The sequence below is a fragment of the Trachemys scripta genome, chromosome 13 (genome assembly GCF_013100865.1).
Source record: "Trachemys scripta elegans isolate TJP31775 chromosome 13, CAS_Tse_1.0, whole genome shotgun sequence".
In the NCBI taxonomy this organism is placed as follows: Eukaryota; Metazoa; Chordata; order Testudines; family Emydidae; genus Trachemys; species Trachemys scripta.
Genome location: NC_048310.1, coordinates 13,180,308 through 13,324,486, shown reverse-complemented (window position 1 = coordinate 13,324,486; position 144,179 = coordinate 13,180,308). Strand labels below are relative to the sequence as shown.

The window sequence follows — 144,179 nt, the reverse complement described above, 5'->3', positions numbered from 1 at the left end:
TCAGCGAACATTTTTTGCCAGTTACAGTCTGTCATTCTAAAGTTCACAGAAAGTACACACTGGAGGAGTGGCTGATGCAAATTTTAAAACTCAGATGAATTAAAATTCACAGAAAATAGTTTGCGTTATTTGCCCTGTTTGAACATCAGTGCTACCATGAGGTACATGTCTCATTCTCTGTCTCAAACAGTACTCATTTAAGATGGACAACAGCCACTTCAACTAACTGCTCATACCCCTATGACATACTATTGGGTTTTTCAACTGCACCATGACCATTGGCTAGGGAACTTCTGAAAGGAGGGTTATACATTATATACAGTACATTTTGCCTACAAAATCAAGCATAACATTGTCTGCTCCGCTACCAAGCAAGAAGCTCCGATGTCCATTCATACAGTACAAGGCCTGGAAAAATTACAAGTTGTGATGAAATTAAAAACATTCAAATTTTTAGCCATTCGCTGCTGATAAAAGCTCTATTATTACTAGTTACAAAGGGAGAAACTCAGCCAATTATAAGCTAATTCTGGCACATGCAAGGCCACAAGTAGAAGATAAGCCAACACTGCAGAGCTTGCAGCTGGAAACCCAGAAACTTGAAAACGAGCTGACTCATGGAAATATCCTTATATAAAATATCCAGTGGTTATTTTTCTCTGCCTCATTCCTGTATGTCTTAGAATGATATATGAATTGCCTTATTTACTTTGTTCCATAAAACTTATTTTTTATTAATGCACTGCCAGCACCAAAAAGGGTCTTGTGGGTTAGATTTTTTTTTTAATTTTGCTGCAAGAAGCAAAATAATAAAATTAAATAAATTTTAAAAGGGCCAGCGAACCCCTGGTTGAATTTTATTATGCTCCCAGAAAGTTAGTTTTGGTCCTGATTCTGCTCTTACTTGATGTAAGTTATGAGTGACTCCACTGAAGTCAGCCTGACGTAAAACTGGTCTGAACGAGCACAAAATCAGATTCACAGAACGTATACTCCCTTTAAAAAAAAAACAGTTATAGGATACTATTGCGTTAAATAGATGGCGAGTGTTGATTATGAAGACGATTAAATATGATAGTCAGGGCTTCATTTTTACCTAGGCACACAGCATAGGTAATTCAAATCTAAGGGCCAGATCCTCAACTAGGGTCAATCCTGTAGTTCTGTTGACTTCACTGGACCTATGTTGATTCACACCAGCTTGAAGATATGTTTAAAACATATGTCAGTGCAACATCACCTATTTGATATTATTGTTGTAAAGAGACAGTCATTTTGGGGGTAGTTTTTCCAGGGAAAACACACCTATTAAATGCAGAGAAACAGATTCACAGTGTCCATTTACATCTCAACAAGGGGAAAAAAAGATTGGAAGAAGCTATCTAGTGAAAGAAGCTTTGCAATGTTTCTTGTGCCAGCTGTCAGCCTGAATGGCAGCAGGGTCCATAATTAAAAAGGACATCATGTAACAGATAAATGCAGGATAGTAAGTACTCATTATACTATATATATTGTATATCATCTATTATTTGGCACTAATAACTCTCTAATCTATTCACGTTACTCTTTTGTCCATGTAGCTCGCTGTTTGGCATACTCTAAATTTCCCAACATAAAATTTACCAAATGTTACAACTCCAATGTAACCCTGAAATTCTGTGCATTTCTCTGCAGTATATCATGCAACTAGGTAAAAGCACAACACAAAATCATTAACAAATGAAAGAAAAGAAAAAAATGTTTTTTTATTTCTTACTTACTTTTAACATTTATTTCCATTTTTAGATTACTGTAATTCTAAGAGTGTTTAGTAGTAGTATTCACAGCTATCAAAAATACCCATTCTGCCTGATATTTGTATTCCCTTATGAAATATGTTTTCCCAGCTTGTTTAATTGTAGTGTATTTTTATAGTTAACCCCATAAACCGCTATTGTGAAAATGCTGTGATCATATGGGGGTAGCTGGTATAAACTGTGACTGTTCCACAATCTGCCTCATGGTATCTTGGTTTTAAAATGAACCATATCCAAAAGTTCCAAAATGCTTCCCGCTCTGTACACAGTGTTCTGGAATCACCTCACCCACAACTGAAATTCAGCCACCTCTGGGGTGGAATGCAACAGCTAAAGGTCAAATGTTAACCTACCTCACTCATCCTATGTTACTCCTCACTTTAAAAGCAGGGTATGTGAGAAGATACATTTCTTTTGCCCTAAATGTGATGCCTTTAAAAATAAAATAAAAATTTAACCTGTGCCTACACATTTAACCTGTGATAAAAAGGAACCCAAGTACCCAAGTCACTTAGAGGGTAACCAATTACTGTATCTCCAAAAGGTTTAGAAGTTAGAACAGTATTCGTTTAAAAAAAGTCACATGGGATGAAGCAATAATACAATGTTTCCTTGCTAGAATCTCTGCTGATGAGGAACTGTACAAGGATTTCACTGATAAGAGTTTACAGTTAGAAACTGTAGCAGCTGTATCAAAAATAAAATCAGATCACTGCTTCTGTCTTCTACAAATTGTTTTTCAGTGCAACATTCTTCTGGGAGACAGAAAACATTTGCTGCAGGTTATCAAAATCTTACATTTTCTGTTAACCTAGACATGCTGCCAGCTAGCAAAGAAGTCACTCTTCGAAACAGGGGGTAGGGGGGATTGCTGAGAATCGCTAATGAAAGGTTATAATAGAGGTGAGAGGCTGCTGGGATGGAAACAAATGTGCTGGCCCAGCAGCTTCCAATGCAAATCACACAAAATACTGCAGGTAACCAAGTAATCTGACCCCAGAGTAAAGTGAGGGTTGGTTAGTGTGTTTAGTAACTGAAACTAATACAGAGAAACCTCTCTTTGGGATTAGGCATTTTTAACTTAAAAACAACGAGCAACATTTTTACATGTCTTGTTTACATATCTTTCAGATGAAACATAAAACCCAGTTCCTGCCCATTTGTGGACATTAAGGTCTCATGGCATTTTTCCAACATAGGGCTATCAGCGTCAGTGTCCTGGCAACATTCCAGTTTGGGTAATTATATGGTGTTTAGCTACATTCCCCCTGCAGTTTCAAGTGGATATGGCATCCTTCACTTCCTGCCCTAAACTGATGCTGTGTGTGGTGATACAGATAGTACACTCCACCCCAGAGGTAGCTGCATTTCAGTTGTCGGTGAGGTGATTCCAGTATACCATGTACAGAGTGACAGCACTTTGAGACCTTTCAGAGTGAAAGATGCAGCAAAACCACAAACTGTTATTGCTATTAATAGATTCTCGCAGGTTCTTCATGGACACTTCATTATAACAGGTCCAATTCTGCCCTTTAAAATGCACTGAAGCCAAAGAGAGTCAAATATACATCTGTGACTGAAGAAGTTGACTAGTGTGCACTGGGGTAGTGTAATATATGTTTAAGCAATGGCATTTAAAAAACGTGTTGAGATTTAAAAAGGAAAATCTTGCATTGAAATTCAGAAGTGAGTGAGAGTGGAAAAAGCCTCATTAGCTTCTAAAACACTCACCCATATACACTATATATACATATATATCACTATCATCCATCCCTACTAACATCTCCCACTGAATTCCAATGGGACTTCCATGCCTTAAATAATGGAAGAATCTGCTCATGTGGAGTTTATCTACTGCCAAGCCCAAGAAACCAAAGCCAGACCTTGCTGAGTGTTTTATCTGAGGAAGGACATATGGTGGAAGACTTCCAGGTTTCAGACTCATCGAGCCTGGCCTCCTCATTATTATATCTTTTAAAGATACATGTTTCTTATTATAAACAAGGTAACAATGAAATCACAACTAGGTACCCAACAAAACGTAGAAAAAGTGAGAATATCTTAGATTGAGGATCCAGAGATCTAGGATTTGTATATGTTACACAGACTAGCCCCATGTACTAATAAGCCAAGGTAGCACAACAGATGTGAGGGCAACTGCATGCTGAAATTGTCCAAGATGTAAAGCATTAAGAACTAAGATTTTGCGAGACTCCAACGTGAAAATTCATGGGTTCAAGATCTGCTCTCAGTTGACGTCAATGGATTTATGCTGGATTCACACTCCAGGAGCTAGAATTCTCATTCCAAATGCATATTGGACTGCAGTGCTGTAGATGAAGGGGCCAAGCCTCTCTTCAACGTAAACTGGCTTAGGAGAGGGATTCTCTGCAGAGGTCAATAGGGATGGAATCCCTCCCACATGCCTGGAAGCACCAAAGGGCCTGCTTAGAGTGTACTGCTGCCACGAGTCTGTACCCTATGTGTATGTGGTGTGACCAAGTTGGCCATAACCCCATCCCCCTTCTTATGGTACCGTGGATGGAACACTTGGTTAGCACCGCTTCATGGTAAGTGAATGCAGCACACAGAAAGAAAGGAGTTAAGGCATTTATACCAGAATGAATTTTAGATTTTTTTCCCCAGGTATTGTTAGATATATTTAAGCAACTGAGTGACATCTGCTCAGAGAAGACCATATGATGGGAAAAGGTGGCAGGGAGTGACAATGTGTTACGAATGTTGTGAGGCACACTCAACACAAATAAAATTGATGTGTGGTACATACAGACCTAAAGTCTTTGTAACAATATGTCTCTTTCATTCCTAACACACACTTGCTGCAATAGCAATGCAGCATTCATTTCAGTGCTGCAAATCTGTTAATAGGTGGATAAAATAATTTAACTGACTTACCTGTGGAGTTTGTAAAATAACCATTAATGGCTACCAGATTGGTTCTTCCATACATAGGCACCGACACCGTGGGTGCTCCGCAGCTGGAGCACCCATGGGGAAAAATCGGTGGGTACTCTGCACCTACCAGCAGCTCCCCGTCCCGCCCCGCCCCTCCAATGTTTCGCGGCGGCAAGTGCTGGGAGGGAGGGGGAGGAGGGGGAACGTGGCATACTCCAGGAAGAGGCAGGGTCAGGGTGGGGATTTGAGGAAGGAGTCCAATAAGGACAGGGAGAGGGCAGAGTTGGGGCGGGGACTTTGGGGAAGGGGTTGAATGGGGGCAGGGCCGGGGTGGTGTCAGGGTGGGGCCGGGAGCGAGCACCAGCGCTGGGAAAAGTTGGCGCCTATGCTTCCATAGTTAGATCTACCTGAGCCATCTCTCGCCGAGATTTACAGGAGAGACAAGGTGGGTGAGGTAATATATTTTATTGGACCAACTTCTGTTGGTGAAAAAGACAAGCTTTCAAGCACCACAGAGCTCTTCTTCAGGTCTGGGACCTGAAGTTGGTCCATTAAAAGATATTATCTCACCCACTTTGTGTCTCTCATATCCTAGGACCAACACAGCTACAACACTGCACACAAAAATGGGACTTACAAGTCATTCTTGCAATGGATGCTTGATAACCCATCCACTGACAAGACTTATCTGAGACTAGCTAATGAAACTCATTTAGCCATTAGGCTGTCACAATTATTCCATATTCCCAGCCAAGGGAAAGCTGTAGCAGAGACACCTATATGCTGTCACTGCAGTCAAAGGTTAACGCTTCCACTTGAGAGGATTTTAACACTAATCCATTGTTCTGCAATGTCTAGGAAATGGACTAACACCAGGGGACGGATTCTGACGTGTGTACTCCATGAGTGTTTCAATGACCTGAATGGGATCAGCCATGGAGTAAAATGCTACTCAACAGGGGCCAGGTGTCGGAATCTGGCCAACAGGCATTTAAAGCAAGTTAATTAAGGGCTTCCCATCCAGAGCCCACTGAAGTCCAGGGGAGTACTTCCATCAGCTTCAATGGGTTTGGTCAAGCCCTACATCCTTTTATATTAGAGCTGGTCAACATATTGTTTTAAATACACAGTTCCAAAGGATTTTTTTTTAAAAAAGGACATCCAATTATTTACAAGGAAAACACTTTCTAGCAGGCAGGCAAATCTTTAAGATAAACAACCTTTGATATGCATTCAGAAAAGTCATTCCTTTTTTTCCCTGCCTCCATTTTTATCCCACTTGATCTGAAAATTAGACATGATTAAGCATTCAGAAGCCAGAAACATACAAAGACAGAAAAAAATACAGCATTGTTAAGGATGTGGTATTGCAATATTTATTACTGCCGAGATAGAAAAAACAGTGGAGCACTGTGTGGGGGGGAATCTTAATGTTGTAGAGATTTTTAAGTACAGCAGCTTTAGGTTACCTTGACGTGACAATTTCTAAATGTAATCAAAACTATGCAATAAGATAAGCAAAAACCAGGCCTCAATCTTAGTTCATGGACTCCCCTGCCAGTGACAAAATATGCTATTAGTGGCCTCAACACAATTGTGAAAATATCCCTTACTTACAATTTAACGTGCTTTGTTGTTGTTGTTGAGCTAAAAATTACAAAGCCCTGGATTTTGTCGTTCTTGCAATCTATTCTTTTCCCCTGACTTCCTGTTTTCATGAAATTTTAATCAGGCATTTAAAATAAATAGCTATGCAGAGTCTCTATGCCTCTTTGAATGCTTGGGATGGATGTTTTGGGTAAAGTGATAGTCCAGAGACCTTGAAAGCATTTAATCCCATTCTGATTTGGCAAGACAACAGAAAATTAAAACACTGCTCTTTCCACTGCTAGTAACTCTGGAGAGATTTGGGGGCAGGGGGAGCGGGAGAGAAAAGTCTGGTGCATGTGACAAAACAATGAAATAGGTCTGTCTCATTCCCCCACCACAAAAATTAGACCAATTTAGAAAGGTAGCTCTATAAAATAGAGAAATAGATCGCCCCAATGAAAAATACAGATGGAGATACAGACCAGGCTGCAGTCATGTCTTTCTTAAAATCTCTATTTAGTGAAAAGCTAATCATTAAGGATCCCACACAAACTATGCAGGTGAGGGAAGGGGTATTTTGCCCAAGAAAAGATTTCTAGATCTGGCCCCAAAAGCTTCACTGTTACTACTCTCCAATACCAATGCAGTTTCTATTTAGCCCATTTAACACTATTCATATGGATCCTACTATGCTAAGCAGTCTGGGATACAAAAATGCCAAGATTTAAAATACTAAGAAGCACCAGACAGGAAAATAGGGCCAGATCCTGAGGTTTGGTAACTCAATCTGGCCCTTATTATGTAGTAGCTTGAAAGGTAAAAACTCCAGACAGTTTTAGAAAATTAAAGAAATGAGAGGGAAAAGCTGCTGGAGTTTAAATGCTCACCGGTTCAGTTATTAATGAAGTTGACGTGATTTGATATGAGAGTCGATGACCTCAGAACACTGTTAATCCTGATCTCTGAGACTTATTTTAATTTAACCACATGTATTTTTATCACATATAACAACAGGATCTGATTGGTGAAGGGAAGGGTGAAGCATATGTAGTGTTCTATTGTATATATACTCTGTAAAAAAAAAAATACACGTGTTGCCCAACCAATTATTACCATGTTAAATCTCTAGTTGGAAAGCAATCATCTTTCATGACTGTGCTTTCCTGGCTAACTCTGTTTAAATTGGATGGGTTCAATCAAAGAAGCATCTACAGACTCCCATGTGTTTTCGAAATGTTTCACTTCCAACGGCACAGAGGTCCACTGGCACGAGGTTTATGCTTGAAACAGGGAACTACAGGGATGTTTATTCTATTGGTTTGTACACTGCTCATTTCTAACAGGGAGGAAAGAGTTCACACTCAGCTGCTGCCTTAGAAAAGAAGTGAGTGCAGCTAAATCGCAAAGTAAACTTACAACGGCAGCTTATAAAAATGAGGGAGATGTAGCTGCTTTGGAGATGTGAATGAAAGTAAGAGGATTAGGGAGTCCTCTTGAGAGGAGACATACTTGGCAGTGCGCGCAAGATGGCACAAGCAATATTTTCTGTCAAGAACAATAGGAAAGAATAAAGACGATAACTTCAAGGAGTCCATTTTTAAGGAGTAATTTCCAATTCATTGGGGTCCCCTTTCCCTGAGTTTTGCTTTACTCTCTTGTTTCATCTTGCGGCTATTTATACAAGCTGAGTACAAGCAGAAGTGCCAGGAACTCCCCCTCCCCTACACACACACACACATATAAGCAGGTTTTATATTCTTGCAGTGCAATCCTTTTGAACCCTACCAGTAAGCGCAGGAAGCATAGTTTACACAGTTGGATACATATTGCTTCTGTGCGCCACTGTGAACCATCAGCAGAAATCTTCACAATGGCCAGTTAGCCAGGCTGTGTCTGGCATGGCCCCTGACTTTTATATATCAAATGAACAAAAATATTCCAAGCAAAGCAAAACAGAGTAAATCTTGGCTCCTTCTCCTTTACCATACATATTCATTTTGTGCAGGAAGTTGGGCATAGCTGCTAATGTTAACTGAGCTCTCTACCCAAGGTACATCATCCCTAAATTTATTAGTCACAAACAGTGTTCTAATGGTGGCTGGTTTGGTTTTTGTTTCAAACAAAGAGTTTGATTTCTGCAATAAGAGATTTGTCTGAAAGGCAGAAAGGGATGCAGCATAAAGGCTGCAGTGGAAAAGCTTTTTCCAGTCATTTCCAACAATATATTTTGGAACTGTTCCCAGTCAACAGGCCAGATTAGCTGCCTTTGGTTCACATTTTACATTGTTTGCTAGATAGGGAACCTCTGAAAAGCAGAATCTCTTCATACTGTTTAGCTTCACTGCAACCATTCAGTCCTATAGCATATGATAGCACTTGTGTAGGGTTTCCCTTCGCTTGAATATTTATAGGGTCTTGTAGAGCTCCTCTGTAGCTCATTGCCAGCATGAGGAAATCAAGCTGTTAGTAGTTTCTATTTTTGTCCCTACCTATAGTTTCAGTAATGACAAGTGAGTGAGGCAACATATGCATTTCTCATCTACAAGAAAAAACTACTGTCTTCCTTCAGATTCTTACATCTTTGCTACAACCTATTTTCCTAGGGCTTCCGATTATGTTAGCTGATAATTAACATGTATAAGCACCGATCAGGTCCAGTTGTTCCCATTACTAGAACCAAAAGAAGCAAATTTTCTATGTTCAAAAATACTTGGTGCTTTTCTTTCTTCCCTTAAAAAAAAAATCTGCCTGGGAAATAGTATTTATTGTATGGAATCCCAGCTTGTATCATGCTTTGATCAGCACACGCATTCAGGCAAATGAGGATTGTTCTGTTGAGAATAAGAGAGCTTCTGATTATATTTAACACCCTCTTCTTGACCTCAACATGATTAACCCACGGCTGTAGCTAATGCTGGAGTTGTTTAAACCGGTGCAGATAATAAAGAGCCCAAATTGATGATCTGCCAGATACTGCCACAGCTTTATCAAATGGATTCAGAGTAAATGAAAGGGATCTCAGCGATCAGCACTGTAGCTAATACAGGGACAATGTGTAACAACAGCTGCTTAATTATTAAGGCTATATGTGCCTCAGCTGCAATCTTCCCTGTGGATGTGAACTTTAACAATGCTTCAGACATTGCAACACTGGTGATGGTTACCCTATAAATACCTAAATTAGCTAGCTGGATGCATCCACCAGCACTCCCACCTATGATATTCTTTATCAGAGTCAGACAACTTTGTCTTTCAAAATAGTGCTAGGAAAGGCAGGCACCCACCCATCACTTGCAACTACTTTGGCTTGACAGCATCAAGGAATTTACAGCCTTAGACATGACTGCACCAGATCTTCAATGACAGCTAATAAAACAGAACTATTCCCCGCTGCTTTGTAAAGGGGCAGCTCCAGACACTTTTACAGATTATACTTATTTACATGTGAGAAAGACATTGGGCTTTAACAAAGACTCATAAGGCAAACAGATAATGAGAAAAATGTTCTTTTTCAATTTCATTTCCCCCGAAAAGCAGATGTGTATTACTTGCTTGTTCACATTCAGGAAATGTATGCTGTTTGGAAGGACTATGTACACACGTCAAAGTCCAAACTTCAGCCACTCATGGGGCTTTCTCTCCAGCCAGATTTAACTTTCTATTATTATTGTTTTGGAAGCTGTCTGGGGTTCAATATTCCATGCTCCATAAGGAACCAGCAGAATGAAGTTAAGGGAAGTGTGTGCGGGGGAAGAGGGGCAGTAGACTACAGTGTAAATAAAAACAGAAAATGTGTTAAAAATAGAAAAAGGTGACATCATCAATTCCTCACTCCTGTGTGAGCAGAGTACTGTAGTACAGATCTGGTGGGGTTGTCTGACCTCCAGTTATTTTGTACTCATGAAAATCACCCTTTTACATGGCTAGACTATAACAAGCAAATGTCCTGGTTCTCATGAAACAGTTCAGAAAAAGATGTGCTGTACAGTCTCTTTTACAGTGCTCAGAATAACATAATCAAGACAAAGGGAAACATATTTTTCTAATGCTAGGTCCTGCTTTTGCTAATTTGGTTTTAATTGTGCAGAGGGGAGAGCCCGGGAGCTAGAGGGGCCTGATTTCCAGAGGCACTGAGCACCCATAGTTCCCATTGAGAGCCACGAGCTCAGCACCCTTGAAAGTCATCTCCAAATTATGAACTGGTGTGACAGAGAGATCACAATTTGGCTGGGAGACTCTTAAAAATCCATCAACTCATTTCTGGCCAGGCTGTGGGTTTATCTGCTGAGGCAATTTAAATCCAAGAAACAGAAGGAGGTATTTTTTTGATGCAAGATTCTGTTCTTTTTTTAAACATAAGTTATTCCAGGCAATGCAGTTGGCCTGAAATAGTTATCAGTTACAAAAGCAGGGCTCCTCGTATCTTGTCTCCTTGTGCAATGAAAAGAAGATCCTCCCGCTGAGCTCCAAAGTAGGGGAAAAGCTATTAATTAAAAATAATTCTTCACATTGAGACTTGCTGCCTAAAGCTCAGTTAATATGAAGGAAATTCCAGCAGTTCACTCCCTGCTGTCAGAATCTTATTTTGCTAAGTTTTTCGAAAAGCAAGAGAATATGAACTAAGACCAAACATCTCTGTCCCCCTCCTCCACCAAAATGTAGGCCTCAGCCCTTTTTTTCTTGGGGTGACGGTTCTATAAATGGCACAGAACTATCAGACTGAGCTGTTGGAAACGAGAAAGAGGGATTATTTGGCGTCCACCTTTGTCACCTTTATCACCACATGAAGTTAGAACTCAGGGCTTGATGTGACCTTTGTTCAACCTACCAAGTGATTAATACCAGTCATAAGAAAACGTAGAAATGAGTTTGCTTGACCGTTAGCGTCATCCCTTAGATTGGAAGTAACATCCGATCCCAACCGCATACGCGCACTGTTCAAATGCCACTCCGCTTCACTGCTGCATTGCATTGCATCTCCTCTTCTTCAAGTACCTGCCCTGGATTTTCTAACTCACAGCCTACAGCTAGGTTCCTTAATCCACGTTTGGCCCCTGATTGTCAGAGGTACTGAGCACTCGCAGCTCCCGTTGCAGTCACTGGGATCTGGCATGTTTCCATAAAGGTGTTTCTAACCCAAATCAAACTATGGTAAAAGTATGCTAAATGCTAGTATTTCTAGCATTATTCGATGCCTCTTCCATAGTGCCAACTAACCTAACACAGAGCAGAGGTTCAGGCAGGACCTGCCTATATATATATATGCCTATATATATATATGGCCCTGGCAATCTCTCATATATATATATATATATATATATGAGAGATTGCCAGGGCCACCAGCTCAGGGACATGTAAGTGGTGGAAATACCCTCCAAGCAGGGTGTGTGTGTGTGTGGTTTTTTTTAACAGCCCTGAACGACAAAAGTTTTGCCGATGAAGTGCCAGTGCAGACAAAGCCTCTCTTGGTGCAATTTTCTGGGCATGAGCAGGAAGGGGAACTACAGTTGCCAAGATGCATTGCAGAGAGACTGTTAAATCAGGCTGTCTGGGAAGCACATAGAGAGAGTTTAGAGAGCTGTAAGGATGGTGTTATATTTCCCTACTGGCCGCAGCATTCAGTATTAAATTAAACTTGGTACCCTTCCCCTCCCCATCCTCTTCTCCTCAGGTGTAACCCCCTTCCCACCCACCCACAGGAGGCCAGAAAGGAACTTGCTTGCCCCTCCCCAAGCATTTGCCCCACCACCCCACAAAGGTCCTGAACAGGAGCCCTCCACCTTTTCCTCCCCAAAAAGCCAGGGTAGGAATCCCTTTTTCAGCTCCTTCCCCCTCACCCTCAGAGAAATCATCCTCCCTCCTCAACTCTCACTACAGAAGATAGCTGAAATACCAGTGACCAGAGTCCAGTTTGGGAGGCAACAGGCTGACAGGTGCATGGAGCTGGGCAAAACTGGGCTATTGAATTCACTGCAAAAGAAACCGACCTTAAAAACAAGTTTTAAAATGAAAAGTTATTATAAATATCAGTATTGTCAACTCTACTGATTTCATCACAAGTTTCATGATATTTTGGTGAGACAAGGCAGGTGAGGTAATATCTTTTATTGGACCAACTTCTGTTGATGAGATAGACAAGCTTTTGAGTTTACACAGAGCTCTTCTTCAGGTCTCTGTGTGAGCTTGAAAGCTTCTCTCTCTCACACACACACACAAGCTGGTCCAAGAAAAGATATTACCTCACCCAGCTTGTCTCTCTAATATCCTGGGACCAATGCAGCTACAACATCCCTTCTATAGGACAGTTCCAAAAGCCAGTTATATAGGCCAGATTCTCAACTGATGTCAATGGAGATATGATGATTTATACTTGCTGAGGATCTGGTCATACAGGCTTTTAGGTTCTTAGGTTTCTAGAACCTTCTTCATTTCACCCCTATTAAATTTGATTGGATTTTCCCACACAGATTGGAAGTGCTGAGACAGTGCAAAAATGAAAACTAAAGAAAAAGAAAGTTAAGTAAACTTTTTTCAAACCCCAGAAATGTTCTGTTTGGGTTCCTTTCTGCTTTGGGCAAAGATTCAGGTTAGGTCTTACTCCACCTATCCTATTTCAGCCATGCCTAACCGATTACAGTTCTGTTGCAAATGACTTTTACACAGTCCCTTTCATCAGAAATCTCAAAGCATCTTATAATAAACACTTACTTTTCAGGCATATTATTTTAGGAGCCAGATTCAGTTAAAAACAAAATCTGTCCAGTTTCCACACTAGACCTGAGAAATCTTTCTTTCTTTGTTTTACTGAGCTCATACAACTTGCATGGCCTTCTGAAGCACAGAATTTGGACAGATTATTTTACTGAATTCTAGCTTTAGCCATTTCAAACTTCATCATGATGAAACTCAATGTACCAGCTGTCAGCACAGAGGCCTCATTTCATTCACAAATTTTTTTTATATCTGTTACGTTCACTTCCAGAGCTTTCAAAAAAGAAATTCATTTCTATTGCACATGATTTCAAATTTCCTTTTAGAAATTCACTAAGCCAAAAAAGGCTCAATTAAAACCATTCATATACTTGCTGGGCACTCATTCTTCAGCATTTCTAGTATTTTTGAAAAAAAAATGAACCTTTCTAAATGCTCGTTTCTACTGAGATAAATAAAGGTTACAAAGAGTAGTGACAAAGACAGTATGCAACAAGAGACAGGAGATTTCCCACAGCATTACATATTTCCATACAAATGTAAAATGCTTTCTATCAAAAAAGGATCTCACTAGGCAGAGCACCAAACATCTCCTAATTGCCAACAATTAGCCTTTTTCGTATGTGAATTTAGACGCTGATTCAGGAAATTATCCATAGACAGAAAAGTGCTTAACTTTAAGCATGTGCTTAAGTCTTATTGAAGTTGATGGGGATGAACTTAAGCAGGTGCTTAAGTGCTGGCTTGAATGAGGGCCTTTGTGTATATGAAAGAAAGACACAAGTATCATGAGACACAGCAAGTCATATCATGCTGCATATGCTTCCCTACAAAATGGCTAATGAACACAAATGCCAATGAACATCTGTGGGCTTCCCTAGATGAACAATTATTGCACAGCAATCTGGAGCGTAAATCTACAGCACACCAGTGTGCCACACACTAACTGTGTGGACCCTGCAACAGCACATTAAAAATTCCCTAATGCACTTTGATCTACTCTACTTTGAAATGGGAGTAGGTCCATATACAGAAGGGAACTTTTAGGGTGCGGTAGCAGGGTCCACACAGACAGTTAGTATATGGCACAGTAATGTGCTGTAGATTCTCACTCCAACTTGCTGCACTGTTCATCTAGGCAGGCCTCGAGAACACCTCTTGACCTACAGCACCACTGCTTCTATGGGCTTCTGGATCACAGCCTGCCAATTGTTCTAAGTGGTGTGTTGGCTTTGGACTAGGTACTTCACTGACAGCATCAAACTCATTGTCACTAGTAAATTAAGCAGGGTTTGATTCTAGGGGAGAAATGCAAATGCATTTGACTAAATGTTTTAGGCAGACAAAATGTCACTACTGAATTTGAATATTCCGCACGCACAGTAATTTCAGTGTGTTTTCTGTCACACTCCAATTTCACCATTCATTTTCAATCCTATCAGCCACTCTATGATGAAGTTCAAATAATGTTTGCACAGGCAACAACCAAAGGGAGGGAGTTGGTGGTGGAATTGATCACAAACTTTCACTGAGAAGCTTTTGTGCTCGGTCTGTACTTGGAACGCACTATTTGGTGAAACGTACTGAATACATCTAACCCTTAAGGGAAATGCTGTTTGGGGCTGAAATCAGACTTCGTTCACTTGTAACTTTTAGGCTCTGTTCTCCCATATTTGTTATTTTTAATTCCGCATGATTTCTGGATGCAGCGTGACATTTGGAAACACAGGAGCCAAAAGCAAGAACATCAGAATATATGGCCAACAGATGACTGGCATCTGTGCTTGTTTCTAAACACACCAAATATTGAGCAAACGATTTTAAGCAGTGGCGATTCTCTTTTTGGCTCATATAAGGGAAAGATTGTAAGTAGCTTGCACATTACATGGTGTTTCCCAACAGTCTCCATCAGCTCCTAACAGCCAGGAACAGGTATGTTCCTAATACTTCGGAAACCTGTTTATTAACGGTTTATCCGTAAATAGGATAAAGTAGTGAGAAAGCATGAAAATAACTAATTTCTATGGCTCTGCAGTAGTGGAAACCAGGCAACCTCATCTCCTCATGTGGGAGGGGTTTGCGCAGAGGGCAATGTGCATGATTTACCCATTGGCCCTGAGCTCGACAGGAAAATCCAGGGATCTTGAGACACAGAGGACTTATCCTTCCATGGTGATGACAGAAAAGTAGCAGGGGGCCCGGAGTGCAAAGGGACAGGTTCCCCAGCCTTGCCTATGTATTCGAATCCCACTCTGAGGAGGAAGAAAGCACTATACAGGCATTAATTTACTCCATGGGAATCTCTATAGGAAATTTTTACAAGGTTGCCCAAGAGACCATGCAGCACGGAACATCTGTCTCCTGGCTCTGCTTCCCCTATGGCTGCCCATTCACCCCGAACACACAGAACTCCAGCTTGACAGTGTTCACATGGAGGTGGTTCCTCAGCTTTGGGGGAGAAGGGAAAATGACACCTCTTAAGCTATGCTCCCCAACTGCTCATGTACTAGCCGGATCTGGCAATTTTTTGTGCTATTTTATTGGCCACTGTGAGGTTCTGCAGTGGACATGATTTAGTCCATTATAAGAATACCTCATGCCATCCTCACCGCCACCTCTTGTGCTGCTAAGACTACTACCTGCATGATTATTATCTGTATGTACTAGAGACTTTCAGTGCTGGTCAGATTCACAGAGAGCACTTCAAATTTGCCCTTGGGCAGTCCTGTAACTGGGGCACTTGACTTTTCTGACACGTACATTTCTTTCTAAAATTTCATCCTGCACTCAGTCATGACAGGACCAGTTTGGAGACACAAACATACACCCACACACTTTGTACTTTATAGCAGAGTATCCCACTTTGTAGTGGGCCACCCATGCTGATCAGTAAAATGACTTGCATCATGGGTCATCCTCAAGGATTTAATTTGGGACTTCAGCAACTCCCTTAACTGGTACCAGTAGTAGGGGCTCATTCTTTCTGTGGTCCTGCCAAGAGAGGGACACATGACACACCCATCCAACATGTTGCACCCTCCCCCTTTTAGGGGAAGTTCAACCCAAGTGCCTGTAACAGAAATTATGGAGGCCAATACTGCAGCATGCTTCGCTTTCAGGAAATCACCTATAAATTGACAACATACAGGGCATACCTCTTTTGTGACAGAGTTCCAGATTCTTCAGGAGAGGTCGCCAGATATTTGAAGACTTTGAATATCTTTCTAACTCTCCAGCATATGTCCCAAGTGACAGTTTCCACCCAACCAGGATTAAAAGGAAATAAATCCACATGTAATTTGAGAGGGTGGAAATGGCTCTTGTTTTTAAGCAAGGAGTGATCTCCATCCATTTAGATTGTTAGCTCTTCAAGGAAGGGACTGTTTCTTACGAGGTGTATGTACAGTGGCAGGCTAGCATAACGTGGCCCTGCCCTTGTTTGAAATGTCTAGGCACTGCCACATGACAAGTAATAAACAATGATCTAAGAATGTCACCCAAGTGTTTTAGACTTAAAAGCCAGTCACTTCAAGTACTTCCAATACTGATAGCAAATTCCACCATCAGATGTCAGGCAGCTTTCCCTTTCCTAACGTGATATTAATTTTTAACTTTTCTTCCCATCTCTCCAATCACTTTTTAAGCTCTTCTATTTCACTACAAGTCACCTAGATGCCATCTGTTGGAAGGGAGAGTGACAGAAAGCCTAAATAACACATAGATCCAGGGTTACAGATGCTACATTTTGACAACACTCAGTAGTGTAAGGCTGGGAGAACAGATGAATAATTACTTTTGCCTAAACTAAATCAGTTATTATTCTTTACATGTCTGACCACCGGCTGAAGCTATTTCCGTAAATACATTGGTTTAGTCTAGGCTAATTCAAACAAACTAGGCAGGCAAATACTCGACAAGCCAGTAGCGAAATGCCTTCTCTGATCGCTCTAGCTATAGTGTGTCAATCCTAAATTCTGATGGCTTTTCTGGCACTTCTTTAGTTGGAAAGATATAAACAACCATGAAAGCAACTTCTTTTCAATTAAATTCGAGCATACACTTATTGCAAAAAGAGCAACACAGGCTGCGGGGGGGAAATGAATCAGAACGAAGCAGCATAATGCAACAGCAAATGCAAAGCCATTTTCATTCTTTGGATCCTCAATGGTTCAAGTACAGAGCATTCTCCGTACTGTATAGTAAAAGGGGCAGGGGAAGGGACACATTTCCATCTTCCAAGGTGAGGAATATTCCAGACAGATTGATTTTTAGCTTGAATTCTACATTTTTACAAGCCTTTTACAACCTATGCTAATCACTTGAGTTTGGTGTGGTAGGAAATATATGTACGCTATTGCAGAGGGCAAAAACGTTCTAAATCTTAGAGGCGATTCTTTGACCTCAATGAGTTTAGTCTGAAAACATTTGTTACATGATGAAAAGCTGTGTGGGAATGCTAATAACACTCTCAAAGGGTTAACGATGCCTAACTGATTGGCACTAAAAACTAGATTTCATTTGGTACAGTGACAGAGAAGCTCTGCCACCACGAGTACACGTCCATGCCCACATTATTACAGGACAATTTAGGTCATCTTATTTTAAATTTCATGGCTCTGTAACATAGATGTAGATCAAAGTCAGTGAGGCAAATGATGATTTTTTTCATAGTGGGATTTTTATAGTCTTGATCTTGAAAATATGCTTTGGGCCCAAGCTGTCTATCAGATTCTGTGAATTAGCCAAAGAAGTTTGTGTTGTTGCCGATATGTAATTAGAATAAAAAAATAAAAATAAAAATAAAAGCAAGAAGCTTTCAGGACAAGATATATCTGGGTTGTAGTAGCAATTGCCATTTTATAAAGGTTGGAATCATAAACTGTTCTATTCTGGTAACATACAAATATTGAAATGATGGGCTTTCATATTTAGACACATCTAATAGATTTAAGTAAATATATGCTGTACATATATATGTGTATGTCCAAAACAGCAAATAGATATGTATATTTACTATGTATATGTGCATATGTCCGCCTCTATATACACATAGTTTGTTATTGAAGGATTTCAAGCACTTAATTAACATGATTGTAGCACACAGAATTAGAGTCATATACAAAGTAATTCTTTATTTTAATAAACAGATCATTAATTTGATATATTGGTTGTTTTCTTTGTTAGATTTGATTTATCTGTCACTTTAATTTCCAAATTTGATTTACTGGTCAATTTCTTTTCAAGATTTGATTTATTGGCCAATTTCTTTTCAAGATTTGATTAAAGCACATCACATAAGTCCTTTCAAATCTATTTCTAAATATCACATATAGATCTAATATGGATCTTTAACGTCTTAACTCCAAAACTTTCTTGATCAATCATTTTTCTTTTCTATCTGGAGCTAGTCCCTATTATATATTAATATAATCTGAATCAGATGAAACAACCATTTACAGTAGACATAAAAAACAGTAAGTATAGTTTTATAATAAATTGCACATGGTGATGATTTAAAAGAGAATTAATAGATTATAAGGTATTAACACCAACTAGATAAAATTTTAGATTAGATTTAACATTTTTGTACTCTAGAATTACATATGCATCAGAAAATAATCAACAGAAGGGAACTGGGTTTATACCACTGCTTTTGCTCTAAAGACACAAGATGAGATCTTGACGTAAGGTATACAGCTTTACCTTAATGAACAAGATAACCAGTACCAAAGTGATTGTTTCGGTAAACAAGGCATCCATGATACACCGAACAACAGAAATGAACTCTCTGGACCCAATCCTGCACCCATTGAAGTCAGTGGGAGTTTGAGATCGTATAACATATTTGCTTGTTTTCTTTTTAACAGAAGGAACACTGGGAACTACAATGGAATTGTTCTTATGCAAAAACTCACAGAGAACTTTAGCATCCCCCTGGAGTGATGGGACTCCTTTTAATGTCTCATCCAAATGACCACAACTCTCATGCTGAATTCTCCTGCTCAGTACTGCATTGTAGTGTCAGAGCTGGTATGATCCCAAACACCCTTGGAGCAGCGAGACCCAAGACCTGCTGGTGTAGAGGTGAGAATGCTACCAACTAAGCAATGCTAACATCATCCCACTGTTATGAAGCAAAGATCCATTTTTCCTGACTGCATGTTGGTACTCACTTGTGGTGTGATCCCGTAAGATCTCACCAGACAACCAGGTCAGGCCAGATCAATTCTTAAATGAGGGCCCTCTAAGAGAGTCAGTAAGTAGTACTCTTCCCCCGAGTCAGCTCTGAGCCAAAGACCCAGCATGGTATTATGGGGGATGGTGCTTCTGGACAGGCTATCTTTACAATGAGATGCGCAGCTGAGGGAGTTTTAGATCCCATGGCAAATTTAATAAAAGGAAGGGGTGGCAGCCCTTGGCCAGACTCCAGCTGAGGTAATTAAATTCTGCCTTGCTAAATTCCCCCTGCATCCTCAACATGATATAGGAGTATTATTCACTTCCTAAACTGCCCCAAACTGATGGGAGATGTTGAACTACACTGTTAAACAGCTGCTGCATTCTACTGGTTGGTGAAATGATCCATAGCCATCCATCCCTCACCTGCCTCTCAGGGGTGTTTTGAAGCCTAATTGATTAATATTTGGAAAGATAAAAGGCGCCCAGGAAGTGCAAAGCATTATTACTTCCCATCTGCTTTTGGGCATGATCTAAATCTTCTCTGGGTAAACTATATGACTTGGGAATTCAAGCAATAACATGTGGCTCTGTGTGTTTCTGCATTAGATAGCTGAATGGTACCTAAGATTAAAGAGCTCTGTCCTGCACAGTGATGAGCATTTCCCAGAAGGGACTCAGCATCCTAAACTCCCACTACTCCAGTGGGAATTGATGGCACTTTGTCACACGGCAGGACATCAGCAAATCACAGGATCAGGTCCAACATAAATAACATTCATACCATGTCCTAATATGCCCATATCGTGTATTCATTAAGGACCTAGGCCAACTCCCATGGAATCCAAAGGGAGCCTTCCCATTGACCTCAGTGGGAGTTGGATCAGGTCCTAAAAGAAAAAAAAAAGAAAAAAAACATGCAGAGATCCCTGGTGTTCTCTAAGGATATTTACGTGGTTTCCGTCTATCTATGCTGCTAGCCATAAAAGCAAGGAATTTGCAGAGAGATACAGAGGCGTATGCACTTTGCGTGATAGTAAGCGAAATGTAAAGAAACAGACTCTTCCAATATCTATATCTGTGACCTTTTGTACTAAAGGTCTGCAATAAACAGACATAGCATCCAAATTTTTGGGGCTCATTTCTTAGCCAAAATATTTAGTTCTTCACAATTGTTCTATTTTTCTTTTTCTTTCCCCCAACAAGTCCTTTTTTATTGCGGAGAGGTCAGACTTTTGGCACTGCAGCCAACAGGCACTGATACATACAAAGAGGCAAGACTACAAATTCACAGGACCAAAGTCTGCAAAAGGTAAGACAAACATAGGAGGGACAAGACAAGAAAGGGAAAACATAAAACTCCTTTTGCATTGTCCTTGGTAGCTGGTGCGTGGGGCCTGTGCAGCCCTCCTGGTTTGAATTTTCTTGTAGAAGTTTTTAACAATTTTTTTTATCAGAAAATTAAGAGTGTTGCTTTGTGGGGATGATACTCTTAGAGGGATTTCTGTTTCTTATTGGACTCCATTTCCCTGAGGCAAAGGTCACACAGTTACCAGGTCACATATCAGAAGTTAATTATACTGAAATGTAGTTAGGGTTTTAGCAAGGCTCAACTTGCGACAGGAGAGAGTAGCTCCGTCATTCTTGACATGAATACGTGCCCACAACACTCACGGAAATCACTGCTGGTCACTTAAATAACCATGACCCAAATCATCTGGGATATGAGATTATAACTGATAAATAATCTACACCTCTCTTTTCACACTTCAGTGGACTTTCACACTTCAGTGGACTGTAGGCAAATCACGTCTCGTAGAGCCACACCAGGAGGGGAACTGCCATATGCAGATCTCTCCACTTCCACACAGAAGAGGGACCCAGACATCTCCACAGCACTAACCCTCCCTGTCCTGACACTGCAGCTCCATGCAGAGTCCACCCTGGGAGAAGCAGGAGAAGACTCATCAGGCTTGGGCAGGGAATGGACAGGTCAGGGGAAACAAATTCTCCCCTACTCTGGTCCTGCAAAATTAGTCAAACAAGATAATACGGTCAAGAATGCCAAGCTCCAGTTCCTGGACCAACTGCAGCCAGGAGAAGGCCCTAGTGGCGCAACTCTAATGGAGCTGTGCTGCTGAGAAGACAGAGGGCCGCCATGGGCTGGAGCCAGTGTTCAGGCCTGAGGAGCTCTGCTAGATTTCGGAGGAAGCCCCTGTATCTCTGACAGTACAATTTAGGGGATCCTCCATCTTCTGAGACATTTCCTATGGGTTTCTCTATGGAGGGGACAATCAGCATCTCTGTCCTCACCTGCACATGAACCACCCCGTTAAAGTTGATTCACCCACAGTTTAGCATTTTTTTCCTATTTGCCTGTGTTTATTAGCATATGCTGAAGGAAGTTGGTCCTGCACTGCAGGGCTGCTTGGTTCAAACTATGCTTCTCAACAGTCATAACACTTATAAAGAGTCCCCTTTAAATTTGAAATGAGCTGCTTTAAAAGAGGTGACCTCTCAGTGCATCTGACCTCCTGGAAGGAGAAGGGGCAATGATGATCCAGGCAGGTCCTGCATCATTCTGCTTCTATAACCCTGAGCCACTTTTAGGGCAGGAGGCTCCTTTTCTGCACTAAATGCAGTCAACTAAGAGTCAGATCTTGCCCAGGAAACACCACTGTGATAAAGGTGCTTCAGCACATTGTCTTTGACATATGATCCAGGGGTTTGTCTACGTTGGTAACAACGTTAAATGAGGACCTGCTCCAGAACCCACCAAAATCAATGCAAAGAATCTCGTGTGCTTTGGACTGTGTCCCATGACACAGAAGCTGACTGAATTCCCCCTCTTCCAAATGGTAAAACATTAAGCAAAACACTCCCCTCTCTCCAAGGCAGCATTTTAGGTGTGTGACTCATCTGCCTCTTTGGTAAACTCAAAACAATTTTGCATTAAAAAGATGAATAGGGAAAAAATGTATTTAAAACAATACCTCCAGTGCTCAAGTATACAGTGCAAAAGCACCACAGAAATGCCTAAGAGAGATTTCTTCAGAGGGCCTAGATGCCACCATTTCATTTGTCCTTCCAAACCTTGCTCTGATGTGTGGTATCATTATAAGATTAGCTCTCAGGAGGGAACCCAGCTTTGTGAACGGCTCAGTGAACTCTGAGGCGTCTATGTTCCTAAGTATTACAAAAGCCAGTGGAGCCACAAAAGCATGCAGCAGGGAATTTCTGGGCCCTGATTCAGAAGGATATGCTGCCTGCTTCCCTCAAGCTGGCACATTGAATTTGGTCCTAATTGCTGGATTCCTCTAAAACTCAGAGGAGAGAGCAGGCCCACTAGTCACCCCTCCACACCCCTTGAAGATCTGAGAGAATGAAGTGGGCTAGTCAACTACCCCACAAAGGTGCTGGGTGGGTTGGACTTGAAGGGTCTGAAGAATACAACACATGGTAAAAAGGAAGTCCAAATCTGAAGAGAGAGGTATCCTGTGGGCAGGAAAGATCAACTCCCATTAAGGGTGGGGCAGATGCCGAAAGGTTGGAATAGTTCAGATAAACATTGGTATGCACCTGAACTCTTTGGGAAGTTTAAACATCCCTAGTTTTTATTTACAGTTCTTCTAAAGTGACGCAAAACTCTTCAAATTTCATCTCCAATACCTCCAGCAGCATCTCGCTGTCCGTCCCTACCACTCAAAAAATCAGTATTAGACAGGTTAAGCTGAAGAGTGCTCTTAACAAAAAACATAGATGGCAGATCCCTTTTCTTTAGAACTCTCTGCCCTGAATGAAAATTCTTCAGCCCCTTCCAGCTTTCTCAACAGACCTTCCCCCCTCTCTTTTCTGTTCCCCACACAAAGCAAATCCACACTGTAATGCTTGACACAGCAGGAAGCCAACACTCAGACCCAGAGATCCATAAATCATCCAAAAGTTCAAAATAAATCAATCACCATTTTGTATCCCACACATGTTTAAATACCACATAGCCCTAATATGTTGTTTTTCACCTAGTTGCTTTTTCTGAGACCACCGCCCAATGTTGCAAGACAAACATGTTGAGCATGAGCCTACTGTGAAAGTGGTTTGGGTAAGATTTTAGAACAACCTAGTTCCCACCCTTGCACAAAAATGTTGTGAATCCCCTACCCTTCCCTTCCAGGGTATTTTTTAATGGAGTGGGTGGCTTGCACAAAAGGTGAGGGTATAAAGTATGAGCTGACTGGGGTATCAAGAAGTGGATGATCAGTTTGGTTCACCACTTGAGTTATTTTGGAATAGCTTTCCACATTTCTAGCAACAAAACACATAATCAAACTGTCGATTTTAAGCTTGAACTGTCAAGCTTTTGTGTCAATTAAGCTCTCAATTTGCTGCCACAGGAATCTTTAAAATTACACTTTTAGAAAAGGCGTAGTGTATACAGTATATTAAAAAACCAAACACAGATTCAGCTGGAGCTCCCTTTCAGCTCACCTGTCACGGTGCACAGAGCATTTAGATCTACAGCAGAAACAAGGAACAGATGTCAGATGATTGAAAAACTTGAGCCTTCCGTTGTTTTACTGACTTGTCACCGCTGAGAAATTTGCTTTAATTTACTTTAAAAGTAAATGACTGGATCTTCGTAAAAACAGTGGCAAGGCAGAGTTCTTAATGAGGATATTAACCAAGGATTCCATGTAAGAACCAGAGCCTCCAATTTCAAGTGCAATGTCTATTCGAATATACATATCTATCTCCTCTCTGAAACATGCTGATTTATTTTCAAGAGGCCTGACATACCTGGGGAAGCAGCATGTGAGCTCTTGAAAGCCTGCCCAAAAACTAGAGTGATTTTTTTTTACAGTGCTTGACTGTGCCAGGTAATGTCATTTTTGAAAGAAATAATTCATAACCAGATAGAGACCCTTTTCCTTATTACCCTGTGGGCTTGAAAGCAGCCTTCAAAACAGCTTGAAGAAAGAGGGAGAGGGGGAAAAAACTGCCAAGAGTCCTGCAGTCCAGGGACTTCAAATCAGGCAAAGATACACAACAGTCTGAAAATAAACTAACAGCCTGTGCTGTTCTTGGCTGATATCCTTGCCGTTTTGAAGAGATGAGTAGAATTCCCTCCTCCCCTTCAAATAGTGTAGATGCAGTAAGCAATGCTTCGGTGCTTTACAGACCAACAGGATCCCACTCAGCCCAGGTATATGTGGTGTGGGAGGTGGAATCACTTAATATCAACCACAAGTGGCCACCTCCACCCAAGCCTACACAGAACACCAGAGAGAAATACACCCACAGCCACTGGACAAATGCTGTGGCCCTTGTGGGATGGAAGTGAGGGGAAGTTGTATAAGAGGAAAATGGTACAGGGGTTTCAGAGGATATGGCTGAGTTTGTCCCCTTTGGGTATCTTTCTTTTTTTTAAATGGAGATATCCCATCTCCTAGAACTGGAAGGGACCTTAAAAAGTCATTGAGTCCAGCCCCCTGTCTTCACTAGCAGGACCAAGTACTGATTTTGCCCCAGATCCCCAAGTGGCCCCCTCAAGGATTGAACTCACAACCCTGGGTTTAGCAGGCCAATGCTCAAACCACTGAGCGATCCCTCCCTCCCTTTCTCATATCTTACCAGGATATGAGAAAGAGATGTTCCTGGGGGATCCCGCTCCAAAGCCCTCTGCAGTCAATGGAAAGGCTCCCAACAGAGCTCAACTCCACTGGGCTTTGGATCAGGCTCGGCAGGGCCAGTGAGGTTCATTCTTGGTGTAATATTATAATAAAAAATAATTATACCGTTTTGGAGAAACTTTCATCCAACATCTGTTTCCAAGCAGCACGCCCCATTTGGATTCCTACAGGCCAAAGCACAGCTCAAAAAGATACTAGAGATATTATCCACTTAAAAATTAGCACCAGCTAATTCTGCAAGCCCCTGTTTGCTTTATTCGTGTGAGCAGTCTCAATGAAAATGAAAAAAAGCTATTCAAGTGAATAAAGCCACAGATGCCCAAGAAAAGGCAGTTCCCAGATTCTGAGCACCACTCAGCATGGCTCAGGAGTGGGAGGAAGAGGTAAAGGTGGCCGTACGCCACACTTGTAGTCCCTCGATTTTGGGGCCATCTTGGGATTAGTTGTTTCCCCAGGGTAAGTTAAAGCAGGCTGAAGGCTCTGACTGCCTATGGCCCCAAAGGGGTTTTCCGGCAGCTAGAAAGAGTCAGAGTCTCAGGGTTGAGATGGAAGGAATGGCTGAAGCACTACACTGCCTTTACATTACTAAGGACTCCTCTTACACAAGGGGAATTCCCAGTAACTAATGAAGTCAGGTGGCTTCCCAGCTGTTCTTCCTGGAGTCTGACCCAGGGTTTAGAAGCTGCAGGAGGCGGATCAGGCAAATCCATCGCAGGAGCTCCCCTGATTCCCTATCTTCCCGTTCTGTTGTTCAGTGTTCCTCAGAATACAAGGCATCACCATCTTCACGCCTGTCTCAAGAGTAGTTGTTACATTCATTTAGGGGACAGCAGGCAAGTTTTCCAATGACTGGGGCATGAGATGGTCAGAGGCTGTGTGGCTAAGTTTCCTTTCTGTATTAGACCCAACCTGTTGTGTCAGAGACGTGGAGATTCTCATTGGTGGGTAAACAGTAGGACAAATGGACATTACTGTGCTTTGGCAGATGTGCTCCTTTGGGTTTTGCTGACTCCACAAGGATGAAGCTTTCCTCAGAATTTGGCCTGATATCTACAATAACCGCTTTCTTTGCCACCAAAATGCAACCTCTCCTGAGGTCTATGTGCAGGTGCATGTGTGTGTGTGTGTGTGGAGTGTGAGGGTGGGGAATGGCAAAGAATATGATATTAATTTGAAGCTATCTAGTGGAATTTAGCCTGGACATAAGGGTAACGCCCATAATTCCATTGGATCTTTAATAATCACAAGTGTTCAGGACCTCAGTTCAGCACCACAGCAGCAGCCCCCTGTTGGAGCATCAGTTTAGCTGATTCAAAGAAAAGCCTGCCATCTAAGGACTCACAAACAACACTTCTTACACCAACTTGCGGGTCTCCCATCCAGGCATTAATCAGGCTACATGGAGCTCGGCTGGCCTGACAAAAGCAGAGCTTGAAGCACTATGGCAAGTATCACACATTTATTTAACTGGGGTTTCATTCCTGATATTTAAAAAAAAAATCTGCTGAAATGTTACAGCTAAAACTGGGTCATTATTTTCCCCTCAACTCCATTTCCATTTTAATGCTGATCATGGACTCAGAGAAATGTTGGGCTGGAAGGGACCTTGAGAAGTCATCAAGTCCAGCCCCTGGATTGAGGCAGGACCAAGTACACCATCCCTGACAGGTATTTGTCCAATCTGCTCTTAAAAATCTCCAATGATGGGGATCTCAGCTGGAAGACTATTCCAGTGCTTATAATTAGATAGTTTCTCCTAATATCTAACCTAAATCTGCCCATTACTTCTTATCCTACCTTCAGTGGACATGGAGAACAATTGATCATAGTCCTCTTTTAAACAGCCCTTAACATATTTGAAGACTTATTAGATTCCCCCTCAGTCCTCTTTTCTCAGGACTAAGCATGCTCAGTTTTTTTAACCTTTCCTCATAGGTCAGATTTTCTATCATTTTTGTTGCTCTCCTCCAGACTTTCTAATTTATCCACATCTTTCCTACGGTGTGGCACCCAGAAGTGGCCACAATACTCCAGCTGAGTCTTACATACCGTTCTGTTTCCATCGCAAAAGTAAAATGTCCCCATAATATACTTACACCATCCATTTGTACAGTTTATTTCCTTGTGGTATGGTTTCAAAAGGATAGTGGCATAACAGCCAGAATAAATTTTATTCCAAAATTTTAATAGCTGAAAGTGAAGCTTAAAAAGAATCCTGCTAGCCTTATCATATTGGCAGATACTGTTCTTTAGATTTATTGCACAATGGTAATCAGGCTATAATATAAATACACTGCATCTTTAATTCATTAATCACTCTGGAAAACAAAATGAACTACTGTAAAGAAGATTATACATTTTTCTTCTTTTTTCCAATAAAAACTGGTTACTAAAACTCTGTTCTTTAGGGGGCTTAGAGAAGGAAACATAGATTTTCACCTCTGCTGCAGCTGCAGCTCAAATATGAACCACTGGCTTAAGTCCCTGCAAGGTCAATTTAGCTTTACATCCTCCTCATCTACATAAACTGGTCTCCTAGAAGCTTTCTGCACCTGGAGCTTCTGGCTGCAATCTTAAACACCATGGCTACTATTTCCTGTTGCTCAGTATCTTGTGTACTGGTTAGATCAGGGGTAGGCAACCTATGGCACGCGTGCCGAAGGCGGCACACGAGCTGATTTTCAGTGGCACTCACACTGCCCGGGTCCTGGCCACCGGTCCGGGGGGGCTCTGCATTTTAATTTAATTTTAAATGAAGCTTCTTAAACATTTTAAAAACCTAATTTACTTTACATACAACAATAGTTTAGTTATATATTATAGACTTATAGAAAGAGACCTGCTAAAAACATTAATATGTATTACTGGCACGCAAAACCTTAAATCAGAGTGAATAAATGAAGACTCAGCACACCACTTCTGAAAGGTTGCCGACCCCTGGGTTAGATGCTACTCTCCTACCCCAGAGATGCCTAGTTTATAAAGCATTTTGTGTGGGAATCACCATATAAATGTGATATCTTATCAAGTCAGATCTCTGACAGAGTCATTTTGTATGACTGTCCCAAACTGTGTTCTAAAAGAAATGGGCCACTTTTCACATAGGAATTGGAATACTGGATGAAGTGAGCGAGACGGCATCACAGATGTTTGTAATGAGGGTGGGATGGACTTTTCTCCCCTGAAATGTGAACTTCCCCAACACAGTGCTATGCACATGCAAATTCCCCAATGTCCACATCCATGACCTGGCAACAATCCCCAGACCCTCTGCAGCAGCTAACTGATGCTGGCTACTGAAAGGACAAGCAAAGATGCCTTTTCACTGTTGCATATTCCGTGGCCACAGTATCCCATTATGTTGGCTACTTTTCAATCAGATGGACCTCCCAATAGGTGCAATTCACAGCTGCTTCAGGCACCATCTCTATGCTAGATTGTTGCATGTGTACTGGATCTCTGCCTGGATCACTCCTCCCTATCAATCACACCAATTTTCCCACAGCCATTCATTCTCTGGATGCAGTGCTTGCAGCACACCAAGGTGCTCCATCGTCACTAGAAGTACTACAGAGCTTTGGTGCACTTGCTGCAGCTTGCAAGGCTGTTGGTGCAACTTGCACTCCACTTCTCGCCAGCATCCCATGCATTGGCTGGGACAATCAGACCCAGGAAACTTGAACAGAAAGAAAACTGCTGAAATATAGTAGGTGTATAGCATTGGGCCTCACTGAGGATGCTCTGTTGGCTTCACAGTTATCATATGTGATGGCACTTTCTGGACATCTAATGGCTGTTGTGCTATTGGTGACCTTGGGCAAGTTCCCCCTCTCCCTGTGTCTCAGTCTCTGCACCCCCCCCCCGAAAAGAGGCAAAGTAACAATAAAAGTTAAGGGTGCCTAGACTCTAGGAAACCCCATTTCAACTCCTGGCAGTGTCATATTAGCCCTTCTCATGGGGTAAATTTAGTTCTATGCAGTTTACTGTATGTGGATTCTTCAGACAAGATCTTAAATAAAAAGGTCACATCCGCATCTCCATGGCAGCATTCACAAGAGAAATAGTTTGTTTCACTGGCCAAACCTCCCCCTCCTACTCAAACAATTGTGTACGGGTTGATTTCTTCCCTCCATCCCATTATTTCATTTGTGGTCAATATATACAGCTTCAAACCTGGTGTTTGCAGGAGCCACGCCATTGCCTTCAATTAAATCTGGGCCCCAATACTTACATATAACAGGAAATCAATGGGAGTGTGGCCTGTGGAAGAACTTAAGGAATTGGCCCAAAGTTTTGAAGAGGAGCTAAAAGAAAATGTTTATAACATTCCTGGTCAATCATCCATGCATCTTGACAGGTTCATGGAATTCTGCTATTCAAATGCAGGAAATAAAAGGGTACACAAAACTAATTGATAAGGTTTTCACACATACAGATGGCTGAGAACAGAATATCTAGGAGGCCATGACAATTCCATATTCCTGATAATGTACTGGAAGTTTTAACATCTCTTAAATATAGAGAAAAATGCATTTGGAATAGGGCCCAAATGTCCCTTCCTCCTCATTCACCATCTTTTTCTCTCCTGGAAGGTTCCCAATGCGCCTAAACACTGATCTGGACCAATTCTTGGCTTCTCTGCTGAGATTGCCAATCAGTGCTAACTGTGGTGATCTGCTATATGGACCTCTCTGCACCAGGAACAGGACGGTGACCACAAGACTCAGCTTCACATAGCAAGTATGCCATCAGAAAGGCTTTATATCCAGTCCCCTAGAGAGAAAGTCAGGGCTACCAATGGATTCTCTACGTGTTCTAAAAAGCATGTAAAGATGTAAATACATATTCCTCCTTTCTCTCCAATTTAGAGTAGCCTGTGTCCCGGGGACCTTTAACTATACATTGTGCAAACTGCACAAATGTGTGACTGAGTGATGCTGAATATGTCTGTGAATATAATCGTATGAGATGCTGAGTGGAGTCCACAGGGATTTCTTGTTGCTAGCAAGAAGTTGATTAGTTCCTCCATCATCAGTGTGCATGAGGGTCACAGAATTGAAAGCTGACCCCAGATAGATCTAAATAACATCTCTATTTTTAAAACAAAACTGTTGTGCGTAACTGTAACTGCTCTTTTGTGAAAGTTACAGCACTTCTTCTGATTTATCTGTCTGACCTCTTCGCCGCTTCTGCCTCCCCCATGTGACCATCAATTTCCCCCAAACATCCCAAATATAAGGCCCAATCCAACTTCCACAAGTCAGTCACCTGAGCAAACTCCACAAAGCCCTGAAAAACTGGAAGGCTAGGGCACAGGATTGTACTGTAAAGCCAGTGCAAAATAGTAGCAGAGCAACATCTAAATATCAGGGAGACGTGTTTTGCTGGACGGGGAAGGGGGATTCTATTTGTTTAAATTAAATTCCAAAATTCATGAATTTCAACAACTGCAAAATGGTGCTTAAAAACAAACAAAAAACGAATGTATTTCATCTCCATTTCAGCATTGCAATGCATTAGAAACCTTGTTTGTGCTTTCCCTATCAGATCTAGAATTATATTTATTTCACAAATTAGCTCTCTTGATCTCAAACAGGGAAACTAAAAGTTATATTAAAAATGGTAAGTGATGCTTAAATGGCTGATCCTGCCAATAAATAATGCCTGCCTGTAATTTGAAAACCATTATGTAGTTGAAGCGATGAATGATTTAAGACTGCTTATTTAGATCACCTGTGATAACATGTTTAAAGTCAAGGTTCTACACATACAATCAAACGTGAGAAGTAAGCTAAAAATCTTCATCTGGAAATAGGAAAACAAACAGGTTTTGCAGTTTTATTCTTTACTTTTTTAAAGATTTCATTAAAAACACAAGACGAAATAAATATTTTAGGCAACCAGCAACAAAATGGGAAAATACCATGTGTTCGGAGTTTTAGTGCCCTCTGAGTGCAGGAATTTATTTGCAGCAAGCAGAAAATAGACAGCAAGCATAAAAATTCAGCAGATTCCCGCTAGTAAAATTATTTATCAAGCTAACAAGGGAGGAACCCTTCTAGTAGCAACAAGCCAGCAAGAAAAAGATGTGCCTTTATATTTTACCTTTGGGTTAGCGCACCAGTAAAAATGCCAACTGACAAGCACTTCACATAAACATTTCTTTCTAAATGAGCTGCCTTGTTAGAAAAAAAAAAAATCTAAGCAAAGGCGCACTACAGTCAACAGACAGAAAAATCCAGGATGAATGCAGTTTTGCTCAATAGTACAGAATATAAATAAAGACATAAAAATAATGTGGTTATATAAACGAGTTTAATAAATTAATACTTCATTTTATATTTAAAATAATAACTCAAGCTATAAATCCACCTTAGCATTTGATTGTACCAAAAAGAAAAAGAAAAAGAAAAAAAGAACCTCCCAGTAATCTATTATTTAGATCTTTCTTACCTTTGGAACAAAATATATATAACAAAATATACTGTACTGTTGTTAGCTGTGCTACACAAGCCTCATTGCAATATTTATCATATATTTATTTTATGACTGGAACCCTGAAGTCGGTTTTACAGTTTAGTTTCACGATACCAAACGTTGATTATAAATTATAAATTGCTTTACTTCAGCCTGAACAGTCAAAAAATTTGGAGACACGTCCATCGCCTGATCCCAATTAAATTTTAAAGAAATAGTAAAGTGACACATCTTCCGAATAGCTGCACTCTAAAGAGGACTGCAAATTATTCCTGTTGGTTGTACAGTGAGGCTGTTCCCTCAGTCCTTTGCTAGAATGTATGTTTGACAATTGTCAGCAGGCTAAAAAACAAAAAATCCCCAAAACAATCCAAGGTTGTTTTTTTTTTCTTTTTTTCTGTTGCATAAAGAAAAAGGTTTGGGGGATCCCCAAAATCAGACTGTCTACTTTATCTCAACCTGTAACTCAGGAAGTAAAACCGGCAACATCTGTAGACAAAAAAGCAAACTTTCAGAGTTTTATACTGAATCTTGAGGGGAAAGGTTTTTATGACGATTAAACAACATTGCTGGCCTGATCCTGTATTTGTTACTCAGGCAGAATGCCAAATGAAGCCAAGAGGGTAACAAATGTGGGGTAAGATACGTGAGCCAGATCCGGGGAATAATCCCAAATAAATTCTCCTTTTAGCTTCTGGTCCCCTGCAAAGACCAACATTTCCCCCTGCTTCTACAGAAACTCACAGTACTGGGTGAGCATGACAAAATCTCCCACTGAACAAATGAACTGAACTGCTTCTTTCGGCTACCAAGTGCATTTCTTGTGCTTCGGCCAAAAAGTCTCCAAATCTAAAATGACCACTGCAGGGTCTGATCCTGCATTTCTCGTGCACTCAAGCCTTCTTTTGAAAACAATGTAAGTTTGGGATGTGCATGTAAAACAGGTCTGAGCATTGGAGCTTGATAAATGCTGATGGATTGCATGAATATGAATATTTGTCTGTAGGGGACAAAGGCTTTCGAAGAGGGAGCTCAACATCATGGGCAAAACATAAGCAATAACAAAAAGGGGAAGAGCATCCTGGATGCAAACTACGAGATAAATAATATATTTCAACTTTTATGTTGCTCGCCTTTGATCTGGTACCGCTGACATTATGGTCCTGTTAAATTTTCAGCATACAGTCAACACGTAAAAACAGAGCCAAAAGGTATGATGGAATGAGTGGAATGGTGAATGTAGAGAGGATCTCCTGTTGTTTGAACAGAAGAATGAGATAGTTGATGGGATGTGGCTGTTTCTATGGAAGATGAGTGGTTAATATATTCAATGTTGTGTTCTTGCCTTATTACAATATAATCTGAGGCCAAGCGATATGAACACAGACTTCCCATTAAGCCCAGAAACATGTGGGAGTGCTGTGTGCAGAGCAAATGGCCCTTAGTATTCAAACTGGAGTATATAGATAGATGGGGGTTCCAATCCTGTCCATACTTCTCATGGCCCTGGTTAAAACAAAGTAAGGAAAAAAGTAGTAAATGTGGAGAAAAACAAGGGGCACGCACCATTTTCCCGACTCCGCTTTTTATTTCGCATACCAAACTTTAGGGATGAGTCCTACACACCCCTACTCACATGAGCAGTCCTTACACATATGAGTTGTCTAATACCCGCCAATTGAATGACAGCTGTTTTTATTACTGGCTGACTTCAAACAATCTTTGCTCTTTTAGGATCTTATATACTCAAAACCAAAACACAGTAAGGACCCAATCCTGCAGCTTTCAGCCTTACCTGCATTAATGAAATTCTTAGTTTGGTATGGAACCTGATTAAACTGGACCAACATAAGCTCTACTTTGTGCCAAAGCAGTGGATCCACCGCTAGAGTTTGCTCTGGTGCAACTGCATCACCGTAGTGCAAGGGCGGAGCAGATTTCCTTAATGTTGACTGCTCACATAATGCCAGGAAATCAGATTCTAAGACGTCAATAACTCAGTATAATCCTACCACCTAACATGAAACTGGCTATTTAATTACTTATCACCACTAACAAAAGGTCTCTTTATTTTGATTAACTTTGAGAGAACAAGGTACTTGGAATCAGAGTATGTTTAAATAATTACACAATGCAAGATAACATGTCTGGAAGCAAAAAATGGTGCAAGAGGAAGACGGAGAAGAAATAAACTTGGTCTCACTTTCCAATGTAAACTATGAATGACCTCCAGGTCAATTTTTCAGAGTATCTCAGATCAATTCAATTCTCACCTCCGCTCCCTACCTGCTAGCAAATGAATATATTGTGCCTTCCAATAGACTGAAATGACTAAAAGGAAATCGCATTTAGCTGCATCTGAATAACCATGGTTATTAGATGATGCATGCAGAGGAAAAATTACCATTTCTCTTCTTCTATTCCTTCTACTCTGTCTGATTGTCATTCTCACCTCACTGGTGATTAAGTTGTAGGATGCTCTTGCAGATTGTTAATTAGGTGTTAATATCTGCAAGGGGCCACAGCAAGCTTCTACACCTGAGGTCATTTCTCAGAAGTCTGGCTGTCTCCAGTGACAGTACCTGTAATTCCCATAGCTAGTTTGATTCCTACTCAACAGCTGGAGCTAGTGTCTCTTTCATGTCGGGTTTCATTTCCTATCTGAAATTATATGAGTGCTAATATCTTTATTATCTTTCCCGTAGATGTGCAATGCTTGAGAGAGTGGCACAGCATGTTGTTCACAGGCTTATTATTGTTATTGTTTTTACCACAGCATTTTGAAAACAGCTCAAGCAAAAATCTTTATGGTTAGCAAATTCATAGCTGAAGATTCCATTATTGGATCTGGGGAAGAAAGTAGGGCCGGGGAAAACAATAGCAATAATTTTGATAGACAAAAATAAAAGCTGCACAACTGGTAAGTGAAAATGGCTTAAACTTTGGGAACTAATGTAATGGCATTGACAAGGAGGTGGGGAAATGAACAAGGCACCCTGACCTCCATAAGTCTTGGCAGCTGGTTTGTGAGTGTGTGCATGTGTGAGCCAGTGAACCAGTAATGAAGGGTTTTCAAGGACACATCATTTTGCTTAAGGTAATGAGTCATGTTATATTTACGATGATTAATAAAAAAAAAAACAGCTTGGGTCTGCCTTTCAGAAAACTCCTTGCTATTTGAGGGCCTGCTCCTTATATGTAATTGGGCACCCAAACCTCCCACTTTGTTCAGGGGATGAAATTCACATCTGGGCAAAGGGCATGCACAAGTCCTACAGACCACTTAAGTCCTGTTTTAAGAGTTTCAGGGAACGTAAATAATGAGTAATCAGAACCATTGTATCTAAATACCTGTCATTTATATCCCTCACCCAAAGAGATGAAATAAGGGCACAAAACAAATATAAATGACAGATCTTTATATATGCAGAGTTGTTGTAGCCATATTGGTCCCAGCATATTAGAGAGACAAGGTGGGTGAGGTAATATCTTTTATTGGACCAACTTCTGGTTGATGAGGGAGACAAGCTTCTCACTGGTTAAAACAAAGGAAGGTAAAAATTAGCTAAAAGGAAAAAAAAGGCAGTAAATATGGAGGACAAAAACTGGCACACACCATTTTTTCTGTTGGTCCGATAAAAGATATTACCTCACCCACCTTGTCTCTCTAATATTCTGGAACCAACACAGCTACAACACTACTACAAACAAGATATTTACATACACCCCTTTCAGCAGAAGGCATCAGAGAGCTTTACAAATATTTCTTAATTCTCCGAACACCCCTCTAAGGTAAGAATTAATAACCTAATTGTATAGCTAGGTAAAGTGAGGTATACAGAGATCAAAGGCAATAGGTATTTAGATGAAGCCAATGGAACTGACTACTCATGCTTAAAGCTAGGCAAATGCTTAAGTACCTTGCTAAATAAGGGATCAATTGATTTGACTAAGGTCTCACAGGGAGTCTATACAGTTAGACTAAAACTGTCTCCTTTTCTAAGCACTGCACCTTTTGGAGCCATAAGAATTACGTTTAACATATTGCACGTTAAAGAGCTACTTTTTCAGTCTCTGATCAATGTGGACTGTATATTTAAAAAGTGTAGATCATTTGGTAAATGACAAACACTGAAAACCCCAAAGAAAGACTGTATCTATTAGCATGTAAACTAAAATTCTATGTTAGAACTAAACAACAGCAGAAATCACACTAGTGCAATGATGTTTCAGGTCTTAATTCTAAACTCAAGCAAAACTAATAAATTGACCTTGATGGGAGTTTTGCCAAATTAGGCCACCAGTGATAAAAAATTCTGTTCTTCGATCATAAGGACACAAGCAGTTTTCACTCTCTCTTCAAATGAATACGGATGAGATGAAGACATAGGATTTTACAGTATTTATTAAGTTTACACTTTCATGATGTATCAAACTTGTTTTACCTAGAATTTCTGTAAAACACCCTGTAAATTGTACATGGTGGGGGGTTTGCTCCCATTCTCTTGACTGACATAGCAAAATACCTTCCATTTGAAACAGGCCTAATATAAAAAAGGCCCTAGTTTGGCTACATGTGCACATACATGGCTTCTACTGACTTTGATGGGAACTTGACCAATAATATGCCATGGAAGTTTTATGCATAATTTAGAATTTAGTAAAATGAAATCAATTTGTAAAGGGGTACTTACACACGACTGCAAACTCAAACAGAGCTCATTCATACACACAGAAATGTAGCTGGTTACTTATTGCCTATATTCCCTTTCCATTATATCAGACATTTAGCCCTAGAAAAGAACTTGTGTGTTTAAGACCCAGCCTTCTACTGCCTCTATTGAAGTCATCATCTGGTGTTTGTGACATCACAGTCTGTTGCCGTGAAAATGAATGTTGAAGTCATATCCTACATTCTGACTTCAATGCAGACTAAAGCTGAACAGGAACAAAGCATGGGAAAGAGCAAGTTCCTGTGCAAGCACATCTTTTTAATAACTATGTGTGGGTACAAGGAGCAAATCCTAAAAAATCAAATGAAAAGTGAATAGATTTATCTTTTAAGCCTGCTTTATTTAAAAGGTTTCCCTTCCATGAAAGTTCTCAATGGTAAGCTGCAAAAGGGAAAGGAAATGTGTGTGTGTTCTTTAATTCTCCTTATCCTCACCTTAACTTTAGGGCTTGTCTACATAGGGAAATTCAATGGCAAAACTACATCTGTATAATTATACCAAGAGAGTTATACTGGTATAACTTTCCCTATGGACGCTCTTCTTCTGAAATAAGAGCGGCTTTTTTTAGTATAGTTTAAACCATCTCCAAAACAACTTTAACCAAACTAGAAAAAGTCACTTTTATTCCAAAATAAGAGCCTCTATATGGGGGGTTATGTAAGTGTGCATTCACATCTTTCCTTATACCAGTATAGCTTCCTGCCTAGACAGCCCTTAAACACACTGGCTGAAATTCTGGTCCCAGGACGTCAGTGAGAGTTTTGTCATTGACTTCACTGGGTCAGGATTTCACCCACTATCTCCTCCTCCTCAGCAGAGAAGCAGATGAGTTGCAGTTTAGGTTTCACACTATTGAGTTACCGTCAATGCAGCCCTCCAAAAATTACTAAGGTAATCCTCCCAAAATAAACAAAAAGAATTCATTTATTTTGAAAAAAAAAATATTATGAGGTGATTATAAACTGTAAAGTCCATAAACAATTAGTTTTGCTCTTGCCGTTCATCTATAAGAGGAACAGGAACATTATATTACGATCTGTGTAAGAAGAACCAAAATTGGCCTTCACACAAATAGCATTAAAATCCCACTGACGTCAAAGGCAATGGAGACACATATCACAGGGCATAATTTGGCCCTTGCTGTGGCATTTTGCTCTTGGCTGTTGACTCCCTTATGCTAGAAAGTGGAAATGCTTTTCTGCACCAAATAAAATTAACAGGAAAGGTTGAATAGTGTAACAAATATATTGGGAAAGAATGTTTAGGGCCATATGCCAGCCTTCAATCTTGCACAAGACCCACACTGAGGGTATCTCTATACTTACCCGCTGGTTCGGCAACAAGCAATCGATCTTCTGGGATCGATTTATCGCGTCTTGTCTAGACGCGATAAATTGATCCCGGAAGTGCTCACCGTCAACGCCGGTAATCCTGCTCCGCGAGAGGAGTAGGCGGAGTCGACGGGGGAGCCTGCCTGTCGCGCGTGGACCCGCGGTAAGTACCTTTAAGTTCGAACTAAGATACTTCGACTTCAGCTATGTTATTCACGTAGCTGAAGTTGCGTATCTTAGTTCGAACTGGGGGCTTAGTGTGGACCAGCCCTAACATCACTAGAGGCTTTATATCAGGGGTGGGCAACTACCGCCTGGAGGCCACATTCAGCCCTTCAAACATTTTAATCTGGCCCTTAAGCTCCCGCCGGTGAGCAGGGTTGGGGGCTTTCCCCGCTCAGGCGCTCCAGCTGGGGAGTGGGATCAGGCATTTGCCCCGCTCCACATGTGCCGTGGCTCTGCACAGCTCCCAGAAGCAGCAGCATCTCCCCGCTCTGGCTCCTATGTGTAGGGGCAGCTAGGGGGCTCTGCACGCTGCCCCCGCCCCAAACGCGGCCCCTGAAGCTCCCACTGGCTGGGAACCGTGGCCAATGGGAGCTGCAGGGGCAGCACCTGTGGATGGGGCAGCGCGCAGAGCCGCCTGGCTGTGGCTCCGTGTAGGAGCTGGAGGGGGGACATGCTGCTTCTTCCGGGAACTGCCTGAGGTAAATGCTGCCTGGAGCCTGCATCTCTGACCCCCTCCTGTGCCCCAACCCCCTGCCCCAGTCCTAATCCTCCTCCCGCCCTCCAAATCCCTTGGTCCCAGCCCAAAGCACCCTTCTGCACCCCCCAACCCCTCATCCCCAGCCCCACCCCAGAGCCCGCACCCCTAGCCAGAGCCCTCACCTCCACACAAACACCCCAACCCCCTGCCCCAGCCCAGAGCTCCCTCCTGCACCCTGACCTCCTCATTTCTGGCCCCACCACAGAGCCCACACCCCCCAACAGGAGCCCTCACCCCCTCCCATACCCCAACCCCCCAATTTCATGAGCATTCATGGCCCACCATACAATTTCCATACCCAGATGTGACCCTCGTGCCAAAAAGTTTCCCCACCCCAGCTTTATATGGATTATCTCATAAAATACCACCTCATATCCATGCTTATATTTTAATTTCATTATTAATATAGTGATATATATCAGGAACATGAACCAACTCCCACTGACTTTCACAGGAAAAAGTGCATGGAATTATGCTGAGGATTTATTTGGTCCATAATGTTACTACCTTTACATATATCAAAAGAGATGTTTGTATAGTGACTGTATCTTAATCAACAGCTACAATAGACTTTATTTACACACATCAGATGAAATGGCAGCATTGCTACAAATATGCTAGAAATAACATAATTCCTTCAAAGAAATCAAATTAGCAATGAGATCACTGAGACCACTGTCCACTACTATCCTCCTATAGTATTAAATTCCCTTAACCAAACTGACTTTATGAGAATAAACTAAGTGCGCCTCCAGAGAGTGCAAAGTATTGGACTTTTCATATCTAAGCTTATTATTCCTAATATCACAGAGAAACTTCCCTGAACTGGCCTTCTCCTTCCCAAATTCCCCATCTGAGCAGATGTCTCTCTTTTTCTTGCATTTACCTGTCAATCATGTTCACAGCTGAAATTTGATTTCTCTCCCAACAGTAACCTTAGATGAAATATTACCATGGGGTCAGTCCAATCTCAACCTGGCCATAAAAGTTCATTAACTCTTCCTAGACCCAATATATATTTGTTTCAAAGTAATGGGATCTGTTTTTTCAACAATGCCTAACAGGACAACCAAAAAATATACAAATAAATTAAATTATTGTGTCTATTTTTCAGGCCAGGGTACATTGTGCCTATATAAGTCGTGTTATTACAATTATACATTAAATTAAACACTTTTTAAAAACATGTCCATAGATAACTGAACAAAATTAGAAATGATTGATCTTAGCTTATTTAAAATAAAGAACTCTTGTTAGCAATGAGCTGATCGACAATATACTGTACCTGAACAGTGAAAACAAGTATCTTGACTATGTTTAAAATTCCTATTCAAGCCTATTCAATATATGCAACATAATATGCTCTACAAGGACCCATAATAAAACTAGGGGTCTGATTTTCTTCTTGCTTAAAACGCTATAAATCAGTTGCAAATTTACTGATATCAGTGAGATTATACCCATGTATGTTGAGAGGAGAATCAGGTCACAAAATGTGTCTCTTATGAAGTTCTCCCCTGGCCCAATCCTGCAGCCTAGACCCAAGCAAAACTCCTGCAAATGTCAATGTGAGTTTCACTTGCATGAATTCTGCAGGATCAACCCCCCTTCTCCACACAGTCAGCCAAATTTTAAACAAAAATAAAACTCAGTTGCACTAGCTAATAAAAACTAACAGTATTTTGTTTAATAACACCCTTAATTGTTGATATAAGTGTTGTAGACTGTATTCTTGTCTAAAATAAGAGATTTCATAATTAAACTCACACAGGGATCTCTGTAATTGAAAATCCCATTTAAACCGCTTAGTGTTTTTTTACAGTTGAGCCTGATAATAAACAGATCCCATGGACCATATGTCTGCCTGAATCTAAGGAGGTGTATGTGTGTGTGTGTGTATGAAAGTTTGATCTTCTCATTTTCATTAATATTGTATATTCTATAAATGTGATAGACTGAATGGATGTGATTTGGGAGAGGAAGACAGCATTATGCTTCTCATTCAATTGAAAATTCTGGGCATGTACATAAAACAATACAGAGATCTATCATTTTCATCAAAATTTGAGACAGATCTTATGTAGTCTCATATTTAACCTCCATAGCTAGTTTCTGAATGCCAGCATTTGAAGACAAAAAAATTAAGATGTTTGCAAGGAATAAAATATAAATTATACTACGTAGGAGACATGCTTAGTAAACAAAAATAAAAAACATTCACATTGCCCATGTCACTTTTACACACCTGAATATGAGCCATGATCTAACTTCCATGGGTTATTAAGTAAGTTTCATATTAACAAACAAAACAAAGAAAAAAAACCCTCTTACTCAAGTATGCAAATGAAAATCAAAATGTACCTTTTTTTTTTTTTTAACTTCAGGCAACAGGCATTTTCACATCACCGATGTAGAAGATTCTCTTGGGTACCTAATTTAGTAAATATATTAAAATAAACAAAACATAATTAATAAAGAATTTTAAAACACTGTTTTAAAACACAGTAATTTTAAAATTACTGATATTGTACAGAGCGGAACTGTTCTGATTGGATGCTAATTTAATTTCAAAGATTCTTCTGTATTATTTATTAACAGTATTCTAGTGCTGATGAACTTAATGGAACACTGTTTAAAATGAAACAATTTTTAAATAGCAGACCTGTCCTTTATTCACATTAATAACAGGAGGATCTTAATGATAGCACAATTATCTTAGTAAAACAAAAATACAATTTTTGTCTTGACAGTGAATATCAAACTACAATGGGTGAAAGCATTTAGTTTTCTTAAATAAAAATCTTTATTATTATTAGCTGTGCTAATGTAACTGGCAAAATAATTACCAGTTTCTGTATGTAGTCCATTATTTTCCAGACAACAGTTTAATAACAAAACCAGAGCTGTCATTTCTCCCTACGGTTACTCACACTATACAAGTTCAGACTGTCAAAATATATTTAAAATCTAATTTTAAAAGATTCAACACAGTTACAATGAATCTTTGTACAATAAGTGAGATAAACCAGTGAGTCAATCTATGCTCTTTAAATATGGATATTTTGTTATGTTTGTTACATCTAACTTTCTTCATTGGACTATATATATACTATGTATACATATATACAGCAAGTATTCTGCGGGAAGTATAGCTGCAGCTACATCAATGTATGGTCATATCATGACATAAACGTAGCAAGAAAAAATTGCATACCTGATTTAAGATTGGAAAAAAAAAAAGCAAGACTATCTATGGGTTTATTTGGCATTTTGACTGCAAAACAGCTCTGCAGCTTTTAAAAAAAAAAATCAACTGTACAATTTGTGCCAACTAAATTATTATTCCACAATGTAAAGATCACTTTCAACATCAAACTGAATAGAGTGGCGTATTTAAATATTTTCAAGCATGCCACTTAAAACAATGTTTCTGTGTAGTGGGAAATTTTACATTAGATCATGTTTATTCAGAAATGTTTCAATCAAATCATGCATTTATACATATATAAATGCCCACATACACGTTCATAGCAAAGCAAGACAGCTCCTTTTCAAGACAGCTCCTTTGCCTCCCTAACAATCTTGTTGATCCTGTCTTTTTATTTTTGGAGAAAAGGGACAGTGTCGCCTTATATGTAATATTTGGCATCCTGCCCAGGATCTCTTAAAGCAGATGACTTTTTTAGACCTTTGGTGTAATTTTCCTCAAGATGACCTCTGCTCTCATGCCAATTGATGAATCCATCCTGTTATTAATGCATTTAGTTGGGAGGAATAGGTATTCAATTTTCACACCTGAAGACCATCCAAAAAAGTGTTGTGGTCCGCCTGCTCTATTATCTTTAGTCTTTGATGAGGATATCCCTTATCTAGAACCACAATAGTTCAATCAGTTCAAAGGAGAACTGAAACAAGAGTGGACATGCCTCTCACAGGCACAGCGCATGGAATCATTTAACAGGTTTATTTGAAGATCAGGTATTAATAAAAAGAGATTCCAAGAAATGCAGCACTAAAACAGCCTGGAGAGGCTAAGCAGATTTATTAATTTAACATGGCTGATAACACTTCTTTTTCTTCTTCTTTTAATTTGACAAAGTTGGGACATGAGAGTTATCATTTAATAAATTTGCTCCTCTATAATGTGGTGTGTTAAAAAGGATTTTACAATAAAGGCTGCTGAAAGACTCTGCTCAGTTTAGAGACTGAATCTGGTGTGGCATGAATATACAGTTTTAAGCAGATTTAATCTTATATTATTCCTGTCTCCAAAGTGACTCTGCAGTAGATCTCTTATCAAAAGTGAAGTCTGTGCATCCTACATTGCAAAACAGAAATGTATTGCAAACTCTGGCCTGGCTTCTTATGTATTCCAGTACTTTCATCAGTGAATTAGCAGTTTGGGGGGGGGAGAAGGAACTGGATCTTTTTTGTTTGTGTTACTTACCTTTCATCGCTGCCAATGTTTCATTGCAAGGGCCTCAAATGTTTGAGAAAGCTGGGACTCTTTTTAGAGAACACCACAACTTTAGGAACTGATATCCACACACAAAACCCACTTTTTAAAGGTTTCAGAGTAGCAGCCGTGTTAGTCTGTATCCCCAAAAGAACAAGAGTACTTGTGGCACTTTAGAGACTAACAAATTTATTAGAGCATAAGCTTTCGTGGCCTGCAGCCCACTTCTTTCTTCGCATCCGAAGAAGTGGGCTGTAGTCCACGAAAGCTTATGCTCTAATAAATTTGTTAGTCTCTAGTCTCTAAGGTGCCACAAGTACTCCTGTTCTTTTTATGGATACAGACTAACACGGCTGCTACTCTGAAACCATTTTTTAAAGTTAGTTCCCAAGATCTTGTACATTTCTACTTTTAAAAATCAGTGAAAGGGAAGGTTCTGGCTCCAGGTCGGATAATCAGCCTGTGTTAAAATGGAGCATTAAACTCTATCTCCGAGAGAGAGAAATTCAGCTGGATTTGGAAAACTGCTCTTCCCCAACTGCAAATGATTTACAAAGCATGCAGCCTAAACCTCCCCCACCCCCTTCTCCTCCAGCCACCAAGGCTCTGATCCCAAACCGAATTGAAAGACTCCCATTGACTTCAACGGGCTTTGGATCAAGTTTAAGTGAGCCCAGGTTATCAGACAGAAAAGGAAAAAGGGGCCGAATCCAAATAAAAGAACAGCCCAGCTGGCTCCAGGAACGTACCTAAGGGATGATCAGTCAGCGGAAGGCCGCCTGCATGACACACCGGCGCTAAGGTTTGGACGGATGGATGGATCCTTCAGGAATTGAATTTAGACAACACACAAAAGCAGCGGCCTCCCTCCCCTCCGGCCCGCTGCAGTGCAGCCCCCGCCCTCCCCAGGGTGTAACACAGGCAGGCTGGGCCGCCCGAGAGCCCCCTTGGCAGTGGTTGGGAGGTGTGATCCGCCTGGCCTGTTTGTTGGCACAAACCCCTGCCTGGGTGAACGCCCAGACACAGAACCCCCTATTCATGGGGCAGCGCTGAGAGGTACCAGCCCCTGCGCTCGCCCCCAGACTAGTCTCACGGTGGCCGTGGGGTGTCCCTCCCCCCTGCCCCAGCGCTTCTGGTCTGGGCCGCCTCCTTTGCAAGCAGCCTCTTGGCTCCCCGCTGGGGCTGGCCCCTGCCCATTTGCCTCCTAGGGGGGCACTTTGCGCTAACACCCCCGGCTTGGCCCGGGATCGTCCCCACAAAGTTCTGGGCAAAGCCCCGGCAGAATAGAGCCGCTTCCCTGCTGCTCTGGCTCTAAGCGGCTTACAGGGGCGAACACGTGCCGGGAACCGCAGCCGCTCTCGCCCCGTCTTCAGGCGCTCGGGGAGGGTCGGGGCTAGCGGCCAGACCCGGGCCCTTGCCCCTGCGCGGGGCCACCTACTCCCCGCAGCGCGCCTGCCCCAGGGCAGGGCTAGAGGCTGCGGAGCGGCTCGGCCCGGCAGCCGGGGCTGGGCTGGTCCCAGCGCCGCGCCGCGGAGGGTCCGTGTTCCCGGGTGGGGACACAGGCTGCCCTCGGCGGAGGAAGGCGCGCGGGTCTGCGCCCTTTGGGCAGGGCACAGCTGGGGCTGGCAGACGCCGTCCGTAGTCCCTTGAAATGCCTTGGCCCCGTCCCCACTGCCGTCCGTGGGAACTCCCCCCGTTTGAGTTCCGTGGGAGCAGGATCGGGCCCTTAATGGTCACGTTTCTGACGGGCCTGAGCCCTGACAGTGCCTGGGGGAAATACACAAATGCTGTTTCCTCCCTCAGCCCAGTGTCCCGAGGGAATGACCTCTCCTGCTATCCGGATCGGAAACGGAGACCCAGACCGGAACACATTTACACATCCGACCTCTCCACACGGGTTTACATTTACATAATAAAGTGGAGGGGAAAGGACCGAAACCGGAGACATACACTTAAAAACTACGTCTGAGACCACGCGGGTTATAATCGCCCTGCCCTTTGCTTCAGTGCCCCCACATTGCAACCTCAGCCGTACTTGGGACAGTGTTTGGGATTTGTGGGTTCATGTCAACAGGATGCTATTTAATCGGATTCAGATCAGGTATTTCATTTCCAGAAACATTCCGAGTCATAACAAAACTATTGATACACATCAACCCGCAGGCAGATGGTTGCATTCAGGAACACCCAATAGACGTTGGAAGCAAAGAGTTTATTCGGGAGAAATTTGGGGAGGGGTTATTTAAGTGGTAGAGATTTTCTTGGGGAGGGGGAGTTAATTATTTTTGTTTGGGGGGGGAGGGAGGTTCCCTTTCTTTATTTTAAATAATCCAAGCCTGGATGTAAGAAGCCAAAAGGGAACAAAAATCTTTGCCATTCTGCAGCTGGCTAGGGTGTGACTGTAGATCCAAATTCTGGCGAACTCAAGCCTGGGAAATGAATGTGTATTGCTGGTCTGCTTGACACCACGGAGGCTTCAAGGACGCTTGTTTTACACTGAAAACCCAGGCGGAGAGGGAGGGTAACTGTTGGCCAGATCACACATTGAAATGGGGGTGTTGAGCCCCGTTACGCCTCCATCCACAGCCATTAACATTTTGTTTTAAAGGGGAAAAGCTGCTGAGAACCCTTTTCGGGGCTGTACTTCTTTATAAATTAACAATTGAGAGGCCATCAGTGACACTTCATCCTCTCACCCCGCTGGAAACTTTAGACACTGCTTGATTTGTCTCTCGCTCTATGCCTGTGAAAACCAGACTTCGAGCAAACTTCTGCTCTGTCTTCCATTCCTTCCATGCAAGATGTCTGGTGGGTACGTATTTAAAAGGAAAACACGTCAAAGTATACAGTACTTAAAATCAAGCGCTATCTTCATCAGTATAACTCACTGCCAAAACTGCAGGCCTAAAGTATTTCACTGCAGTGTAAGAAATTGCACCGTTTTAGAGTTGAGGACCAGAAATGTGGGCACAGCACGCTGGGAAACTCTCAATTTTGGTGAGTAATCAGCGATAACAAGCTGCCCTCAAGCACACTGCCAAATTATAGATTCAGATCAAGGTGATGGTGACTAAGAGAGCAGGAGTTTAACTGATTAGCCAAGTATCAACACGCGCATCTACCCCCCGTGTGTTACTTAGCGCTCGCATCGATCGTTTTCATCTTGGAATATTTTGCATTGCCCTGGTCTTGAGTTCACAAATCTGAGTGCACTCACTCCCCGAAGAGTGGTAAGCTTTATTTTTGGTCCTCCTCCACCACCAATTCCAGTCTATACTGACTGTCCTACGGTAACAGATGCTGTGGAGTGTACAGCATTAACATCTATTGATTTGCATCCACCGAGCCTGCTAAATTCATTAGAAAGTGCTAAAACTGTAGTGTCTGAATGCTCAACTGTTTCTCTGAAAAAAATAGTTCTTTAAACAACCTCCCACCTTTTTGCGTCCTGTTGTACTAGCTTGTGCTATTTATAACAAGATGTGCACTTAAAATAGATACTAGGTGGATCCAGATAACCTGAGTGTATGTAAAGATGTGTTAAGCATGCAAAATATATTACATTTGCCACAGCAACAACTGGAATCTCCATGTTTTATGGTATCTACTGACAACATGACATTAGTGATTTTAAAGGAGACAATGTTTATTTAAAACCTTCACTACTGAAAAAAAGTATTTTTGTATGTGGCATTTTTAAATCCAAACATCTGAACAGGTGTCAGAAACAGTGAGTCCATTTAGTTCAGATGATGATCTTAGTAATAAATACAGAGGATTTCCTTTCAAAGCTGCACATGCTGAAATGACACCAATGTGGTTCTGGCATCTGAGCAGATAATTCTGATATATGCATCATTTCCTCCCTAAATCCAGGAAGCAGCAGTACTCTGTGTCTGATATTATGTCAGAGAAATTGGTATTAAAAATTATGAATGATTCTTGATCAACTTCTTACATACTGCGGGGCGCGGGGAATACAGGGAAATGAAGCAGCGGTGCCAAAGTTAGTCCAAAAGAAAAAGCTTTTTAAAAGAAGAGCTTTTATTGTGGGGTAAATAAAAAAGGGAAGTAGCCTTTCTAATAATAAAGCCACATTTTTATTGTTGCTGAACAAAATGAGCAAACAGCACAGTTGCAATTGCAGAGAGTTATGAAAGAAAAAATACACTCAGGTGGCTATGAATATTTTCCCCTTTTCAGATGTGATCCTGTGTGCGGAGGCAGGGAAAATACTGTAGTACAAACACAAAAATATTTCACTCCACTAAGCCGAATCCTTGATGTTGGGAAGGGGGTTATGCTACATTTTAGAAAAAGTTTAAGAGTTGGGGTTTTTTTTGTATCACATTGAAACTGAGCAAAGGGTCGCCTCTTTTGTGCACATCTTAATGAACATTCTTTGCAATGTAGGTAATAAATGAGAAAGAACCATAGGGCGATGGCAGAAATGGGACACTGTTAACGATGTGGAGAGTAAGAACTAACTATCTCTTTTGACATATGGGGCCATATCTCCTTACTCAGGCAAAGCTTCCACTGACTTCAGTAAGAGATTTACATGAGTGAGAAGTCAGTAAAGGGTACAGACTCCTGCTCCCCATTCAAATCAATGGGAATTTTAGCACTGAGTTTAGTGAGAGGCTTAGCAGGATACAAGCCAGAATGCTCCAAGCAAAGGGTGATTAATGAATATAGGTTATTCAGAGCAGATCTGTTCCAATTAGTTCTCAGCAAGCAGTTCTGCTGGAAAGGTGTGATCTCCCCTTAAATTCACACAGAACCCCAATAGATGGTTTGCTTTAGTGGTTATTAAAACTTGCTTGTAGTGGGTTTTTTTTTCTTTAGTTGCAATGTAACAGTATTTCAGACAGAGATTCAAATACAGCCTAAGGAAGACAATGCATTTTAAGTCTGAAGTAAAGACTGATATGTTAGGTTCATGGGCTAGGAAAAGGACCAGCCTTTTCTCTGTTGGAGTGTTTTTCCCTCTGACAATCTATTTCTTGGAAGGCTTTTCTTAGCTCAGTTCATAAAACCTTTACCTATACTGTGGGTGTACTAAAACCAACCAAGCAAAACCCAGAAAGAGCAATGTTTCATTTGCTCTATCACCTCTTCTTGGACTCAAAATACTATTGTAAACCTAGTAACTGCTTACACCTTTTCATGTTACTAAACTATAAGATCGATTGTATTAACAGGGTTAATGTTGTGCCACAAATTGATTGCACAGAAGTGGGGCTCTGCATCTGTGCCTAAGGAACTAGCTGCAGTGTATTAGTTTAAAAGGTAATTTTAAACGTAAGGTGCTTATCAGTTTACTGAAAATATTCAATACTTGTGAATTTTTTGGAATGATTCAGTCCTAAGTGACCGCTATGAAAAATGTGGGCACTAATAGAGGTTTAAACATTTCAAGAAGGAGAAAAAGTTGCTATCTTTACTAGAGCAGATAATTTTCTAATCAGCCAATGGTAGCCAGTTTACCCTCAGATTACATATTAACTAGAATATGAAGCTCCAATTAACCAGAATATGGAGCTTGAACCATTACTCAAATTGTGGTGTAACAGAAGGTCAAATGCCAAAGGGCACTCCATTGACTTCGTGTTCAGGAGGAGGGACGAATATAGAACAGAATTGGTTAACACCAGGGACCAGTTCCAAAGCTCCATAAAAGTTTCCCATTGAAAGGACCCATTCTGCTACGACTGAAGTCAGAGATTTATTTATTTGCCATTGACTTTAATGGGAGCTGATTCAGTCAGAAATCAATGCTTGAACTCCCCCCCCTCGATGTGACTGTTGACACAACCTGTTGTGTTTTAAGGGAAACTCGGTCTTCCTGAGCAGAGCATGACTTAGGGGTCCGATCCTTCAGTCCTGACCTGAAATCAGTGAGAACTCTGCCTGGGTAAACAGTGCAAGACCCAACCTGGAGCAGTTTCTCTGAGAAACAGCTGTTTGACCCCCCACCCCCAAGAACAGAATTCTGGTGCAGTTTGCTGTGATGTTTTAAATTCCACTCTCTCCGTACTCTGGGGGTTATTTTATAATTTGGAAGAAATTTATAAATAGTGTTGGTTTTTATGAGCCTGAGATAAAGCTAAATTCAAGTCAAGCTGTAACATTCTTCAGAGAGGCCTAAGTTTTTCAAATGAACTACAAAGTTAATCCTATTCAAATACTGGAGAAAACGCTATGAAAACCTCTCTACTTATTTGGGAGCTGCTAGGGAAAGTAACTGTAAAATAATTGGGTCAATTGTTTTAGGAGATATTCAAAGCTTCGAACCTTGACATTTTTTAGCAAATTAACCTTTCTGAATGTTTGTTTAGGACAAATAACTTGAAAGTCCTTTGATTTTTTATTTTTCCCTCCTAAATTCACTGTGAACCTTCTAAGGCCTGTGGCTGACAAGAAAACTCTGATGTGGAAAAGGGAGGGGAGGGAGGTTAGAATGGGGTATCTGCCAAATGTCCAAAACTCTTTATCTCTAACATTAAATGAATATGTGACAAGAAAAACCTGACGCGGTGTCATCTCTTACTACATACAAACTGTTCTGCTTGGATCAGATGATAAGAGGATGTTAAGTCTTCCCTTTCACTCTACTCCATCATAAAACAATCAAAATATAGGACCATATCGTGTCATCAGGTTTTTCAGCAGAACTTCCCTTTGAGATCAATGGCTTGAAATTGATGGCACGATATGACTCATAGCAACTAAGGCTCTCTAAGTCATTACAAAACTGAGAAATTATACCAAGTACCTGAAAGATCACGTTTTTCACCTGCCTGACATATAACTAATTTCTAGTGGGTGATAATTTTCCACTTTACATATAACTGGTCACTAACTTCTCTTCTCCTTTTTATCAGTGGGTTCAACTCTTGTATCAGCATCACTTCCTTGCAATGTATTAGGCTTAGATACTGCTTTCATAGTTGTTTAACTTTTTAAACTACACACTAAAAAACTGAGTACAGAATCAAAAAAATGCAGTTTATTATTGTAGATTATTCTCTCTTTTGATATAACCATAAAGTTGAAAATGAAAGAAAAGCACATAAGAACATCACACGTGGTTAGTAACTCAAGATATAAAACAATTTTGCACAGCAAAATATGTAAAAGAAAAAGTAACTGACAAGATTTTTTTATATTTATTGTGGTAAGATTTACTTTCCATTTTTTTTAAAAGACAGGATATCAGTCCCTGAAAATAAAATTTACTGGTTATTGCCTTTAAAACTGTGGAATTTTTGAAGTTACAGAAAATCCAGTTCTGCACCACAATACAACTGTAAAAAAATCTGCATCATCTTAAAACTGTGCAGTAATGCCATCTTTATAACTGCATAAACTGTATTAGCGTTCTAAACAGGTTTGTCTTTTTTTTATATGCTTGCAGGTTATATCTTAGTGCAATTCAGTCCCAAATACTTCAATTTTGAAAAAAAAAAATACATTTTGAATGTAAAATACCCCTATAGATATAAACAGGGGTGCCTCCCCCTTTTAATACTTTGGTTTTCAAATACAGTTAGTGGTATAGCAAGTACTACATATACCCAACTTATATTTAAGTTGCAAGCACATGCTGCATAAGCTACTCTTAAAAAACAGTCCCATTGCAAATTCTACCCCCCTTTACATCACAACAGTAAACAATTTAGTGCATCAATCTTTTTGTTTTTAAATCTACATCTAAACAGACCTAACTCTTTCAAATTTATCTATAACATTCCTTTATCTGTAGCATACATTTTAACTTGGCGTACAGATGATAAAAACTAGAATTAAATTATATACTAGGAACCCAGAGCATTCACATTTGACAATGACCAGATGCAAAAGAAAAAAGGGAAATAAACTTGGGGCAGATCACGTAAAGATAAATTTTAGACTGCTTTAGGCAACAGCATGGTTTTAAAGTCCCCAAATTGGGAAGCGATTTTTTAAAAAAAAACATCTTTCCAAAGTTTCTTTTTTTTTTTTTTTTTTTGCCACATTAGGTTATCAGAATCCATTCTGGCATTTTTTAGAACAGGGAATGCTTCAGTGCATTTAAAAGGAAGTCTGAAGTTTTGAGTAACTCAAAGCAGTTTTAGAGCAGACGCAAACTTTAATGGGGAGGAAGAGGAGGAAGATCAAAGGTTGCACTTTTTTGCTTTCAACTCAAAAAAGTGATGAGGCAATAAAACAAAAGGATGAATGCCATGCCATAATTGTTTCCAAAAGTCCATTTCCAAGCAAAAGAAAAAAAATAATTATACCATACATGTCCAGCATGCAGGGTGTTTTATTAATATAATGTCTCTTTTCCATAGTCCATTGTTGCTAAAACAAAATAGCAAGCATAATGCATGAGATGAGTATGGGATCTAATGGCAGACTAAAAGTCTCATGTTTGGCAGATTAAGGCCAAAACTCACATGAACACACTGAAGGCTGATGCAGGCTTGATTTTGGCAGGTTGATCTAGGTATATCTCTAGTTTAGCACAACAACGCTAAAAACTGATGGAACTCAGCAAGCTGGAGTCTAAAAAATTCACATTGTTTTTGTATTTTTTGTATGTTTTTTGTTTTTTTTATTTTATTTTATTTTTTTTTTTTTTTTGCAAAGCTCAAATCTCATATGAAGAATTCAGGATGGCAAAAAAAAACAAAACACCTTTGACTTTTTTGGACACAGCAAGGTCAAAAGAAAAAAAACCCTCATGAACTTAAAAAAATATAATGTGGATGGCAGGTTTCAAAGAAGAACAAACTTCATATGAAGAACTGAGTTGGTGGCAAGTTGGATCTTATAATGTTTAAAAAAAAAACACATTGCAAGCCCCCACAAAAATAAAACAGAAAAGCAACTCATGTAGAACTTTAGGTTGGCCAACAATGAGCCAGCCCCACCTTAAAAAAAACAACTTTTTTGTTGTTGTTTTTTTGTTTGTTTTAATTGTTTCGAGTTTAAAAAAATATAAGGTGGCAAGCTTGGTTGTTGATCTAGCAAGCCCCCAACAACAACTCACATGGAGAACTTTATTTAAGGTGGCAAGGCTGTTGGAACTCACATGAAAAACTCTGGAGAGGAAGGGTTGTCGCTGCTGGATCCGTTTTCTCTGAAGCCATTGCTGACCAGCTTCTCATATTTTTCCTTGTAGGCGTCCCTCTCCCGGACCAGCCTGGAGATCTCTTGCTTTAGGTGCTCTACTTGCTGCAGTAGCTGGTTCTTCTCTGACTCCAGGACGTGCCTTTGCTGGACCCTCTTGAAGCGACAGGACTGGGCATAGCCTCTGTTTTTGAGGGTCCTCCTCTTCTGTTTCAGCCGGATCACCTCTTCCTTGCTCACCCCTCGGAGCTGCCTGTTCAGCTCCCTCACCGACATGGTCACCAGCTGCTCATCCGAGAAGCGGTCGTCGAAATGCAGGCTGCTGCTGTGGTGCGGGTGGTGCAGACCCCCTCCACCACCGCCTCCCCCGGTGCTGCTGCTGCTGCTGCTACTGCTGCTGGACTGCACGCTGCCCGGCTGCTGGTGGTGGTGGTGCCCCGCCGGGTGGTGGTGGTGGTGGTAGTGGGGTGCCCCGTTCTGAGCCGCGGCCGCCGCGATCACTGCGGAGACCACGGCGGCGGCAGAGCCCATCTCTTCCCCGGGCATGGAGCCGCCAGTGCCGGCCGCCGCGGCGGCCAGCTGCTGCCCTCTAGCATAGCCATCGAAGCTGCCCTGGAGTTGGTGGTGGCTGCTGTTGATCAGCGCTTCCACCGCGTCTTCGGGGCTGAATCCCAACGCCTCTGGGTTGAGCTGCTGCGGGTAGCCGGTCATCCAGTAATAATCTTCCAGGTGGGTCTTCTGGTCCGTGCCAGAGCCCGGGCTGGGCGCCGAGAAGCTCGGGGAAGGGGGCACCGAGCTGCAGGGCGTGCTCATCGGGGTGGAAGAGAGCGATCCCCCAGCGATCAAGCGGCCGCACTGGCTGATAATGCGATCGGTCTCCACCGGCTCCTTTTTCACTTCAAACTTCATCAGATCGAAGTCATTAACATATTCCATGGCCAGGGGACTGGTGGGCAGGTCGGAGTTGCTCATTGCCAGTTCTGATGCCATCCTTTTGCTGCTGACAGTCCTCCAGAAAGGGTGCACACCAGGAGCGAGGGGACTGCTCTGAGTTGCAACCGGGTGAGCCAGCTTGATTATTTGCAATATCTATTTTCCTTCTCTCTCTCCACCAGCCCCTTGCAACCTTCGCTCCAATTTGCACCGACTGTTTCTCTCTCTCTCTCTCTTTATTATCCTTTGCAGAGCCTATAGTATTGATGATGCATCAGAGCGGGTTGCTCGTTCTAGTCGCCTTTTGCATAAAGGTTGTTTCTCTCTGTTGCAGCTTGGCAAACTGCAGCTGGAATTGTTAGTTGTTGTTGCTGCAAAGGTGGCTTTATGATTATTTTTTAACACTTCATCATGTCTTTCCTCCGGTCTTTTTCATGCAAAGTGCAAACCGAGAAGAGGTTCATCGGGGAAGAGGAGGAGGGGGAAAAGACTGAAGGATAAATTAAAACCAAAAAAAAAAAAAAGAAGAAGAAGAAGAAATTAAGTCGGCGCGATAACCAAAATAATATTTTTTCTTTAAAAAAAAAAGAAAGAAAAAACGGAACCCCAAAGCTACAGCAAGAAGATGAAAAACATTTTAAAGGTCTCATCCAGCAGTAGAGTTTAAAAGCATTGCTGAGTTTTATAGCAGTCCTGACGTCAGCTTTCAAATGGGAAATTGACTCCAAGTCTGGACCAATGGGTTGCTTCAATCTCAGCCCTCATTAGCATAATAGTATAGAAACAAGGAAACTTTTCGAAGCTGTCAATCAGGGGCCAATCAGCTGACTGTCAGCTGGGTCTATGCTTTTAACTCTTTCTTCACCATATCCTTGCACTCTTTTTCACATGGGCTTAATGTTTATCACCTGAGTTAAGAGAGAAAATATTAGGGAATTCAGGAAATTCAGTGCTTTGTTTCCTTTTCTTTCTTTTTGTTGCACTGTTTTTAATAGGAAAGCATAAACGTGGCCTCCTTAAAACTCTCGCAGTTTTCTCTTTCTCTGCATGCCATGCTTAAGCATTTATATGTGACAGCTTTGTTAGGTAACTTGTTTCTTATAGTGCATGTTTTTGTTTTTTTGTTTAATAAAACAACTGATCCTACCTAAACCATCCTCGGGCGGCAGGGGTAGGAGGCCCGTCTCTTGCTGGGGGGAACCGTCTATCAAGAAACGCAGGGACTTTTGCTAAAAGGCGGGGGGTGGGTTTGGGAGGGGAGTCTGGAAATGGGGAGCGAAGGTAAGTGTAAAGTTTAGGCTGTGCTGTCTAGGGGGCACCTTTTGAGCTGTTGGACTAAAGAGACAGACACTGGGTCCATCGTAGAGAAACTTACTTTCGGGGCATGTTGATGAAGGAAGCAAATGAAACTCCGCTCCCGTCCCCCCAGCAGGGCTGCTAAAGTAACAGCCGAGCCTGGGCAGCGGCACAAAGGCTAGGAAGAGTTAACTCAGTGGAGGAGCTCAGCAAAGCCGAGAGATCCCTCCTGCAGACTTCGGCCACACCGAGGCCTTTGCCTCCTGTCTCGTGCACGCGCAAAGTAGAATCTGATCCCCGCCTCGCTGGGGTTCGGGCCACTTGCACGCTCAAGTTAAAGTGAATAACTTTGTACTTGATCGTGACATTCAGCCCTCCCCCATCTACCCTACAGCATCAAGGGGTTACACGTTCAGCAAAGCGGCTTGCCACCCGGCCAGGGGCTCCTGTCCCCACTTCAGTGCTGATAACGACCCCCAGCCCACGAATCGATTGCTGTTTGACCTCGTGCAAACAAATCAAACTAAACTCCAGTGTAGGCTCCGATTCTAAAGAGGGGGCAAGTTTGGGAGAAGAGATTTGGATTGGAGGGGCTAGGAAAGATCTGTCTCTAGCTATAAACGCAGCTATTGTATGCAGATCCCCAGCAGCGCCCCTTTAGACTGTTGATCTGTTTAATTAATTTAATACATTTAGAGCTAATTATATTTATTTTATTTTATTTTTTTGTTGTAAAAACTGAAAGCAAATTGGGAAGGAAGAGTGAAAACCACGGTGGATGTGCTTGGTTTAAACCTCGACAGCGCCACCTTTCGGCAAAGGTCAGTTTAATCTTGATCCATGTCCAGTTTTGTTGATCAACCAGCTTTCTTTGTAGTGTAAGTGCAGAAAAGTTTATGTAGCGCATTAACTCTGCCATTAACTCTTACAGCGGTGGATTTCTCGTGCCTGCCAATCAGGCCGTTCCCTAGGCTACTGCAATAAAGGCAACCAAGTCACCCGGTCTAAAGAGCTGGCTTCTCAGTTTAACAAAGGGGGTAGAGACAAGGGGCTATGCTGGTAATGTTTCTGCACAGGGTCCTTTTGTGGTATCCTGAAGTAAGACAAAAAAGAAATCTTTAAAATTGCCAGCCTTGATTTTTCAACTGACTTTATGGCAGTACCAATAGAATTAAAGTTACTTGTAATTCAGTGATAAATGAGTTGTCTGTAGTAAGTAAGATTAAGTGCAGTGCTATAAAGTTGTTTATCTGAGAAGTAAGTCTCAGAAACCTGACTTCTGACACTTAGTCATATATTAAACCAGCTTATTGAACATTGCACTTCAGAACCTTTCTTCTTCCCCTGCCGTCTCACTCTCCTGCCTCTCTTGTTATAAATAATTTGCTATTTATAACAATTCCAAGAATATTACTCCATATTTTTTTCCACCAGTTGTGGAAATCGTCATTTTCAAAAGCCAAAGAATCTCCACCTGGGAAGTAGGACATAGGTAGTAGGTTTACAGTAGATAACATCTCATGATTATGCCATTATGATTATCAGCTCCAATATTAGCATCTGAAAGTCATACAGTTTATATTGTCACTGACACTTAAAAGAAGTTTAGCATACCATAGATTTGTAAAGATAACTCAGTCTAGAAACATTTTCTGTAACTATTTTGACAGCAGAACAATAACTATGGACATCTGTTCAGCATCGATTGTTATTTGTGGCAAAGTTAATACAACTTAACTACTCGGGCTTGCTTTCCTGTTTTTGACATTGTTGTACTCAACAAAAGTCACTGGCTCCTAGCATAAATCTGCAAAGGATAATCCAATTCCCTATGTTTGGTTATCTTCTTGAGCAAGATGATTGTGGTACAGTATATCACTTCAAGTTCTCCCCTATTAGACAAACTATGTGTTAATATTTTTAAATGAAAAATGTTATTGCTTTTCAGAATTTACAATTGTAGTATTTCACTGGCCCATTTTATAGATGCCTGAGGAAATACATTGTCAGACCTATGAAATAGTTTGGACATGAGGATTTAATGTGCTACATTTGCAAACTAGGAATTTTACTGAGTTAACTCTAAACTATAGGCAGAGTATGAAATGGTATGTGCTAATAGGCGCTTTTTCTGAATTGATACCAATAGAAGCAAGTGCTGTAAATTAATCTGGACCTCTGACCTGCTAGAACATCAAGTAAAATTATTGGTTGTACAATATTGTCCTTGTTTAACTATTGCATATGACTGCCACGCCAAAATGTCTATTGTTTAGCACACCAGAGAAGAAAGATTAGTAATTTTTGATAACTTTCAAAAGCGACACCCCCCTCCCAACACCATATAATTCTCATTTTTGTAGTATTTTTCTTTATTATTTGGCTATTCACAATGGGTGTCTAAACATTTACAGTCCTCTATTAACAGTGTTTCTTTCATAACAATCACACACTTTCATTTCAATTAGAGCCATTCAGTCTTCCATTTTCCACAATTATTGCAGGCCAAATTCTTTCAGACTGCCCCCTTTTCCTAGCACTGTTTGTTACAATCCTGTCCTAATCCAAGCAGAGTATGGTTCTTTTAACAGGCTCTCGATATCTACTGCTTTTAGAAACCTCTACTAATGTAATTTAGAACCCTATTTTCACTAGTTATTGACCAGGTTCATAAGCTTTCCTAAACTGATGTATATTTTCTGTAAGATTTTTTTTTTTGGGACAAACCATACAGTCGAATGTGAAACATTAAACATCAAAATACACATTAATTGGATTACATTGGTACAGGAACTTCAACTGTGTATTAAGAGCTTTCCTAGTTAAGTAAAAAAGTGTGTGTGTGTATATATATATATTTTTTATGTATAAAAGAGGTTTATAAAAAAGGTAACATGCAGATTATGAATTATATTGACTTTAAGGGTAATTTGTTATAAACTTAAACAAACACATATCAAGGACAACACATTAAGTACAGTCACTGCACCTTTTGTTTATCTAGTATCTTATTTTATGGTGCAGAACTAAACAGTGTCCGCTGAATTTAACTATGAAACCAACCAAATTGATTTCAGAAAGACTTCCTCAGAGTAACAGAATGATAAGCCATAAACTGCTCTTAGGTGCAGTGCTAGATAAATCCTTTTAACAGTCTTCAGATCAGTTAACAGGGTAAGTAAATCACAAATCACTGTTAGCAGATTTATGGGAGAGAATTAATAGAATCAGACAAGATAATCTGATAGGGATAAAATTGCTGAGGAAACAGTCCTGCCTTATATTCGAGGACATGAAACAGTCTGATTACTAGGAGTCATTACAGATAGGTGAATTATGAGCTAAATAATCAACATAGTAATTCAGTACTTATTAATTCTTTTCTCTTTAAACAACTCACAGATGCAAGTAAAAGCTTCTCTTCGAAGACACATTCTTTATATATATTTTATTAGATGTAATTTACTATTTGCATTACCTGTATTTACTTCATAATTGAACATTTTGCATTCAAATTTATGTAATGCGTTATGCTTTAGAATATATTTCTCCCTTATTAGCATAAATAGTCACTTACCTCATGAATTACTAACAAAGTTTATCTGAAAATATAGGTATATTTTTTATTAAGTGGAACACAAACATATGTACAATAAATTCTGATCTGCTGGTGCTTCTAAAGAAATACATAATCCTGGGCTGGGGAAATGGGTGAGATGTGTGGGGAGAAGACAGCAAAAGAGTAGACTCAATTAATACTTAGGTATGACAATTTGTACAGTCAACAATTTTGTTTATCTTTAAGAAGGAGTTAGTAACTGAAGGTCTGCTTTCGAAGCAGCCGCTGAAAAGAAGTCACCAGACAGTTCATAGTCTCATCTTTTTTGCCTTTTTCCTCCCCACTAATCTTTATATGGATCTGTATAATCAAAATGTATGACATGATTGTGTTTTGATCCTGCAATCTTTACTCGGGCAAAGCTCCAATGGACCCAGTCCAGCTCCAACTGAAACAAACAACTGAATGGAAACCACTCTAAATTCACATTTGTATCTTCTCTGCTTCTTTTCTGCATTTTTCTTTAAACGGGCTTGTGTAATTTAGGTTTAGTTCTACAGTCTTTATTCATCCTTACTCAGGCAAAACACACCTATTGATTGCAGGATTGGGCTCTTGATCCCATTGAAGTCAGTGGCAAAGCTTCCATTGATTTCAGTGGAAGCAGGATTGGGCCCTTGATGTGTGCAATTTATTTCTGTCAAAGGGTTGGTGTTTCAGAAAACGAACTGAATCAGCAGACCCACTTTAAGGAAAAAATGGTATGGTTCCCCCTGAAGTCTAAGGTGAAACTCCCATTGATCTTAATTACAGCAGGATCACTCCCATATTCAGGTTTTTATCACTCTGCTTGATATTGTGCACTAATGTGCATGTATGTTTTGTTTGGACACAGAAGCATGGGCTCATGGGATGATTCAAATGAGTCTGTTTGTAAATGTGGAACAGCAAAGCGTTCTACTTTTGCCTCTCTTTTTCTCAAGCACTGTACAATCCATTTCTGTGACTACAGTTTTCTGCCCCTCACTTCTCTGAAACTGGTCTGAGAAAAATCTTCCTTTTAAACTCACTCTGAGCATCAACTTGGACTTCACTTGCTGCTGAACATCCTGTATTCCTTCTCTCCATCAGTTCCTAGTAGATTTTATGTGGAATTCTGCATTAATGAATCCTGCTCTCCTCTCATTCCAATGTTGTATTCATGATGCTGACGACACCATTCTTGCACCTTGGAAGATCATTTAAAGCTGTGTAAAACAAATAAGATTTGTTTTCTTTTCTCATAAAGTTTCTTATTTGGCCAATCTGTGTAGGCCCTTCATTCACAAGCTCTGTTTATTTTTATTTTTTTAAAGTTTTCATTACAAGCTATTTTTTATTTAGCAAAGTCAGGCTAAAAATACATTTTCATTTGTTTTGTGTAGTGCTATTCCTTTTCCCCCTTATCTCCCATCCCAGATAGACTTATTCCTTGAGCACTAGAAAATGTGAGGTATTAACAGATGCTTCTAATTTATTCTCCCAAGGTGCAGAATACTCTCTAGGCAAAGAGATGGAGCACCAATGCTATACCTGACCATGTAAGTATGTGCCATGTATTGTGAGCCAGAATTGTTTACGTGATCACTCTCATACCAGTCACAGTACTTTTCCGGCATGCTTACAATGTTCCTGGTTCTGTATTAGAAATATTCCTAGATTATTGACAAATCTAAACAATTTCATGGGATATGGGAATAATTTCTCATCTAAAGGGAAGGAAAACACAAATATGCAGCTGAAACGACATAAGATTGCAATGGGTAGCTGTCTGTACAACGTTTTATGTTGATTGTTCATAGCTTGCTCATTTTATGTACAGTTTTGTCTCCGTTTAAAAATCAATAAAGATATTTATGATGGAAATATCCATCTAAAAGAAATAAATACTTGAAACAAAGATTTTTATCCAGCTATGTAGTGGAATTTATCATTTATAACTCGAACCATTATGTGAAGCTATATAGGGTGGTATTTACACTGGAATCAGCGGAAACTGATAAATACAAAATCCAGTGAAAACTCATGCACTAAGTTCATTTCAAAATTCTACAGAGACAAAGATAATATTAGTTCAAAGGTGGGAAATGAAGGACTTGTGTCAGGCAAAGGATATTTGAAATGTCTCAACAATCTAATAAATGTGAACACTGTATTTTTATATATATATAGTCAAAAAGTAATTCCTTGTCTACCTCCTTTGTATTGTATTAAGATGTTTCAACCACATTAGGAAGCTTTGACAAAAGCTGACATGAAAAGAGTGAGTTTTATTTGACATTTCTTTCTGGAATTCAAGTGTCACTAAGGGGAGGGAAGCATAATTGGGGGTGGTAGAGTTTCTTAGCTGTTAAGGGATTACCTGTTCTTTTTTATTAAAAGATCTGAACTTGAATGAATTTTAAACAAATCTGTTTCAATGTCTTGAAATTAGAAATGGAACAGCCTGATTAATTATTTGTGATACACTGTCCTGTGTGTGACCTGCTGAGCAGCCTTTGTTTGGCTTATTCAACATAAATAGCAAAGTACAATAATTGCTCATAGTAAATAATGTAAATTTCATAGTCAATTTCAAATAACTTCTGAAATGCATAGCTCGACTGGTGTGTCATGAAGGCTCATTACAATACAAAGTGACTGGTTTGCCATTGCCTGTGCAGCCTTTATACCAGGACAGAAGTGGGAGGGCATGTGTAAATTTTACATCCACTCTGCACTCATATTGCTCTGGTGTATCAATGATTGCACAAGGTGCAGGGGAGCAGAGAGCAGGTGTAAAGTGCTTTATGGCACACTGCACAAGAGTGAATGGCACTAAAATAGTGATAGATCCTGGTCTAGTGATGAAAGCAGAAGATTAGAAGTCAAGATCCTTAGTTTCTATCCCCTGCCATTGACCTAGGGTAAGACATTCACACCTTCTGCTTATCCATCTATAAAATGGGTATAATACTTACCTACAGTGCTGGGAGGTTTAATGTTAGCTTAAAATCTTATGAGACATACCCTCCTCCCCAGATGGAAGGTGGGGCACATGAGAACAAGGTTTTATATCAGAGCTTAGGTTGACCAGCATGTACAAAAAGTACATAAGGATTTTACATTACCTCTAATCTTTAATTATCCTTCTAGGTGTGGCCTACCCAGGATATCTTCTGAGCATGTTTTGGGTATTAGGAGGTGTGACTGAATACTGGGCAGTTTTAGGACCAACAGCTCTGCCCACTGAACTGAATGGAGTTGAGGGTTAATGATGCGAAGTCTGATTTCAGTATGTGAAATGCCCTTGTTGGAATGGTCTTCTTGATTGTGCAGACACAGCAGCATCGGTCCGAGAATCTGGCAGTTGTACTGTTTTCACAGCATATGAAAACTGTACTTCTAATAATTCAGTTACATTTCATTTGGTTTGATATTTTTAAGCTGTTTTTATTTATTTATTTATTTGTTTGTTTGTTTTACACTGTGGGCTATTATTCCATAGGGATTAAAATAACCTGTAATGTGCTGTATTGCTTTTTAAGGTCTTGATGCAAAGAAGCATGTGAATATATGTTATGTGATCTGATTTCCTTTGGTGTCATTATTTAATGTCTTTAGCAACAATGAAAAGGAAACCCAAGATCATTTTTTTCCTGCCCTCCCTCCTATGAATTAGCTTGCTGTCATGGGAGTTCTAGACAAGATTCAGTTCAGATTTGCCCCATCTGGAACCCACGGCTGTGCAATAACTTTAATCCTTAAGAAAAAGGAAATGATAGAAAAACCCATGAAATTAATTTTCACACCTGCAGTTGGAATTAATAGTGGCAACCAGAGTGGCATCCTATTTCAGTTCCCTGGAGGTGACTAACAATCCTGGTCATTAATATAATACCAACCAACATAGGAATTTACCATCTGAGGGTTCTGCCATGAAAAACAAATGATCCCAAGCTACTCCTGCACAATAGAAAATGGCTTTAGTCATGTATTAGTCATTTTATCACAAGACTGTATTTTTGCACTAGGGGTTTGTTCTCTGATGTTAGAAGAGAGTAGACTGGAACAACAGTATTTGTCTCGGTAATTTGTTGGTAGGTTTTGATTATGTTTAAGCTTTCTAACATAAGAAGTTGGCGGATGATCAAGTGCCAGGAACCAAATTCTGCAAGTGTGTTTTATTTTTGGTATGGTGCTGTGGTATTTTATTTCTGTCCAGGCCTAGTCAGTCCCTGCATGCCTGAGACATGAGCATGAAAGTGCTAGATAAGAGACGAGGTCTGCAAACTAAAATGCTGCTTGAAATTTTATGCATTTCTGCTTTTTTCTCCTAATTGCAAGGAATGAGATGCATTGAGTGTCTGCTTCATGGCTGGGAATCACTGTACAGCCACTCTGCAATTTTCCAGCCTATCAAAGATGACATGCAGCTAGCACGCTGTAAAGCTAAGCACCTGCACTGTGGCTCTGAACTGCATTCAGAAGGCATTTGCTTCCATTCTTGGAGCAGTAATAGCACTTCAAGAGGTCACAGAGTACATAGGCACTTTAATCATTTTGCAGAACCATCTTTAGGTAAGAATTAAAGCTTTTATCCTATTGTGTTTGTTTAATCCTTCTCTAATCGATGTGCCTGGCTTGTTACAAATGTCTGAAATGAAACCACCAATTTCATGTTTATTCTCTTGATACTAACATAGCTTATGAAAAGCAAAAAGCCATCATCTTTGCCCAAGGAACCACTTGCTCAGGATATATGGACATTCATAGGATTATTGACACTTCTGGCAAACTCCAGGTGCCCTACTGCCACTTCTGAAGGCAAAGCCTAAGTTTGTTTAAAAAACTAAAACACACAATCCACCAAGTAATCACTAGGTTAAAACCCTACTTAAGCAGCAGCCCAGAAACACATGGACACTCCTGGAAGTTGAGGATGAAAATCAGTGTCAGGATTTCTCCAGAAATCCTGGGAGAATCCTCCTTACTTGGATTTGAGAATAAAACAATTATTTCAGACAGCAATAGTAAATTTGTGCAAAATGGGCTCAATTATGACCGTTCTTATTAATAAGCACTGCTGCGGGGTTTAGCTGATGGAGAGATTTGAAGATTGCATATATTTATAGGTGGGGAAAAAAATTGGAGACCTCAGCTAATTTTCTTCCCTTCCCTTTGGAACATTTAACAAGGGATCACTTACGAGGATCAGGTACCATATATAGATCCGATATCAATTTCCTGTAGAGCAAGGGGCAGTTAGGACAGGAAGAACTGAAGAGGGAACAACTGCCATTTCTACTGCCTTGTTTGCTTTGCTTCTAAGAACAGAAGGTGATTCCAAGCATTTGAGAAAGTGTTGTGGCTTACATAAGAAGAGATAACTTAGCAAGAGTGTTTTCTCCCACTGTTTGTTCTGAGTACAAAATCCCCATCAGCAAAGTGACTCTGTCTAATTAGGTGGTGGTGAGGGACAATGTATTGTTCCTTCCATCCCAATGATTTCCAGTTCAAAAGTGGTCAGAGTCTAAAACTATTTCATTTCTTGAGCAATAATTCTGCAAGCCCAACCTAAGATCTGAAAACCAAGTGGCCCCTAACACCATCACCTGGCCTAAAACTTTGGTGACTGGAACTTAGCTGTTGCTGATACACAAGAAGTTTGCCTGAGTTGGGACTGAGTGAGAACAAAGTAAGAACTCCAGGATTTGGCCCTTCAGCCAATACCTTTCTGCCTTTGTCTCAGGGGCGGTCCCAGCGAATGTAGGGGCAGACTGGCTTAGCACATTGCTGGATTGCCAGCTCCAGTTCAGCGGCAAGGCACCTGGTAGAAGCAAAGCAAGAGCCAGATACTCCACGGTTCCAGGCTGGGAGGAGTCTCCTTTATCATCAGTCCAGGGTAATATAGTAGGGATCAAATAACTAAGGTTTACAGGATTCTCAACAGGGCAACTTTCCACCTTACTCATGGACCCAGCGGAAGTCTTTCAAAAGTTCAAGGGAACCTGGTAAACTGAGGGTACATCTACACTACCAAAGACCCATAGCAGCAAGTTTCAGGACCCAGGTCAACTGACTCAAGTTCATGTTACCGGGCTAGAAGTAGCAATGTAGACGTTCAGGCTTAGGCTGGAGCCCAGGCTCTGAGACTGTCTCCACTCACTGGGTCTCAGGGCCCAGGGTCCAGCCCAAATATCTGACCCAGGCTCAGAGACTCTCTGCCATTTTTACACCCCCCCCCCCAGTTATAAACAAAGAATTACCAACTGAACTCCTTTGGCCATTGCCCATATGTAAAACATTGAAATATGTGGGTTAAAGGATGTGTGTCTGAGGAACAGCCGGATGAGGTTCTCACAAAGGTTTAGGGTCAGATTTCCCTGGTCCCAGGGGGAGAGGAGGGCTGTATACCGAGGGATACTGAACCCCTACAACTCAGTTAAATCAGCAGGGGTGTGTGCCCTCAGCACTTCTCAGAATCGTGACCTTAAATATGGCCATAGAATCCCAATTAGCAGAGTTCTCATTTCTTTTATATGCACATCCTGTACTTTATGCCCAATCATTGCATGCTTGTACAGGGCCTAGCATAGTGGGGTCCTGGTTCATGTCTAGAGTTGCAGACACTACTGTAATACAAATTACTAATAAAATAAATAATAATAATACATAAACTGAGGAAGACAATAGCTCTACCACATCAGGCTCCCCACGGCTGAGCAAGTACAAGCTGTGTTAAGATTGCCTTAGCTGGAGGTCATTCTGTGCATCTCTGATACACACCGGGTCAGATTCACTAACATTGGCATAAATTTCAGCTCTCTGTTCCAGGAAGTGCCCTTGTGCCTCAGCTGGGGAGGGAAGCAGGCAGTGTTCTCCTTGCCTCCTTGCATCAGGGCTCCTGTTAGGGGAGCAGCTTTCTAGTTTCTGAGTGAAGCTCTTGCTGGTGGAGACTCAGGAGGAGCTAAATAGGAGCTCTGCCCGCATCTCCTTACTAAGTGTCTGTGCCCTCTCGCCCAATGGAGGGAAGTTACAGATGTTTCCTTCTCCAAACTTCCCTTCCCCATCAAAGGGGGACTTTATGCCTCCAGAGTCTGTGGCTGGCTATTTGCTAGCAGAAGCCTGAGCTGAATCAGGGCCAGCTTCCTTTGAAATGTCTGCTCTCTTTGCACAGTCTCCCCTCCTGCCTTCACTGCATCCAAAACTAGGTGGGACAATTTGTAGAGCAGAATAATTATTTCCTGTCAGATCAGTAGGCGAGCTGCGTAACTCTGCTGCGAGGTTCTTCCTGAATGTTTCCATGTTTGTAGAAATTTAATGAAGCACAAAAGGAAGGTCAAAATATGAACTTACATTCTACATTCTTTCGTGAATGTCTAGTGGGTAAATATCATTTGAAACCTAAAAAAAATAAATTAATGGAGATATCCTATCTCCTAGAGCTGGAAGGTCATCAAGTCCAGCCCTCTGCCTTCACTAGCAGGACCAAGTACTGATTTTGCCCCAGATCCCTAAGTGGCCCCCTCAAGGATTAAACTCACAATCCTCAGTTTAGCAGGCCAATGCTCAAACCACTGAGCTATCCGTCCCCCAAAGCTTCTAACAGTAAATAAATAACATTGCTAATAAAGTCTCCCTAAAGCCATTCCAGTCACTGTCAGTTCTGAGCAAAGTAGAGCATGCAATGAAAGTGATAGAGACTAGGCTGTGGGCAGTCTTGCCTAGTGGTTAAAGAAAGAGTTCAGTCTACCGGTTAGAGCTGGGTCTAGGGTGGCAGAATCCAGGAATGAGCCCAAGGTCAGAATCAGAGAGACAGGAGCCAAATCCCAGAGCTGGAGGGTTAACCAGGGTCATAATCTAGAGGCAGGGCCAATGATCAGTACCAGAGAGGCAGGAGCCAAATGCCAGAGCCCAAGGGTCACCCAGGATTAGCAGAGAGGCAGGAGTTGAAGGGGAAGTGGGGCTGGAGTAGGGACTTGAACAAGGGCAAGCACAGTTATAGGCAAGATACACATTAAGCTGCCAGAGAGCTACCACTGTAGTCAGGTAGCCTGTGGCAGGCCATCTGTGCTTGTTGGGTTGCCAGGAGACCAATTCCGCAGCAGGCCCTGATCCTTGATGAGAATGCTGCATCAAGACTGCAATGATCCCCTCAAAGATGGACAGCTGTCCAGGAGCCTGTAAACCTGAGAGTTATCGATTTGGACTAGGAATGAACCTTTCAGATGAGAAAACATTCTGTTGGAAAACAAACTGAAATATAGAAGGACAGATTTTCAAATGGCAGTTCTGTAAATGGCGTGCAGGTTTTTTTTGCTTGTATGCCATGATTGCACGTACACGTGGAGGATTTGTGCATTTTGGTGACCAGTTATGCATTGAGGTGGTCGAATATGCAGATATCTTATTTGCACATGAAGATGTAGTTAATGTGCATGGAGATTAGGTGCACAAGTAATCATGTACACACATTTGCTTTGAAAATTAGGTCATTAGTGAATAATCCATGGGAGTTTATCTGAAGAGAAGTGAGAGTTGCTACTACCTTTGTAGTCTTCCTTTCTTTCCCCTAGAAAATACTGATGCCCTCACTCCCCTAACTTTGCTACCTGCCATCAGCCATAATTATTATTTTCATTAGTTGTACTGTGATATAGTTTAGTGGATCCAGTCATAGATTAGGACTCCACTGTGCTAGGTGCTGTACAGACACAAAACAAAAAGATGATCCCTCCCCTGAAGAGCTTACAATCTACATTTAAGACAAGAGACAACAGATACAACAAACAGACAGGGAGTGCAAGGGAACAGGGAGGCACTAATTCCCTGTGATGTGATCTTGTCAGCACTGACATGGTAAACAGGACTGAGGTGAGTCATCAGGATGTGGATGGGAGACCACGCAGGATGAGGAGCTGATGATTCAGTAGGTGGCGATCATGCCTTTGAATCATCAATATTGAACGAATGCCCTAGCATGGTGCTGGGGCCACTGAGTTGCTGAAGCAGCCAATTTTGGGATTAAATGTAAAACCAAGGCTCTGATTTCTTGGGATCAAAGAATGGCATGACACTTTTTTTTTTTTTTTTGGCAAGAGTAAGGATATTCTCAGTATTCCTGCCAGATCCCAATTTGGATAATGGCATTCAGCTTGCCTAAATTCCCCCTGCAGATTTCATTGGATATAATATTCTTTTATATTTTCTCTCCTAAAATGCACTGTTAGCAGTACCCGTGTTTCAAACCAGAGGTGGGCAATTTCGGTGGTGGATGTACACACACACAAAAAGCACACAAACACTTTGTATAGCAGCTTGGTTGGGGCAGCATGGATATTCAAAGGGAGTTGTTATAGGTCCCCAGGCCAGTGTAAGCCGCAAAGGTATTTGGTTTGGAGACTGGTATGTCTCCAGTCACATGGTACTATCAGTCCTATCAATGGTACTACTCTCTCTATGTCATAGAATCATAGAATCATAGAATATCAGAGTTGGAAGGGACCTCAGGAGGTCATCTAGTCCAACCCCCTGCTCAAAGCAGGACCAATTCCCAGCTAAATCATCCCAGCCAGGGCTTTGTCAAGCCGGGCCTTAAAAACCTCCAAGGAAGGAGACTCCACCACCTCCCTAGGTAACGCATTCCAGTGTTTCACCACCCTCCTAGTGAAATAGTTTTTCCTGATATCCAACCTGGACCTCCCCCACTGCAACTTGAGACCATTGCTCCTTGTTCTGTCATCTGCCACCACTGAGAACAGCCGAGCTCCATCCTCTTTGAAACCCCTCTTCAGGTAGTTGAAGGCTGCTATCAAATCCTCCCTCATTCTTCTCTTCTGGAGACTAAACAATCCCAGTTCCCTCAGCCTCTCCTCATAAGTCATGTGCTCCAGACCCCTAATCATTTTTGTTGCCCTCCGCTGGACTCTTTCCAATTTTTCCACATCCTTCTTGTAGTGTGGGGCCCAAAACTGGACACAGTATTCCAGATGAGGCCTCACCAATGTCGAATAAAGGGGAACGACAAGCATGCTTATATGTAAGATAAGATATGTAGGAAAGCCAACCTGGGACAATTATTAGCCTCTATAATGAATGCCCCAGTAGGAAGCCAAAATATTGTTTCTAAAAAAAACCTCAGTCTCATTTCTTGTGTGGTAAAGCAGAAATCTACTTTTGACCTTGTGCAACTGCCTTTCTGCGCTGAATTGCTGTGCCATGGTGCTTTGGGGTCAAGCTGTGCAGTGAGTGAATGATCAGAGATGGAAGAGGTGATGGAGGCCCCTTCTTTCCTATGTCAGGAGCAAATCTCTTCCCCCTTCATCATCTCTGCAAGCACAAAGCTGGAAAGTGCTGGAACTTGAACGTGTCTTTTCAGGAGATGTCAATGCAATCGGGTATAAGGGTGAACTTTTCTTTTTTCAGAGAGGGCTGCAGAAATTCTGGAGTCAGGGTCAGTACTGAGACCACTGTGCAGAAGGCAAAAGGGTTTTTAATAAAAACCAGCTTCAGTTGTGAATACTTAATACAGCACGCTGGTGGTAACAGGATGCTAAAGTTTTGATAGGGCTAATATTGGCTTTTATTTTTTTAAGAGGAAACTCCTCTCCCACTAACAGAAAAAGCACTTTTAATGCCAATATCAAAATAAAGTGCTCTTGGGACTTTTATATCATTTCAATATCAGGCTCGTGTTCAAAGAGCAAATATAAATGCTGTGTTCACAAATGTTTGATACTATAGCTGAATAGCTTTCTACAAGCTCTAACCATGCATTTTGTGCACTACATATGATATTGGGGTGAGGAGGGGGGAGGTTTTTGCTAATTTATTGACACCAGCTGAAATGTTTAAGAGCAGTCTTAACAGGGTCACAACATGGTGCATACATCAGGAGATTTTGCAAATAGCAGAATTTCTTTTTTTTCTGGCAGCATCAATAAATTTGTTTGATGCACTTTAAATGTTTTAATTAAAACATTATGTTAGCACATTTACTGTAAGTGATAAAAACACTTTGGAGGTGGTCTTAAAGCAATTGGTGGTTCTGAAATTGCTAGACTTGCACTAATAAATCAGATACAAAGTTCATAAATTGGAATGATTCTCTTTCAGTCCTGTGCCATTTCACAGATATTAAAGCTGCTTACTTTAATTCCTCAGTAATGTGGAATGTGTACAGCTGCTGATGTGACTTCTTCAGACTGATTGTTTAAGGTCATATAAACTCAGGCCTTTAGAGCACAGGATACAAATTCCCTCTTATTTTAATACTGTTTATAATTCAGTTCTCTTCCAATCCCTTAATCAGAAAAGAAATGTTTATTGTGTGCTATTGCTATAAAAATAAGAAGGAATGCTAATAAGTATTTGAAAATTTAGAGGAAAAAATACACTAAGACACAGCCACTGGTATTACCAGCCTGTTCTTTAAGCAGGCTTGTTCAATTTGTATTTTAATGTACAGCAGTTGCTTTATGCACACATTGCATGTGACCGTAAACAGCACAAATTATGGACCAAAGCTGGTATAAATTGGCCATTCCAATTGATCTCCAACAATTTACACCAGACAATAACCTGACCTATATCTAGTGGGTGAAATCCTGACCCGATTGAAGTCAGTGGCAGTTTTGCCATTGATTTCCATTGGGGCTAGAGTTTTACCCATTATGTTTTTAGCAACTTTATCCTTAAATGTAAGTCGAGAAAAATGTCTGCAAGTTTGATTTTCTTTTAATACCTGAATTCAAAACAGAAATAATAATAAAAACTTCAGAACAAATTATTACGATTGGTTTCTTTGCCTATGTCAGAAATCTTTACCGAATCAAATTAATACAGAATATAAATATTACAATTAGATTTCACCAAGCTGAGCAAATAATGAATCTCTCTTCCTCTGCTCGGAAAGTAGATTTTCTTAAGAAATCTCTGAGTCAGCATTTCCTGCAAGATGAGATTGCCCCCTCCCCCCCACACCAATATCAATAGCTGGAAAGTCAATGATTTCCCAGGATGTCATGGATAACCTGCAGTAGGAAAGGTAAAAGTTCACCCATTCCAATGTGTACATAACCTATTTCAGTCATTTGAAATAATATGTAACATGAAATTCCTTGGGTGGAGAAGATGACTAACATTTCATGTTTCCTAATTGCAAAAATTAATAGATGGAAAGGTTGTTCCAGAATATATGGGAAACTCAGTCCTACTGCAGATCTGATTCTGAAGCTGCACAAGTAACTTCATAAGTACTAATGCAGCTGGAGCAGCTGCATAGACCGTACTGGTGCTTGGATTGTAAGTTCTTTGGAGCAGGGACCATCTTTTTGTTTTGTGTTTGACAGCATTTAGTAAATGAGTTCCCTAGTCCAGGACTGGGACCATTGCAATACAAGTAATAAATAGTAATATGTGACAAGTTATTTTATGTTGTTGGAGGTCAGAAAAGCATCAAGCTAAAAATGACACCATCTTGTTCCATATGTCTTCGATTCGTATCTGTTCCCTTTCCTGAACAAACCACATTTTCACCACCAGAGTGGAGTGGATTTTCTTCTGCCTCACACATCAATAAAGCTGTCAGCTAAAATCTAATTGTGCGATGCTGTGAGAGGCAGGAAGAACACAAGATTTTCAGATTCTAGGCTGGGTAGACTTATAGGAGAATCATGTAGATACTGAAACCTCATTGGACTTCATTGCAGGTAAAGCAGGGCTGAATTTGGCCCATTACTTCTATCCTGTGTGCTCAAATTCAAAATGCATGTCTGCCTATACCACTATTCATTTTTGGAAATTTAGTTACAAAATGGGAGTCTATTCTAGGTTCTTAGGCAAATGGTTTTCAGGCCTTAAAATTGTCAGTGATATCACAACCATCTGTATTAACTTGTTGATTTGTACCACTCATCCAAGAAACGATTGTCCCAAATATTAATGGGGCAAATTCATTCTTTTACATTGACAGCAGAATTTGACCCATTATATTTTCGTGATTCATATTTTGTGGTGGCTGAAGTCTTTAATGAGCAAGAGAAAGTGGGAGACAGTCTAATTAATCTACAACGGACCTATTTTTGATCCCTATAATTGTTTAAAGCAGCCACAAACCAATTGTTGCTGCAAAACCAATTGTTGCTACACATTAGCAATGAGGCCTTCATTAAACTCTGACAAAACCATGCTAAGCATCAAAGTAGTTGTCAGTAGAAATGAATTCCGTTGGAGTAGCTTATGGCACCATTTTTGAAAGAGCAATACTTTTTAATATACTTCGCACAACTGAACAGACACAACATTGAAAGAAAGACAATAGATTGGGTCCCTCCTACTACCTGGGGTTCTCATCATCAGTGGAGAATTTTGCGTGAAATACCAATTTTATGCTGATATTTTAAAACCTGATAAACATTAATTTAGTATGGGCACTCAAAGGTATGATTCATAGTAAATTTGGTTTCTTATACAGTATGGATATTTTAATTAAAAAAAACCTGAGTTGTATTTCAATATTGAAGGAGCTGTTCTTAAACAATTTTAGGCTTCATTTACAAAAGGATACCTATTCAGTACAGCGCTTAAACATGTGCTTGACCTAAAGGGCACACTTAAGTCCCATTGAAAACAATGGGGTAAACACATGCTTGCCGTTAAGCATGTGTTTATGTGTAGTCCTGCCGAAGAGCAAGAAAGGTGATTGTCAGTTCTTCTTCAAGCAGAGACCATTTTTACCATGCTCACACTAGCTTTTTCATTATTAATCCTGATTTTAATTTTGATAAATTGTATACTCCTGATGTTGGTGTAGAAAAGTTATCAAGCTGGATAAAACTGGGCTCAAAAACTATAAATCTGTCTGGCCAAATTCCTTTGTTGCACCACTGCCCTGACTTCAAATGAGTTACACCGGGGATGATGTTGGCCCATTAAGTTTATTTTCAGTTATAGCATCAGATAACATGCAGTAGTTTAGACCTAGTTTAATTTTTGTCATGTGCTACACACACAACAAATTTTAAAAATGCACATATCTTATATAAAATAGAGCAGGTCAGTCCTTAAAGTAGATTTAAAGTGGTGATATTCCATAATATAGTTTGTGACAAGGCCATTTCACCATTCACTAAAATGGGATGTAGTGTCATCACAGAGTTCTTAACACCATGTCAGTACAAGTCTATGGAGAAGACATCAAGATGTCAAAATATTTTGAAAGGGGGAAAAAGTGCCAACGCAGGGCTTCAGAGATAGTGCTATGAGGTGGGGATGAAACAACAAGAAGTGATATCTATCACCATACAACATTGCCAAATAAAGCCGTATACAATCCAGTGCTGTAATTAAAAGAAATAAGAAATTAAAAGTGGCAACAAAATAATGTAATGTTTTGAACATAAACCCAAAGAGTAAGGAAACTTCAGACTTAAACAGTTCTGCTATGCTTAAGCACTGAAGCCATTATCAGAGGTCCCGTAGTAGTGAGATACCAGTGGGAAAACATTTAATTCATGAGTATGAGCTAAGTAAATGGACAGGTATAAGAGCCAAGTGATATACCTATTGCTGCTCTATTATATATGCAATGTTACTCCTCTCTCCCCCCCGCCCCAGCGAAGAACATTAGAAGGTTTCCTGTTGCTCTCTAATCAGTACAATCTACAGTGCCACATAGAAGAATGTGTAACGTCTTTCTGCAGCGCAGAGTAACACAGGACAGTGGGAGGGGACCTCATAAAGTTGTGGGGACTTCCGGGAGAGGACCACATGTGCTTCAGCATCCGTGCACAACAGAGCTCAAGATGCTGGGACAGCTGTGCCCCAAATTTCCTGGTGTTTGTGTCAAGCTCAGTCTCACAGTGACAATAATTTGAATGAAGTGAGTCTCTCTCGCTCTCTCTAAATTACTTTGGATGAACCCTCCAGGAGTACACATGTCCAGACTGAGTTACTCCCTAATCTTAACGCAGCGGCGCTCATCTTCCCTCACTTGAACCCCTCCATACTGTTCAGTTGCCTCACGCGTCAAATCATCGCTAAAATTAGGCCCTGATCCTGCAAATGAATTTATGTGCATGTGCCCCTGCACCATCTGCAGCTCCGCTGACTGGAATGGGATAAGGCTTACTCTCGCTCCCCATGCAGCCCTGGGGTCGTAGATTGTAAACTCTTTGCTGAAGAGACCTTGGGTAAAATTTTCAAAAGCACCAAATTCATTTAGGAGCCTAAGTCTCATTTTAAAAAGTGACTTAGAGCCAGATTTTTAAAGGTATTTGGGTACCTAAATACGCAGATAGGCACAGAGTGGGATTTTCAAAAATGCCTAGGACCCAAGGCATTTAAGCACCTAACTCCCACTAGGAACCTATCTTCATCTGTAAGTACCTAAATACCTTTAAAATCTGGCCCTGAATGCCTAAATCACCTTTGAAAATGGGATGTAGGCTCCTAAGTCAGTTAGAAGTTTTTGAAAATTATATTCTATGCCTTTCTATTTGTCCCAGTAAGTGTCTAGCACACTATTTGGTGATGCAAAACTATAAAATAATATGACTACAAGTCTTTTTGAATTCAAATCATCAGTGCAAAATACAAAACAAAATGAGGGTTCTGCACAGCACAGTAGATGAAAGATGGGGTTGCCCTGACCTTGTTTTTTTCTTTTTCTTTCAGTAGTTCCTAGTAAACTCTTTTTTTTTTTTTTTTTTTTTAGTGGTTGCACTCCCATCATCACCACAAGCGAGGTCAGTGAACATGGCCTTACATGACAGCATTTGCCTTTTGATGCTGTTACAAACAAGTTGGCACTAATTCCACCACTGGGGTAATTCCACTAAAGCCAATAGAATTACACCAGGGAGAAATTTGGCCCTGTCTATTTGCATAAATAGTTAACTCTTCTCCGCTTGAAGAAGTGATTATTGAAAAGTTTGTCTCCACATACAAATGCAAATGACAGCCGAAGAACACGTTAATGTTCATCTTTCAAACTAAGTACGTAGACAAATGCTAGTCATTAGAAACATTTCCGTGCATTTATATTAGGCTGTCCTCTAAAAGACTTTTCAGACAAATATGTCATCAAGATATTCAAAACCATGTAATCTTATCCAAAGTTTCATCTATCAACAGTACAGTTTTCATCTCTCGCAGCTGTGTGTCAGGCAGATTAGCCAGCTGATAGCAAATTGTGGGGGGGGGAGGGGGTGACGGGAAAGAAGGGCTCTGTCATCCTCCTAACAAGAAATACTGCTGGGGAGAAGAGATTGGTGTAGTGTTGGTTTTTTAAAAGCTTCCAAAGAGCCCTTCACAAAAGCAGGGACATGGAAGATTTGCAAAGGGATAATGAGTGTTTGGTGCCTCACTGCCCTTTGAAAAATCTCCCGCCTGTAGACTGTGGCATGTTCTTAAAAACAACATACTGATTACAATTGTATATCCGGTGACTGTGGCATATCATCTCCCTCCAACCTCAAAATGACTCAGATTAGCCCACCAGACCTCTTCTGCATTCAGAGATCTAAAAGGAACCAGATTATTCCCAAATTGGAATATTCTGAACTCCAGCTACATCCCACAAAGGGCAAATCCTTCCTCGAAGGGCAAATCCTCAGACATATTTCCTGTGAGGGGCAAGTGTATTGCCAGCAGGATCACTTTAAAAGAAAAGTTTACCTCACCACTTTTCATCAAGCAAATGTTGCTCTTTCAAAGGAAGAGATGAGTGGTGACATATAAGGGCTTCTGATAAAGATACAAAGAGATGGGACTAAAATATACAGTAAAGTGTTGTGAAATGATTCTCCAATTTAGGATTCAATATGCTGCAGTTGTTGTATATGAGACAATGCCAATGAATCCATGCATATAAATCCGTGCATAATCTCTTCGTTTATTCATTTTTAAGTAGATTCTTTCAAGTGAATTTTAGCATTGGTGAAAAATATTGGCTTGACAGCACTGGCATATGAGACCAATATTTTCAAACAAGGGTGGACTTTCAAAGGCATGCATGATAGGCAGGGGGAAATGCCAAGGTGTTAGATACCTAGCTGCCACCTGTGTCTTTGACAGTCTCTGCCTGGGTGCTTAAAGTTAGGCTCCTAAATCCACTTTAGGAAGTGGTCTGATTTTCAGTGTTACAGAGCCGCCCCACCTCTCACTGAAACCAACGGCAGCTGAGAGTGCTCAGCATCTCTGAAAATCAGGCCATTTCTAATTAGGAGCCTATCTTTAGTCGCTTGGGTTTACCTTTTTTGGTCTGAAAGCCTCTCTCCACAGAACAGATAACTGCACAAGCCGTTGGACTGCCCAGCCAATTGGCCTCAACCCTGTTCTGCCGGTTCTGTTCCCTAGGCAAAATGTTGATTTGGACCCCATTTAATGCCCATTTAATCCTCCATGGCTCTGTTGTGATGGCAACAAAGGTATCATGGTGAATTCTGGGATGAGGACACCTGTCCAACATGGTTTCATTCTAGGTAGCCATCAGGGGATGACAACTCCTTGTCATTACCATCGTGGGTTAGATTTGTACCAGTTGCTGTAGGAAGTAAAAAAGTTTGCTATCTTGTCAGCAGTCCCACCTGAGCTGATCCATTTCCCCCATTTCATACCACATAAATCCTTCTTACAAGAGCCCAATGATTGGGTACAACGTGTAAGTTACATTGCAAACTACATAGAATTTGTGTACCAAATGATGTATTTACCTGGATAATTTAAATAATAGGCCCTTGTATAAGCCTGTTTGCATACTTAAGCAGTCCTAAATGATTGGATTGACTCCCTCCCCTAAACCCTCCATGTATGGAATGGGGGTGCAATGCAGTGATTTCCCAGGACAGCTTTCTGTGAATAGAGGGAGGCAGGCAGGCCCAAGCCGATATTACACTTCCATGGCTCCTCTACATCCACAGCAGGAAGTCCACCTGCTAAGGCGGTGGGGTGAGGATGCAAAGCTGACATGTAGAGATACACGACTGCCATGCAGAAGGTCCTGGCTACTGGGGGATCTGCAGGGATTCTGAGCTGGCCCCTGGCCCGTTCCCCAGTAGGGAAAATCCAATTCAAGAGGAAACTCTCTGGCATTCCCTCATACCGCCATAGGTTGCCCTGCAGGGGAGAGCAATGGTGTTCTATGTGTTTCCCTAAAGACAGTGGAACAGCTTTGAGAGAGTCTGACAGCCATCTATGGAAAGATTTTTTCTTTTCGTGTTCCTTTTTAAATGCAACCAAATACCACAAAGGGCCATATATGGTATTGCACTTAGTCTGCATGCACATGTCCTGACACTGGACCGCAGTTTGTAAGGGACATCATCAAAATCTGTGAAGCTCACAGCCAGGGCTAATATTTCCTCTTTCACTCATATCGTCAGGCCTTTTTCTCACAATGGCTGGAGTCAAGGACGTGGTGTCTGTCTTATCTTTGAATTTCCTGGTTTTTGTCAGTGAGAGTGTCACAATGGCAATGTTATTAGCTCAGCTGTGCGGATAGCGACACAAAGATTTTGCTAGTGCTCTCTGAGGCTTATTAGAAAAGGCTGCTTATACAATGTGATGTGATTGCTTGTACACCTTTCCCTGTGTTCTTCCTTTCCCTTTGATGATGTTATGATGAAGCTGCTTTCATAGGATCAGGGATCACAATAGACTCTCTTGCAGTGAAGACATTTGCTCCCCTCCCCCCTCTCCGTGACAGTTTCACTATATAAGCAGGGCTGCGCTGCCAGTGGAATTGCAATTTGCACATTGTGAGTGTAATCAAAACAAATTTCATTCTAAGTCCTTACAGACGGAGTTTTACTGCATAGGAGTTCACTGCTGGTCAGTTGCATCTATAGCTCAGATCAAAACCCAGGTCCTGTCTGTAATCAGAGAGTGCTGTAAATTGAGCGTCCCATACTATACAAGCCAAGCTGCAGAGAGATAATGCAAGTTCAATAGCTTCTTAGGCAGATCGAGCTCTTGATAACTGTGAATTGTCTGCTTCAGGGCATTCCAGTGTTGCCAACAGGGAATCATCCACTCTTTCTCACTCTGCAAAGCTCACTCTGTTGCTGTAATGATAGAAGCTGTGGCCTGGAAAAGCTCCACACTGACTCAAAGGGGAATCAAGGCTGTCAGGCTGGGTGGTTGAGGCTTAGAGAGGTTGTCCCTACAATATGGAGAACCTTCTTCCAGAAGGTGCCTCAGACCAACAGCGGCCACCTGAAGACTTGAAGGAAATTGGACACTTCCAGATGGTGCGGCCCAGCGAGGGGAAGAAATGGAAGCTGTGGGGAAACATAAAATTGATTTCTCCAAAGACTTACCATGAGGAGGAAAGAAAGAGTTTCTGCCACATGAGAGTCTGACAAGAAAGCCATTTGCCACTGAAATCTTAAAAAATGTATTTAACATTATTAACACAACAAGTTTTAATGTCTACTTCTCTAAACTGCTTGTGGGTTATTTCCTTTTCACCCACTAACCCACCCACTAATTTCCACAAAAAGACACAGGTCCGGCTTTTGTTACCAGAATTAGTTATTTTACTACCAGACAAAGATAAGCCAGAGTGGTTATCAAGAAAAATAAGGGGAAAAAAAGAATCTGGAAATCTTCGGCATTGTATTAAAACAACAGTTTTTAGGGTGTTTGATTTACTATTCAACTGCGCACAGCTGCTGCTTGAGAAATAGGAAACATGCCAAGGGAAAGAGATGGGGAAAAAAAACAGAAGGGCGGGGGGGAAAAGGTTGTTTGCAGAATGAACTAGTTAACTCAACTTGAAAATTATTATTACTAACCCCCGATGGCAAGCTGATGATGGATACTTCAAGTGGCTCACTGCTCACCCCTCACCCACTGCAGTGACACAGATCCTTTGATTTCACTTATGTAACTTCATTAAAAAGATTTAGGCTTATCTGTCACCATCTCCTTGATTATTTTTAATAAGCTACCTGACAATCGTTGCTTTCATTTCTTCCTCTGCATTGCCCCAAGACAGCCACAAATTGACATCATGCTACCTGTTGGTTATTAAAAAGCCACCAATTTACTCAAATCCTCCAAACCCTCAAAAGACAAAACAAAACAAAGAACTATAGAGTCTGCTGTTACCATACAAAGTGGTGATCAAGCCCAGGTCCTTTACAAGCCTAAACCACTTTCTCAAGTAGGAATAAGCCATATGAGGTAGAAAGAACAACCCATGTGTTCCCACTGGAAATGTGGCCTTTTTATCTTTCAGCCTGTATTCATTAGTGGAAATTGCTAGTGGGCCAAGACCTCCTATCCTAAAGCAATCATTTATGGTTGAGTTATAAACTCCTGAAAGCAAAGTCTTATCTTGCAAATGCTAACAGACCCCTAGCTATGGGGTTGCTAGTAGGCTTGGCCCAACTCTATTACTAAAAAGATGAATGAAAGATTGGTTCCTAGAATCTTTTCAGATATAACCTGAGAAAAAAAGAGAGAAATGTCCATGGGCCTCTAATAGATTGCTCTCTGAATACCACCGTTTGCATCTACCACGTTGTAAAAAGATTTCCTATTGTGTGATTATTCCAGAAGGCCATGGTATAGAATATTAGGCTTGAGAAATCATTTATTGGGCTCTTATCTTGCATACCTAATTGAGATGTGTGTGTGTGTGTGTGTTGGGGGGGGGGCACTGCATTTAAACTATAACTTGCAGACTAATTAAAGACAACGACTTAATGCTTACATAGGGATTCCTGGTGATCTCATGATGACCTGCCTGCATTGTAAAGGGTAGATTAAAACTGACTGAATTATACCTTGTCTTTATTTTCCTAGTGATGTATGATTTCTCGGAGTAATCTTGCTTTATCCCCAAACCTATAAACCTTTGTTATTCAGGATGAAATAACCTACAGATGCCTCTTAGACCTTTTCACCTGGCTCCATGAAGGTCCTGTTTGTTAGAAGCCTTAAAGTTTATTTTTTCCTGTTGTACCTTTTCCCCAAATTGTCTTCAACTACCTGACTAGTAGGACACCATCACCTTTCTAGAGGGAAAAGTGCAAATTAAGCAAATCATGTAGTGTTCAGTTCATTTTTTTTGGCATATAATATGTCTTCTAACTGAAAATTCTAATTATTGTTTCCCAAGATGCATGTAATACAGAAGGTTATTTTATAAAATAATAGGCAACCAAATCTAGAATTACAAAATAAAAGCTAAAGTGGTGAGAGAAGGTAGAAAATATGTTTGCATGGTCCTCATGAACTAAAATGCCGTGTCTTCACATGGCATTGGAACGCTATGGGCAGACACTAAATAAAAATAGAGGGAGTTTATTTGACAGTGTTATGAGGAAACAAACTGGAAACAAACATTTAACACTCAAGCACTGGAATGCTGTAAAAATTTAATTAGATGGATACATTAGTCATCCTTGCATTAAGGGGTTCATATAGGACGTACAAAAAGGCGTGCTACGGTATTAAAGAAATGTTTAAATCCTTCCTGTAAATACCATTTCCCTCATTATTGGGAAATGTGCTTTCAGTGGGACCATTGACCATGTCTTCGTATTTACAAAATATGGTTAGCAGGCGATTAACAGCATTTATTGGAGGGGTTTCTTGAACCAGGCCAGGCTGCCCATTTTATATGGACGTTTCTGCAGCTGAGTTGCAGTCAAGTAGATGTGGCTGCTTGTTGGTTAGTATAGTTCATAATTACATGGTGTTTACAAGCAACCTGTTTCAGCAGTGCATGTATCCAACTGTATGCTGTGCAAAATGTTTGACTCAAAACACAACAGTACATGAAACCACAATTGGGTCAGTTTTCACCTACATTCATAAACTATCAGTGAACATTATGAACTCCTGAAGCACCCAAAGAAAAACTTATTGCAAATTATTGCTCTGCCTGGGTAGCCACACACATTTTCAGAGGGTTGTCCACAGTATGTTTTGTGTTGGAAAAGGTCACATGGTTCCATCAGAGTCTCCATTATCCTTTATTGGCTGAGCCTACATCAGGTGACCGGGAAGGTCAGCTCAGCAGCAGCTGTTTTCATTCAGAAAGAGATGCCCTTGCTGCTGCAACTGGAAAATTCCACAAACAAATATTTTCTCCTAGCTCCTGCCTCTGTGTGGCTGAATCTGGATGGCAGGTGACCAAGATATTATCAATTTCTGTAATACCCTAGCTGTTTGGAGTCATCTTATTTCTAACTTTTGTTTCAGTCTATGCATTTATAGGCCAAAGTTTATAAGGGAAAATTCATTTTTCTGTGATCAGACAAGAGCGTTGGTCCCATTTCTACATCTGGTGAACCAGCAAACCCATTTAATCTAAATCTTGCTGTGGGAAGAGCCCCGTGTATTTTGCCTCTTTGAAATACCACAAAATAAAATGAAAAAAGACATAAAAAAACAACACAAAACGAACAACTCACCCTGCAGCGATGGCTCCTGTCTTTCAGGGCTGGACCTAGCTGCCCTCTGTCAGCATTGTGACCTGGCGCATGGCGTAGGGTTACCATATTTCCTCATTAAAAAAAGAGGACACTCCATGGGCCCCCGGCCCCGCCCAACTCCGTCCCTTTCCCGCCCCAACTCCGTCCCAACTCCGCCTCCTCCCCTGAGCGCCCTGCATTCCCCTTCCTCCCTCCCTCCCAGCCACAAAACAGCTGCCCGAGCGCTACCGGCTTCACAGTTTGCCGGGCAGCCCCCAGACCTCCAGACCCTGCCCCCAGCCTGGCGCTTCCCCAGAGCAGCTGGAGCCCAGGAGGGGAAGCGCCCGGCCAGGGGCGCAGGGTCTAGAGGCTGCCCAGCAAACCGTGAAGCTGGTAGTGCTCGGGCAGCTCGGCTCTTCAGCTACACAGAGCTGAGGTGTCTGGGGGGAGCAGCAGCAGCCGCCGCGGGGGAATCTTCCTGCAGCTCACAGCCTGCGGGAGCCGCAAGGTAAGCAGGGGACTGGGGCAGGGATACCGGCAAAGCTATTTACCCGGACATGTTCGGCTTTTTGGCAATTCCCCCCGGACGGGGATTTGAGGACCAAAAAGCCGGACATGTCCGGGAAAAAACAGACGTATGGTAACCCTACCTAACTGCCCCCCAGGACTCTACCCCCTACCTAAGCCTCCCTGCTCCTTGTCCCCTGACTGCCCCCTCCTGAGACCTTCCCCCCATCCTAACTGGCCTCCTAGGACCCTATCCCCTACCTGTCCCCTGACTGCTCCCTCCTGAGACCCTCCCCCCATCCTAACTGGCCCCCTAGGACCCTACCCCCTACCTGTACCCTGACTGCCCAAAACCTTACATCCCCAATCCCAGACAACCCCCCCCGAACTCCTGACCCATCCAACCCTCCCCCTGCTCCCTGTCTCTTGACTGTCCCCTCCAGAACCTCCCTGCCCCTTCTCTGACCCCCTGACCCCTTCAGAACAGTGTGTCAGGCTCCACGTGCAGCCCGACACGCTGCCACGCTCCCCCACGGAGCGCATAGCCCGGTTCCCGCCCTCGCAAAGTGCTGTGGAGCGGCGCGCCGGGCAGGGGGAGGAGTTCCAGACTGCCGGAGGCCCGTTGCGAACGGCCGGCCAGCGGCGAATGCAGGGAGGGGAGGGAGGGAGTGATCTCAGCTGCAGGGGAGAGGAGGGGGAAATGGAGGAGGGGCTCTCTCTGGCTGCCGGAGCCCATGCAAGTGGCACCATCCGGCCGGCTGCCCTGTCAGCTGCGTGCGCTCTGCATGGGGGGGGGGATGTCCGGACATTTACAAACCCCTCCGGATGCTATTTTTAACTGAGAAAAGCCGGACATGTCCGGGGGAATCCGGACAAATGGTAACCCTAGCATGGTGTCACAGCCCCACTCACTCAAATGTGGCCCAGCTGCCATCCCAGGGTGGCTGGGTGAAACCTGAGCAGCACTGATCCCCATGGACCAGGTCACAACACCCATAGCTCTGCAACCCTTCCCCCAGGGTCTCCCACCCCCTGAGGACAGTAACCAATTCCCTCTCCCGCCCCTGTGGGCAGCCCCAAGCGGGGAAGCAGAATATATAATGGGGGATGTAGGAGGGGCCCCTGGGACTAATGGGCGGTGTTGAGGCTCAATGCGGGAGAGGGAATATTTAAGGTGGGGAGGGAAGGGGTTTTGGAGCTAATGGCGGCTTGGAGGTGTAAAGTTCAATGGGAGAGGGGAAATATATACGGGGGGATGGGGATGCTTGGGGAGGGATCCCTAGGGATATAGAGGGGGCATCTGGGGTCTGGGGTGTTCTATGGGGTTTGTGTCACTGAGTGGGGACGGAGCAGTGGGGTTTATTTGCTGGCTGCAGTACTGGACACATTTCAGAGGGGAACCCTAAGGAGCTGTATTTTAAAGTGGCTAACTAAGCTGGGGGAGGGGAGTGTCTCAAGGCCTGGAATAATGAATGATGCAATATAGCTAAACAGGACTTAATACACTGTTTTTATTTGTTTGTAGGCATTTGAGGTATTTTATTAATGTAAATATAATAAAAAGAAATAAAACAAAATGTTTAAGGGATAAATTTCCCCCCCAAAATAAAATTCAAAGTTATAACAAAGAAAATGAATTTCACAGGGCTCTACCTATGGGTTCGACCCTGGGGAAAAACAGGTTAATCTGCCCAATCCAAAGCCCACTGAAACCAATGTGAATCACTGGAGCAGACCCTTGAGCCTGATCTCTTTTTGAACTTCTGGGCCAGCAAACCAGTTACAAAATAAATAATTTGCAACCCCATTTCCAGCCAAACGTGGAAGGATCTATTCAGTTCTAATATCTCTGTTACACTTACACAACACTATGTTCTTTGGGCTCCTTCTACCTCACAGAACTGCTATGGCTTCGCTCAGAAGAATCTGAAGGATTCGCAGTGGGTTCTTTTCAGAGCACTATGCAAGGAAGGAGTTCAGATGACTTTCCCAATCTTTTTCTTAACTTGATTGCTATTAATTCTTTAACTGGGTTATTGTAGCACCTAGAAGCCCAAGTCTTGGACCAGGACCCCATTATGCTAGATACTATATGGCCACAGAACAAAAAGACAGTCCCTGCCCCAAAGAGCTCCCTTTTTATGGCAAATATGAGAGCATTTCAATTTAAGTCTCTTTAAACAAAGCACATTTAGCAGTAAATAAACTAGGTAATATTTGAATACAAATATTTCATATATTTTTATTTTAAATAAAATTTCAGAGGCACGTGAATGTAAAAGTAGTTGTACAGATAGGCTATAGGGTAGGAAAAGAACGAAATACATAATATTATTGAATCATGCATCAATGAATATTTTGCCTCTGTCAGTGTCTTCTGATGAAGTCATTGCATTTGTTCGTGACTGTACATGAAATAGGAAGATCAATTCATTTTCCAGACTCCAACAGATTTGCACAAAGTCCATTAGTGTCTGTAACCATCTACAAGCATGTAAATGAGGAAGGCTCATAACTTTTGAGAAAGTGAATTCTGACATTAGAAAATTACATATGTGAATACTGTATCATTTCTCTTCATACATCAACACCCTGTCATTTGTCTGTATATCTCACTTCCTTTTGCAAACTATTCCAGATTAGAATCGGCATCACTTTTAGTGGAATGAGTCATATAGGAAGACAAACAAAAAGTCTATCAGTGAACTGGGACTGCACGTAATCCAATGCAGAGCACCTTCTGCTTTTACTTGGAACATTCACATACATCAGAAATTCTCATTCAGATTGGCTAGTCACCTTAGCTTTTAGCATCTTTGAATTGACACGGTCTGGCCAGAACTTTGTGGGCAATCCCCACAAATAGGAAACAATTACATGATGAAATCAGGAGGAAAATGTGCCCAAAGCCTAAGTCTACATCGGGATTTTTTCTTTGATCCCAAATTTTAAAATCAAAACCTCACCCCTAAACTTGCTCTTTATCTTCATGTGGGACATCTTATATCAGAAAGTCAACTAACCCAATGGAATTGCTATGTAGTTAGTTAATAAAAATAGTAAACCTCCAAATAAAGTTAACAGAAATTGTAAATCTCCAAATAATCATACAAACTGGAGATACCTAAAAATCTTTGGGTGGCTAGCAAAGCTAATGTGACATGGAAAGGCTTTGTTTGCATCCTGAATGTTTGAACTGCTTTGGATTGCCAATAATGTCACGTTTAGAAAATGTGGCCTACAATAAGTCTAGTTATAGTTTGCATACACTTATGAAACATTTTATACAAAATTATGCTTCTGGAAGGAGGAACAGGGATCTGTGAATATCTACCTTTTCACAGCAATGTGGTTTTGGGATTTGGAGACATTTTATCATGGATCAGTTGTTACATATCTGCTGGTAGGTGGATCTAATATACTTTGTATGGTTCTAGGCACCTCAAAACCAGAAACACCCCAGCAAATTTGAGGGAAGGTAAAAAAGAAAAGAAAATGGTTAAGTGTCTAGATGGATGCATAAACTGTTTATGCATACATATGCATAAACTGTCCAAATGACAAACTAAGGTTAGGGTTAGAACTGCATGCAAATATACACAAGAGGGAGAGGCATTGTTCAGAGTCATCCAAGAAATTGTAACTAAGAATATTAGGATAAAATTAATCTAAGGAATATTTTAGTGGAACATCAGGAACATTTCCTAGTAGTAAGGAAGAATACTTCGTTGAATATTCTCCAAAGGGAAGTGATGGAAATGCCATTACATGGATCATTTAAAACTGGACCCGACAAAGCACCCAGCAATATGTTGCTGTAAACAATACTATACTGGCAGAAGAATTGACAAAATGAGCTAATAGGTCTCTGACATCTCTAATTCTATGGCGCTGGCAAGCCAGTCCCACAAACGTGGTCAGTATCAGTTATCTCAAAGGGTACAATAGGCTGCGCCACTAGTAGGGACCATAATAAAGTTTAGAAAAGCATAATATAGTTGATCTTGTCATGGAGACAAGAAATCGAGTTCACACAGTGCACAACAAATATTAAACCATATCAGCATCAGCAACCAAGGATGTAGCAGAGTGGACCAGACAAGGTATAAGATACAAGCTTGTGCCATCATAAGGTTGGCAAGAACTTTGTAAAAATCATTCAGTTATTGTTTAGTTAACAGAGAAATTTGATTCAGTATTTTAAATTAAGGATGCAAAGCACTGTAAAGGCTTGGAATAAGAACACTGCAATCACACTTGCAGAGTAATGCTGCAATTTTTTGTTAGCAAAGCTTTCAACTCATCCATGACTGGCCAATGCACATGGTCTTATGCAGTTCCTCTTTCCCAAGAATCATGCACGCAACAGTGCAGTTGTAAGAATGATAAAATGCAAGCTTGGAACCAAAATACAGTACTGCAAACCTATAGGTATAGGATAAATTTTTCAGATGTGCGTAAGTGACTTAGGAGCCTAAGTCCCATTTTCAAAAGTCAAATAGGTGCTTTTGAAAATTATACCCAAGTCTTTAATTTCTTATCTTAGGCAATCATGGCCATACAGTAGACAGAAAGATGATGGGTAACATTTTCATAAGTCAATGAGATTCATGTTCCTAAGTCACTTCTGCCCTCAAAGTTATTTAGGCATCTAACTCCCATTGAAATCGTTGATCACATTTATGTGGGCCTGAGACACTTCTGAAAATTCTTCTCAATGTCTATAGGCACCCATAAAGCACCTTTGCACTTTGCTAAAAACTTATTGATGATTCTCACTCTGTATGATCACTCAAAAGTTTGAAATTGTGATAGTAACATTAGTTAAACCCATAGCCACCTTAAACATTAATGTAAAGGTCAAAAATAAATCATGACTGAACTGTAGCAGAAAGGAAAAAACATAAGCTAACACATTAGGCTAAAGTAGTTCCATCTAATTGGAATCCAGTTTCCAAATGAATTCTGGAAGAGCATAAAGTTGCACTTAGGGCCTCTCCGTGGAATTCAATAGCTGGCTTGGTTAATTACTTGAAAAGACAATGTTGAGAATGCTTCTTTCTTGGTGAGAATTGTCCAGTATTTGAGCTGGTGCATTCACCTCTCGTTGGAACAAACAGAAATTGTGTTTGCAAATAAGGATAAGTAGGGACTCTTACAGCATTCAGACTTTCCATAAAAAGGGAGTCATTGGACTGAGAAGGAGCATTAGCTGGCAGTATTACTAGAGCCATGTTTCAAAGCCAGATTTGAAGCCACGCTTGTTTAATGCAGAGACATTAATCACCAAAGCGAGAGTCTCATAAACAAAGTAATCCAAATCAGTAATCCAGAACCAGTCCTTCTCCCTTGCTGAGCGTTAATCAGAACACAACTTGGGAAAAGCAGGCCTGATCCTGAGCTGATGTAAATTGGCCCAGCTCTATTGGCTGAGGATCTAACCCATGCTCTTGTTGCTCTGCAGATGAATCTATTTCTACTGAAAGCTTAAAAGTAGGCAAAAATAAAAGTTGCCAAGGAGACAGAATAGAATAAGTAGCAGCAAAGGCAGAAGAATAAAATGTTATCTGTCCAGTTGCGGGAGCAGCGGAATAAATGGATATATTATAGGACTGTCACCCTAAAAAAGCCAATCAATGTTATCAAGACCAAGTCAATCGGTATCTGTTTGAATGATGAAAAATCTCTGGGTCCAAAGGGAAACATCCTTCAGTCTGTTGAAAAGAAGTGGGGAAGGGGCTGCTCTAACCACTTTTGCTAAGCATTCCTGATTTGTACCTGAACCTTTCCCATCAGGTGGCATTTATCACAGCTTCATATTTTCTGCTGCAGGAGCATCATTTCCCTATAAAAAGCCTGAGCCACTCTGGACAGCCAGTGTTGACTGCTACAGTCTCAATAAAATGAATAATTAAATATCTCCCATTCAGGCTTATTGTTTGAAAGATGAGAGAGAGAAAAAAAGCTACAAATAGGGATGCTGCTAATGCAGCTGATGTTGCTTATGAGGAAAACTGGACTGGAGCTGTGGAACAACTAGGGGTGGATTCCAATACTGCAATTACTGTGCTATATAAGCAACATTTCAGTGCCATATCTGTAAGTTTGTGGGAATCCATCTGAAATAGTTCCCTTCATTCCTCCCTGCATAAAATAGTTGTCTATTTCCAAGTCAATTTAATAGCCAAGTCTGCAAACAATCTCTCTCTCTCTTATTGCTGTTCTACCCTTGTCTCTCCTCCTTGGCATGTTGCCGGGATTTTTTCCCCCTAGCAGCAGCTGTGCACACTTGAATAGTAAATCAAACACCCTAAAAACTGTTGTTCTAAAATCTTTTCAGAGATTTCTCTCCTCTATTTCTGGTCTCTTTTCTCACTAATAATCATGGCAATTGGCAATTTTTTTCTTAGCTGGTACTAAACTAATTTTGTGTTGCAAACAACTCAGCTCGACATATCACAGCATCTAGCAATGGTAAGGACCCTTAAGTTCTTCATCTGCCTGCTGATGTCATCTATTGTGCATTTGCTAGTATTGTGTCCAGTCTAGCTTTCAATGTGCTCCAAGAAATGGGGCGTCCATCACTTCTCCTGGGAGACTATTTCACTAAGGGGAGTGATTTGATAATGGCCTAGATCCCCACCTGATGTAAATCAGCATTGCTGTATTAACTTCAGGGGTGCTTGATTGATTTACACCAGCTGAGGACCTGACCCAAAAGCCTTAAATGTCAATCACTTTACATTTTCAAGACTATTTTCACTCTAAAAAGACCTAGAGAGTTATTAAAAAAAGAAAGCTGGAAATGAAACCTCAGTATACCACAAAATTATGGCCATGTCTCTCAAAATGCAATGCATTGTTATTCCACTCCATTATAAATGTTCAATGATGACATACACCGCTGACCCATGAATCAGAGTGGACACATGTTTATTTTGGTTTTTATCTATAATGGTTTTCCGAAAGCTCAAAGTTGGGTAAGATGGACTTAGTGTCTGAAAAGTCAGTTTTCTGTCCATTTACCTAGCTGCTTGTTTGTTTCTGGATCTTGCAACTATTGAATGAAAATTAAACCTGTCACATTCACTCACACTGTCTGTTTTCAAAGTAGCCAATTCAGGCAAAAAATGTTGTTCTAATGTTGCCCCTTTTTGATTTTCATGAGACAAAAAGTCCATAGATATTGTCTTCCTTTAGTCAGTCTGTGAAAGTGATGTGATTGTGTTGTTTTGGCTGTGAAAGGACAATGTATTCTTTATTACAAAGAAAACCAGTTTGAAAACTAGGAAAAACTCTGATTCATCAGCATGACTCATACACACAGTATATAGCCTGTAATCCCCTTCAGCAAAGCTGTAAGACTAGAAACATGTACATACTTGTAAAGAGAACATATTTTCCCCAAAATGAATGCTCCTTATTAAGGGCCCTATCTTGCTCTCTTTGAAGTCAGTGAAAAAACTCTTATTGGCTTTAATGGGAGATGGATTGAGCTCAAAACACAGGAAGAAATTTTACTGCTGCTAAACAAAGATCCCCAAAAATGACTCAAATCACCATCATGATAATGTTATCATGGGAAGTTTTATTTCTAAGAAGCCTTTTCGAGGCTCTGGGAGGACACGTTACAATGGGTATAGTCTCATTATGACTAGGAAAGCTGGACCTTTCAGGAAAAGAAGATGAGTAAGTCTCACATTTTAAGAGAGGTTTTTGACAGGTCCTGAACCCCAGCTGGTGTTTTTAAAGGTGGTGCATTTTCAGCATATCCTAGAAACGCTATTAAAATAACAATTAGCTGTGAAAACATGCCCTTATTTGAAGGGATGAAGTTAAAATGTTAGGCTGATTGGGGCTAAAGAAACTTACATATTGAGGGACTGATTCCTAACTGTTACTCCATCTCCAGCTTTACACTGATATAGCTGATTTCAACAGAATGATACAAGCGTAAAACTGGAGTGACATAGTGCAGAATCAGACTCACAATGTTAGCCCTTTCCACAGAAAATATCTCTGCGGCTGCAGACAAGCGGGCCTTTGCATCCATATTAAACTTGAATTCTTTTCAATGGTGGAATAGATAGTGTAGCAACCTGCATGGAACTTGGAGGGAGGAGCACTGGTTGCAGGAGGGAAGAATTTGGAAACGGCACCAGGAAATCAGTCTGTGGGCATTTGGCTAAAATGGTCATGGCAGTTGCAGCATCTCTTTTAATAAAAGAAGAACAGGAGTACTTGTGGCACCTTAGAGACTAACAAATTTATTAGCGCATAAGCTTTCATGGACTACAGCCCACTTCTTCGGATGCATAGGGTTAGGGTTAGGGTTAGGCATCCGAAGAAGTGGGCTGTAGTCCATGAAAGCTTATGCTCTAATAAATTTGTTAGTCTCTAAGGTGCCACAAGTACTCCTGTTCTTCTTTTTGCGGATACAGACTAACACGGCTGCTACTCTGAAACCTGTCTTTTAATAAAGAGTCAGTTTAGTTTTACAAGCATGGATTCCTTTCCTGTTGTTACCCAGCATGTGGTACATGAAACAGACTGTACATCTCCCAATGTCCCATTTTCAGGATTTATGCCATGACTCTGATCAGGTAAGATGCTGACTCTCCTCCACTCCCATTGATTTCAGCTCTCTTCCAAATATGGGAGCAAAGGGATGAACGAGAGTTGAAGCTGCTCAGCCCCTCACAGGATCAGGCCTTTGTGGGGAATTGTATGTCCATAGCTCTGCACATAGAAATAAATGTATGTAGCAATTAAGGCCAAGATTTTAAAAAATGCGAGTTTAAAGTTAGATCCCTAAGTCTATATTTAGGCTCTTAAATGAGTGGCCTGGCTTTCAGAAGTGCCGAGTACCCAGCAGCTCCCACTGAAGCCGATGTGAACTCAACACTTTTGAAAATCAGGCAACGACATAGTAGTCTAGCTTTGGGCTTCTATTTTTGAAAATCTTGTCTGAGGCTCCCATCCTGCAAGGAGCTCAGCTCCTTCTGTGAGATGCTGAGTGTTCTCAACTCCCATAACATTCATTGGGAACTAACAGCAGTCAGCAACTTGCACGGAACAGTCACCAGCTAGTAGGATCTGGACCTATCCTCCTTTAAACCTAGTTGTGAGCCTTCTGATATCATTACATCACACTACAGTAGTGACCAGAGGCCCCAGTCAATATCAGGGCCCCATTTTGCAAGCTGCTCTAAAAACACTATGTTTTTATGAATATGAATATATGGTCCCCGCCCCAAAGAGGCTACAGTCATATGCCCCAGTCCTGTAATTGGACCTTTGCACTTGTGTAGATCTGATTGTAGGCTGAAGGCCTCAGTTTACCATCTACATTTTACAATTTTACCCCTTTACATGCATCAAAATGATCAGATGCATCATTAGTTTTCCAGGCACTATCATCTAAACATTGCTGAGTGGTTAATGACTGTATTTAGAGAGGATTTATTTCTGAATTTCTATTAGTAACTAACTGAAAGGGTGATTGTCTCCCCGTGTTCCACACTCTTTGATATGGAAATAACATTATTTAATGCTTGATATAACTGATGCCATTTTACTAATATCACGGCAGGTGCTGAAATGATGATTAATAGAACTAAAGAAGCAAGGGACACAACTTGCTTGTAGAATACACTGTGCCCTTCCCCCCTCCCTCCATGAGATACAAATTTCCAATTTCAGAGAGCTCCTGAGTTTTCAGTGCAAGTTTATATCTAGACTAAGTGATTGGACCTCTAACAGAAAACTTGCCAGCCAATCAGAAAGCTGTTTATCAATATAAAAAAGGCATAATACAAGAGACATCCATGGTGGGAACTGTCTTAGATTCATAAAACAAAGAGCTGAACTGCCCACTAAAAACTCAAACAAAAACTGTATGGAGAGTTTTGACTAGAGTTGGTCAGGAATTTTTCAATAAAACATTTTTCCATTGGAAAATACCAATTAGTTGAAACTGTTCACGGAAAAGGGGTTGGTGGATCTGACAAAATTTCCCATTTTGAATTAAAAAAAAAAAAGTTTAGAAATCATCCAGATGTCTTGTTTTGACATGAAATTCCATTTTTCATTTCAAAATTTAAGTTTATTTTACTATCAATTATGTTTTTTAAAAAGGGAAAAATCAAATCAAAATGTTTCAACCGACCGGCCCCTTTTTTTCAGTTCACAAATATTAAGGTTTCAAATCTTCATCCTGATTTGGGATGGGAAATTTTTTGAAATTGCAAAAATTATTGCAGGATAGGAATGCTGCTTCCCACCCATTTTTAGTCTTAACTTCTTTTCAACATTATTGATAGTCACCAACCCTGCACTTACTGGTGCCACTGGAACTCTGATGAAATACTGTGAGGAAGGTTCTGATGGTGTCTTGAGCTCAAAGTACCAGCAATCTCATGCGACAGCCTGCTCCTGTAGAGCACAAAGCAGCTATACCACAGCAGATAATCCAGCTCTATCAGTTATAGTTGCTGTGTTGAAAGTCTTCTCTCTGTCCTGAAGTATCTTAGAAATCCTTGTTTTAGTGTAAAATTCCTGGATGTAGAAACTTCAGATTTCCCCCCTGAGCACATCAATGGATAGATTGCTGTTATCTGGTACCTAACTCTAACTGCTCTCTCTAAATTGTAATTTAGTTACACAGTTCTCTCTCATAAATGCACAGTTCTCTCTCTTCTTCATACACCATTGACTGACCTGGCTTTGGTCAGCAAAAGTGATATACTTTATTTGGGAAGCAAAAATGGGGACATTTTAAAGTCCATTGTAATACACTAGAACAGGAGAGACTTTTGGAAGGATACGGTGAAAAAAGAATCAATTATTTTGCATATATATAAATAGGGACAGAAGTAATGTATGGGACTGAGTGCACAAACACAGATTAATGTTTGTGCAAATCTCCACGTGCAAACTTGTACAGAAAACTTTGAAAAATTGGCCTTTTATATTGCCTGGAGGTGACAGCTGTATGTTCACCTTGGTAACTGATCAAATATTTGTATGCAGGATTCCTGCCACAGCATAGGTTCACTTTATGTTAATTTTGTGTTTGCCCAGATAACACAGTTAAACAGAACTGATTTCTTACACTTTTACTGCATTGCTTCCAGAGCCTGTGGGAAGAAGGGGGGCTGGATTAGGATGAGGGAAGTAGTGTGGGGTTGAAAGTCTGAGCATATTAATGTCAATGGGAATTTTGCCATTTATTTCAATGGGGATAGGATTTCACCCAGCATTTTTTTTCTTCCTGACAAGTGCTTTGGAGTGATTGAGATGTGAATCTAGCTGCCCTGCATCTGGAGCTCCAAATGCAGGACTAGTCTAGAGGCTCTGAATGTGTATTGGCTTCACTATTACAGAGGGCAAGTATGTTGGGGCACTATGAGCACTAAGTCAGTTTATTATCATTTTGCTGCTACTGCTTCCGTTGACAGCTTGAGGCACAAATTCAGAGCTGTGATACCTGGAGAGTGTTATGACTGGCCTCTGTCAACGAGAGTGAAAAGCACTGCTCTGTAGCTTTATTGGCCTCTCAGCAGCATAATTCTGCAACCAGCAGTTCTAGTTTTCATATTATTACTTTATGCAATTCTTCTCATGGAAATGAATAGATGCAGAGGATATAAAAGCGTGCCAATGCCATTATTTGCTATCAGTTTCCATTTCCCATTTAGACATTTAGAACAATTTCTCATTCTGATGGGGAAAAATCAGTATTTTCCACCATTCCCTTTCCAGGGTTTTTCACTATATTACAGCAGAGTAAATGCTCCATGTGCTTGTGCTCTTAATTATTCCAGTAAGGTTTTGAATATGTACTAGTAGAAAATTTGTTGCATACAGAGGGAATTCTGTCTTCTTTTCTCAGTGGGCTAGATTGTGCCACAAGGACACAACTCAATGTAAAGAGTAGCAGGTAGCATGCCTATCCCAGGAAAGGATGGCCACAATTTGGTCCCTGCTCCCTCCCTTCTCCACAGCAGTAGTAAATACTCCATCCCTGTGTTGGCTCTGCTGTGCTGGCTGGTGCATTGGCTTGACTCCACCCTCTTCCCCCACCCACTTGCTGCAGGCAAAGCAAGCAGGCACATACATGTCTGAGTAGCCAACACAGAATTCTTACTCCCTCCTCTCCAAGCCAGATGTGTGTGTCTCTATGATGCCGGATTCCCATTCAAGTTCATGGGGATTATGCACATAAATCTCTGCACACTGAGATGAGAAAATACTCTACGCAACAGGGAAGGAAAGGTTTCAGAATGTAGTATGAAAACAATGAATATTTAAGGAAAAATACAAATAGCAGAGCAGCATAATGTGCGGTTAGAAAGGCCAAGTGCTAGTCATTATTCAATTTTGCTCGTCTTTCATCCAAACATGCATATGAAAGCCAGAAGCAAATAACATTTTTACAGGGCGGAGGGTTTTTATAATTAGGTTACATTAAAAAAAAAATCTATAGAAAACGGAATGATCATATTGTACCTACACAGACTGAAAGCAATAAATTACCATACAGCCAAGTCAATCATTAATCCAGATCTAATGTATAACTTTGTGGCAAACAAAAGATAGACCTATTGTGAGTGAATTGTTTACAATAAAAGGTTACATATTAAAACAGTTATAATCATAACCTTCTGCAAACACCCCCTTCAAGAGGGAAAACACTGGTTTCAGGGTTTGTAATAATGTGGGTTGACTATGTACAATGGAAAGCCCACATGTAGCAAGACCAGTGTATAATCTCATATTATGGAGGGGGTTTGCTGCAGGAAAAAAACCCAACACACATGCACAAAATGTTTCACTGAAAACAGAATGTTTTAATTAATCTGACCTAACAATTCATTTTAACCCCGGGAAGGTTAGGTCTGGTGACATCCAGGACCGGCTCCAGCTGTTTTGCCACCCCAAGCAGTGAATAAAAAAAGAGAAAAAAGAAAAATTTGATTGAGCTGCTGCCTAAGTGCCACCGAAGAACGAGAGAGGGACTGATCGACTGGTTGCCGAATTGCCACAGACCCAGACGTGCCTCCCCAATAACGGACGGAGTGCTGCCCCTTTCTATTGGCCACCCCAGGCAGTTGCTTCCTTCGCTGGTGCCTGGAGCTGGCCCTGGTGACATCACGTTGAGTATCATTCCACTGACTCACAGGCATTAACTGTGAGCTCTAGAAAAGACTTGGCAGGATGAGTTCGTCCGCATGTTTCAGATGACCGATTTGGGACAGCTGGCTGACAGTTTTACATCAGCTCTTGCTAGTGGAAATCCAGAGCTTGGCCCGAGATTTACAAATTGAATGTGCTGCCTCTAGAAAAATGCCAAGATGGTTAAAAAAGCAAAACCAGGTACCCACATTGAGCTCGTCTCCTGAAGACTTGAGAGTGCTTAGCCAAGGACGGTAAGTATCAGTATCTCCCCAGCATTTTACAGGTATGGAAACTGCCACAGCCAGGCTAACTGGCTCCTCAAAAATAGCACAGGAAATTTCTGGCAAAAAATCTAGACTCCACTGACTCCCAGTCCTGTGCTTAAACAAACAAAACCTTTCTCCACATCTCAACTGTTGAAGCCAGGAGGAAAACTGAAATGGAGAAATAATGAAGACCCTTCTGAGTGACACAATTACTTCTTCAGTAAAGTGTGATGACTGAGAAATGGAAAACATGCAAATTTGGACCACATAAAACCAAATTTCTGAACACATCTGCACAACACCAACTCCATCACACATGCACACCACTCCCTTCTCCTTTCCTCTTCCCCAGTAAATTGTACTATGTGAGCACAAATTTCATGGCATACACATGTGCCAGGCTACTCATCTCCAGTGGTACTTAGATGCCACAGTGATGGGTAAAAATTGAATACAATAGACAGGGAGATAGCTAGATGGAGAGAACATGCTCAAAGCACAAGCTTCACAATGTGCATGAGATGCAAGCTCCAACACAAATTCCATATCATGCCTGCATAATGCAAGTTGCATGGCATATGCAAGCTCCTTAATGGATGTGTGAGCTGCAACTACAGCAAAATCTTCAATGTGTGTAATAAAAATTCAGCAACATGTTTGTAACATAATTCTTACGATGTGCACAGGTGCAAAAATATGGCTAAGACCTAAGTTCCCTAAAACATGCAGAGCACAAATTTCACTATGCAGGAAGGTAACACAAATTCCATGATTTACATAACTTCCATTACACACTTTCCTATAGTCAAAGACTGAAAGCCTTCATTGCCAAGTACTTCAGAGGAGTGACCGCTGTGCCCATTGATTTGTCAAAGATATTGGGAAGGTAAAGATTGACCTGCTTCCTGTCATGAGGTGCTCAGAACTGTGCATCTCACACACAGTGAAAGTGCTCTTAGAGGAGCCTGGTTGGAGGTGCTCTCCTATTCCAGTCAGTAGGCGCTCCTCATACAGCCAGATATGGAGCATAGCCAGGCTAGCATAAATACACTTCACCATAGTAACTAGAGCTGGAGTTTCTCTGGCTGTTGGTTATTGCTGTTTTGGACATTGGTCCTCTGAAGCCACAAGGACAATACTAAAGAGTGGACTAGAATGTACTGGTAAAGTGGTCAACTAATTTTTGACTAAACTGTTTTCTGGCAAAAAATTCTGTTTTGTTGAGACGAAAATGTTTTGCAAAACACACCTTGGTTTCTAAGGTACAGGCTGGAATTTTGTGAAGGTTGGAACAGAAGAACAAGAGTCAGCCACCTAGAATAGTCAGAGGATTAGGGCACTCATCTAGAATTTGAGAGACCAACATTCAAATCCCTATTTTGAGGGACTGAGAAGAGACTTGAACCTGGGCCTCTTTACATCCCAGGTGAGTGCCCCAATAACCTGGCTATTCTCAGGCAGGCCTCACACTCTTATTTTTTTCACACAATATTCAAAAGGTTTCTGTTTTGTTCCACATCACAATAAAAACAAATTTGAAAATCTCAATTTCTTTTTTTGTGTGAAACAGAATTGCTGTTTTCCAGCCAGCTCTAATCAGCATACATAGACTAGGAAAATCATTGTACCTCGATCCCCTGTTGATAATATAGAAGGTCTTTCAAGACCTCATATATTGCAGGCAGTAGAGAAGGGATGTGAGTCAGAATCTCTCATCTCAGTTCCACTTGAATCACTTATTCCCTTGGTTTAGTGAAACCTAAGTAGCTGTTACAGCTAAAAGTCCCAGGGTGCCTATGTTCTTTAACATATAACTTAATTTCCAAAACAAATAATTGCAACTAAGATTCTAAGTGTCACTCTTCCCAAGAGACTCTGATGAATATGCAAAAATTCTAATGATCAGTCTGCACTGAAACTAACTATACTTATACTGTCAATAGGGCTTGTATAGTTTCCCCCCTTGTCTATAGCTAAAAGGGGTCATCCATATACCTATCTTAGTGTAGACAGTCTGCTCTGACCTACCACCAAATGCCAGATCACATCCTTGTAATGTATCACAGAACATCCAGTCTGAACAGCTCAAAACTGAATATAGGATCATGATACATCCCTTGCTCTCTTTGGTGGCTGAATCTTTTCTTTTTCTGGCCCTTCTCCCTTTAGTTTTAACACTGACCTAATTATTTATATGCAGCCTATGTGCTACAATGTGTATCAGTTGTGAGTTCTTTTACTATGCACAGATTATACATCAGCTTGCTATGTGATGCCTGCAAAAATATTTATTCACAAGCCATTTTAACTAAAATGTGTCATTCTATAGTGATGCCATCAAAGCTGAATATGGAAAATGTACTTTCTTAATTGCTTTGATATGCATATATACACCCATTCAAGAGAAAATGCAGTTCAGGGACATTTACAACAGCAACAACAACAATTTGTGCCTGTGAATTTAAAAGGCCTTGTAAAATGTGTCCTCCTGATTGCTTTTTATACTTAGATTATATCTTATATTCATGCAGAGTTACATAACTTGAATTACATACATAAGTGACACTGGTATTCCTTACTGTCTCATCAACATTGCTCCTCCCTGACATAGAGGGACAACCTTCAGGCCATGTCCCATGGTCCTTGTGTTCTTGGCCTGTCTGCTGAGCCGTACTTGTCTAATGCCATCTTTCCCTTTGTCATATAGCACTTCTCCACCTCTATGCCGGATTCAGCCACTTGGGGAGAAGAGGTGCTTTTGTTTCCAAACAACTAAAGAAAGTCCACGTATATACCTGAAATCTATATGCCTTCAGGGAAACTTCTAGCTGCTCCTTGTGTCTGCTGCATTTAAACAAAGTGGATTCAAAACATACCCAGTAAAATAGTTTTGATTACTTCTGAGTTAGTTCACCTTGATTTAAACTAGTAGCTGAGAGGTTAAAGGACCCAATATACTAGTTCTGATTACCTCAATCATCCTGCCTTTCCCTCACTTTTCATTAAAAGGTGTACAAAGGAATTTGTAAAAGAATAGACTTTGAAAATCAATACAAACTATAACATGGAACTTCTTGTCAGGGCATACTGAGTAATATTGATTTTGTCTAAAAACTAAAGGATCCTGCTTATGAAGTCAAGCTGTTGCATTCTGAGCCATTTGGATTCTAGATCTGAGTACTTTAGGATTCTAAAATCCTTGAGTTTTGGCCCTGTACAGATTTCCTAACTCCTTCCCCACCTTTCCTTTTTCAAATTTGAGGTCTAGACTTTGGGTTTACCAGTAAATCAGAGTTAGGTGCAGTTGCCCTGCCCCAGGAGTGGACCAGGGACAGAAATGAGACTCCAAATGTCACCATCGTGGGGGGAATAATTTGTATCTTTACCTGGCACCAGCTGTGCCCAATGGAGTATTGGGGGAAGGGCAGAGTCAAAGCTCTGATCACTCCACTGCCTTGAATAATCCCCATCCATCTGCACAGGCGAGGGATATCAGCCTGCAGAGGGTGCTTTCCTCACTAAACTGTAACCCATGCCTGCAGATGAGCATAAGGGATGCTTTGTTATTCCCCTGTCTGGGCATGTGGGGCCTGCCACAATCCTGTTCTAAAAGTCTCCTGCAGCCTTGTACAACACAAAGCTTTCCCAGCAGAGAGAGCCTGGGCAGCATCTTCTTTCTGCATTGCTAACAAGAACTGCTGAGAAAGGCTAGAATGGCGGGTGCCAGAATCTGGAATTAGATACAAGTTAATTACATTTCATTACTCAAGACTGGGACATCAAATATCTGTCCAGGATTTTATATTTATTGTTAGGGGGATGATGTACAATTTGCAAGTAGAATTATTGTAAATGACCCTATTGATAACTCCAACCATTCCGTTGTATGAAATCACCTTGCCAGCTTCCTTGTGGTCTGCTAAAATAAAGGTTCTTTAATTATGCTGAAGACACTGGTAAGACTGAAAATTGTCCGCTCTTACTAAGATGGCTTTCTCTGTTACTGGGTACTGGTGAATTGTTGGGGTATAATTAAATTAAAAGGATGCTGCAACATCTAAGAGGCCAAAGTCATAAACACAACTTTCTCTCAAAACCTATTACTGTAGATTAATAAACCACCAACTTCTTGGTTTCCAGAATATCTTGTTTGTAGGCAATGTAAAATATTAGAACACTTCCCCAATTCATTTAATTTGTCTTTTCCATATTTCTCATTTATTTAATTTTCAATCCACTTTCATATCTCTGTTATCAAGCCATGAAATCTGGAATCACTTTTTACTCTCCCACACAGATGTGCTGTGAAGATTAATCAGCTAATGTTTTTAAAGCACTTTAAAAATGTACAGTGTTCTATATCTCCTAAATATTCTTTTTTCTTCAAGTCCTTGTTGATATATATATAGACACCAGAAAAATGATTGTCTAATTGTGTGCGCAAAAATGTGCATGCAACTGAATGCCTCATTTGCACATTCAATTACAGTAACTGTGTTTGTCATTGCTTGCACATCTTTGCATGAGTACTTTATTAGGCATGCTGTTTCCTGACAGTTGAGTCCATTGCTTGGCTCATAAAATATATTAAGAGGGTTTCAAAATAACGTTTGGGTTTCAAAAAACCCAAACATATCCCAGTTGGAAGCAAAACACGGAGCAGGAGAAACAAGAAGAGCGCCTTCTCCACAGATCCTGACCCTTTCTTGTTGCAATTCCTTTTATTGAAGCGCTTGGCTTCTCTTAGTTCTCTCTCCTGCAGCCTCTCCCCTCTTTCCTGCATGTTCCCTTCTTTCTGCCTTTACCTCCTTTTCTTCCAATTTTCCTGCTGAGGCTCCTTGCTCTCTTGTTTCAGCGTCCCCCCCTCCTGATGACCCTTTCTCCTGTCACCTCCTTGTCCTGCAGCTTTTGGTTCTTCAACATCTCTTTGCCTATCCTTTCACCACTCTGGAGCTGAGACAGCAACTGTACTTTAAAAGCTCATAATTTAAAGCCATGGTGTGACAATCCCTAATTAAAACCCATACTGCTCCTTCACTGTATTTACATTATGGCAATGGTTAATAATTCTATAACGGTCCATTTTTCCTAATGCTCATTATGCTTAGTGTCTACTGTCTTTGCTCTTACTGTGTGTTTGTGTGTGTATGTGTGTATATACACATCAGCGATACACATATATATACACACACATACAGAGTATGTGACAGTATGTGTGTGTGTGTGTGTGTGTGTGTATATACACATCAGCGATACTCAGACTGAGGCTTGCCAGTAGCAGGTGGCTCTTTAATGTGACGCCTGCGACTCTTTGCAGCACAGGATATTAAAACACCATGTAATTTAATTATTAACCAATCTAAGTTATTAACCAATCAGAATGCTTTTACTATGTTATTAACCAATTGTAGTTGATATAATAATACTTGGTCAGTCATTTTGCTGTGAGAATTTTATATATAGGAAGTGTGGTCATCATTTATTTAAGAAATGTATAACCTGATACTAAAGAAAGAAAGAAAAAAGATACTGACAGGCTCCAGCATGCCACCGCTGTTGAAATGTCACCTTTCAGCTACAGATATTGATTTACAGTTTGGAGTCCAAGTACACTGTATGCTGTACTTACAAACCAGTAAAATTCTACTCAACATTTCTCAGTGAAGGAGAGGGCTAAGTCATGTTTGGTGTCATTTGTTGGAAGAGACTTTTTTTTTTTAAACGTAATGGCTCTTCATTAAAAAGAACAGGAGTACTTGTGGCACCTTAGAGACTAACAAATTTATTAGAGCATAAGCTTTTGTGGACTACAGCCCACTTCTTCGGATGCATATAGAGTGGAACATATATTGAGGAGATATATATACACACATACAGAGAGCATGAACAGGTGGGTCTTCATTGACAGCTATGCTTATTGCGAAGAGTGGGAAAAGGCAGAAAGAGAAAGTGGCCCTTCTTGGGACAGCACTCTGAGCAGGGCAGAGTTGCCTGTTAAATTAAACCTGTGGCTATGCTAGCCCGATCATACAGACTGCCCTGAAGCTGCCGCCTTAGAGCTCTCACAACACCGAACAATGACAATTCTTAGATTTTAAGGCCAGAAGAGATCATTAGATGATCTAGTCTTACCTCCAACTTTAGGAAAGCTAGTTCAAGACAATAGTCTCTGGGTGGCTTGTTGGGAACAGGAATTGAATCCAGGACCGGTCAAGCCAAAACAATGAATCGCTACTACCTGAGCCAAAGGACGCAGAATCAAGGTGAAGGGCTTACACAGCAGGTCAGTGCCAGAGCTGGGAATAGAACCCAATTGTTAATCTCTCAGTTAAGTGTTCTAGCCACTCAACCACAGTGTCTCAAATACAACATTTTGCACCTTTTGGTATGTTGTACCTTTCAGACTGAGCTCCCAAAGGGAGAAGGAGAAGCCTCATTGCCTGAGACAGTCAAAGCTGGACTGGGCAAATCATGAGAGAACATGCTATCGGGATGAACCCTAAACTGGTCCCCAGAGGATGGACAAGCCTTCTCCTCTTCCAGCTTCTCTGGGTTCCTCAGAGAGGCAGCAAGAACAATTTACATGGAATCAGCAGGAACTGTCGATCAGAGGACCAAATCCTGGCCCCATTGTAGCCAATGGCAAAACTCCCATTGATTCCAGTGGGACCAGGTTTTGGTGCAAAATTTTTAAGGGCACGTAGAGAGTGATCCCTACAAAGAGAAGGGATTAAGAGTATGCAAAAATTGTTGTAGGGAACCAGAGGTGGAATAATATTTTCTTCTTGTTAACTTTGTTGGCATGCATATGGTCAGTCCTGGAGTTGCCTTCTTGTATTTTACTAATGAGGAAATTGTGGAACGCCAGGGGAAGTTTCTAGATGTTAGGAAACACTGGCCCAGAAATGACACCAACCCACATTTAATTTCAACAGCCAGTGGGGAAGCTGGGAGGGGGAAAGCCTGTAGGTGGCAAACTGAGCTTCTGCGTGCCACCCAAGAGTGTAATTTTTTTCTTTATCTACTCATAGTCTTCCCCATTACTTTTATTATTTATTTGCATTACAATAGCACCTAGAGGTCACAGCCAAGAGTGTTGTACTATTCATTGTACAAACACATAAGAAGAGACCACCCATACCCCAAAGAGTTGTATAATCTAAATAGACAAACATACAATGGATGGTTATTATCCATGTTTTACCGATGGGGGACTGAGGCACAGAGAGATTAAATGATTTGCCCTTGGTCACACTGGAAGTCTGCGGTGGACTCAGAAATGTAATTAATCTCTTTAGTCCCAGTCTACTGCCTTAACCATATTTCCTCTCAACTTCCACCCTGAAAGACAGACAGCATGCCAAACCAGTTCACTCCACCCTTTTCCCCAACTTGCGGGAGTGACGAGGAGCCGTGGAGCCTATTTATCTTTCCAGGCTTCTGTGTAAAGACCCAAAATAAAATCCCTATGAAAGAAATCAATCATTTTCATTCATCATACTTCCATTGCACCAAGCTACATGTGGCCCATGGATACAGCTACTGATACCTATCCCATTAGGTGAATACATAACCCACTCTTTGTAAATCAGATATACGTCATTCCATGCACAAATCAGGCCAAAACAATAGTAGGCCCTTCAGTACACCTGGCATCTTTTGATCACATCAGAGTAACTCAGGAGAAAGGAGCAGATTTCACCTTCCAGGATAGGATCAAAATTTGGAGACAGTTGGCCACGGTCTTTTTCCTGTGATCCCAGCTACTATTTTCTGAAATATTGGGCCTGCGGATCTCATTTCCAATCCAAAGCAAAGAGGTTATCCTTGCAGTGTTATATTTAGGAACTTTCAACCTGTCATTTTGATTTGAAGAGGCTTTAACATTTCACTTTCCCTCTCTTCCTTTCTTTTTTTCCTGTCTGTGCTTTGCAGTGGTAAGTGTTCAATTGCATCCGTGGAAGGATGTGCAATCAAACTTGCAACGAGACAGTAGTCTCTGATTGTCATCAGCTGCAGCTCATTATTCTCTCAAGGATTCCTTGTGCCAATCGATGAGAAACAATGTGTAATCACTTGCAATTGATTGCAAATCAGTTTGCATAGACTGGCACGTGGAGTCCTTGACAGAATAATGAGTGATGCCTTTTGCCCATTTCTGGGCTTATGTGGCCTATATACCATCATTTCGACAGCTCTTGCTGATTGAGATGCTAAGCATATTCTGCAGGACATACATAGCTTGTATCAGGACAAGACTGTGTTTACCAATGCATATATTTGGCATACAACTTTATGGCTAGTTATTACATGTTGCCCACATATTGCTCCATGGTTGCCTGGCACGGATATATTTTCCTGGTACATACCAACCAGTGTAATGTTACAGTGACAAAATATGAGAAAAAAACATTTATAATTCTGGCTTACAAAACAGAGTGCAAAAGGAGTCAGTATACCAACACCCTAAATTGTTCTTGTTTTTCCCCACAACCTGGACAACAGCAGAGCTAGGAAACATTTGAGTCAGCAGTGCATTCTGGGATAGCAATGCAGGAAAGAGCAAGTGGTGCCAACCTACTCATTCCAAAGCCAAGTGTGTTCAATTAAATTTTGATACTTAAAAATACTCTTCTAACTCCTCTTTCTTCCATAGCTGTGTCTTAGTTTTGGGTATGTTTGGGGCTGCAATGAATTCATTTATAATACTGTACTTACACTAGGAGAACCAATACGATCTGACTTTTGGACTGAAAAAAAAATCCATGAAAAGATGCTCACGTAATACGTTATTTAACTGAGCTGATAGTGGTTTAGGACTGAACTTTCAACAAGGAGGGTCTTGGCCTGATCTGTTCATGTAGGAAGGAGAATAAAATTTGCTGAGTCCACTGAATATTTTGAATTCAGCCAGTCATCTCTGTTGATAACTTCCTTTTATGTCTCTAAAAATTATCAGTTGGAAACTGATGCATCATTTGAATCTTACTTCAGAATCTGATTCATACTGGAGAGCTTTAAAATTGCAATAGGCCAAAATCAGACCTTAAAGGAGCTGCATCCCTTATACCAGGTATGAATTTGGCCTTATTAGTATGTGGATTCTCAAAGCCACACCCCTCACAGCTCGTGTCAATTGATGTAGCTCCGTTGAAGTCAAGAGTTAAGCTGATTTATATCAACTGAGGTTCTAGCCCCAAATATCAGTGAGGTCAGGAGAAGAATTACTGAATGAAAAATACACAGCTAATAATTAAAGAAACTAGTTGTGTTTGTAAATCTTTCCCTAGGTGGTTCATTAATGATCATCAGAGTGGTAAAGTACAACTCTGTGAAGCTGCAATGTAGTTGGAGATTGCTTTTCTATGAATATCACAGAACAGGTTTCATTGAAACATGTGAGCTGCCTGTAGCAGAACCTTTACAAACATTATTCCAGGGAAAATAAAATGAGCACATTAATTCATTTCATGTTCCCTTTTTCCTTTGTTGACCAAAGTTGGCATACCAACTATGGAGACAAGTAGGCAGTTTTCTTTCTCGAGAGCATAAATTTCAGTTTATAAGCAGAAACAGAGCGAAACATTTTCTTAGGCTTTCTATTTTGTTTTGGTTATTAAAAGTAGACGACACCTGATGAAGAGCTGCTCCATTGATTTTAATGGACTTTGGATCAGGCCTGTATACCGTTTCCAAAGTTCATCTTGCTGGCTGAATTTAAATGTTCAGCTACAATCAGAGCTACTATAGGACAAGGCCAGACTATTCAGAAGAGTTATACCATTTGTCTCTTATCACTTCGTCAGCAAGTGACTATGTAAGTAAGATTCATTGTTACAAATGGGATTCCTCACTGCAATGTGGATTCATGGCTCCGAACATCAGCTGGTTTTCATTGCTCGTTGAGGTGCACACACAGAAACCATCTCCCTGGTGAGCCAGAGGCCTTGTCTTTCCATCTGCTTTCCAAAAAGATAACTTTTGGAATACAATTCTGCACTCGAAGCTTGGAATTAACTGTACAGACGTAGATACATGGTGCATACAACTGCATAAAGCACTGTGCTGTTTGAGTTACGGGACTGTAAACCTGCCATAATTGGCAGAAGACCAGTTATGAGATGAGCTTGTCTGCGCTAGTGAAGAGGAGAATGATTTATATTGTGTGTGTGTCTACTCAAGGCTTGGTCTGGACAGACAACTTTATATTGGCTTTGTTACATGTCTACAACTGGGACATCTCTAGCCAGCCTCTTCATAAAGTGATAATAAATGACCCGAGGTGTTGATGGTGCAATGATATCTTTGCTGTGCCTACAAGTGCCTTTTGCATGAAGAGATGTGGCCTGATATAAATTATGGGATGTCCTAGGGTATGTCTATACTTACCCGTTGGTTCGGCGGCAAGCAATCGATCTTCTGGGATCGATTTATCGCGTCTTGTCTAGATGCAATAAATTGATCCTGGAAGTGCTCGCCGTCGACGCCGGTAATCCTGCTCTGCGAGAGGAGTAGGCGGAGTCGAAGGGGGAGGCTGCCTGCCGCGTGTGGATCTGTGGTAACTACCTTTAAGTTCGAACTAAGATACTTCGACTTCAGCTACGTCATTCAAGTAGCTGAAGTTGAGTATCTTAGTTCAAACTGGGGGTTTAGTGTGGACCAGCCCCTAGATTATTTTATTTACTTACACTGGGATCTTCCTGTAACATTTTGCATGTTTCTCTATTGTGATTCAAAAATATCTGTTGGTTTATGGATACAATGTGTATGCATGTTCGGTTAACCACTTAGTGAAATATAATTACCCAGAGTCACATTAAGTGTTTTCTTTTCTTTTCTGCTGTGCTCTGCTGGAAATATGCAATTATGGGTATATATGCTGGGTGTTTGTCTTTTCTGGTGTAGGCCATACAATTGGAAATGGTTTGTCAATTGGACGGTTAGCATCATAAAAAGGAAAAAGTATTTTTTTCTTGCTTTGACATTTGTTAAAGGTTTTTAAGCATTAAATAGTAAAACAAGAGCTATAGCCTTGGCAATAGATAAAATAATTCCCAACCACTGTATAGAAATCTTCAAAGCGGTAAGGAGGATTTATGTGTTCAGTTTTATAGTAAACTGTATGTAGGACTATCGTACCTTGAAAATTCCTTTCTTGTGTCTAATATTTTGTGCATTGTCTTCTCCAGCATTGTCTTCTCCTTGGCCAAAAACCCACAAGAGCCACCTTTTTCGTGAGATTTCAAATAGATACAAAACGGAAGCAAAACATAGGCCTGGTCCAGTTCTGGAATAGATCCAGACCCAAAACAGGCAGTTTGGATCGAAGGTCTCAGATCCAAACAATCCTCTGAAGTTCAAAGCAATTTGGATTTCAGGGTCTGGTGTGGCTTGCTGCTATCCAATGCTAACAAATTAATTAAATAAAGAAAATAGAAGATAATATATCGTGAAAAGTATGAGCAACATCAAATTTAGCCCAGACCATGGAAATTCAGTAATGATGATTCTCTCTCCTTGTGTCTGCAGCACTCTTAACTTGCTACAGCACACGTAGTTTTCTATCAGACAGTCTCACGTTATTGAGCAACATCAGGTACTGTACCCCTTGGAAAACACAGATTACGGAAACATGCTTTAAAGGCCCAATCCTGCTAACACCTGCCAGTAATTTCACATAGGTGAATACAGTTATTCACATGTGTGTAACTGTTTGTAGAATCGGTCCATAAATATGAAATATGCTTGTATAGAAATATGGATTATAAATAGTTAGATTATGTATGGAATAAATGTGTCTGGCCGACTCTCCTACAATTCTGTTATATATTTATAGACGATCCCCTTACAGAAAAGTGTTATAGAATTCAATAGGGAAGAACAACATTTCTACAGAGCTCTATAGTAGGGACATCACTTTCTATTGCAGATTGCTTAGAGCAGGGGTCAGCAACATTTGGCACGCGGCTCGCCAGGGTAAGCACCCTAGTGGGCCAGGCCAGTTTATTTACCTGCTGACACGGCCGGTTCGGCTGATCGCGGCCCTCACTGGCCGCGGTTTGCCGTCCCGGGCCAATGGGGGCGGAGGGACGGCAAACCGCGGCTAGTGGGGGCCGCGATTGGTCGAATCTGCCGCGTTAGCAGGTAAATAAACTGGCCCAGCCCGGTAGGGTGCTTACCCTGGCGAGCTGTGTGCCAAACGTTGCCGACCCCTGGCTTAGAGCAATTTCAATACAAACCAAATTAATTTCTGATATCATCTCTATTAAATCCTATGAAACTTTCCCCCAAAAGATCAGCCTATAGCTCAGTGGTTTGAGTATTGGCCTGCTAAACCCAGGATTGTGAGTTTAATCCTTGAGGGGCCATTTAGGGACCTGGGGTTTAAAAAAAAAATTGTCTGGGAATTGGTCCTGCTTTGAGCAGGGGGTTGGACTAGAAGACCTCTTGAGGTCCCTTCCAACCCTGATATTTTATGATTCTATGCTACATGTAGTGTGTTATGAAAATTAGTAAAAGTGAAATCAAGTAGTAATAGGTTGAGGTGTCATAAATCTTTTGTTTCTTTGCATAGCTCTGAAGTGTTTGGGCCTGATTCTCATTCTACTGAAGTCTTGCTCTGGCAATGTAAAGGGGCTTTAATGTAAATGAGAATCAAGCCCCTACTGTGGTGAAATGTGCCAGGGATATTTAATGGCAATGAATGGCTAGAGATTCAATTTTTAATTTCCTTGAAATGATGGCACCGCCAGCACACTCCAAGCACCAGGCTTCACACCCACTTTATGGCCCATTTAGGAATATAGGAATTGCCAACATGGATCAGACCCGAAGTCCATCTAGTCCAGACCTGACTCCAACAATGGCCAGTGCCAGATATTTCAGTTCAAGAAACCTGACATTAGGCCCGTGTGCGATTATTTTTACCACTGCCACAGGGGTGTAAAGGGAATTTAGTGTACATGAGAATCAAGCTCTTTGAGATGCATGTTGAGTACAGCTGAGACAAGAAAATAAACTGCACAAAACTTAAGTTGTGGTTTGGGGCCTAGTTTGTGGTTTGGGGCCTCGCTCCAAAGCCCTGAAGATTTCTGAAAGGTAATTCAACTTCAGCAGCCCTTGGAAATTCTGCTTTTGTAGTGGAACCCAAAAGCAGGGAAAGCCTGCTAGCTTTCAGGTTTCATTCTGAAAGGCTCATTTATCTCTAGCTATGAGTCAAAGTGCTTTTCTTCTTTCAAAGATTTGTATTTTGCGATTAATGAAAAGTTAAGGGGAATGAAGAGCTAAAGATCTACATGGACCAAGTACATACATTTATTTTGTGTGTTTAAATAACTAGGATACTATGAAGTTCAGTCAGATCCAGCAGAATCTTGAGTGAAAATGTTAACTGAATAATAATAAAAGAACGAGGGTTATGTGTACGCTGGCTATGGATAAAAGCACCTATTTCAGAAACGCAGAATGAAATGAAGCATCTTTTGTGAAACTTTGTTCTAACCGTTTGTTTTGCCAATTAACCCTTTTGAGGAGGCGGTCATTGCATGTTCCATTGCGGCTGAGGCACATTTACCAGAAAAATATAATTAATTTATGGCTAAGACAAGAAATGTAATGTTTTGGTGATAAGCATCAGACCTTTATAAAAATATGGGTCTCTACATATTTCAATACTTGCTCTGTTTGATTCAGCAGCTAATAGAATTTTTTAAAAGGATTCTGGGGGATATGATGGCTCAGTAGATACGTAATAGAACACAGAGGTCATAGTTCAATTCCAGGTCAGGTTGTTAGTGGCTAAAAGTCATGTTGGCTCTTGAATGGCCTACGTGAAATGAAGTGGTGGTCTCAGTCCACTGTGCGTGGAGGACAGATATTTAAGAACATCAAAAGCAACTGCTAAAAAGGCAAACTCAGCAAACAGCTCAGGGATTATTATTACTAGTACCGTAGTAATATTGCCCCAGTCATGAACCAGGCACCCACTGTGGTAGGCGCAATACACAGAACAATTGATTGGATGTGGAGAATGGAGATGGAACCAGGTGAGTAGAGACAACCTTGGAGACCTTGCCATAATATCCCTGTGTGACTTTGAGCAAGTCACTTAATCTACCCTATACCTCCATTCACCATCTGTCAAATGGGCATAAGATTTCCTTCCCCCAGAGGGGTGTCGTAAAGATAAAAATCCATTGGTGACTGTGAGGTGCTCAGGTCCTATAGTGATGAGGGCCCTACTAGTACCTAGAGAGAGATTTTTCCATAAGCTAATTTTTTATTGTTAAACATTATTTACATCAGAAATAATGAAATTGAGGTTATAACAATAGCTATTTACACCAATGAAAGGGATCCCAGAGAATTCTAGGTTTCTGCAAGAATAATTTGTAGTGTCCTACCCCCACATTATGTTTCGCATTGGTTCTCTGGCAGGTTCAGAAGTGTGCTCATAAACTGTACAATGAAATGTCTCAAAAACGAATAATAGTGAAACTTGGTCCTTTTTTTAATCAAGGGAAGGTTTTTTTCATTTAAAAAACAAAATTCCAGTGGAATAACAAGCACTTCAATCATGTATTATTTATTTTCAGCAAAGTGAAATAGCCCCTGCAGTATTTCGAAAGAATGTCTGTTTTATAGGTCTGCAGTGATAACATGTTGGAAGTAACTAACAATTATGTTATTTTTGTCCTCGCTAATAATGCTCAGGGAGCAATTGATGTTTCTTTTAGAGTTAATAAGAAACATTTGCGGCAAAAGCAGGGAACTGTGAAGATAAAGCAATTGGCAAGAAATAGTATGTTTAAATACCATAAAACAGCCAGTATCCAAACAGGTGTGAGATAAAGCAGTATAAATAAACTACTCTGTATGCAGCACATCACACAGCAGAGTTGTGTAAAAAATTGCATGAAATAACTTCACTCCTATCCAGAGGAAAATATAACAAAGCAGATCCTTGTGTCTCCTAATTAGCCTAAGCATCTGGGAAAATATTTCTTGTGTGGAAACTTCTAAAAGTTAAGCGTTGTTCTATAAAAAATGAAAAACAAAAAAGTGGTCAGATATACAAACCCTTTACGAGAAGTGTGTTCCCACTTTTGCAACCTCACCAACCAGCTAGAACCAGTATTCTTGAGGGACAAGCCCTTTTTCAATCTTTGTACAAGTATGTCTGGCTCTTTAAATGAAACCTGATCGTTTGGTGGTATTATGATACTTCATGAAGTTGGTGTTATTTTTATTGGTGCTGCTTTCACAAACACAAGACATTTGCCCTTTCTTCATCCAAACATTTGGTTGCATTAAGTATTGTTTGGTTTAGATTAAAGATTTTCTTTTTTTAAGACCAGTCAAATGCAAAGTAAAGTGTCATTAGCAAACAGGGGGTTTAAATAATTACACATGCTCACATGACTGATAAGTAGAGCTATGTAAAATTGCTTACAACAAAAGTCACCTGTTTTTTGTTGCTGTTGCAAATTAGAGACTCAGACCAGGTTGATTTAAAAGTTTGTTAAGGTCCATCAACCATTTGGGCAAATCTGAGTCTAGCTTTGGGCTAAGTATGGGACAGTCTGTGCTTGTATATAAATATCACACAAAGTATGCACTTTTGGTTAGTATGGATGTGAAGTTAGGTGAGACTTGGAAAGTTTTGTTTGGATGTTCTCGGCTCCTTCAAATCCCAAACTCAGATCTAAAGTAAAGCACTTCAAGTCCCTTATAGCTTGAAACCAAAGACCATATGTGTGTGTGAACCCTGCAAAGTGAACTGCTGAATATCAGACAGCTTCAGTAATAAGAACTTTTAAATTCATGTCAGCAAGTCTCCCTCTTTTGTGAGCCAAATCCTTGACCCTGTCTCCACTGTGTCACTCCAGTGATGCAAAATATCCATAGATCAACCACAGCAGCTTCTAACCAGCATAGGGAGTGTGACCAGAAAAAGGGAGGCCTGGCCTGGACCTCCCTCCAGCCTCTGACTGGGGTTGTGAATGGCAGGGCATAAATTAGAGCAGCCTCTGTGCTGCTCTAAATAATTCCATGGACAGGTTTGGTTCCTGCCTGGTGTTAGGACTAGGGGATGCAAAGGTAATGTAAAGCCGCTGTTGTCTTCTTCCCTGTGATGCTGCACTAAACACAGCTTGGCCTGTGACTTCATTATCTGTGCTGTTAAAATCTCAGACTGTAATTCCTTAAATACTCATACTCAGGTTTCTCTAGACTAGCCACCATTTTACAGCCATGAATATGTAGACATCAAGTAATTATTATATTTATTATTGTGGTGCCTAGGAACCCACCAAAAATGGGGCACCATTGTGCTCTGCACTGTACAAACACAGAGTACTAGACAGTCCCTGCCCAAAGAGCTTACATTTTACAGATTCACGGCCTCTTGGTAAAGTGGGCACAAGCAACAATGTGTGTTTTAGTATGGCTAAATGTAAATGTGTGCGTCTAGGAACAATGACTGCAGGCCAGATTTACAGGATGGAGGACTCTATGCTGGGAAGCAGTGACTCTGAAAAAGATTTGGGAGACACAGTGGATAATCAGCTGAACATGATCTCTCAGTGTGACTCTGTGCTCAAAAGAGCAAATGAGATCCTGGGATGCATAAACAGGGGACTCTTGAGTCAGAGTAGAGAGCTTATTTTATCTTTGTATTTGGCATGGGTGTAATCGCTGCTGGAGTCCTGTGCCAGTTCTGATGCCCACAATTCAAGAAAGATCTTTATAAATTGGAGAGGGTTCAGAGAAGAGCCACGAGAATGATTAAATGATTAGAAAACCTGCCTTACAGTGATATACTCAAGGAGCTCAATCTATTTAGCTTAACAAAGAGAAGGTTGTGATTTGATTACAGTCTATAAGTACCTACATGGTGAACAAATATTTCATAATGAACTCTTCAATCCAGCAGAGAAAGATACAAGCTAGACAAATTCAGACTGGAAATACATTTTTAACGGTGAGAGTAATTAACCATTGGAACAATTTATCAAGGTTCATGTGGATTCTACATCACTGACAATTTAAAAACGAAGATTGGATGTTTTTCTAAAAGATCTGCTCTAGGAATTAGTTTGGGGAAGTTGTGTGGGTTGTGTCATACAGGAGGTCAGACTAGATGATCACAATGGTCTCTTTTGGCCTTGGAATCTGCGAATAGACAAGACACAAAAAGGGTAAGGGAAAAGGAGTATAACACAAAATATAACACAGAAGTAACACAAAGGGATATAACATTATGGACAATGTGATTACTCTAGCTCAGGGGTTCCCAAACTTGGTTCGCGGTTTGTTCAGGGTAAGCCCCTGGCAGGCCGCGAGATCCTTTGTTTACCTGAGCGCCCACAGGTACAGTCACTCGCAGCTCCCAGTGGAACCCCTGCTCTAGCTTGAGGCACTCGGGCTGCAGGGCTATGAACCTGCAATGTAGACAGCTGGGCTTGGGTTGGAGCCCAGGCTTTGGGAAGCTGCAAGCCCAAGGCCAAACCTGAAAGTCTACACTGCAATTTTAAAGCCCTGTAGCCTGAGCCCCGCAATCCTGCATCAGCTGACACAGGCCAACCACAAGTGGTTTTTCTTTTTTACCGTGTAGACATACCTTTAGATCTTTAGCAATTCAGAACACACTGTTAAATAGTGCACAATAAGACATACTTTGTTAAAAAATTATCTTTATTCTGTCAGAAGCAAATGCTGCTGCTGTCAAATGCAGTAAAATTGACTCCGACAGGAAAGTTTAGAACCAAATATGCCCTTGCAACTTCTTGCATAAGCCTTTATCAAACCTTTTCTCCTGCAATTTGGCAGGGCATGTGCTATGCTTAGTTCCCAAACACACTGCTCAGAAGCTGTTGTAAAATATGGAGGAGAGCAAATACTAAGCAAGGCAAACTTTTATCTGCTTTGAGAGGTAGGAGTCTGAATGTCTAAGATACTAGAATTCATTTGACAAGAACAAGAGAGCTCATATTAGTGCAATAAATGAAAAGACGCCAGCCAGCCAGCACCTTCCACAAATGTCATGTTTTTCTTAGAACTGGGGCATGCGTTATACACAAATTTGAGATTATCTCTAACAATTATCTAAAATTAACTGTGGTTTTCTAATGAAAAACATTAAGAGAAGGATCAGATAAGTAGGAGGCCTATTTATAATACTTGCTACAGGATAAAAATGTCTGACACTCCAAATGAAACCAACATGTACCGAATGTAGGGTATAAAGTAACACTGGTTTCCTTTGCTTTACTTCTTAGTAGCACATAGAGGGAGTTTTATCATGTCCATCAGTGGTTAGCAGAAACGAACCTGTTTAAAAAAGAAACCTTCTTACTTCTCTTGTATCTTTCAGTGCTATATCATTGTCTCTCTGAATAACTCCACGAAAGCTTATGCCCAAATAAATTTGTTAGTCTCTAAGGTGCCACAAGGATGCCTTGTTTTTTTTCTATTCTTTTAGTGTGCTTACAGGATGTCCACCCTCTTGGCCAACACACCAGAGATTACCTAAAAGCATGAGCTGCTACTACTCTGTAGTAGAGGGCTGTAATAACTCTTATTGGTAAAGATGGGGACCTGTAACACACTGTCACCAATGGGCTATCCTAATTCAGTCATTCAGAATGTTGGTTAGAGAAATATTGGGCCAGTCTCAGGAGTTTTATTGCAGGGTAGACATACCCTAAGATGAAATGAATAAACAAATTCCAGGTGCTTGGAGAAAAAAAAAGTGTTTCGACGTTTTCTGATGACAAAGTCGCTAGATGATTCAGAAGCCAATACAAAAGGGTTAAAAGTGAATTGTAAAGATTTTATTAAACATTCCCCCAAGCTCTTTTGTAAGAGTCCAAAAGCAAAAAACGTAGCCATTGTTTAAAAAACAAAAACAAAACCGGAAGCAATGATCATCTCCCTGAGATCCTCAGAAGTCCGAGCTGTACCCTTCATGATTTCTGAGCTAAAGCAAGTTGTCACTAGAAATAAAACTGGTGAACATTTGAGTGTTTTTATTTATGTATATTATATTGTAGAGGCTCCTATGTGGTAGGTACTGTACATACGTAGCAAAAGACGGCCTATGCCTCAAGATCCTACAATCTCAATAGGCAAGATAGAGAGGAAAAACAGAGGCAGGGGCAGGTAAATTGGTTTGGTCAAGGTCACACCTGCTGGCCAGTGGTAGAGATGGTGCTTAGAACTCAGGTCTTCCTAATGTGAACGCAACACCTTATCTACTGGACCACATTGCCACAAAACACTTTAGGGGCCACTGCTACAGAAAATTGTATATGAAGCATTACATATAACAGGGGTTGGCAACCTCTGGCACGTGGCTCGCCAGGGTAAGCACCCTGGCGGGGTGGGTTGGGCCAGTTTGTTTACTTGCTGTAACCACAGGTTTGGCCGATCGCAGCTCCTACTGTCCGCTGTTCGTTGTCCCAGGCCAATGGGGGCTGCGGGAAGCGGCGCGGGCTGAGGGATGTGCTGTCTGCGGCTTCCCGCCGCCCCCATTGGCCTGGAGCAGTGAACCGCGGCCAGTGGGAGCTGCAATCGGCCGAACCTGCGGATGCGGCAGGTAAACAAACTGTCCCGGCCCGCCAGGGTGCTTACCCTGGCGAGCCACGTGTAAGCAGTTGCCGACTCCTGACATACAATATTTTGCAACACTATGCAACTCAAATGTTGTTCTTCTGTTAAAATTGATAGAATGATACCTTTTTGGCATCAAAAATACCAGGAAACTTTAACGTCAAGCTGTAACTTTCAAAGGCATCTTTGGAATAAGCCATTTTCAATCATAAATTGGCTCATTTTCACTGGAAAAGATACCCATAATCAAGTAGAAATAAACTCCATTTTTAAGTTTGTGATAAGCTTTTAAATCCCTCAGATTTAAAGTGTTGTTGCCTTTTATCGTGAAACCTTCACATATCTCTAAGAACAAGGACCTAAGCAGAAGTTTGAAAGAACCATTCCTTTCAGCTAGAGTGGGGCATTTTGTGAGTCTAATCCTCCTTTGCTGTTGTCAAAGTGCCTTGATATCAAAATGAAAAGTGGGCAGGGTCAAGCAAAATGTTTTGTTTCAATACAACTCAACATGGTTTTGACTTTTTCGATTAGCCAAAATTTTCATTTTCAGCTCGACCCGAAAAGAAAAAAAGCTTGATTTTTTGGAATTGCCAGTGAACTGAGAAATCCATTATTTGCCCAGCTCTACTTCCAACCCTACTATTTTATCCTCTCTGTTTATGGTCTTTATGAATAGAAATGGATCCAAGCCTACAACTGAGGTCCTGATCAGGGCTCAAACATCCTGGAAGTCTGGAGATGCTGGGCCCATCTTTCATTCCCTCTGGTAGAGAACTGGGAAATTTGCAGCTTAGATGTCTTAAGATGCCATTGTGTTCAAATATAGTGTTAATTATACTTTAAATAAACATCTCTAAATTGTTTACTCTAATGCACATAACTTTTAATTTATTAGCTCAGTTTGGTCCTAACACTGACAAGGGAGAATGAGGCAGAAGCTGTGATAGCTTCTCTTACACACAAGCTCAGCGAGCAATCCTCAATCCTTACCCTGCTATTCTAGTGCTGAATCTCTCATGAACTGAAATGGCTGGTCAGATCAGAATGAGTGGTGTTTGTATAAACTTACCCATTAAACGCATTTTTACCTGCAGTCAGAAGGATTTCTCTCCAGGTTTAAAGAAACTAAAAGCTAATGTATAAACAACCCAGTGTAACTTAGGACCTGTATATCTAAAAGTAAAATAAAACCATTCTATTATTGGATGTTATTCATTCTAATGGCTGATCCATTGCAAAATTATTTATTTTTCTGAATTGGCAAGTGAGCAAATAAACTCAGGAAAAGTATAAATCAAGCATACTGCATCAATGGCACATTGAAAAATCGACTGAAACACACTAGGATAATGTGCTAACAGCATAACAAATACCTACTCTGAGATATTCCCATAGCTTTGATTTTAGGCTCTCACATGTAGAAGCCAATGGATCTGTATTGAGTCTGCTGGTTTTTAATGTGAATTTAAGTATTTTTGGATTAGCAAGGGTCTAGTTTGAGCAATGACATGATATGACCACGAAGAATAGTTTATACCTACCTTCTTCTGTAAGTCTGAAAAGGCTCAGTTGACACTTAGATGAGTTTGACAAGAAAGTCCACAGAGTAGAAAACGCCTTAAGAACAATCATTAAACCTATAAAGCTGATTAACTGTTTAACAATTGTGCTGGGTTAAATGGCCAAATATTTAACAGTATCCTACTGTCGAAACACAAGGACAATAATGGCTTTTTAATAGGCACATTTCATTCAATGAAGCAGATGGTACAGCTGCCTAAAAGAACTTTCCTTTATATCCTGCTAGAGCAGCTATCAGGAAGGTTTATTACTCCAGTCTCGTGATTGCACAAAATCCCAATGACAAGGAATATGTTTAAATTTAAACAATGCCCTGCTTTTCCAATGTCTATTGAGTTATTTATTTCCAGAAGACAGTGTTGGATTATATTTTTAATGTGATTATTATAAACTCTTTCCCACATTATAACAAGCTGTTGAAAAAGGAGGAAGATGTTTGAATGGGAGTCAGTTGTGCAGGAAGCAGTTGAATATTTAATTAATTTATGGAGATATCCTATCTCCTAGAACCGGAAGGGACCTTGAAAGGTCATTGAGTCCAGCCCCCGGCCTTCACTAGCAGGACCAAGTACTGATTTTGCCCCAGATCCCTAAGTGGCCCCCTCAAGGATTGAACTCACAATGGCATAAATGGACCAGTGTCTTTGCAGATTTAAAAGCTGAACCTCTCCCGGCAGAAGGTGACATAGCATCTTCAGAGGCTACTACAGCCCTGAGCTCGACAGCTTCTCTGAGACCTGGGCAGGAGGATTCATTCCCCTTTCCCATCAATCACTGTGATTCTCCACTGTAACTAGGCCTGTTTATTTTAGCTTGGAGCAAGGACTATGTATTAGTCTTAAAGATTCTTCTTTCTTATCATTTTATTTCTAAATCACAAGAAAAAAAAATGTACAGGAGAAAAACAAACACCCCCTCATCACACGCACATCACAAACATGCCCCCAAAGTATGGTAAGAAGGCATCAGATACTGCAGCGATGGATGCACTATGAAAACCTTGATAGATATATAATTATTAATCTCCAAATAATTATTTTACTTCAGCCTCCCTCTAAATTGTGAGCATATGCAGGCACATGGACCACTTTAAAATGTTTAACCTTGTAAGGCTTTCCATTTTTGAAGGAGCAATCTTAGCTCACCACAGGAATGTTCCTTGTGGCTTACCAATAGTAGATACACAGCTTTGGCTCCTCAGAGAATAATTCTAGGATCCAAGGTAATATTACTCTCCAAGACCTCACTATCTTATTAATTTCACTCTGAAAATCTGAACCAGTAATTAATGGGAAATCTGGGATGACTGTAGAGTTAGAAGGAATTCTGTGTGGTGTCTTTCCTGATTCACATCCCAAAACTGAGTGGAAATAGATCGACTTGTATAGTTATGGATCCAATTCAATTCAGCTTGTTTTCATTAGCTCACAGTGTCCCAAACATTCCCATACCATAGAAAATTCCAAGTCAGGGGAGCACAAGTGATTGGAAAAGGGTGGAGAGTTTGGAGCTTAGGAGGAATGTTTCCCTCAGTGGAGGGGTGCAAAGCCTCATGCAAGGAGGCTGGCCTTGAAATTCAACAGGGAACTCAGAATTCAACCACAAGAATCCTGAGGCATCTGAAGGGAGATGCACCCTTCAACGTAGCCCCCCCGCTCCAAATTTCCCTTAGGCAGCATTGTTTCTTCAGGATCCTTGCTGACAAACTAGATACAATCAACTCAAGATTGAATAAGGACTGGGAATGGCTGAGCCATTACAAACATTGAATCTATCTCCCCTTGTAAGTATTCTCACACTTCTTATCAAACTGTCTGTACTAGGCTATCTTGATTATCACTTCAGAAGTTTTTTTCTCTTACTTAATTGGCCTCTCAGAGTTGATAAGACAACTCCCACCTCTTCACGCTCTCTGTATGTGTGTATATATATCTCCTCAATATATGTTCCACTCTATATGCATCCGAAGAAGTGGGCTGCAGTCCACAAAAGCTTATGCTCTAATAAATTTGTTAGTCTCTAAGGTGCCACAAGTACTCCTGTTCTTTTTGCTGACATTGGCTTTCCCTAATGGACCTGCACACTACCTCCCTCAACCTATGGAAGGGGAGTTTGTACTCAGTCAGCCAGCATGAGCTCTGGCTTACTGTACAATTGACTCTATGAAATTTTAGCATGGAGTGAATAGTGGTTGCGATATGTGTGTCTGTATATTGACCAGTAGCTCCGGAAACATGGCCCTGAACTCTCAGGCTCAGGGCTCTAAGACACAGTTGCACAATATGCTTCTTAAATGGCTAGCATTTCCTGAGCATGTGTATTTATCTGACATTGAACTTCCTCTTTTCCTGCTTCAAACTTGGTTTCTGTTGACCTGAAATAATACAGATTGTCATGTAAAATTCCAGTAAGTTCTTAAAAACAGTATTTTCAGCCAGATTGAAAAAAAAATCTTATGAAAAATGCCCTCTTTTGTTTGCATTAGCCAGGCAGTTTTAGCATAATGCATCTATTCAGTTGCAATTCATGGCTGTTTCCATTAAAGCACAACGCTAGAGGTAAACAGAGGTTTCAGAATATGAACATGACCTCAGACTGGCATGTCCTTTGCCAAACAGAGTCTAAAAATTAGAGGTACTGTATCTAGCCAGATTGAACTGAATAGAATAAATGTGGGCATATCCTAAAGCAAAGAGGCAAAATAACTTTGTTCCCAATCTTTACAGCAACAAAAAGAACACGGCGTAACAACATCAGTGACATAAAGTTTGAGTATTTGTATGAAACAAGAAGAGTCTGATAATAATATCTTGATAACCTCCAGTTGTGTCACTCCTGACTGTGATCTCGGTGCTAAGCAGGCTTTGACCTGATCAGTGGGTGGCTCAAAGCAGCCAGGATGCTGAAGGACATGGAGCTGATGCATCAGTAGGTTGTTCTTTTCCCAGAATCAGTACAGAACCAATGCTCCAGTGTGGTGTTAGGGGTTGCTGTGCTGCCGGAAGTGCTGTCTTCCAGGGCAAGACCTTGACCACAGGCAGTAATTAAAAACATCTATGTATTTAATTCCTTCAACTCCTGGCTCTGCCAAATACTTCCTGTGTGACATTGGGCAAGTCCTTTAATCTCTCTGTGCCTCAATTCCCCACATCCAAAATATTAATAACTACTACCTCACAGCCATACAGTTCATTAATGATTGTAAGGCACACAGATAGTATAAGAAGAGAGGCCATCTAAGTAAGTAAGTAGATAGATGAATACAGATGCTATTGAGGCTGGGAGGTGGGTTGTTGTTCCCAGCTGCTCCCATCTCAGCTGATGTATGCTGAAGGTGATCCATCTCTCCTTCCCTACTGTATATATCCAGTGCAAGTGGGAAGCACTGTTCCATGTCCTGTGCCTTCCTGTTCATGCACCAGGAGTTTGTAGTTGGAGATACTCCACCTGCCTCATACAGTCTGCCCTTTTCGATGGGCAGGCATGAGCTGTAGATGTCATAGCGGAGGGAGGAGCTTATTCCTCTTGGGGGAACCCAAGCCTTCCCCAAAATCTTTGATTTTTAAATTGTTTCCATATTGGTCAATTGCTGTTTCAAACTCTCACTTTTTAACCAAGGGGAAAATTGCGCATAGCTACATTTTGTGTACGGGAACAAGAAGAGGTCTAAGATGTGACACTTCCAAATATTTTTAGATTCAAATACAATAGAATACAAAGATGTAGCTACATCTGATCAAAAAAAAAGAGCAGGGAACCTGGTATTGCCACATACATGTTTTTTTTTTTTTTTTTTTTTTTTTTTTTTTGGTAAACTAGTGAATGGGAAGAAATGTGATATTAACCCACAAAACAGAAATAAATAGTGGAGAGATTTGAAGGAAATAAAACAATGGAAGGGAAGAGAATTTATAAATCTCCCTTTACCCCCAAAACAACATACACTAAGATCACCTATCTGTACCAGACAATAAACAAACAACAAGCAGTTCACATGTCATAACAGGTCATGACTCACCAGTACAGGGTAGAGCGTGGGAATATGGCTAAGTAAGGCCCTTGCCACTTTTGCTTGGAGGGAAAAATGAGATATGACAGCTACGTTATCAACAAAAGAAGCATCTTAAATTGAGATCATAATCAAAAATTCATAAGGAAACCTTATGAGAAAAGCAGGTCAAGGCTTACAAGGTGTAAGTTCATTGAGGCTTTATAAGAAGCAATAGCTTCTGTGCTATTTGAGAAACACACTTAAGGTATGAAATTTCCCTTTAATCAGAGCTGGTTGAGAAACCAGCAAGACCAGACAAGAAAGCATTCTATGTTTTGTCCAAAACAAAAAAGTTATTGTATAAGGAATGGTAACAAGTCTAGTAAATATGCAAACCCTAGCATTAATTGCCTCACACAGAGAATATCATGCATGATGGTGTGGAAGGATGGTGTAAACAACTATATTGCCATGAGTGGGAACCTATATTATTCACTAACTCCTTTGCGTTTCTTTGAAGATGTGCTACCCATAAAAAGGGTATACCTCTTGCAGGGATCTAGGAATGAAAGGAACTCCTGAAATCTGAGTTGAATGGACTGATTTTAAGTATTTACAAGGTTTATTCTGGGAAAGAAGCAGGCACTGGGACACTAAGCAGAGTACAGGACAATAAACTCTACCCACATAAGTGGTAATACAATTAAAAGCAAAAAGAAGAATTTCAAGGTCTGAGAGGAAGCATTTAGAGGCAAACTGAATTTTGAGCCTGCCTAGGGGGGAGGGATAGCTCAGTGGTTTGAGCATTAGCCTGCTAAATCCAGGGTTGTGAGTTCAATCCTTGAGGGGAACACTTAGGGATTGGGGGCAAAATCAGTACTTGGTCCTGCTAGTGAAGGCAGGGGGCTGGACTTGATGGCTTTGCAAGGTCCCTTCCAGTTCTAGGAGATAAGATGTATTTATTTAGATCCTGACTTTATGCCTCTGGCCCTTCTCTTCTATTGATCAGGTAGCCAGCAAGATGGTATGCACTGAAAAAGACAACCAAAGCGATTATGAGGTTACCATGTATTTCCAGGATCTCTTATGTCTTTCTCCCCATTGGTTAGTCCAGTTTTTGTTTTTTTGGATTTCCTGGTTCTCCTCTTTGCAACTAAGACTCTAGGATCATTTTAGTCGCTAGGGACCCAGGGCTTTACTCCTGCAGTTTTCAAACTGAGACCCCCCCTTTGAGTTACAGTTTTTAGTTGTGCCCCTCAATACCTGCCCCTCCCCGCTCGGGTTTTCAGGGTGGGGGAAGGCATGTGTGACAGTCTCTGGGGACAGAGACAGCGCTGGGTGCAGAGGCATTGACACTGACCCACAGGCTGGGTGGCCTGCTGAGGTAAGTAGGGGGTGGAGGTGGCACTCCCTCCCCGAGTCTCCCCCCACGTGGGGCTGGCCTGAGACACCTGGTGTCACTGCTCACCCCCCAAAATGTTATTCTGCACCCCCCTTGGGGGGCTGCACCCCACAATCTGAAAACCTCTGCTCTATTCAAATTTTCAAAGTGTGCTTTTCTTGTGGGTAAACTGAAGGTATCACAGATATTATAAGAAGTACCTGACCATGTTCTGCTTTGGATTGATTTACATCTTTGGTCCTGATATGCCTCTCCTTTACCCCAGTTCTATGCCATTATAACTCCATTGAATTCAATGAGGGTTTACTGTCTTAAAATTGATGTATATACAGTGAAGAAGCAGGCCCTTTATTATTGTTTGCCATGTACTGACAGTGCGCACATGCTGAAGAGACCCCAGAGAGTAGGGTTTTCAAAGCCACATAGGGGATTTGGATGGCCAATTCCCATTAATTCCAGAATGTAAAAATGCTTAGAGGGAGTTATGGAATGAGTAGAAAGTTGAAGTGAGAAAAGGGAGAAATAGCAAAGGGCAGCCACAAAGGGGACTCTATCAGGCTGGTAGAGGCCGAATTGCTACTGGACCATGCTCAACACTGGGATTTCAGTGTTTGATCAGTTACAGTATTTAACGGCTTGACACCATCTATTGGAAAGTATAAAGATCAATGGTGATGATAGATGCGTGAAGAGAAAGACAGAGGGACAGACATACATACTGATTTCCCATCAGCATATTAACTCAGATATAGATTACATTTTTGTTGTTGAAATCTATCCTAAAGCCGAATGTGCATAGTCAGTAAAAAATGCAAACATAATAGTAGATTATATAGCTAGAGGTTACAGTGTGTATGAAAAGTATTATCCTCTTGATGCTGGAAGTTTAGATTTCTCAGCATACACCTCATAACAAGCAATGTCATGTGTCACCAATGGGTTATGTAAAGCCCAAGGTTTGACTATACTTAGAGCACTACACAGCACTGGCTATTATGCAGTATCTTAGCTGGAGTGTAATTACTTTTGAGGAAAATGCATTGCAGAACAACATCAGTTCTCAAAGATTTAAGTTATTAAGGAAGATTAAGGAATTTCTCTCAGGAAAAGAGACTTCACAGTGACCTAATTGAAGTTTTTAACATTCTCATGGGAACTAATAAAAAATTGGTTCATGCAAATTCTTCACACTTTCAAACACAAGCATAAGAAAACATTAACTTGAAAAAAAAATGAGATCAAAAAGAATTTAGAACAAAAAATAGAATCATTTGGATTGGAGGGGACTAGTTCTACCAGGTCATTGAATCCATCCCTCTTTGAATCATAGTAGGATTGATTTCCTTATTCTTAAATAATCTATAATAGATGGGTGTCTAGGCAAGCCAGTGATGACAATCCCAGTGTCCCTTGGCAATTTGTACTTTCAGAAGAATAAACATTTTAAATAAATTATCAAAAAGGGCCACTGCAGGCAAGGAGGATCAATGAAATCAAGGGAGAGCTCATTTATATTTACAGAGGGGCTGAGAGATATGGAATAAAAACAAACGAATGTGATGAATGAAAGATGAGCACAAGAGACAAGGGACAGTATTTCTGTGGTGGATGTCTTTCTTTTAAAAAAATTATTATTGGCATTAGATTTGTAATAAAATATACAAAGAGTGCACCTACATATTACTCTGGGCATCCTTGGAATAACTTAAAGAACAATCAAGCTGAAACAACAGCTAACCCACTGGCAGCCTCCAATAAAACAGACCAACCATCACTACCTCCTTAGGAAATAACTAGGTGAACAATTTGCTTCCAAATTGAAAGGTATATTCTTGGCGGAGGTGGGGGGGGAGTTGTAGGGCTATGTAAAATCAAATAAACAAACTGTAAAATCATTATAAAAATAAACAATATAAGAAGAGCTGTTAAACTTACATTTTCAAGGATATCAGGTACCCTTTGAACAGTCACATATATAATTTCTTTAAAGTCTTTGTTAAGCTCAATGCAACTTCTCATATGTGTAAAATGTTTCCTGGATCAGGTCCCTAGACTCTACTCAGGTTACTTGTTATATGCATACAACTCCAATTGAAGTCAATACAATTTATGCTGGTGCGCTAGGTGAAATACTGTCACCGGTAAGCTGGTCATCCTTCTTAAAACAATCATCTGTTTCTCGTGTAAAGATGGTCATGATCTGGATTTTATATTTGACTGGGATCTGAGGTAAATTCGTGAGGACTAAATGCCAATGTGGGCCAAAGTATTGTGTCACCCCCATCTCCCCCAATTGGGATAAAGGCAGATGGAGTTCTGGGCAAGAATGTGTTAGTCCTTTTGATCATGCCTGCAGAAAGTTATGTACTTCTTGTCAAGTGCAGATCTGGCCTGTTATCACTGGCTTTTCCACCTTCAGAATGGATCACTCTAACACACTCTACTTGGGGCATCATTTGAAGACCAACTGGAAACTTCACAGAATGCAGCTGCTAGATCCTTTAGTGGTGTTTCTATTAGGGGACCTTTTCCAATATGTGCTTCTAAGACTGAACTGGTACCAGTTAATTTCTGCATGCAGAGCTGTTTCTGAGTATTTTATAAAGCCCTTTACAATTTGGGTCCTTATGTGCCATAGACTAGCTGGGACACTTGAGCTGACATTCCCTAGGCTAAAATAACTGGAAGCAAGTTGTCTGTTGCAACTTGAACTCACTTGCTTCACTTGTTCCATTACAGCTTTTTGAGTAGGTTGCAAAGATTTATCTATGTATGCAGGCCTTCGATGAGAGAAAGGAGTGAGATGGGTCGTGGCTGTTTTCTTTCTGGTGGGTTGGCTAGTTCCTCTTGGTATCATTTGTTGGATTTGGATTATTTTCTTATATGAGGTTCTGGATTTTTCATTGTGAGAAGGGCTAGAGCATTTATAAGAGACATTTAATTTACATTGAAAAAATAAAACAGATGCAAAATTGGAAAAAATTCTTCGCTGCTTACGGGGTCACAATTATACATGCTGGATCTTCAGAGAGTCTGAAGTAATTATCAAACACAGAATGTGCATTTTTAGAACCCTGGTAGGTTTCCCAAATCCACGTCAGTCTAAAATGTTTGCATTGCCTGTTCAGTACATACATATGGAACAGCTGATCATTTTTATTCCCTTTATCATCATCATTCTGTGAATTTTATTTGGCATTGTTTATTTTTTGTTCAATTCCACTTTTACTTTTAATATTGATAGAATTAGTGCAAGTCTTTTCCTTATAAACTCTCCCATCCAAGACATTTTAAATGAAACCATGCTTCTAGAAATACGTATTTTAGTCACATCTACTAGATGTGTGCATATGGGCATACACACACACACACACACACACACTTATACTATAACTCTGCAGTTTTAAAAGACAACTAAACCCCTTCTAAAAGGAAAAATTCTACTTTGATCACTCACCTATACTTTTAAGAAGTGACTTTATATTTACAGGCTTATTGATAAATCTATAATAGTCCAATTTGTTATTGTATAGCCATTGTCCACATATTGCTATATGCATTAAATACAAGCCAACTTTCCTGTTACTGAGCAGGTAAATCTATGTTTCCTGAGACACAAATTCCTTGAATGCTTTCAGTCTCAAAGCACAGATTTGTATTTTTCAGTCTCTTTCTTAACCCCTTTGACATTGAGATCTGCACTCTGGAATGCATTTTGCTCTGGACTCCACCTTGGAGGAGTTACTAAAAATTCAAATGACCTCATTACATCTTAAGATACATTGTGGGAAAGAGAAAAGACAATTAAGAAATAAATATTTTGGTTTTCAGCATTTATGTTAGCTTTCATTGCTAATAAATATTTAAGTTAAATTGAAAGTAACTACAAGAAACTGATCATTATTAAGCCTAAACAGTCTTCAGAGAATTTTTAACAAAGATCTTTGGTGTTTGACCAAAAGCATTCTAACTTTCTCTTTCAGCAATAAGTTTATGACTTCCGACTTGCTTGTGTAATTGCTATATGAAAACAATTTTACATCTTTTGTCTTTTGTAGGAAAATAGATGAAGAACTTATCTGCAGTTGGGATTTGTTTGGTATAATTTATTTCACAGGATAAAGTAAAATATAACTATAAGCACCACATGAGCCAAGCTTCCAGAATGCCATCGCTTCCAAATTATATATATTTTTGAAATTATAGTCATGAAGAGACGTGGGTAGAGAGCCACTGAAGCCTTTTCCAGGTTTCTATAGGCTAAATGCTTCTCTGCAAGTATACAATGCATTCCAAGTGTTCCCTCTTGATTGGGAGGCTCCCACAAATGGAAATAGATTTAGTCTCCCATTTCCTAACTTTCTGTAGCAATTTGTATTGAAAAGCAATCTAAGCACCTAAAATGGCAAATGTATGGCATTGAAAGAATACAAATAATATTATGCAAATTAACATTAAGAACAGAACATAAGAACACCCATACTGGTGGAGACCAATGTTCCATCTAGCCCCATGTCCTGTCTCCGACAGTGGCCAATGCTGGATGCTTCAGAGGGAATGAACAGAGCAGAGCAATTTTGAGTGATACAGCCCCTATCATCCAGTCCCAGCTTCTGACACCTGAAGGCACCTGGAGCATGGGATTGCATCCCTCACCATCTTGGCTAATAGCCATAGATGGATCTATCCTCCATGAACTTATCTACAAAAAGAACAGGAGTACTTGTGGCACCTTAGAGACTAACAAATTTATTAGAGCATAAGCTTTCGTGGACTACAGCCCACTTTTTCGGATGCATATCCACAAGTACTCCTGTTCTTTTTGCGGATACAGACTAACACGGCTGCTACTCTGAAACCTGTCATGAACTTATCTAGTTCTTTTTTGAACCAGTTTATACTTTTGGCCTTCACAATATCCAACGGCAATGAGTTCCACTGTGTGTTGCATGAAGAAATACTTCCTTTTATTTGTTTTAAATCTGCTGTCTATTAATTTCCTCAGGTAACCCCTAGGTCTTGTGTTATAGAAGGGATAAATAACACTTCCTATTTACCTTCTCCACACCATTCATGATTTTCTAGATCTCTATCATCTTGTTCCTTAATCGTCTCTTTTCTAAACTAAACAGTGCCAGTCTTTTCAATCCTCATATGGAAGCTGTTCCATGTCCCTAATCAATTTTGTTGCCTTTGTCTGCACCTTTTCTAATTCTAATATGTCTTTTTTGAGATGGGGCGACCAGAACTGCATGCAGCATTCAAGGTATGGGCGTACCATGGATTCATATAGTGGAATTATGATATTTTCTATTTTATTCTTGCTTTAAGGACCATTCTAAAGAGCCATGCAGCCTCTTGCTTTGTGTCTATGGTCTTATAGGACCTGACAAAGCCCAGTGACCTCAATGAGAGTCTTTTCATTGACTTTGTATGGAGCCCATAGAGTTTTGCTCACTGTGATGATATAAAGAATATGATACTGAACATGTTCAGTATTTCCAGTGATATGCATGTGGGATGGAAAGTCGTTCTTTCTGACTGACTGATCAACCTATAAAGTCTATAGAAACACTAACCAGAGGCAGAGTTTATTCAGTTCATCTTTGTGCTATATCAGGTTAGTGGACACTTTAAGACATATTTGAATAATTGAATAATCTAATTTCTCGTCTAGATAAAGAACTTCCTCTAACATTCTTGCAACAAAGTGATCCCAGATAGACCACTAGGGGGCATTTTCACTAGCTCACAACAGGCGCCATGCTCCAGCCTCTGGGAGACACCTCCTTGGCCCCAAGAGCAGGGAGTCACTAATGTACATGCACCCTTGAGTTTGGCTTCTCTGTGTCCCAAATCTAGATAATTTTCAAAATAACAAGATCCTGCAGCTTGGCAACTGTTAGTGTGTGTATGTTTTTTAGGTGTGAAAGTCAGTTTGGTGATATTATATGTCACTAAACAGCTCATAGGGCTGCATGTCTTTATGAGAGGTAATGCCTACTGTTTAACGAGCAGGGAGTCTGGATTTTGTTGGGTTAATTTATATACACTCAGTCAATATGTGGCACACAATGTGCCATCATCCACTAAGTGACAAAATGCCATCTCCCTCTCACCTGTTACTTGGAGCACACCAAAGTTTCTAGAGGATCTAAGTCAAAGAATGTGGCTAGGGACATTGAAGACTATTTTATCCAAGGTCCTCTTGAAAACAGAAGTCTCTTCCCTATTACCAAGTAGCAGAGTAGCCACTGAAGCCCACAATGATCCTTCAGTTTCGGCCCTCAGAGCTTTTTTAATGTACCATAACGGTTGCTGATACTTTTGTGAAGATAAAAGGCAACAATAGACTTCCAGCTGGGGAAGCAATCACACTCCTACAATTACAGTTATGCCCACCTCTTCCTTCAGTGGGCTTTAAAGCTTAGTGAATTATTAGTGCTGTTGTCGTTAATTTGAATTCTGGATACTTGGATGTTATATTTTCTATCCTAAATTAAAATAGAAAATTAATTACAAAAATATAGGGGGAAAGAGAAGTAGAGTGACATTTCCAAACATTATATGAGATTTATTATCTTGTTAGTTTACTATAGTATTTGCCTCATGTCAATGCTTATTTATTTACTTACAAGTGGAACATGTGACACACTAAATCTTCTCTCTCTGATGGACACAGGACCTCTTTTGGATCATGCTTGTCTACCCTTGTCTTTATTTTTCAAGTGTCATCATGATATATGCTCAATGTGCATACCATATTGTGTCAGGCTAGATCAGCCTGCATTGTGTCACATACAGAAACAAATTAAGGCAGTATGACTCAGTTGCAGATACATATCATAAGACATTATAAAGTTAATAAATATTTCTTTGATAGCAAGAGTATTTGACGTGCACTAAATACACGTTAGATCTTGTTTCCTTCTCCCCGACAGATTAGACTCATTATTATTAAGTATGTAAAATTCGGAACGCACAAGATAACTAAGTTAATATAACTTTACTGAAGTATACTTTTAAATGTACCTGTTTCTATTTTTAAATTAATTCGCTACAGAAGTACCCTGTTGATATCCTCTTAGCAGGATTATCCCAGCTTCTTATTCATATCATTTTGTCTTATTTGAAAGAACCAGTCTCACATAATGAAAGGTAAACAAGCTCTTGGTAAACTATTACAGCTACCCTGACATTTCAAGTAAGCCATCTTTATAAGAACCAAGAATGAGCAAATTGGTTTGGGTAAAACCTGACCCAAGCGTTACCTCAGAACGCAATTTGAACTCCAAGCAATCATATTTGAGGTACAAAAACTCCCTGCCCCCATTAGTTTTCCTTTTTGCACACCTCACCACTTGCCTATTTTTGGTCATGAGTAAAAACAGAAGTGCTAAAATGCTGCAAAAAAAAGGCAGTTCATCTTTCCATACACTCTAAATAAAATGGGCATGTCTCACAAACACATCAGCAGGGGCAAACTTGTAGGAGCCTGGTCTTGAGGTTAAATCAGAAATCCAGAAATCTGGGTCCTGTTCCTACCTCTGCCACAGACTCCCTGTGTTTCTTTGCACAAGTTGTACAGGCCCCGGTTCAGTGAGGCACATGATGAAGGACATGATTAAACACAAGTAGTTCCACAGAAGTCAATCAAACTAATCAGGTGCTTAAAGGTAGGCATATGCTGACATACCTTACTGAATTTGGGACTTACCATCTCTATGTCTTAGCTCCCCACCTGTAAAATGGGGACAATAACATTTCTCTGCTTCACAGAGGGTGTTGTGAGGCTTCACTCATTAAAGTTTGCAATGTTTAAATTTTTTGTAGTGCCCAGGTACCTTAATGCTCTACAGGCACAAATAAACTTTAACGGAAGACCCAGTCTAATTCCCATGAAAGTAGATTGAAAGACTCCCTTTGATTTAAGATACTTAGCCAGCTATATGAATAAAGAGATAGTAGATAGAACAGAACCGAGTACTTTGAGATAGTCGTATGGAAGGCACTATATAAGTGTAAAGTATTGTTATTATACAGCTATTTAGTTTGAATTTAGAGTGCAAATTTATAAAATGGACACATATATTCCGTATTACCCACTAGTCAGCAGTAGCCAAAAATGGAGTGAATCCTGCCAGAGTTGTTGTACAGAGATTGTTTTCCACGTCCAGTGGCTAATTATAGCAGGGATAATTCTCTCCCATAGTAAGAGGCCTAATAGTGCCATACTTCTCTTTGTAATCATCAGCCACTTGCTCACACCCTATCCCTTCCTGACTCTGATGGTGTTTCAGTACCATCTCCAGAAATCAGGTGGCCGGTTGTTCAGGCTAGAATTTTCCATTTTCATTATGTTTGACATGTAAGAGACGGAGTTTTGCCACAGACTTGTAGCCTATGGCAATGGGCAGGAGAGATGAGGCTGCTCTAAAATTTAGAGCAAACATACACAAAAAGAAACTTTATAAAATATTGAAATGACAGCTTGCTGAAGTAGCTTTTTGTCAGAGCAGCTTTAGCCTGGTCGCACACTGACGTACAGTAGTTGACACAGCTCGCTGTGATGTGGTGAAATGAAATCAATTCTCAGACTGGGATTTGCTAGATGAACAAATTTTCGAAACAGGCCACAACAGGTGTGCCAACAAAATTTTACACATACAAATAAATGGCTCTATGTGTATCATGCTTGAAACAAACATCTACTCAAGTTTTGTTAGGATGGATTCAAAGTCCAGATCAATGAGCCAGCCTCTACTAATTTCAAAATATTTTTGCAGCCCAAGTAATCCATCAGTACAGATGCACAAAATTCTGTCAAGGCTAATAAAAAAAGCCCAGAGTCAGAATGAACATAAAGTACTTGGGTAAAATCCTGACCCCATTGAAGTCAATGACAAAATGCCCATTGACTTCAAATGGGGCCAGGATTTCACCTCTTGCATACAGACAAGTAGATGGACATTTGATAACATAAGCATCACAGCTCCCTGGATGTTATTATAACAAGCATCTGAACACCTGGTAGAGCCTTTGAATACCTTTTCAAAAGCTTTTGTTTCTGTCACAAAGATCACTCAACATATTTCCAAAGCATCAGGACCAAGTTACATGTAGATTAATCTGTCTCACGCCTTAGTCCTGCAAATTATTATTCACAGGCTTAACTTTAAATTTGAGTCCTACTGGCACTACTCTCCATTCAGCGAATGCTGTAAGAGCACTAGATAGTCATCTATATCTGTGTTATGTCTTATTTACAGATGTTACTAGTGTGGAATTGTCTGGAGCATTCCACCTCAGAGGTGATTGCATTTCAGCAGGGAAGAAAAATTCCTGGCTATACAGCCCTTAAAGTATCTTGTAATACTTGAGAATATTTCATTTATTATGGTTTTATTTTACACAGTCAAACTTGCTGGCACAAGATTTTTTTTTTTTTTTTATAAGAATAGCAAGCATGTTAAAATGTTCTGGAAGAAGTCAGCAAAATATGCATCTGTTTTAATTACCCATAAAGGTTACTTTTCAGAAACTTTCAGATTGAGCATAATAAACTACTCATATGCTAACTACAACAGAATGTGCTAATTGGGAGGTGAGGGTTGTTTCTGTGTTCTTGGAGCTTTTACTCAAAAATGTTGTGTCACTTTCACTTATGTTAATGTAGGCACTTTTAATATATATTTACATTCCTACTGGCAGCAATAGGGATCTTTTATAATCCAAGGGAAAAAATAAAAATGTATAAATATAATACAATCTGCTCACAGACCATTTTTTGAAAAGAAAAACATAACCTACCTCAGCTGCTGCCAAATATTTAATACTTGTTTTTAGCATTCGCTCAAAACTCAACTCATTTGTAATGCTGCGGGGGACACTCCAGGGGTGTTAGAGAAGGGTATACATGAGAATGCAGATTGTGCCCACTATGTGAGGAAGAATATGCCCACTTTCTGGCAGCTGTGAATACTAAGGAGGGAAAAAAGCCTTAAATGGCAGATTCCAGGCTTCTAGTCTCTCAGATCTGTGGGCAGCAAAGGAAAATTAATATGACACAGTACAGTTGACAAAAATGAGTTGCAATCCACTCCTGGGTGATTCTGGGCCCCACAAAGCTCCAGTGTACTACACATGATGTACAATGTACTCTCTATTCAAATGATTGTTCCGTCACCAGCTGTTACAAACATGTCTGAATACTAAGCAAACAGAAGAAAATATATATCAAAGCTGGAAAAAAAGTGACGAACATTTTTCAGGACAACTTTTCACCAGTTCTTTTCATGGATTATCTGTATCCTTGGCACGCCAAGAACCCACTGTTTGCATTTCAGCACGTGTGAAACCTTGTACTCTTGAGATTGCCATTGGAAGTGCCATGGCAGCCATCTTTGGCAATTCTGACTTATGAATGAGAACGAGAGAACAACAAAAAAATCCCCATTGTAACATGCACACTGAGATGCATTCACACAACACAATAATATGAATCATTTTAAAAAGCCAGGATGATGAGTAGTGGGGGAAGAAAGGAATACCTTACAGGGGAATGGTGAGGATAAATACATCAAATATAAGTATTTTATGTAGCTAGCTAGCTAGATGATTGATGTGAAGGCCCTGATCCTCAGGCCCAAGGTGATAAATGCCTGTCACTTTGGTTTCCAAGCTAGCCAGATCAAGCTCTGTGTTTTCTGCTATCCAAGCACAGGTAGATGGGCTACATTCAGGGGAGGAGGGATAGCTCAGTGGTTTGAGCATTAGCCTCCTAAACCCAGGGTTGTGAGCTCAATCCTTGAGGGGGCCACTTGGGGATCTGAGGCAAAATCAGTACTTGGTCCTGCTAGTGGAGGCAGGGGACTGGACTCAACTCAATGACCTTTCAAGGTCCCTTCCAGTTCTAGGAGATGGGATATCTCCATTAATTATTATAAGACATTCTGGGCAAAAAGGTGTATCCTTTTGCATAAGCATACCACACCCCCAATATATATGTAAGAAAGAAGTACAGCATTATCCCTTTTATAAACACAAATAGAAACCTTTTGCACATGCAAATAGGTACTTGTGCAGCTGCTGGAAAGTGTGGCCCTCTGTCATACTGATGTGATGTTATAATCCCATCCTCCCCCATCAATTCTGAGGGACCATGCCCCCCCCACACTCTTCCTATAGTTTCAGACAAGCTGGCAGCATTATTATTCCGTGCTTCCTCTTTTTTTCTCACTTCTGAACTCTGGCTGTTTAGAATGGATGAGGAGGATGGGTAGGGAGCTTTTAAAAACCAGCTAGCTTTGCTCCTCCAAATCTAGGTATCCCACAGTAGCCGTTTAATCTTTCCCATCATTACTATTCTTGCCAGGAGTATTTTTAAAGCAAGGCACTTATTTTGCTCTTCTAGAAATGCCTGTAACAGTTGAGCCAAGAAGCACTTTTCAAATGGACTGTGAAAGAGTTAACAATGCCCTTTCATGCAAAACCACAAACAACCAGGGGGAAAAAAAAGTTTTAACTGAGCATTGGAAAGGATCCAAATTCTAACCAAGAGTAGAAGCAAAGGGAGAGCATGAAATGCACAAATCATCCCAGAGTTCACTGAATTGATAAAGTTATTTAAAAAAAAAAAAAAAAAGGAGTGTGGGGGGGACTTCAGTCCTGCCCTATACCCATAGGCTGTGCAAACACAGAGAGAGAGACCAGAACAAGGCTGACAGGATAGCAATCTACAGCAGCTCTAGTCCCTCAGGACTAAACAGAGACAGAGCGTGGCACAAGTTCTTTCTCTTCAGCTGCTCTCTGCTGTGTTCTTGGCATGAGCTGGTTTGGTTTCGCTTGCACAAACTCAGTGCTTCTTCAGCTTTTAAAAAAAATATTATTATTAGCAAGTGGGAGAAGAGAGGCTTTAATAAGGGCTCGAGGGATTTCTGGATAAAGCCAGAGTTTAGAGGTGGGGTTTAAAGGGCCTCTAGCCAGCCATTGGGCCATCCGCTTAGCAACAGTATGAAAAGGGCCAACCGGAGCATTTATACAGTTGGGCCACATTCCAAGCTCTTTGTGCCAAATACTTAACTCCTCTGCCAAGAAAACAAACAAGGGCACTTTTAAAAATTCCAGCGTTAAAAGATTTTTTTTTCTTCTCTTTTCTCCTCCACAAACTATCTTCGCTCACAGTTAATGATCTCTTTCTTTTTATCGCAGAAGTGCAAACTGTAGGAAATTCTTTACTTTTTCAGTTTGGAACAGTAGCTTCCACTTTCGCTGTATATGACAGTTCTCGCTTTCCATATTAGAACAGTCCATTCCATATTAGAACAGTTGATAGAATTCAGTCAGCAGATTTCTCTTCTCAAGTATTGCAGGTTGCTTTATTTCTTAATAACAACATTTCTCCTGAACAATGGACCTCACTATATTTAGGGAAAGCCCTCCTTTCATAGCCATATTTATTTCTAGCTAGTTATTGCTGTCTATATAATGTCCAAAACCTTTTAGCACCTCTTTTATTCTTTCATACTTTCTTTCTAGTAATTTACCACTTTGTTTATTTCAGTTCTACTGGAGAATACAGATTAGGAAGGGTAGGGATTTTAAAAGACAAAAAAGAGGGCATGTATCTATAACTCTTTCCCTGGAGAAAAATTAGAAAGGAATTTGGAATACTCTCCTCCTTTTATTAAAGACATATTTTTAGATTTCTTTTTAAATTGGTCCTATATTAGCCTATGTGAGTGCTGAAGCTGGGGAAGCGCCAATGCCTTGCTGATGAGGAATCCTTTCTATGTTTATGCCTGGTGAGAGACCAATCACCACTTCCGTATTCTGACAGTGAAATATCTCCTTTCCTTACAAGGCAGAAAAGCACAAAATTAAGGGCCCATTTCTGACAGGCGCAGAGTGCCCATACTTAGGCCCTGCCCACATGCAGCGAGTTGGAGGACTGGGAATTTACTTTGTATTTTTCTGCCTAAGAAGGAAAGAAGAGAAATTGAGATTTTTTTTTTGCTAGTAGAAATCTTCAGTCTGGGTTGAAGCCAAAAGGCTCCTCTCAGGAGGCACTCAGCACCTGGCAGGAACAGGCCTTAAGAGCGCAATTTTGCAACCCTTTAACTCATGCAAACAGTTCCATTCACTTTTCTGGGACTGCTCATGTGAGTAAGGGCAGCAGAATTAGGCCCCTGCTTAACAGCGGCAGCACATACAGAGGTTAAAGCAGGGCACTTGGAGTCAGGACGCCTAGTTTCGCTTCCTGGCTCTACCCCTGATTTCCTGGGTAACTTTGGGTAAGTCACTGAACCTCAGTGAGACTAAATTTACTCAAATGAAGAAGTGTTGGGAAGCTTAAACAACATCTGTGAAGTGCCTTGAGGTCCTTGAAGAAAAGATGTTGTGCACTTGTACACTATCAGTATTGCTGCTTGTGTAACCGGCTTACACATTCAGAAGATTGGTTCTGCAACTACATGTTTAAATTTCATTTCTGCCTCTAGTGCCCACTGCTTGTGCATTTCCTGCCACAGTGCACACTATTATGGTAATTATGTGAGCAAGGGAGACATTAAATTAGTTTACACAGTCATTTTTTGGAAAAAAGTGGATCTGTATGTCTGTATTTCATAACTGGAGCTCTGAATTTTTGTACTCTCTTGAGGTAACCATATCTTTGATAGGGCTGGGTGATTACTTAAATATAGATTCCCTTTCAGTCTCTGGTCTGACTCTCATTGCAGTCAATGAGAGTTTTCCAGAGAAAACAGCTTCTGAAAAAATGGAAATACTTCAATGGGAACAAGATTTGATTCTGATTCAAACCGAATGCATGGAATGACATAGTGAGGTCAGACTTTAAAAGCTATGGATGCTTATCTTAACTATCTAAAGCCCCTGAGTTAGTAAAACTGGACTGGAAGTGTCCTGAGAACAAGTTTTCTTGTGATATTTTTGGTACCTCATGCTTTTGGCCAAGCTTGGAAACAACACGTGGGTAACTTTTCTTGTGTTATTTTGGACTCCACTTCTAGTCCCAACCAGAAGTAGGAAATACAGAGGCACAAAAATAAAAAAAACAACAGGAACCTCACAGAAAAAGGGTCTGGTTTGACTTTGGGTTAAGGTTCAGAGTAGGAAAAGAGGGGATGGTGCTTCCTATTTATCTGAACTGGTTCTGCTTATCTTTGTCTAGGACTTGTTTTTGAGTAATGAGGAAGTACAATGAAAAATCCATTTCATTTTGCACTATACACAGCAACACTCAGACTTACTCAAGATAACAGCCCTTCTATGCTTAGGAAATAATATGGAAATAAATAATTCAACTAGGACCAGATCCACAACCCATTCAAGTGAACAGAAAGATTTCCCGTGAATTCAAGAAGCTTTGGATCAGGCCCTTAGTGTGATATTGCAACAAAGTCGACGGAACATAGTAAATGTGGTGTGGGGCAAATGCTAAGGTCTTTACTCTGTTTTCACCTAGTCTTTAGTTGAGCAAACTACCATGGACTTCCATGTGAATTTGCCTTACTAAGGACTGAGTGAAAACAGAGTAAGGATCGTAGTATTTTGTCCTCTTTATGTGGACAGTACGGTTGCAAGCCTCTAGCCCTTAAGCTTTCATTTATCACAATGTCCACCATAAAAATGGATTCCTCTTCAGTGCTGCAGGCTGCCACAAATTTGTAATAACTCAGTGGTACTTTACAATGTGTTTTACAGCCATCTGAAATCGTATTTTATTAAAGGGGCGCATACGTTGTGTCAGTAATTCTCATATACTGTAATTGGTTTTATAACACCTGGTTACAGTACGTAGTGTAATTTGCCAGGAACTTGATATGCATGCATTTCATAACATGCTTTATATAATCTATTATTAAAAAGTGTAGCTGCATCTGTAATTATATTGGCAAATACAGTTTTATTGAGTTTTACATAAAAGCATGCAGTACAGAAAGACCAAAGGAGTACTCGCTCTCAGGATGCAGAAATACTTTTTTCTAGACAAGAATATAAAAGGGCAAGACTAAAATCTAACAACCATTTAATAAGTAATGAACTAAAACCGGAGATCCAACTATCCCTGAACTTGGGGAAAGGTGGGATCTGGATCAGAATGTTGTGGCTTAAAATTGTTTAAGGAAACTTTACATTCGGTCTGAAAAAAATGACCATGCAAAACGTATACCTTCTGATTGAGCAGATCTTACCCCTGTGTGTATTCAGAGTCCCATCTACTGACCTGAGAGATAAGAATATATTTGACACTGGTTTTTTACTTCTGTTGGCTCTACAGAACCTGCACACCTCCGGGAAAGTGAGCTGGAATCTATTCTAGATTGTGCATCAACAGAATTCAGATTGCAGGTCTTCAGTTTTGGCAAGGTATAAACTAGAAAGAACCTAGCTTGGCTGCCAGATTGCAGGCTGAGTTTACATGACTAGCAATTGGGGATGTGGCAGGGGAAAGCCACCTCTGCAGCTTCTGATCTGGACTAATTGGTTAAAGTCAATGGAGAGGCACTCATTGACAACAGCTGAGCATCTGGCTATATATATTGCCAACACAAACTCTCTTTTATGCAGTTCATTTGCAGGAGCCATGCAGTCTGAGCAATGTCAATGTCTGTTCTCAAAACGACCTTCCGAGATGACCTTTCAGTTTGGGTTGATTAGTTTGCCTGTGGTTTAACTTCGAAAGCATCAAAAGCCCTTTCACGAAACCCATAGAGAGGAAATTTACTCTAATATTAATCTATTGTCATACATCTGTCTGTTGTGTGCTTTAAAGATACTGAACACCTGAGATTTGGTGCATTTTTTCTCTTCCATGGAAATAGAGTCTAAATGTGGTAAAAGCCTTGGTCATTGTGAATCAATTACAGTTCAAGCTTTTTTTCCATTTATGGTGAGCTTTCCTCTTCCCTCCCAGCTCCCTAAGGTATTGCACTGTAAAACACTTTCTGTAATAGGTTTTATCTCATTCTGCCTCCTCTCCATTTTCTCCAGTTCCTATAGTGAATATATGTCTTTTCTACCTGCTGCCTGGTTAAATCAGCCTCTGAGGCAGTGACATATGCCCGATCACGGGTGCTGTCACTTAAATTCCCTGTGCTCATATTTTTCTCCTCCTCATAGGGAGATGGGGACAGATGTTTGAAGAATGGACCTTTTTGCTGGCTGGCACACTGAAAGTGGTGACGTTTGTTGCTAATTACTGGAGTTGAAATCCTGGCCTTCGCTGACAGCACCCAGAACTGAACAGCAGGTTTCTCCCAAGTGCAGCTGAATCCAAGTGTTAGATCTTCTGAGAAATGAAATCCTGTGCTCGGTCACAGACATTTGGACTGAATTCTTCCTATTTAAATGGCAGCTCTCATTTCATAATTCTTGTCCTGAAACGTAAAGCTCTAGAACGCATGAACAACAAGCTGGGCTCCTCCACCTGCCCTCTCCTGTGGTCTATTGGCTAGTATCTCTTCCGAACACTTTTATTCACACATCATATTCCATCATGCTCCAGCCTTAGGAGCACTCAGAACAAGCAGTTGCCTTGGGTTGGAAGGGGCAAAAATAAGTGCGTAAGTATTGGGGCTGCTCAATAATGGAGCACACAAAACCTCCAAGGTGCCAGCAATGTGCCATGTGTATCATGACTCAGAGGCAAGCTTTATAGGTGCTTAGCAGCAAGGCCTTGTAGGCACTAGTCCTCGTGAGTCCCAATAACCGCTCAGACCCATGGCTAAGTGAAAGCGTATGTTACTAGTGCTTGCAGGGAAGCTTGCCGATACCCTAGGTACAGAGGCTTAAGCAGTTACAGTTCAAGTGAGCAATAGCTGTTCCTGTTTGGGTCCTTGGGGAAGTCTAACCAAGAATTGGGGCCCTTCAAGCCCAGTCCCTGGGGAGACCTTTCCAGTCCAGTCTCCATTCAAGCAACCAGGAACTTACAGGTTTCCAAACCAGTCTCAGTCTGTCCCCCTGGGGCCTTCTGCACTGGCTCCCTGCCCAGCCGCTGCTGCTCCATGTAAGTCCCACCCAGACCTGTCCAACAGTCACAGCCTGTTCCACATGCAGCTCCGCATATGGTTCCTAGGTAATTGCTTCTGCATCCAGCTTCTCTGCAGCTCCAGGCTAGTCATGGGGCGGTTGCTTCCCAAACAGAACCCCGGCCACTTCCTGGTTCAGGATCTTTCCTCTTACCCAGCTAGAAGGAAAGGGATTGAACCTGCTGGGTCAGGGTTAATTTCACTCCTTGGCGCTCTCTCCCTGAAATGAACAAATGTGTCTAAACCTGGGGGGGAGGGGGAAGGTGAGGAAGGGGAAGTGGAGTGGGGTGGGGAGGAGGCTGATCGGAACTGTCCTCCCCTGATTAGCAGATCCATTACAGGCATGAGGGTGTCTCTGATGCAGTGGAGTTGTGGAAGACCCAAACTGCAATGGGGTTCCACTGTGGAAATGCCGCCAGTCTCTGAGAATCTCTGCAGGAGAGTTCCACAGTCTCCTGTGTGCTCCACTGTAGTATGGTGTGCGAGATCGGCAGGGGACTATGAGCAGGCATGCCAGTCAGAACATAACTGGGAACTTGGTCCAGTGGGTTCACACATTGTAAAGACCTACTGACCACGTGTAGCGTGTTATACAGGGGGCCAGCGGCGGCTCCAGGCACCAGCACTCCAAGAGTGTGTCTGGGGCGGCATGCCTGCGGGAGGTCTGCCGGTCCCGTGGAATCGGTGGCAATTTGGCGGCGGGTATGCCAAAGCTGCGGGACCGGCGGACCCTCCACAGGCATGCCGCCAAATCCGCGGGACCAGGGACCTTCCGCAGGCAAGCCGCCGAAGGCAGCCTGGCTGCCTGGCTGCCTGCCGTGCTTGGGGCAGCGAAAAAGCTAGAGCCGCCCGTGCAGTGGGCCATGACCACTACTGAAGCACATGGAGCAGTGGGCACAAGCTGAGACATGCATACTCTGCTTCCCATTTCTGTGTAAGGGGGAAGAAGGTTCCATCTCCCCCTCCCCCCCCCCCCCCGCCCACCTTTCCTCCTGCACTGGTGAGCTGCACAAAGCCCATTTACTCATGTTTTGCACAGGGAATGAGATTTCCACCTTATGTACTTAGGGTGTGTCCCAAAGCCCATTGATGTCAATGGAAAGGTTCCCATTGACTCAAATGTGCTTTGGACAAGGGTCTTAATTTTAAAATGTTACCAGGGCAAAATTCCAGCCTGTAGCTGGCATGTCAGTGATGCCAATAATTTGCCTGCCAATGTGACTAGGGGAGCATATTCTTCCACTGGCATTTTAAAACTTCTTCTATCTCTGCCCCCAAATGGGACACTCTAAGTCTTCTTCAGGGCAGGGGAAAATTTAAGGCTGATCCCGATGAAAGCGTGATAGAACTAGATAACTCGGATTTATTAACAGGGGTTAGGGCTTGGTTTTAAATAGACATTTATCAGAAAAATACTGAAGGAAAAAGAGTTAAGTCCCTGGCTAATGTAAGTGTATAGGGTTACACTGACTCCCTTACACACATTTTTCAAGCCATTCCCCTTTTATGATCCTCCTCCCCTTCCACAAATCAACTTTACACTTCTCCTAAATCAATCTCACACTGAGTGACAAGGGGCTGTCAGCCAAGACATATATATTAAGGATTCTAGCAAACTCTTTCCAAACATAATGCCCAGAAACCCATAATCCTTACAGGTATTTGCCATAATAAAATGTTAAGGCAAATAAAGTTCGGAACCAGCTGCCCATAGCTCTACATCTTACTCTGCATTTTTCAGAAGTGAATGAATTGGAAAGAATAGGATCAGTATTGCAAACCATTAGTCCTTTGTAAGAGTGAAAAACAGTCCTGCCCAGAGAGTGCGGGTGAAGCCCATGCATCACTTAAGTCCTAACTGATCCGTAGGCATTATGCTGGCCCTCTGTACACTGGTGAATTTCATGCTTAGTGCTTAAAACCCATCGACATAATGCAGCTAACCAGAGTGTGGCTGATCAGAAAAAAAAATTATTTTTTGTAGGCCAAACTCAGGATCAGGCCCTAAGCAAGAGGTCACAAAGGCGTTGTTCTGACTTCCTAGCAGGGAAGAGGGAGTCCAGTGAAGCGGCATTTCTCTGACCACACAGCTATCTTTTGCTAATTAGAAAAATAAACACCAAGGAGAATGAATGTAAAATGGAAGGCTTTTCACTGATAACATGAATTGAAAATTGTTCCTTAGTACTGTTGTAAAAATCCTACTTGAAAATCAGGAAAGTAGAAATTCTGTGCTGTGAAGCTTGTGGCAAGGAGGACAGAGGAGGGCTAAAGGTAGCTGGATGCTATCTTTGTACTCCCCAGATTCTAGGCTACTCCATGGTCAATGTGGCCTCTCACAAAGTTGGAGCAACCCAACTTGAGGCTCTAATTTATGGCAGCTTTCTTTCAACTGCCTAAAAATTGCTCCATTCCTCTGATCTTTAGCCATTGCCCTACCATGTCCCCTACAGCTACGAGGTGGTTGCGAGGAGCGGGATGTAGGGCTGCCTACACTGTCCCTGAGACTGGGGACTGTTTCCACCAACTTCAAGGCCCCCTGATGTCGCTGGATCAGAGTAAAGGATCTCAGTGGAGGACAGTTTTTGTCTCTAGGAACATAACTGGAAATCAAAGAAGAAAACAGCTGGATGAGCAGCCCCGCTAATTATCATTGTTATTGCTCAGATGTGAAGGTAAGTGAACTATTGTTATCACTAGACTTGAATGTCTGTCTGCGTGTACACTGCAAAATATACTGTGCAAGTGTTCGCTTGAATTTCATTGTGAACTTGTTTCAGCTCTTGCCTGTTATAAATGCACATGCCTGACTGTTCTCAGCAGAAGTGATTCATTTCAGATAACACGGGGTGCTGCTTGTTTCAACAAGGGAACAGGGTTCACAGACACCTCCCAGAACCCTGGCAGTAAAGCAACTAATAAATGAGTCGAGGATGTAGTTGCACTCTTTGCAAGTAGGACTCTCTCTCTCTCTCTCTCTCTCACACACACACACTTACTTTGTGTCAGTGACTGTGGTGATGACAGAAAATTACATCATAACAAATAAAACACACGTGGCTATATTTTACATGGGACGGGATTGGGACACTGCTTAATATGGTAAGGGGACAAGGTTTCCCGAGTCCCAAAACAGAGGCAATTAAATGAGCCAGACAAGTACATTACTCTACCTTCTGGAAGTAGGGTGGCACGTGCACACAAAATGACTTTGTGTGAATGTGAAGGAACATTGCATTTACATTTTTCACCAAGCCAAGTTCTACTTGGAGGGCTTAAGTGGTTCATAGTCCTGTAAAAGGTCCACTTCACTCAGAATGAATAAACTTAAGCCAGTTGTGACTAGCCGGTGTACATTCTGCAAATCAAAAGGAAAAATAAATTCATAGTCAATCATTTTCTGAGAATTATTTGTATTCTGCAGCTGTAGATCTCATATATGCTGCTGGTGGAAAAGCTGCTGGTGCCAAATAATATTAATAATAATCACACACTTTTGTGTAACTAGCCTGCATAGTTATCTTGTGTGAATGACCTGCAAGACCTCCCCCACTGCAGAACCGTACATTTTCTTGGATACCTTTTATGACTGCAAGTGTCAACTAAAGCTAGATTGTCTGCTTTGTCTTGAAGTGATAAGCAAGCCAAAGCAAGTCATTTGGCTCAGGAAGATGTATAGGTGGATATACATATACGATTTCAACCACTCAAGCTGTCTCACAGCTTTTGTATTTCATGTTTCGAAATCTTTTCCTTTCATCAAAGCCTCCTTCTGGCTGAAGTGATGCTGCAGTTGCAGCTGTACTGGGGGACTGAAGAACTGGCTAGATATCTTGTTAAAAAAAAACCCCAAAATAAAAACAAAAAAAGACTGGGTAGAGCTCAGTGGTTTCAGCAGGATACTGCATTAGCTTCATTCCTCCAGAGGCTCTGTTTTCAGAATTTTGCCCTGGTCCCTACACCGAGGGATGCCTTAGCCTCCACATTGTTTGGCTGAATGGCAGGGTCTACTACACCTTAAAAGGAACAGGTGAGGACAGAGAACTACATTAGTGCTTCCTGGCACTATGTTTGGCAGTTGTTACCAGTCTTGCCATTACATAGCAACTAATACTTATCACTGTCACTAAAATATAAAGAGAGAAAAGCCTGCTAAGGCTTGGGTGAAAACAAATTTGCCAGTCACTTTAATATCACTATGCTTTTCCAGCTTGCAGCCCCACCACCGCCATCCTCTTCTTTCTTGTATGACTTGGTTCCTTCCTTCAGTACCCAGAAGCCACTCCTTATATTGAGTTGCACTTTCCTTGGGCAGAGAGTGCTTAGGCTTCAGGTTGCGCTGATTCAGGGATGCGAGGCTGACTGTGAACAGCAGTTTCAGCTTGCCAGCTTTGGCCAGCACATAACATACATTTGCTGATAGACAGACGTAAGCACAATCTTCTACACCTGGATTCCAGCGCCTGAGTAACGCCGAGTTGGCTGTGGCTGGGGACTTGCACAGTGCAATGCAGGGTGTGCGTGTAGATGCATGAACGGTATAAAGGAAGACTTTGTACTCCTAAAGCTTGGGTCAGCTGTGTGCCAAGCCGGGGCCCATACCCCAGTGTAACTCAGAGCAGACTGGAGACTGCTACAATTAATACTGACCGCCAGCAGCCCCCGGGGGGCGATTAAAGGCATTGGGAATCAGAGAGGCATAAAGAAGCTCCTTTCCTCAGTCATTCCACACCACTCTGGCCCCCTACACTATGCCAATTCTATGCCACCAGAGGATTCCCCTGTAGATGGTCTTCACAGTATGTCCTAAAAACCAACTGATTCAGCTGACTGCAGACCAAGTCGGGGCAGAGAGCAAGTTTCAGTCAAAGAGCCTTCACAGCGGCAGCCCCCTCTCTTTAATAATGAAGGTGTTCCTCCTGACATGCTGCTGCTAACCAGACCTGAGGCTGTATCCCATGGGGCTAGACAACGTTTTTTGTGCCGGCACGTGCCAAACTACTTAGAGCTTTCTGGGCCTGAAGGACATGGGAGTCTTTCAACTGATGCCGCAGGAATTTGGATCAGGCCCCAAATATAAAAGCAAAAACCTTAAACTCTGCTTGGAAACCAATAGACCAGTGAATACCCCAGAGCATCGGTGTCATGTGCGCACAGCAAGATCCTCCACTTACTAAGCAAGCTCCTGCATTCTGCACCAGTGTCAGCTTCCCAGTGGATTTAAAGTCAAGCTCCTTTACTGTATTACAGTTGTCTACTTTTCAGATGACTAAGACATGGATCCAGTAGCAAGGTCCATATCCAAGAGGAAAGGTCAGAACCCTCCTAACCAGGAACAGATGGGGGAAAAAGGTCAAAATCAACAAAGGAACGAACCTCCCGTGTATAGTAATGGGTGTCCATGTTCGGAGCCAATCATACTAAACAATTCCAAAATCTTTATTCCCCTCACCAAATGGGACAAAATGACGACAAAATGGCCTCAAAGATGCTTTAATCAGCAGGACAAATCAAGCCTTTTATTCCTTTGTATACAGCAGTCAATGGAAAGTTATTGCTTAATTAAACCCCTTGAATGAATATCCGATAATTAATAAACCCATATACTGTACCCCAAGGCTTTGAGTTTAAGAAGTCTCCTCTGTTCAAGTATGAAACAAGAAAACATGCTGAAATAATGGGAAATAATTCCGGTAGAAGGCAAACCAATTAGGATTAGTGAATTCCATTTCATTTAAAGTTCCAAGATAGAGAGGTAATTTATCTAGTAAATTAATAGTGTTAGTGGCTTTCCTAATATATTAGCAAGTCTTTCATATCATATTAGTGAAAACCAAGCTGGCTAATACAATAAGAGACTTATTATAAAGGTATGAAGGTTACTAATGTGATAAGATTTTTGCATCCAATTAGTATTAAAGGAACACGTTTCTAAAATGGAATTTTATGTATATTTGTATAATTCCATAATACACGTCAATCGCCATGTGTTTTATTTTAACAAAGTGATAATTCTCCTCCTAAATTTGCACTTAGTGAGAGTGTTAGATCTCTCCGTACAACACTGAGTGTGTGTGTGTATGTTGTAGTGACCCATATTAGCTGGTCTGGGCTGCATTGTGTTTAGAACAAAGTGGTTTTCCATTTTCCTAACCTTTCCTAACCAACTAGAGACTGGCTCAGCTAGAAATAGCAGTCTAAAGGCAAAACAATTACTGTACATAGAAATTGCCATATTCCATCAAGCCAGTAGCCCATCTAATCCAGTACCTTGTCTTCACCACTTACCAGTACCCACCTGCTTCTGAGGAAGATCTGTGCTGTAGGCATTTATTAAATAATCTGTTCACAGCGAATGTTTCTTCTTAACCTCCTTTAGCTAGAGATTGAGTTATGCTATGAAGCAGGAAGGTTTATATCCCTTCCCAAACTCTTGGTTTTTTTTAATCCTCACTATAGTAATAGTAACCCATAAAATGCACAATCCTTTTCTGAATCCTGCAAGGTTCTTTGTCTCATCATGTGGCAGTAAGTTCCACAGGCAACCTCAACCTGTCCATTATGTAAAAACATTTTTTAAGTATTTTAAATTTGCTGC

At 40.9% G+C, this 144,179-nt stretch overlaps 1 protein-coding gene and 1 long non-coding RNA gene across 7 annotated transcripts; one reads left to right on the top strand and one right to left on the bottom strand.

Annotated features, from left to right (window-relative positions):
• Nucleotides 1-40,558: 40,558 nt before the first annotated feature.
• Nucleotides 40,559-52,777, bottom strand: MAF (MAF bZIP transcription factor). The gene is made up of 2 exons (XM_034788093.1): nt 51,720-52,777; nt 40,559-40,612 (listed from the first exon to the last, which is right to left on the bottom strand). The coding sequence occupies exons 1-2, from the start codon at nt 52,745-52,747 to the stop codon at nt 40,579-40,581; spliced, it is 1,062 nt and encodes a 353-aa protein (XP_034643984.1). The 5' UTR covers nt 52,748-52,777; the 3' UTR covers nt 40,559-40,578.
• LOC117886370 lies at nt 52,699-138,278 on the top strand. 6 transcript variants are annotated; one of them, XR_004647944.1, is made up of 6 exons: nt 52,699-52,819; nt 54,732-54,807; nt 59,072-59,125; nt 61,911-62,144; nt 135,832-135,920; nt 136,674-138,278. It is a non-coding gene; the product is annotated as an uncharacterized LOC117886370 (long non-coding RNA). The 6 variants fall into 6 exon arrangements; XR_004647946.1 differs by lacking the exons at nt 135,832-135,920; nt 136,674-138,278 and adding exons at nt 93,393-93,930; nt 96,653-98,023; XR_004647943.1 differs by lacking the exon at nt 135,832-135,920.
• Nucleotides 138,279-144,179: the final 5,901 nt, after the last annotated feature.

What these genes read in the sequence shown, in the direction of transcription:
- MAF (XM_034788093.1), bottom strand. Translation starts at nt 52,747, where the DNA reads ATGGCATCAGAACTGGCAATGAGCAACTCCGACCTGCCCACCAGTCCC. An exon ending in TCCTCTCCAGAGTTTTTCAT is followed by an intron (nt 40,613 to 51,719) that starts GTGAGTTCCAAC and finishes TTACTAAATTAG; the next exon opens with GTACCCAAGAGAATCTTCTA.